Raw genomic sequence first — 144,179 nt, 5'->3', positions numbered from 1 at the left:
TCCTGTTCTGGGGCGTTCGTTCGCTGTGAGGAAAGTTCATGTTATGCTACTTTACGGTTTAACACTGCTTTGGAAGCTTCAAAATACTGAGAGGCAGATGGAGCTAGCCGTCCTAGAGGCACTATGGTTTTCAGTGTTCTTTATCTCCCCCTGGTAGGTGGACACAACCCATTCGTAATGGATTCATCTGCTGTGACTAAAGTATAAACAAAAAGTAGCACATATGAGTTTATCTTGTTGGACAGACTGGATGGACCGTGAAGGTCTTTTTCTGCCATCATCTACTATGTTACTATGTAAAGGAAAGAAAATTACCAAGGTAAGAACCTAATTTTCCCTTTACTGTGTTAAAGCGCAATGGCCATTATTCAGCCAAAATAATATTTTTATTATTCGTATTCAGCCAAATAGTGGAATATTCTATTCGGTACAGCTCTAGATTAGATTAAAGGACTATGCGAGTTTCCTGTTAATCGGTACGGGTTTAACTGGCTGGGAATGGCCGCCGACCAGTTAACTCGCATCTCAGCAGATAACTGGTCATTTTCAGCTGCATTAACTGGTTAGTTCTGAAAATAAAACTGGCAATGTTGGAGACATTCCAGGAGCGTGACAGGTTAAATTCTGATATTCAGAACTTAACCGGCCAGGTTTAGTGGCCAAATAAGGCTGCATAAAAAGCAGGCCTAGCTTTTCCCGCTAAGCCATGGCCTTTTGACTTTTGCTAGCCGGTGTTGAAAAGCCTGGATATTAAGGGGCATGGAGTTGAATGTCCGGGTTGAACATTGGCAGCAGGCAGTCAAAGCTGAATATCGGGCAGAATATCTTCTGGATGGAAGATAGAGGTGGATGGAAATTAGCTGGTGTTCCAGGGTAGTACTTGTGTGTTCCATTGGGTTTCTGTTCCCCCATACCCCACCCCCTTAATGGTAGTGGTGGAGGGGCTGACAGAAGGCATGATAGCTGGCTGCTTCTGGAGCTGAGCCCTTTCATGCCTTCTCTGGTGGCATTTTAGCATGCTTCTGTGAGCCCCTTCTGTGCTTGAGCACATCCCTGCAGGAATGACTAATGACCTGTGGCATTATGGCTTGGGGAATGTAATTAAGACAGAGGCGCTTGAAACTGAAAGTTGCCTCCTGCGACCTCTCTTCCTGCATCACCTTCACACAGACCTATTATCACAGATGGGCCTGCTGTGGGGGCTAGGGTGACCACCTGGCTATGTTTGGGAGGATAAGATTAGTTTCCTAGAAAATATGTTTTTAATCCCATAGCATTTTTTGTTTAATTGATGAAAACCTAGGACAGTGAGCCCATACAAGAGATGGGGTATTCCAGACTGGACTCTGCCTGTCTTACCAAAATGTAGCCACTGGTCACACTAGCCAGCTGCACTTCTAATTGTGGACTATGACATGCAGTTAAGAGGCGGCACCGCCCCCATTGAAACAAGCCAAATAGGAAAGCCCTGCCTGCTTCATCCAGTAGCTACAGCTCGTCCTTTTGCAGTGTATTTTAATTTTGGAAACTAGTGTGTAGCTGAGCTATTTTAACATCTCAAGTCTCACTTGTTGGCAGATCTTGGTATGGTAAATTCTGTTCACTTCCTGTCACATAGGATAAGTTGTATGTTACCTGCTGATGGTGGTGATAATCAAATATTACCAAAGCTTCTGCGCACCTTCGTGAAGAATAGGCCACTGCAAAATATGCCTTACCAGCTGGCGTCCCTGCTGCAACTATTCAATTAAATTATGTTGGCCTTGTGCTGAAAACAGCTGCTTTTTCTCCTACCCAAGATTGTGCTGCAGGCTGATATGAATTTGCTGTCAAAAAACAGGCATAATTTGCTGCCTTAGTTTGTGGGTGGAGGGGCAAAGAGTAGGGATGTCATATGATGAGAAGGAGAGAGGGTGATTTAACACTAGCATACTTAAGGGGGGCAAAGTAAGGGAAGCAGTGGCTCCGAGTACATTCGCTGTGAGAGCTGTGGCACCTAGCAGCCAGAAATGAGAACAGCCAGTTGTCATTGCTTCTGTTGATTTTCACTCGGAATGCTGGCACTATATTTTTGCTGCTTGATGTAAGTTTTACATAGTTGAATTTATCTATAGAAAAACAGATGATGAAGTATGCATATTTTGTGGGTCCCCCCCCCCCCCCATCATCTTTTCTGAGTGGTCTCATCCACCACCTTACCCTCCCCGGTTGGACACACTGTGCAGCTAAAGACACTCAGCCCAAGGGATGAAGGGGGACAATTCTTGATAAATATCCTCAGTGCCACTGGTTGGTTGGCAGAGGCAGTTGCAGTAATAGCTGCACTCTTCCCTCCGTCCCTGGGCCAGAGTGCACCACATTTATGGGACACCCCCTTGCACTGGCAGCACAGAGATTGGGCTGCAAAACATTTTCAGGTTTTGCAATGCAAAAAGTTAGTGTTTCATAAGTCCGTATCATTTTAGAGCAATGTGGCAACATATAAAGCTTTGAATATGTCTCAAATGACCTTGAAACTGCAGTGAATGTAACTTCTAAAAAGTCTCCTACATGCCTTTAGGAACTCAGCGTACAAATTATACCAGCTCTGAAGATGTGTGTGCGTGCCTGTACTCTACTCAATGGATTAGATTCAGTAAATGGTGCTGAAAAAAAATCCGCACGGGAGCGCCGAGTTGCATGCTTGGAACCTATTTCCACGCCAAACTTGGGGCGTGAGATTTACACCAATAGAAATTTGGTATAAATCCTGGTGCATGAGTTAGGCGTGGATCCCGGTATTCAGTCGTACTGCACGTATCTTTAGCGAACACCCCCCCATTTGAGTTGTTGCAATAGTGCCTAGCAAGATGCATGCGCAGAACCAAATGGCCAATTAACACCAATAACTGTTAGCAACCCAGTTATATGCTTATACTCAGAGGCTAATTCCTCTGGCTCCTCCATTGTTTAACCTCTCTTGTTGGCTCTTCACCCCTGTCATTTACCCGTGTCATTCTGTGGACCTTCCCCTCCTGTCACATTCTGTTTCGTGCCATCTCTGTGTTGAATGTATCCATTTGACTTAATGTAAGGCACATTGCGCCTGTTTATGTGGGAAAATGTGGGGTAAAAATTCACCAAATAAATAATATGCAGTAATTGGCTTTACCAGTTTAGTTCATGTGCATATGCAGAATAGTGCACATTTTTGCGTGCATAGATTGCACGCCACTTATAGAATCTGGGGTCTATGTTTTGTACATCATAAATCTGCCAAAACTACGCTACCTGGAATGCCCTGTGCACAGATAGCAGAAAACTTTGCATAGACTTGCTGCATATTACTTTATCCTATTCCCATTTTGAAGTCCTTGCAATGGCTTCCTGTAATATTTTGAATTGAGTTCAACATTTTGCTACTGGTTTCTCAAACACTTTGATATTATCAATCTTCAGGCAGGTTTCATTCAGAAGAGTGTAGATCCTCTATATGTTAAGGGCCTAAATTGTGGAACAGCTTGCCTGTTGAACTTAATTCTCTGCAGAACATTGCTCATTTTAGAGATAATTAAAAAACCTATATGTTCAGGCATAAGGGTCATTAGATTGAGTGTGCTGTTTTTACTGTAGTGTATACTTTTTTTTTTAAGTTGTTAGCAGTGGATAGTTTTGTATAGGTGTTATGTCATATATTTTGTTGCATTTATGTATTTTATTCTGTTTATAATTTTGTTCCCTGCTTAGAATTGATATAGCAGGTTAGAAATAAAGTTTTAGGGGAGTGGCCAAGATGGCGCAGACACGCCGAGAGCAGTGAGACTGATCCGAACGTTTGCTCTATTCAAAACTTTTCTTCTTATCGAATTATGCCACATACTAAAAGAAAAGGGGACTATCAGAGCCTTACCTTCTCCAGTTCTCTCATCTTCCCCGAAACAGTGGACATTGGGACAGTTTTTACACTCCGGCGCCCTACCGATAGAGTCCGGAGTTGAATTTCCGCTACACGTCTTGGAAGGGAAACCTGACATCTTTGGAACATGAGATCACGCTTTCTCCTCTGGAGGCTGGAAACCACCATGCCCTGCCATGATGCGAGAAGAGAAAGCAGGCCTGCAAGATGCGGGAAGGCGCGGGTATGCGGCCTGCAGAGAGGGTTTCTCTCTCGGAAACAGTTACGGCAGTCAGTGTGAACCTGGGAAGGAAGGGATCGTCAAATCTCCCATGGTGGTAATGCTAGACACCCTATGGCAGGCTGTGGAAAATATGAACGCTTTGATTACAAAATCCACTCAAACGATGAACCTGGTTTCCACTGTAGACCAACTTTCTAAATCAATGGACAGATTGAAACAAGACTTTAATGATCAGGTACAAAGGTCTCAAAATGATATAGTTAATATTAAAGAAAATGTTTCAGCGCTTATGAAAGATAATTCAAGTATACGTCAAAAATTGAACAAATAGAAACTATAATAAACGCTTGAACATGAGGATCTTGAATTTTCCAAAACCAATAGGAATCCTCCCCTTAGAACTATTCAAAAATACCTTGTTGAAATTTTGAAGATTCCTCCTCAAAATATTCCTCCAATAAATAAGATATATTTTCTTCCTGTAAAAAAGAGTCAGGAGGGGATTCTTGAAGTATTAGAGCAAGAGAAATCTGAGGAATTGAAAGATATCTCATTGATTCTAGAGGACTCATTAACTGAAGTAGCGGGCTATGCTTCTGATTTCATTTGTATTTGAGCAGGATTTTAATGCTATACAAAAGTTGTACTTTAAAAATATGCATCAAAGGTTTTGTGGTCAAAAATTATGGATTTTTCCTGACGTTACTAAAGTTACTCGAGAGAAGAGAGAAATTCCTAGATATGAGAGAAGAGACGAAGTCCATGGGTGCAACTTTCTTGCTAGCTTACCCTTGTAAATATATAGTGAAATATCTTGGAATTAAGTATGCTTTCTTTACACCAGATCAATTAAGAACTTTCATAGACCTGAAAAGGGTATCAGAGTTATAATATCAGTAAGGCTTAAAAGATATTAGGTGGGTGGGCATGAAGCCTTTCCTCTGTTTTACCTTTTTTCCTTTCTTTTGATCTCCCTGATTTACTCTCCACTCCCCCCAATTTTTGTGGTCTAAGGAAGGGGCAAAAGTGAATTGTTTTTGCGTTGATTAATCTCTGAAAGAGTGTATATCTTAAATCTTTATCTGACTTCTTTTGATTCCTGTATTACATGTAACAAGATTATTGCTTGTGTAACAGCGTTAAATGCATAAATAAAATTATTAAAAAATTTTTTTTTAGAATAATAAATTAGGCCTAATAGAATATGTGTGTATGGATATAGATAAACACTCCTCCCATCAAACACTTCAGTTTAACTACTTGAAACAACTTTTGAGATACAGTGTGGGGTGATTTCAGATCATGTTAATATGTAGGTCAGACTAGGGAGGAGTGAGCAATTTGGTGTCTTCTGTGAAGTTGATGTTGAAATGCTCCTCTAAATCCACCCCATAATGTTCTAACCACAAACAGCCTTTGCAGGTTTAATACACAAATGGGTTGACACTGGTATTAAAACTTTTTCTAAAGAATCTTTGAAAAGATATACTTGTCTCTATTATTAGTGGGGAGGTTCATTGATTTTTTTTACATTTGTACATGGGATTCATTATACCCCCAAAAGGTTTCTCAAAGAGGGTGGATGGTGTATCTGGATCGCATGAGATGCGGGAAATCTGTTGTGGATAGAAAATGCAGCTCCTTGTTTGTTTTCTTCCTTTTCATTGCTCTATTGGTAGTATGGGAAAAAACAGAAGAGTGGGTATCTGATGATACTTCCAACACAAAACCAAACAGGCTTAAAGGGTTTTTATCCACAATGAACTGTTTATTGATAGTATACGGGTAAAAGTAAATCAAATTTCACTCTTTCAAAAAATAAAAAGACTAGGGACACTTAGTAAATTTACATGGAAATACTGTTAAAACAAATAGGATGAAATATTTTTTTTACTCAATGAGTAAGCTCTGGAACTCGTTGCTGGAGGATGTGGTAACAGTGATTAGAGTATCTGGGTTTAATAAATGTTTGGACAAGTTCCTAGAGGAAAAGTCCATAGTCTGCATTGTTAAGATGGGAAGGGGGAAGCCACTGCTTTCCCTGAGATTGGTAACATGGAATATGCTATTAATTGGGTTTCTGCCAGGTACTTGTGACCTGGATTGGCCACTGTTGGAAGCAGGATATTGGGCTAGATGGACCATTGGTCTGACCCAGTATGGCTTATGTTCTTAAGAAATGTCTGAAATAATGTCAAATAAAATGCCAGATCAGATCACAAATCTACTTAGGCTATAGTAACATTTTAAAACACTTAACAATGAGCGTGGCATTGTGGATTGTGTAGAATAATAAGTATTATATTCAAATTCAATTTAGGTCTTATATACCTCTAATAGCCCCTATTTAGAGTTCAGTGCGGTTTTCAACGTCAATGGAACAAAAGAGAATTTACTAGACGTTTGCATGGAAAAACTTGTCTAGTAAATTTTCTGGAAAACCTTTTCACAAAAGTTTTCAATTCAGAATGTTCCAGAAAACTCTGCTGTATATGGTTTAACATATTTAGCAAAAATAGACATTTTGGAGGTCATTTTATAACAGAAGTGCAAATATATGCTTACATTTTAGGCACAATCACACCAGCCATAGAGCTAATTATAAATGCTTAAGTCTAGAAAGCTAAAACAAAAAAGTACGTAAATTTAAAGGGAAAGGAGATGAGACTGCATATACCAGCTTTCCTTACCATCTCTCTGGACCAGCCCAGCAAAGGACTGATGGGGTTATACACGAATACCAGCAGGTGGAGAGACAACGAATTCTGATTCCAAAAGGGCCAATAAGAACCCAGCCCAACCCCAACTAGCTTCAGTATTCTCGGACTCTAGCAGGTGGTAAGTGGCGAGCCCTTCACTCTCGGTGCTTGTCATTTTTTCCCTTATCTGGGTTTCTGTAGAGTACTTTATCTTATCCTGTCATCTGTGCACCGGGTGTTCTGCTAATTAGGCTGAGGCCCATGGGGGTCTCTGTAAACTTTGGGGATGTCATAGTTAGGTGGCCGAGGCCCTCCCGCCTCTTCCCCCACTTAACGTTTCTTCTTGCTGGTCTGGTAGGGCCGTAGCTAGGGCGGAGTTGTTCATGTTCCTTAACCCCTTCGTGGGAAGGGTGTTTGGATGATACAGGATAAATTACTTGCCAAAAAAAAAAACCCATAATGAGCAAGGTAGAGCCTTTTTTTTGTTTGTTTTTGGCTTTTTTTTTTTTAGTCACACCATTACCTTCGGGTGCTGGAGCGTTGTTCCCAGCTGTCTTCCTTTTGCTTCTCTTTGAGGCTTAGAGCGGGAGGTGCAGGAAGTCAGCGTGGTTCTCCACGGTAATGGTGGAAAATCTTAGGCGCTGCTCGGTTTGACCGTGATGGAAGTCTGTGCATGGCGGCAGAGCTGGCTCATTTGGAGTCCGGTGCAGCAGCTCCATCGCATGCAGCAGCAGTTCCTACGCTGGTGGTCTCGGGATCAGCAGTTTCCTCTCAACCAGTTTCAGCGGGAACCACTACCATTTTGACTCCCTCCTTAGCATCAGCAGGGGAAAAGACCTCAGTGCATCCTGCTCTTCTGGTGTTGCCTACGGATGCTCAGAAGAGAGATTCCCGAGGGAGATTTCCCTCCAGAGTGCTGTCCGTATATCAGGCCGGCCTTTTGAAGCAAACGAAGCCCCTTTCTTCTGAGGCACTAGGACAGGCTGGGGGAAACTACTAATTTTTTTTTTTTTTAAGTGTCCTCAGATCTCTTGAGAGCTAGAGGAGGATGATGGATCCATGGAATTTTTGGAGCAGGATCCTGCAATAGATGAGGCTGCTAAGGATCTGAAGTGTGGGGCTATGCTCAAGGGGGTACAGGGAGTGTTTCTCATGGCAGATGACCTTCCTCCTGGGGGAGGACCCCTCAGTGGTGAGGGTGTTTCATAAGGAGGATTTGCAGGACTTAATTTCTTTGGTGTCCTCCACCTTTAAATTTTGAGGAATACCTGGCAGCATCTGAGGTCCATAGGGTGGATCCTCTGGTCCGGGGGATTCACAGGTCTGGTAAGTCCTTCCCGATGCATCAGGGCAGAGATATTTTCAGGCCCAGTGAGATGAGAGGAAGCGCACTTGTCCATCAACCTTATGGAGACTAGGGCAATCCGTCTAGCACTCTGTCTTTCTGAATCTCATAAAAAGAAAACCAGTAAGAGTTTTCTGTGACAATTCAACAGCGGTGGCCTACATCAATCGATGGGAAGGGATGAAGAATTGCCAGTTGGAGTAGGAAGTGGCTGTACTCGTGAGCTGGGCGTAAGTTCACCTCTCAGCAGTGCATGTAAGGAGGACCTTGAATGTTCAAGCGTATTTCCTCAGTCTGACGATAGACCCAGGAGAATGGGTGCTCGGTCGCGACTCGTATGATAGCATTGTGAACTGCTGGGGGACTCCAAGTCAATGCAGAGACAACGAGGGAAAGGGGAAAGTGAATGGGACCTGTTATACCACATTTCTGTAGTTTTTTGTAACTACATTCAAAGCGGCTTACATAGTATATACAGGTACTTTATTTGTACCTGGAGCAATGGAGGGTTAAGTGACTCACCCAGAGTCAAAAGGAGCTGCAGTGGGAATTGAACTCAATTCCCCAGGATCAAAGTCTGCTGCACTGACCACTATGCTACTCCTCCACTCAAGGATTTTCAGTCGCAGAAAGGACAGTAAGGCATCAGTGCTTCAGACTTGGCCCTCGGGCCTTCTTTACATCTTTCCGCTGTGGCCGCTACTGGGGCATGTCATTCAGAGAATTGAAGTGCACTTTGGCCTCGTCTTTGTAGCTCCGGATTGGCCTTAGAGGCTGTGCTATGCCAATCTAATGCGCCTAGTGGTGGACTCGCCATTGAGGCTACTTTCGGACCATCTCCTGACTATGGGCCCGGTTGCTGTTTCGGATCTAGATTGATTTTTGTCTTACGACGTGGCTCTTGAGGGCTCGTCTGAGGCATCGAGGGTACTTGAACAAGGTGATTGGCACAATGATTTGCTTGCGTTGTTAGTCTACTTCTTTGGCCTATATTAGAACTTGGAGGATTTTGAGGCTTGGTGTTCGGATTGTGGAATTGTTGCCTTACATTCTTTGGTGCCTCAGATTCTGGATTTTTTTGCAAGACTGGTTTGAGAAAGTTTAAGGTATAGATTGTGGCCTTGACCTGTTTTCGTGGTCGCATAAAAGGTAAGTCTTTGGCGAATCATCCGGATGTGGTGCGTTTGTGGGGTCAGACTTCTTCACATCGTGATCTATTTCTTCTTGGGACCTCATTTTGGTTCTCGTTGTGCTTATTCGCCCTCCTTTCGAGCCTTTGGCATCATGTTCCCTCAAAGATCTCTCTAAATACGGTGCTTTTAGTTGTTTCTTCGGAGAGGTGTGTCAGAATTGCAGGCCTTACTTGTAGGCATCCTTTTTTGCAGTTTCTGCGAGAGCTGATGGTCTTCACCCGGTTCCATCTTTCTTGCCTAAAGTTCTGTTGGTCTTTCACTTGAACCAGTCAGTGTATTTGCTCTTCTTGGGGTCATCCTGTGGCTCGGAGGAACGGTGTTGTCTGAGGAAACTAGATATTAGGAGGGTCTTAAGCAGTATTTAAGTTTTGGCTCTCGGACTGGCTGGCTGTTCTCATCTGCGGTGGTCACAAAGGCCTGGCAGCCTCAAAGGCTACCATTGCGTGTTAGATTAAAGAGGCTATTGATTCTGCTTACCTTCTTTCCGGTAGGGTCTCGCCTCAGAGAGCTAGGGCGAGCGCATTTGACAAGAGGTCAGGCCACTTTTTCTGGGCCGAATGCTCTCTGGTCCCTCCTTTGGAGATTTGTAAGATGGCGACTTGTTGCATTCTTTTTCACATCATTATCGACTTGATTTGCAGTCTCGGCAAGATGCCATTTTTGGTGGCAGAGTTATTATGGCGGGGTTGCTTAATTCCCTCCCTTAAAAGTACTGCTCTGTTATTTCCCATCAGTCCTTTGCTTGGCCGGTCCGGAGGGATGCTGAGGAAGGACCTAGTTTCCTTTTGAAATTCCCTCACAAGGTGTCAAGTAAAGTTTCTTGATGCAAACTGATCCAGTACAGCTTGAAAGGTTATTGTTGGATAAGAAGGCAAAATGAATAGTGGGATTAGTGGGGTTTTGTTTAGTCTTTTGTCAACTTTGACTGACTTAGAAATCCACATCACAAAAATACTTTCTTCTGTTTTCCTGTTTTGAGTGCTATTAATGTATATTTAAAGTGTGTGTGTATATACACATACACACTATAGATAGATTATACATATACACACACTATAGATTATTTATATATATAGTGCACTCCATTTAAGTGCACATCGGATAAGCGCATGCTCTGATTACATGCATGCCGTACTTCGGTCCCACTTTTGGTGCCATTAATTTCTATGGGGACAAACTTCGGTTTAGCGCACCATTGATAAGTACAATATTCGCTTATATGCATGGTTTAAGACCGCTCCTCTGCAGGGAAGACACCGCATAAGCGCGCGCACGGAATATGGAAGCCGGTTGGCACGTGACAACCAACGAGATTTCAAATTTACCATCCCTTTAACTGCCACAGGCAGAATAAGTGAAAGAACGTTGTTAAGAGTGTACACTGGGGTCGTCGAGGCGGAACTATAAGACTTAACACTGGCTGAACAAATAGAAGTTCTTAAAAAAATTAGAAAACAAAGTCAAGCATCTATTGCTAAAGAATATGGTGTCAATCCCAGTCAAATTTCATGTGTCTTGAAGCAGAAAGACCAGTTTCTGGAAGACCGGCAAAACAATACAAATCCACAACGAAAACGGGCGGGAAAAGCTGAGGATGTAGAAGATGCTCTTCTTCGATGGTTTTCTCGTCAGGAGCAGACAGTTTCCTGTCAGTGGTCCACTGCTTATGGAGAAAGCTAACTAGCTAGCTGAAAGTCTTGGACTGACTGATTTCAAAGCCACTGTTGGATGGTTGGAAAGATGGAAGGAGAGGAACAACATAAAATTCAAGAAACTGCATGGTGAGAAACAAGACGTTGATGACTGTTGCTGAAAATTGGGTTGTTTCAGTTCTTCCTACCATCTTGAACGAGTTTGCACCTCGTGACATTTTCAATGCTGACGAAAGCGGTCTCTACTGGCGAGCGATTCCTGATGGAACACTTGCATTCAAACATGCTGAAACTACTGGAGGTAAAAAGTCGAAGGACCGACTGATGATCCTCCTTTGCTGCAATATGGATGGGAGTGAGAAGTTGGAACCCCTCGTCATTGGAAAGAGCAAACAGCCCCATTGCTTCAAGAAAGTTAAGCAACTTCCTGTGTCATATAAGGCTAACGCAAATTCATGGATGACTGGGGAAATTTGGAAGCAGTGGCTTAAAGAAGTTAGACACTAGAATGCGAGCACAAAAGTGTAAGATTTTGTTGCTTTGTGATAATTGTGCTGCACACAGGGATGCTGTCTAAGGTCAAGGTGGTCTTCCTGCCACCAAACACTACCTCTCTGATCCAACCTATGGATCAGGGCATAATAGCCAATTTCAAACAACATTATCAGGCTCTTGTGCTACGTCGTCTGATGAGCGTTGTGGATGACCAGACTGGCAAGGATAAACGTGCTGTTGAACTGGCTCGTAATCTATCACTGTTGGATTCCCTACATATGCAGAAAGAAGCCTGGAATCATGCTACACAGGCAACCATTGTGAACTGCTACAAGCGGGCAAGCTTTAAGGATGTGGAGAGGGATGAAACAGATGCAGCTGTTGCAAACACGTCAGATGAACAGGTTATTGACATCCCAGCCGGTGTTACTGAAGAGGAGTTTAATCGCTATGTAGCTGTTGATTACGATCTACAAACAGCTGACGACAGCACTGATGTCAAGATATGCGCCTGCACGCAGGCAACAACGACTGATGATGAAACAGATAATGAAATGAGCAGCGAGGCACATGCTGACGAAATTCAACAACCTCCTCCCGTCACTTTTGCAAGAGCACTGGAGAGTCTCAACACCATGGAGGCCACTGGATGTATATATGTGTATGTATGTATGTATATGTGTATATATATTTTTTTTTTCTAATGTGTGTTTGTAAGTAAGAGGGCAGCCTCTTTTTTTTTTTTTTTTTTTTTAAGGTAAACCAGTGCTTTACACACAATAATTGGGTTATATGTAGAGACCTGCATGGGAATAGGGTTCGCGGGAATGGAAGCAGTTTCTGCGTGGTTCCCACGGGGATGGAAGCAATTTCTGTGGGGTTCTCATGGAAGTGTAAGCTACACCTGCGCCAGCCTCTCATCTACCAAGTACCAAGTTCTTCGAGTGCTATCTCCTCCTCCTCCTTGGTTTAACAGCACAAATGCAGAAAGTCTTACATTAAGGAGATGGTAGAGACACAAATGATGAACAAAGAAGATCTCTAATTAGAAAATGGAAGTTATAAAAAACCTAAACTTAAATGGCTGCATGTGTGTGGATATGTCAAGTGACGCTTAGATGGCAACTCTGGCTGTGGTTAAATAGGACCGATACCGGGCAGAGTTGTATGGTCTGTGTCTAATATATGGCAATCTGGTTTAGGATGGGCTGGAAAGGGCTTAGACAGCAAATTCAGTGGCTGGAACATGAGGACTGTGCTGGACAGACTTTTACGGTCTGTGTCTCACAAATAAAACGAATAGACAGGAGTGGGCTTCGACGGCAGCTCCAGCAGTTGGAACATAAGGATAGGGCCGGATAGACTTCTATGGTCTATGTCTCAGAAACACCAAAGAAAGATCATAATCAAGTATATAATATCACACTCATTGATTTAATCATGAATAGATAATGAGTGTGACTATTGGGCAGACTGAATGGACCGCTCAGGTCTTTATTTGCCATCACTTACTATGTTACTATTAATCCTCTTTGCTCCCGGGCTGATGCGCAGATGACAGCTCTGACACAGACACGAGCATCACATGTCACCTGACCTACTGGCACGTGCATGTGGCGACCTCTCAGCACACAGTGCCAGTGAATCAGAGACAAATCTTACATGTGTGCACCAGAGTGTTCCAAGTTCCAACTTCCGTTTCTTCCTTGCCTGCAGTGCTGTGGCTCAAATTCAGAGAGAGACACAGAGAGAGCTGACTGGAATGGGTTTTATGGGGATGGGTTAAATTATTGAGGGGACGGATTGTGATGGGTTAAATTCTTGTGGGGATGGGTAAGATTTCTGTCCCCGTGCAACTCTCTAGTTATATGCAACACATTTGATAAGGGGGTAAATCTGTCCATACACAGCAGGGGTGGGCAACCTGCAACCCATGAGTAAAATACATCCCACTGTTGAATTTGTGGTCCATGGGAAGTATACACAAAAGAGTTCTTGGCAATTTAATATTTTCAGAATAGCCACTCTAGCAGTTTTGTCATTTTTAGTTCATTTTTGTTTTGTAAAATATGTTTATTGACTACATAGCTTATTACCTTTAGATTGTAAGCTTTCTTGAGCAGGGACTGGCCTTCCCCTTGTCTAAACTTGTACAGCGCTGCGTAACCCTGGCAGCGCTATAGAAATGCTAAGTAGTAGTAGTAGTAATTGTAAATATCAACATGTTACGGCACCATTTTAGTGTACATATTACAAAGTGTTTGATAAAGAAACTTCAAAAATTTTTAACTTTATACCCCCTATACACTTTCCCCTCTTGACCGATGCCTTCCCCCCTGCCCCACCCAGTCCCCCCCACCCTCCCCACCCACACCCTTATCTCTCAGCAGTTTAAAATCCTACTTCTCGCGACTGGTGTCAAGGTGTCCCAGAAAGGCAGCCAGACCTTACAGAACTGGTTGCCTCTCTGTGAAGCCAAGTCCCCCACTTTTTTTTCTTTTCCAACATACAGCATTGCATCATAGTACCCTGCCACTGGGACACACCAGGTGGTTCCGATTTCAGCCACAGTTGCAAAATGTTCCTCTTTCCCATCAGAACAGATCTCTTGAAAAAAGCTTTTAGTCCCTCAGGTGAGCGAACGGTGAAGACATCGAAGAGCTGCCCCGGGGAAGGATGCCACTTCACCTGCCACATACCCGAGACCTGCTTGCCCAATGCTGTCCAGAAAGAAAGTACCATCGGGCAGAACCAAAACGTGTGGCCCAGGGTGGCACCTATCCGCCCACACTTCGGGCAGTCGTCTATAGGCCGCAGAGTCGCCTTAATATGCCCTGTGCGGCGAGATATACAGGCGCATAACAAACTTGTATTGCATTTCTTGCCAAAGCACATTCTCTGTTACTTTATACACATCCACCAGGCAGGTTGCAATCTGTCCCGGTTCAGGCTTCCATCGTTGTTCTTGGTGCCATTGTCTCACCACCAGAGTGGTATCGTTGTGCACTGTTAGGTCTCTAAGGTGGCGATGAAAGTATTTCAATGGTACTTTTAATTGGGCCTCTAGACCCAGTAAGTCACTCAACGCATCCCACGTGTCGCCTGACAAGTAGGATGCATCCAAAGATCGGACATAGTGGCTGATCTATCTGTTCTAGACCAAACTCCTCGCATAAAGTCTGAAAGGGCTTAATGGTCCCCTGCTCAATCACCACCTGGAACAGGTATTGGATACCCCGGTTAGCCCATCTCACAAACAATGCGGAGGTCCCCCCCCCCCCTCAGGAAATGCCAGGTTACCCTTAATAGGGAGTAGTGGTGAAATCGATCTATTCCATGCATAATTCTTACCCAGCCATTGCCATGCTTTACGCAAGGAGCTTATCACATACCTGTAGTGACCTACTATGGACAGCTCCGCCGATGGGGCATGAAGCCAGTAGGCAAAACTCATAGGGGCCATTAGGGAAGTGTCTACCCCAGTGCAGGAGAAGAAATCCTTTCAGCGAAACCAGTCGGATAGATGGCGTAAGCAGCAGGCCATTGCAATAAGTTTCAAATCCAGTAGACCTAACCCCGCCTTTGAACACGGTCGCATTATTTTCCTTATTCCTATGCGCGCTTTTTTTTACCTTGCCACAGGAATCCATTGAGTGTTCTGTGTAGCCACTTCTCCTCCTGGTAACCCAACGTAATAGGGAGCATCTGGAACACATACGTCCATTTGGGAAAGAGAATCATATTGTATAGGGATATTCTACCCTGCAAGGACAACGGCAGTCCCTGCCACCCGTGCAGAGCTTCTCCTGTGCGCCTCTTCAGGGGGCCTATATTTTCCACATAAAGCTTAGCGAGGTCTGCTGGGATACGTATGCCTAGATATTTGATTGTCCCCGTGTTCCACTGAAAGGGAAAGTGTCACCCCTCCCGCACCGTCATTTGGATCGGCAAAGCAAGGGATTTTTGGAGGTTCAACTGAAGCCCAGAGAAAAAACTAAATTCCTCGAGGGCTTCCAGTAATCTAGAGACTGAGTCTTCTGGTTTGGTCAGTGTGAGAAACATATCGTCTGCAAAGGCCAAGACCTTTATCAGTTCCCCTCCCAGCCTTACCCCCCCCCCCCCCCCCCCCCATCTCATGATCCAACAAAATCGACTGCAGGAGCGGTTCAAGGTATAACAGGAACAGAAGAGGTGATAAGGGGCAGCCCTGCCTCGTACCCCGCTCCACCCAAAAGGGTGCAGATCTCATTCCATTGATCAAGATTTGAGCGGTGGTGTTCATGTAGAGAGTGCGTATTGCTGCCAGGAATCATCCTCCCATCCCTATATATTCAAGGACCTGAAATAAGTAATCCCAGTTCACTTTGTCGAATGCAATAGCCACATCCAGGCTTACCAATAAAAGGGGGTCTCCCGTGGTCTGGCTGTATGCCACCGCTAGTAGTGCTTTACGGACATGTCTGACCGCTTGACGTCCTTTAACGAACCCCACCTGATGTTCCCCAATTAGACTTGGGATGTATTTCATCAGCCTATCTGCTAGCGCCCGAGTCAATATTTTGATATCCACATTAATCAGGGAGATAGGCCTGTAAGATTCTACTAAGTCTTTCGGTTTGCCCGGTTTTGGGATAAGCGTAATTGCTGCATCATTCTCCCCCGGTGAAAAGAAACCCCGAGCTATCACAGCATCAAAGTATTAAATTTAGGGTCCGCACACTTGAGGTGACAGCATTTTATAATATTCATTAGTGAACCCATCTAACCCTGGTGTTGATCAGTTTTAGAGCCCTTACTATTTTGTGCAACTCCTGTGCTCGCATGGGTGCGCACATCCCCTGCCGAGCTTCCTCTGTAAGCCTAGGCATACCAGCATCTTCCAGATAGTCCCAAGTCAAGGGGCCCTGAAATCGAGTTTGCGGGGCATACAGTTCTGTAAAATGTTTCTGGAATATATCTGTTATGTCTTGTAGTTTAGTAGCTCTACCACCACTGGGGTCCATGATTACTGGGATAAATTGAGAAGATCTAGACGCCCTGGCCACCCTCACAAGTAATTTACCAGACTTATTCCCAAATCACTGGAAACTCATACGCCGCGCCGTCAGCTGTTTCATGGCCTGCTCATGAATAAGTGAGTTCAGCGCTGTCAGAGCCGATGACATAGAGTCTCTATTTCCCCTAGTTGGGCTACTCAGGAATTTCCTCTTTGCCACCCCATATGCTTTCTCTAGTCTCAAAATGCCAATTGCCAGGCGTCTCGCCCTTGCGCATGTGAACGCGATCACCTCCCCCCTCATGACCGCCTTAGAGGCCTCCCAAAATAACACTGGTGATTCGCACGATGCCAAGTTGGTGTCTACATAGGATTGCCACTTACTGCACAGGTGCTCCTATAATTGCTTATCCTGATATAAATAGGCTGGAAATCGCCACCGCCTGTTCACAGATCCACCCCTGCTAGATCTAAATCCACCCAAATCGGGCCTATATTAGCGTGTTGCACTTTATGGAACCAGGGCTGCGATTATTAGAATGTAGTCAATTCTGGACCAGGAATGGTGCACTTTGGACTGATGTGTATAGTCTCGTGTGGTGGGATGCAGAGACCGTCAGGGGTCTATCAATTGCAGGTGTTTGCATAGCACAGGTAGTCCTCTGCCCCTCCCCACCCCTGGGAGGGCCAGGGGAGATTGTCTTATCTATTGCCAGGTCTTGTACCTGATTGAAGTCCCCTGCCCACACCCAAGGGGCATCGCTAAATTGCAGACCCAACGATATAAGGGATTGGAAGAAACTAGGGCTATAAGAGTTTGGGCCATACACCGTGCACGGGTAGAACCTCTGTCCCTGGTAATTAACATGCAGCAGGATAAGGCGACCCTCTGTGTCTTTATGTACCAATTTAGTAATGCATGGTAATCTCTTTTTCACCAGTATAGCTACCCCGCTTTTCCCATTGCCTGAAGAGGAGAAGTGGCACTCTCCCACCCCCTGCTGACAAAGTTTCCCATGCTCTATATCTGACAGTTTCGTTTCCTGTAGACATGCAAATGCTGCACCCTGCCTCCGCAACTGGGACAGAATCTTATATCTTTTTATGGGGGATGTGATTCCCGAGACATTCCAGGATTTTAGTTAAATTTTTACTATCGCAGAAGATCTGTGGAGCTCTATGCATTTCTGGTTCAGACATTAGGTAAACACCCTGGTATTATACTAGGATATCATAACATGGCTTTGGCAGCTGAGCACACATAGTTGTTTTACAGTTTAGCTGGGGAATATGAGGAGGTAGGAGAGGGGTTAGCAAGTTTGGGTGAGCTAGAACAGTGTTTCTCAAGTCTGTCCTGGAGTACCCCCTTGCCACTCAGGTTTTCAAGATACCCACAGTGAGAACCCTTATAGGCGTTAGCGTTTTTAATGCGCGTTAACCATGTACGTGCCTACGATATCAATATAGGCGCCTACACAGCACACGCAGTAATTGTAGGTGCATTAAAAATGCTAACGTGCCTTAGTAAACAGGGCCCTGAATATGCCTGAAAAAGATTTGCATACAATGGGGACAGTGTATGTAAATCAAAATCTCTTGCATAGTCATTGTGGGTTTCCAGAAAACCTGACTGACAAGGGGGGTACTCCAGGACCAACTTGAGCAACACTGAGCGTGGAAGAGTGGGGAAGAATGTTAGTGGGCAGAGAGGCTGATGGTGCGTTCAGGTGTTAATTCACCAATCCTAGAGCAGAAACGATTTGAGTGGTTTTGCCAGGCCTGAGGAATTTTTCTGTGAGGGAGCTCAGATGAGACGGGGTTCAACTTTCCTGCCCACATTAAATAGGATTCTATGGGAGTTTGATTTTAAGGGAATTTGATTTTGGTTTGGGGATTTTGAAGGGTGGAAGGACGGGGTTGGCGCAGCAGAGTGGCTTTGCCGTCCTTAGCAGATATATTGCTTGGGATTATTAGTGTTTTCGGGAAGTAGTATTGGAGTTGGGTTGGGTTTGGATCTATTTGCAGCACCACCATGGATTTTGGGAGCGAGCATGACTTGGTGATACCACAGGTTATGCTTGGGGACATTATATGATATTAACTTGGTCAGTGCATGATTGTCTAACCTGGTGGGATATTTGTTTATTCACATGTTCAATATTGGGGATAGCTTGTTAAGTGACACTGTATTCTATTTGTTGGAAGCTATTAAAAGCTGAGGTCAGTTTTAGCCACAAGCATTAAGTCTGTATGTGTCTTTTGGAATTTTAATTTGTGTGGGTGATGGCTTGCGAATGCCTATGTTATGTAATGTTGCAGCCTTCAAGGACAGAAGTGACATTCATGCAGCCCTCTGTGTATACAGGTTGCCCTCCCATGATATACAGCTTGTGCAGTCATAACTTTTGTCTAGACTACATGGAAGCATTTGTGAGGGTGGAGTTTGAATTTGCATCGTCTAAAATTTAAGCACATATGAGTAAATTAACCCTGAAAATGTGTTAATGCAAAAGAGCATGTGTATAATTTTTCTGGGGTAGTCTTGAAATTCCAGCCAAATCAGCATAGATTACACTAGGCACATGCTTTTACACATGTGTGCAGGTAGTTACTACTTGGGTGGTCTGCTGTGACCATGTTTTTTTTTTTTATCTGTTATTTAAAGATAGTCTGTAACTGTTTTGGAGGGGATAGGATCCTCCTATAAGTACTGTGAACAGAACTGACTTCAGGGCAGGTTTAATTTCATTCAGATCAATTTATTTATTTGGACTTTGCTCACACCTTTTTCAGTAGTAGCTGAAGGTGAGTTACATTCAGGTACACTGGATATCTCTCTGTCCCAGGAGGGCTCACAATCTCTAAGTTTGTACCTGATAGAGAACTAAGTAAACGTTTGTGAACCTATGAGAGAGAGAGAGAGAATGACTGTCTCTCAAGTGACCAAAAGATATCCTTACGTTTTGAATGTCCCAAAGAGCAGGTATAAAATGTATATAGTTTTCCTGGGGTAATTTCCAAAGCAGAAATACGCATGTAGTACTTCCTCTCTGAATATTCAGCAAAGTCTGTACTTTTTATCTGTGTGTACACTTTTACCCTTAAAGAGTTTGGGGAGCATCATGGATAATATTGGGGCTGCTGAGAGACCCCCCCCCACCGGGACACCATCGCCACTCTCCCACACTCGGCAGGCACAGAGGCAGGAGGTGTTGCTCCTGCCTCCAGTGTTTTAAGGTATGGGGTGGGAGGGGAAGAGGGTCATTAGATCAGCGAGATTCTTACTTTTTTTTTGGGGGGGGGGGGAGGTCTGGGTCCACCGGACCACCAGGAATTTATCATTTGGGTGGTGCAGGGGACAGTCACTAGACCACCACATAGGTTTCTTTTGAGTTGTACGGTGGGTGGCTCAAGAGGGGGTGCACCGAACTCCAGTGGACCCCCTTTCGAGCTTCCCCCCATACAATTTAAAACACTCCCTGGTGGTGTACTGTCAACTATATCTGACAGCAATGTCAAATGCATCTGACAGCTTTGAGTTGCAAACAGCGACTGATGCAAAGAGGGATCTGTGCATGTCATTTATATGCGATCCCCTTTGTGACTAAATTTTTACTGCGGCACCCGTAATTAACGGGTACCTTTGTGCATATCTGTCTTAATCAAAATAATAATACAAAAATAAAATGATTTAAAAAGGACTTGCATCCTATGATTTCAAAAAATCAACATGGCTTACAGCTACAATACACAAATTCAAATAATCAGTACAAACGGTAAGATCAGATCTTTAAAATAACACATAAAGGGCTCCTTTTACAAAGCCGTTAGGAAGATTCTATAGGCACTTTACATTTGCAAGCTCTTGGCGGGTCCATTATACTCCATTTTCACACACTGCTATTACCAAGCATGCTCACATAACATATTTAGAAGTTGCTATGCGTGATATTTTTGCACCAGGTTTTATTATTATTTTTTTTTTACAGAACAGTTTAATCGGAACTTAGCCCTTCTGAGTTTAACCAAAACCTATCAAAAAGCAGAACTTAAACCACCCATGTTCAATCCAGCTGAAAAATATCTTTGAATTATGTAGAGCTTGTTACTGTGCGTTACTGGTACATGCTGTTCTAGTGCAGACAGTGGGACCTATTTACTAATAGAGCACATTAAATCTAGCTTAGTACTCAGAAAGTCCTCTGGACAGCACTCAGGGGCACTATTGTGATGACCCGTGTCATCTATACTAATCGTTTTTCCTCCAAAGCGTATTTTTATACTGTTCATTCAGTGACTAATTTGTCATGATATCTTATGAAAGTTATGAAAACCACTTTCTTTTTTCCTAAAACATTCACCGTCTTTTTTTTTTTTTTTTAAATAAGTTTCTCAACCACTCTGATTCGATGATGCCGAAAATCCACCATCTGGAAAACACTGAGTGCCCACTACAGTCGAGCAGCTATGAATCCTTCTCCCATCACAAAGAAGGGAGCCACTTCCCCACACAAGCTAAGATGCTGCTGGTTTTTAGGCGGCTTACCGCCTACATAGGGCAGTAGAAAAACAAAAGCCAAAGCCAAAACTACTTCCTGTATATAATATTTTTGTTTAACCAAAGCCTGTTGTGTGACCAGTTGGGTTAAATAATAGTGGGGGTGGGTAGTCATTTCAGACAAATGACGTTCAGTATTTGCACAGCATGTGCGCCCCCTTCAGGAAAGAGTATGTGCTATATGCAAGTATGATCCCTACTAAATAGGGGTCATTCTGTTACAGGGTGCTTAAGTTTTTAAAGGCCAAGCGGTCATGTGTACTTTCCTTAAATATAGGGTGTTTAGAGCTTTTTACAATACTGTGAAAATTGAAACACACACACACTTACATTTAACATGTGTGCTCATGTATTTTATAAATTTTTCTTTGTAATCTGGCAAGTTAATAAGCAGAACAGAAATGTGAAATAAAATACATGTTCATGTCATAACTCCGCTTTTACTGCTCCCAAATTATGCTCCCATGACCCATCTACGCACACTCCACATACTTATGTGCTTGTAAATAGCTGCACAACTTTTTTTTTTTCCTAAAAGGCCTTTTCCTCATGTAGTACAGCCTTGGCAGGAAGAAAAGCCTTGATCAGTTCTGTACCTCTAATCATGTTCACTGTGGATAGCCTGTCATCTCACCCACATGTGCCAGGTGTCAGGAGGGCTCCTGTAAAGTACACCCAGTTCTGGATACTTTGCACTTGAGGCTGACTCGGGCCTGCATGGGACAGGAGGCAGAACAAAACTGGCCAGTCTGATCCCTTTTTCTGGCCCATATCACCCCCCCCCCTACTGTAGCATCGGGGGGGGGGGGGGGCGGGGAGTAGGTGTGTACTGGTAAGGAACAAGCTCCCCTGTCAGCCAAAGAAAACTCATAAGCAAAGATGCATTTCCACCAAAATAAAAGCTATGGGGAGGGGGTGATGGGGACATTGCAGATGAGATTCAGTACAGATCATCTTGTTTTTTTTATCCTTTCCAGTTCTTCTTTCAGGTCTGTATAACTGTGCTCAGACTATGCAACCGAGCCTGATGTGTGGCAGCTTGTTTTAAGAGTTGCCAGGAAGGGGTAGGGGAACTGATCTTACTATGCAAAGAAAGAAATAGTACAGATCTGTTTCTTCATTGTTGTGTCACGAGTGATCTTCGTTAGTGGACCTAGCCCTGAAACGGAGAACTAGAGCTGCTTTCTGAGTTGCTGCCCACTTGTTGGCTGCCAGAACAGCCAAGCAAAGCAAGCCACAGAAAGACGTTCACTTACTTCCTTAGCGTCCCTCCAGACCGGTCCAGGAACTGACTCGTGGGTTGTGTACTCCTTCCAGCAAGTGGAGACTGAGAATTCTGAATCTAGAGAGCCAATAAGAGCCCTAGCCAACTAGCCTTAGATTCAATAAACTCAGTCTCCAGCAAGTGGCAGGAGGTGAGCCTTTAGTCTCCTCTCTTTCTCTTTTATTTGGCTTTCTAATGTTTAAAAGAAGATTTCTCTGCAGAGCAGAGGCTGTGTATTTTTCTTTTTCTCTGTGCCCCGTGGTTAGGCTTCTGGTGACTGGGTGCAGTGCACACCTCAGTCAGCCTTGGGGTGTTACACCCCGGGGGGTAACCGGGTCCCTCCCCCATTATTCCTCCTGTGGTTCCTTGTTTTCTACTTACTTTTCACTGGGGACAGCTCGGTCTCTTCGGCGGAAGAGGACTGTAACTTCAGGAGAGGCAGCCGTTTAAAAAAAAAAAAAAAAAGACTTTTTTTTTTTTTTGGCTCAGCAAATGGCACAGCAGCTCTGGTAGTGTGCGTTTCAGGCGCTGTAGGGGCAGTCTTTAGAATTGGGTCATTCATATAAAAAAAACGGTGCTGTGGGGCCGTACGATGGCTAAGAAGCTGCACCATTGTCTGGTATGTCAGCGTCGGGGGGGGGGGGGGGATCCTCCAGTGCTTGCAAATACTGCACCGCTGTGGAAACAGCGGGCGTGCCTGCTCCAGCGGTTCTTTCGGCTACAGCGGGGTCGGTTGAGCCTTCTTCGGGTGGAAGTCAGACGGGTCCGATCTCCGCGCAGTTCTGATTCGGGTCGTGCTCCCGTTTTTGCGGGAACGGCAGCCATTTTGTCAGCTCCGACTGCTGAGGAGGACCGGCCTTCCTCTTCTTCTTTGCTTCAACCGTCTGGGCAGTCTGCTACAGTGCTTCCCTCTTTAGGAGGTCTTTAGGAGGGAGGTTTCCCTCCAGAATTTGTTATACAAATGTACCAGGCTTTTTGCTTAAAAGCAGACAGGTTCCCATTTGGTACCTTCTCTTTCTACAGGTGATGCTGCGCCCAAACGTATTCCTGCTAAGAGAGAGAATCTGGGGGTCTCAAGGAAGATCAGGCTTCAGATTTAGATTTGGAAATGCTTGCTTTGGAGGAAATGGATATTTTGGAGGAGTTACAGTTGGAGGACTCTGGTACCGTGGAGGCAGGGACTGATTCCTTTTTCCCAGGTGAAGATCCGTCAGTGGTCCGTATTTTTCACAAGGAGGATCTTCAGGAACTCATTTCCTTAGTGGCAGACACTTTGCATTTTGAAGAAGATCAATCCGCAGTTCCTGAGGTGCGCAAGGTGGATTTGCTGGTTAAAGGAATTAGACGTCCTGGGAAAACTTTTTCCTATGCATCAGGATATTAGGGATATCATCCAGGCTCAGTGGGATTTCCTGGATTCTCCCTTTAGGCTAGCAAGGTCCATGGTGCGACTTTATCCAGTCCCAGATGTTGATAAATCTCTTCTGAAAGTTCCTGTGGTGGATGTAGTAGTATCTGTGGTCACTAAGCGCAATATAGTTCCAGTAGACGGTGGTACTGCTCTTCGGGATGTTCAGGATCGTAGGGTAGAGGGCTTCTTGAAGAGTAGTTTTGATGTCTCCTCTCTGGCTGTGCAGGTGGCTATTTGTGGCTCTCGGTAGCTAGAGTTTGCGTTTGGTGGGCTGAGTGCGTTTTGGACAGGTCTTCCGATGATTTGTCTTCAATTGACGCAGAAGTGGCTAAGATTGAGACGGGTTCTGCATTTTTAGCAGATGCTTTATATGACTTGTTGAGGGCATCGTCAAAATTCGTGGCAGGTCGTCGTCCTCTGTGGCTGAGGCGTTGGTCTGCGGATGCGGCTTCTAAGTCTAAATTGAGTAAGTTCCCTTTTCGAGGTTTATTTTTATTTGGGCCCGAGTTGGACAAACTGGTCAATAGTTTGGGAGACAACAAGGTGCCTCGTCTACTAGAAGATAGTCCTAGAGCTCCTCAGTGCTATTCTGGTTTTACTCGCAGTTGAGGACGGGATTTCCGGCGTTTTCAGTAAGTCAGAGGTGTTCAGCCGCAGCGGTATCGTTTCTTCCAGAGGAACCAGTCCTTTCGCGGTTTCCGTCGAGGAGGTAAAGACTCCAGCTCTTCCTTTCAATCCACTGCCCATCAAGCCCAATGAAGGTGCGAGGGCCTCTCCTCTGGTTCCAGTGGGAGCTCATTTGGCTCTGTTCTTTCAGAGGTGTGCCCAAATTACCTCAGATCAGTAGGTTTTGGAAGTTATTCGAGATGGGTATGCCTTAGAATTTGCTCGTCTTCTATCCGATGCCTTTCTAGAATCTCCCTGCCGATCTCGTCTAAAGGCGGGAGTGGTTCGGGATACTCTGTTAAGACTTCTCCAGCTGCAGGCAGTTTGTCCAGTTCCTCCGTCAGAAGTCAGACAGGGTCGTCATTCCATTTATTTTGTAGTTCCAAAGAAGGAAGGTTCCTTTTGGCCGATTTTAGACCTTTAAGGCAGTCAATCGGTTGCTCCGGGTTCCCAGTTTTCGGATGGAAACACTGCATTCGGTAATAGTGGCAGTCCGGACGGGAGAGTTTCTGATAGGCCTCCGTCAAATCTAGAGCTATCTGCATATTCCGATTCGGCAGGGGCATCAGCGCTTCCTCAATTTTGCAGTTCTGTGACAGCACTTTCAGTTTTGGGCGCTTCCCTTTGGTTTAGCCACGGCTCCACGTACATTCACCAAGGTCATGGTAGTAGTCGCAGCGGCACTCAGACGGGAAGGTATTTTGGTTCACCCATATCTGGACGATTGGTTGATTCGGGCAAAGTCTTACCAAGAGAGCCTTCAAGTCACAAATCGAGTAGTTCAGTTTCTGCAGTCTCTTGGATGGGTGGTCAACTCGGCCAAGAGTCGATTGGTGCCGTCCGAAACCCAGGAGTACTTGGGGGTTTTATTCGACATGGGCACTGGGTCGCATTTTTCTTACTCAGGCAAGGATTCTCAAAATCCAATCTCAGGTTCAGGCCTTGTTGCGCAAGCAGATCCCTTGTGCTCGGGATTATTTGCAGGTATTGGGCTCCATGGCAGCAACGATAGAGGCGGTGCCTTGGGCCAGGGCACACATGAGGTGTCTTCAGGCATCGCTCCTGTCCTGGTGGTCTGCTCAGATGGACTCCCTGCACGTGAGGTTGCCCTTGCGGATGCCAGAACGCAGCAGCTTATTTTGGTGGTTGAGGACTTCCAATCTGACCAAGGGCATGCCATTGGATCCACCCAGCTGGACAGTGATAACTACAGATGCCAGCCTCAAGGGCTGGGGTGCCCACTGCCTGGGACAGTGTGCTCAAGGTCTGTGGTCTCCGTCGGAGACGTCCTTATCGATCAACCTCCTGGAAACCAGGGCGATCAGTCTAGCTGTGCAGGCATTTTCTCCCCTAGTAAAAGAAACATTGGTTTGCATTCTTTCGGACAATAAGACAGCGGTAGCGTATGTCAACCAGCAGGGAGGAATGAGGAGTCGCCTGTTACATCTGGAGTCATCGAGACTCATGTCATGGGCGGAGACTCATCTACTCGCTCTTTTGGCACTGCACATGGCAGGAACGGGAAAATATGCAGGCAGATTTTCTCAGTCGGCACCTCCTAGATCCCGGAGAGTGGACTCTCGGATCACTGGCCTTTCAACTGATAGTGGATCAGTGGGGGTGGCCAGTCATGGATCTCTTAGTCACTCATTTCAGTGCCAAGGTAAGTTGCTTCTTCAGTCTCAGAAAAGATCCTCGAGCAGATGGGGTGGATGCTCTTCTTCAGCTGTGGCCTCAGGGTCTTCTATATGCGTTTCCTCCATGGCCTCTCCTGGGAAGACTTATCCAGCGCATCGAGGCACACGAGGGAAAGGTGATACTGGTAGCTCCAGATTGGCCTCGCAGGCCATGGTACGCAGATCTAGTGCGCCTCAAAGCTGCTCCTCCACTTCGGTTGCTGGACCACCCCAGTCTTCTCCTTCAGGGGCTGATTCTTCATCCAGATCAGCTCGATTTTGTCTTACGGCCTGGCTCTTGAGAGGGCACGGTTGACAAACGGGGGTTACTCTTCGAAAGTCATCTCTACCATGCTTTGTTCTCGTCGTCGTTTGACGTCTCTTAATTATGTCAGAATTTGGCAGAGTTTTGAGGCCTGGTTTTGCTGATCGAGACATTTCTCCTTTACGAGCCTCGGTGCCGGAGATGTTGGATTTTTTACAGCATGACTTTGATAAGGGCTTGGCTCTTGCTTCCCTTAAAGTTAAAGTTGCGGCTTTATCGTGTTTTCGGGGTCGTGTTCAGGGCAAGTCCTTAGTGAGACATCCGGATGTGTGTCGGTTTTTGAAAGGGGTATGTCTCCTTCAGCCTCCCTCAAGAGTTATCTTTCCGGCTTGGGATCTTAATTTGGTCTTGTCTATTCTTACTAGGTCTCCCTTTGAACCTTTAGCGACTTATTCTCTTAAGGATTTAACGCTCAAGACGGTGTTTTTAGTGGTTATTGCCTTAGCCAGACAGGTATCGGAGTTACAGGCTCTTTCTTGTAGGTCGACGTTTTTTGAGTTTTCTAAGGAGCGTGTGGTGTTGCATCCAGTTTCTTCCTAAAGTGGTCTCCCGTTTTCATGTCTCTGTCTGTGGTTTTGCCAGTCTTAGGTTCTTCCTCAGGTTTCGAAGAACAGCGCAGATTGCGATCTCTGGATGTCAGAAGGGTTCTTAAACACTATCTGAAGGTTTTGGAAGATTTCAGGCGTTCCGATCGTCTTTTTCTCCTTATCGGGGGGTCTCGTAAGGGTCTAGCAACTCTGTCTAGGTGGTTGAAGGAAATGATAGTCCGCTTACCTTCATTCAGGCAGGCAAGTTCCACAAGGGATCAAGGCTCATTCTACTAGGGGGCAAGTACGTTCTTGGGCAGAACATTTCTTGGTTCCTCCTTTGGACGTTTGTAAGGCGGCAACATGGTCTTCTTTGCATTTTCTTTGCATTCGTTCGCGAAGCATTACAGATTGGGTGTTCAGTGCTGTCAAGAAGCGGTTTTCGGAGCAAGGGTTCTCACGGCAGGATTGCTGGGGGTCCCTCAAGTTTACTGCTTTGTTACTTCCTACGAGTCAGTTCCTGGAACGATCCGGAGGGATGCTAATGAAGGAGAAATTAGATTTTACCTGCTAATTTGCTTTCCTTTAGTCCCTCCGGACCGGTCCAGACCCCACCCAGGTCCGTGTAAATAGCATGAAAGAGTGTGTTCTGGTTCTTTGATATGGTTTTAGTTCATGTTTAGAGCTGTTTTGTGGTTTGTGATTCTGCTAATTAAAAAAAAATAAATTTAAAAATTAAAAAAAAAAAAAAAATAAAGAGTCCATTAACCATTGGGTTGGTTCCTACACATGTTGTCAAAGTGCTGCTACAAGAACGAGCTGTACTTTGTTCAATTTATCCTTTGGCTGACCGGCACGGGGGTGTCGCTGTTTTGCCTTTGCATGGGATGGCTACTTATATACACGGTGGCACAAAGAAGGGGTTTCTTTCTCTTTTTTTTCTTCTCCTGCTTTGTTACTTTTTTACTGAATCAAAGGCTAGTTGGCTAGTGCTCTTATTGGCTCTCTAGATTCAGAATTCTCAGTCTCCACCTGCTTGAAGGAGTACACAACCCACGAGTCAGTTCCTGGACTGGTCCGGAGGGACTAAAGGAAAGCAAATTAGCAGGTAAGATCTAATTTCTCCTTTGTGACTAGGCCAGAAAGTGGGCAAGTTTCCATGTCACATCTACAGTGTCAAGCAAAATTATAATCTAACTCGGACAGGCTTGGGATGAGCAGGTCTTTCCTGCCGTCTCACCTCCATTATATTGCCAACCTTGTGGTGAAGGAATTGCATGCAGGATGCTGACCACATGGGAAGAGGAAAGAGACATTCTTGACCCCCTTTGCATAATTATTTCCAATTCCATTGGGTTGGAAAGAATAAAAAGTATTCCAAAAACTGTATTGTCACCAAGAGGATCTCAAATATGGTGTGTTTGGTTACAAAATAGCTCTCTAAAATTGAGTGGGATGAAACTTAGCATATGGCAGAACTGTAAAAAGACACATTGAGGGCCCAGTGCACAAAGGTAGCCATAAAATACGGCTGCCTTGATAAAAGTTTAGCAAATGGCAAACAACAACCGATGCATGAAGGGGATCACGTGTGGATGAGATGCATCGGTTGCTGTTTGCGACTCAGAGCTGTCAAATGCATTTGATGGCTTGCATACAAATCCTTGGTGGTCCAGTGGACATGGGCCGACCCACACCCCCTAAACAGAGATTTACCCTGGTGGTCTAGTGACCCCCTGCCCTCCCCCCTTTCCTTCACATACCTTTCAAAAGTTGGAGGCAGGAGCAATACCTGCTCCCCTCCTGCTTCAGGCAGCACCCAGCTCTTTCCCAGTGCATTCTGGGATACACTGGGCAGGGTTTGCTCCTGCCATCCTACCTCCAAATTTTTGAAAGACGGAGGAGGGGAGGGCAAGGAGTCACTAGACCCACCAGGGTAAATCTCTGCTCGGGGGGGGGGGGGTGCGGGGAGGGCGGCCTGGGTCCACTGGACCACCAGAGAATTGGGGGGGGGGGGCTCAGGAGGTACATAGATGTGGAAAGGGGAGCGATCCAGGTCCACTGGACTACCAGGGAATTGTTGAGGGAGGGGAGAGGTAAGGAGCACAAACAACCTTTGCAGCTGCCTGCTTGTTCTTTCCTCCTCTGACAGCGCCAGAGCAGCCATAAAGTTTGCTCTGTAAAGCTAGGTACTCTGGAGCTATGCATGGCCTGTAATGCTCATTAGAATATTTAGGTGGGTTCCTGGGTTCACATCAGGCTTTGCAACTTAGATTAAATAATACACTCTTTGCTTATTTACAACCCAAACTTTTACTAACTTCTGCTCAGGCTGTGTTGAGGCACCAGTCCTCAATTTTACTTTGAACATCTTTCATTTATTTTGTCTGGAGAAAAGAAACATTTATCTTCTCTTCATATTACAAATAACTCTCCTCATGCCCTGTGATTGGAGTTGGATCTACATTTATATCTAACCCTTCTCCTGGACCACAAAGAAAAAAAAAACCCTACAGCAACCTGCATCAATTGGACCATCCAAGGATATCTGAACCAGAAACTATAAAGTGCATACCTACAATCTGTGTGTTAGTTTTATTTTAACTACATAACTGTTTCTAGAATTCTGACTCTTAGATTCCTTAAAACTAAAGTCGGCCATCAACCTCCTTTGCATTAAGGGCCAGATGCACGAAACTTAACGAGCCATTAACGAGCAAGTAGTAAATCGTGGCATGCACTAAATGCTTCTCCGATCACAGTAGCAGCTAGCGAAAATGGAATGCAGATGAGCAAATTAGTACCCCAATGTGTATAAATCGTAATGAGATGCACTACCATTTTCCGATTGCCTAACCGTGGAAAATCTAACAGGAGGTCTGTACCTCTCGTTGGGGCTGCGCAGCCTCTAAAAACTTCCATAAATGTAACAAAAAAAAATCGGGGGAAAAAAAAACCGTCCAAGTGCTCGTCAGGGACACTTTGAGAGGTCTAAGAATTTGGAAATCATTAAGCAAAAATGGGAGCAAGATTTAGGTGGATCTCTCCCTTCGTGGGATTTATTATATTCTATTAGGAGAATACCGCAGTTAACAAGCAATGCTAACTTTAGAGAATGCGCTTTTTGGGTATTATGCAGAGCTTACTTTACTCAAGTTCAGTTGTTTGTCAGGGGGGTTACAGACGCCATGTTGCCTTAAATGTGAGACAACCAATAATATGTTTTTTTCATTCTTTTTGGGAGTGCGTAGTGATATGCCGTTATTGGCAAAATGTCGTTGAATATCTTTGTTTCCTTTTTTCGCCGGTTCAACTGGTGCTTGATTGCCCTGGATCTTTTAGGGGTTCCACAATGGAAGAGACAATGCTGTTTCGTAAGTTGTGCTTGCTAGCGAGGAAGTTTATTTTGCAGGAGTGGACCTCATCAAGATCACCTGAATTTTGGCATTGGCGTAATATGATACACTTGCTGTTATCTTGGGAGGCGGAAGAGTCAAGGGGGTCTTTAAAGCAGAAAAGTCGTTTTCTGTTAACTTGATTTTGGCAGTGTAACGTAACTTCCTTGGATTGGAAGTTCACTTGTGATGGCAGTCTAGGAGTGTCGATCGTCGGATTCAAACATGTCTGAAGGATGGTGGGGAGAGGGGATTTAAATGTAATTTTATAAGGGGATGTAAAAGGGGGGGAGGAGGCTGATTTAGGTAATGGTTGTATTTTGCAACGTAAGGCGCACCGGGGGGGGGGGGGGGGTATTGGGAGGGAGGTATGGCATACTGTTTAGGGAGCACTAGTTTGGTTGGTTCCCATCTGTTTGGAAAGAGTTGTGCATCGGGTTGAACTTTGATAAGGCCACTTATTATGCTGTGTTCTTGATGTATATGGTATTTTTTATATCGTTGTTCAATACATTGCAGATTAATATATTCTCTGCTGATTCTTTAATAAAAGTTGTTTAAGCCTGTAAGGAGGGGGGGTACTATGATTGTTAAAAGACTGATGACATAATTTCTCATTGTCGTTGCTTTTATAAGTGTTGATTTTGCACAATTATTTTTTTTTGAGTATATATGTACACTTGTTTGTGTGTTTATTATGACTGGTCATCAATAAAAAATTGTTGAAACTAAAAAATATATATATTCACTGGAATTTTATTTCCCTTCTAGGGGGATTGCAAGCTGGTTCCAGATTTTTCTCTGAAGCGTTGATCTTATGCCAGATTTATCCTGTTGCTTGCAGGATGATCTAGTCTTGCTTTTCTTAGGGAAAGCATTTGGGATATCAGAACTACAAGTCCCTGCATGCAATAGGGTAAATCCAGCCAAGAATCAACCCTGTAGAGCAAGTCTGTAACTCTAGGCTTCTGCTGAAGAAAGTGCTCCTTCAGAAGTGGAGGGTTATGGCCTTTTACCTCTAATTTATCAAAATAAAACCTTGCCAGGAATAAGGGGGTTCCCCCTTTATCCCTCTATTCTGTGAACCTCTCGTCTCTTCTGGGTTTATTTATTTGGATTTTGCTCACACTTTTTTTCAGTAGTAGCTCAAGGTGAGTTACATTCAGGTACACTGGGTATTTCCCTGACCCTGGAGGGCTCAATATCTAAGGGCCCTGTTTACTAAGCCACTTTGTAGGCGCGCAAACTAGTGTGCACGAAAGGGTCAGCGCAGCTTAGTAAACAGGGCCCTTACGCACCTTAGGCAATGGAGGGTTAGGTGGCTTGCCCAAGATCACAAGAACAGCAGTGGGATTTGAACCAGCCACCTCTGGATGTGGAGGTGTGCTCTAACCACTAGGCCACTCCTTCTCCTTTGTGTTTTCTTATTAAAACCTGGCAGAGCTTAGCATGTGAATACAGCTGGCAGTAGGCACAAATATGAAGCTGTTCAGAATTAAAATTCTACCGTTGCAGTAAGTTGCAAGTGAAGATGGCCCCCCTTGTTAATCCTGATAAACGGCAAGTTTTTGGGACTGTTACCCAGGGAAGGAGCTTTATACCCAAACACCTGCATTTTTAAGTATGCCTTGTCTTTTTATTGTTTAACTGTCAACCCTTTAAAACTTGTTTTCTACGTTTTGTTTTTAAACCTTTTTTTTTTTTAAGCTAGTTTTGCTTAGGGTTTTTTTTTTATTTATCTCAGGAAAACTAGAATAAATCAAATGATAATTTTTGTTGTTTTTGATTCCACTTGTAGAAGCTTCCTCAAACCGGTTTTAGTTTGATGAAATAGATTACTGAGTAATTTTGTCTGAAGATATCTTGAGCCAATGTGGTGAACATTATATATTTTGAAAGAATGCTTCCCAAAGCATTCTGGGATACTTTGTTTTTGTTTTTTTAAACCAAGGAAGTTTAATGACAGATGGCATGAGCCTGTTTGGCCCATTATCTGGGCTGAAGCCAATGGGCAGAGCTTGCTGCCATATTGGTTAGTCTAAAACAATAGCAAACTTGTGAGGTTTATATTGTTTTATTAATCCTCCTAGGTTTTGCATTCTCTGTTAGGAGGGGATCGGGGGGGAGGGATGTAAGGGGAGATGGGGGAGGTTTGGAGAGTTTTTGAGAGGTCTGAAATGGGGGAGGGTTGTAGTCAAAATGTGTTTTTTGTCGGTGCTCCAGAGCTTGATTTATTTGCAATGCTGTATTGTGAATTAGTGCTGCGCTATGTGTCTGTATTTTTGCTTATGATGACAATAAAGATATCCTATATAATAATTTGCACCTCCAATGTTCCAAGTCTGCCTGCCTGGGTTTGTAACATCTCCTGACGTCAGCTAGCCTCCAGCGTTCCATTCCCCCTCACTTTCCGCCTTCACGTCAAGACGTAATGACGTCAGAGGGTGGAACAGTGAGAGGGAAGGGAATGCTGGAGGCGAGCTGACGTCAGGAGGGATGTTACGAATGGAACGGAAGCCAGCGCCTGCCAGCCAGAGACAGTTCAGGTACAAATCGAGGGGAGGAGAGAATCGCGGGACATCGAGGGGAGGAAGGGCAGGGCAGAGGAGAATTGATGGATGGGATGGGAGGACAGTAGAGGAGAGAATCGCGGGACACGGATGGGAGGGCAGGGAAGAGGAGAATCGCTGGATATGGAGGGGAGGGAAGAATTGCTGGACATGGAGGGGAGGGCAGAGGAGAGAGAAAAAAAAAAGCTTTCATGACAGCCTTCCTAGGGCCCGTTTCATTGTTGAGGAAACGGGCATGGTTCCACTAGTTTCTATATAAAAGCAATAGCAAATGCTTGTGACTGCCTCCTTGATCTTATGGAACCTCCTTGGGAAGAGGGCTGTGTGTGGAGTCACCTGTGTGTGAGTTGTTATTCCCCCCACACTGCTTATAAACTCACCTGACTCCCACTAGTGAGTGACCATGCAAGCAGATGCTGCCACCGCTCCTCCCGCCCTAGGGACAAGTGGCAGAAATCCTAATGACACGGTGCATAGCATAACGTACCTTCTAGTAACTCATCGCCACCACCAGCAGCCAATTCTGGGTAATTACACAGATTACCGAAGGTGACTTTCCATGGACGCGGAATGTTGGCTGAAAGATGCAGCTTGCGCTGAGATGGTGCGGCACCTGCCAGGTATTGTGGCTTTGCAGGGTTCCGGGAGCCCAGTGAGCATTGATAACTTCATGATCCTGCCATGAGTGGGAAAGCGCGGGGTACAAATGTAACTAAAATGAATGTTGAGTACCTGATTCTCATAACGTGTCTGTTTTGGTGGCCCTTTACTAGATGAAAACATCTCTACACCAATACAATATATGCTAGGGTGCCCCTGTAACTAGCCCCTCAAATTGAAACTGATTAAGATTTAGAAGCATTTGCTACTCTAATTGATGCAAGGTTATTCTGTTGTGCAGCAGATGTACACAGAGAAAGAATCACAAGTTGGCGTGTTTCTATCTATAACTCTGATAAAAGAATGAAGAAAACAAAAATGTGGATGCAGCAGCTGATTGTTTTGGAAGTACCAAGATGGCGGCTATATGAGAGTGATGGCTTCAGCTTTGACATCACACTGGCTCCTGTCTTATTAAATTTCCTTGATTTAAAACAATGCAAAAACCTTGAAAGGAAGGAGCCCTGTGGGGGAAGAGGAAGATAACAGTACCAGCAGTTGCTTCCACCTCCTTTTGGGGCTTGGATCTAGTGCTTCATACCTTCTTTCATAACCATCTGGGAATTTATTATTTCTTTTCTTTCCTTCCAGCTTATTTTAGATTAAGCATTGCAGTGAAAGTTCTGGGTGAGTGTTGGGATGGATTCGTACACCATGGCTCTTACCAGCACCCTTCATTAGGGGCCTTATATCAAACCATTAAATGCTATCATCCTGCAATGACTGACTAGGCTTCTTCACCCAGTGACTGAGTGCTGTTTCTGTAGCATCCCTAGCCAACCCAAGGAGCAAAATATTACCCTAAAATCTAATTCAGACTGCCAGATCTGTTGGGGCTGGGTAGCAGCATTAATATACTTCAGCAGGCTCTGCCTCTGACTGTTGATGTCATGCTGTCACCAAGATTCCCTCCTGCTCAAGTGTTTGTAGATTTTTTTTTTTTTTTTAAGCAAAGTCTCTCTCAGGCCAAAGTATCGGCTTGCTTGTCCGACATTGCTGCCTGGATGTCCAACCGCCACCTGAAGCTGAACATGGCCAAGACCGAACTTATTGTCTTCCCACCCAAACCCTCTTCTCCTCTCCCTCCACTCTCTATCTCAGTTGACAACACCCTCATCGTCCCCGTCTCATCTGCCCGCAACCTTAGTGTCATCTTTGACTCCTCCCTCTCCTTCTCTGCGCATATCCAGCAGATAGCCAAGACCTGTCGCTTCTTCCTTTACAACTTTAGCAAAATTCGCCCTTTCCTTTCTGAGCACACCACCCGTACTCTCATCCACTCTCTCATTACCTCTCGCCTCGACTACTGCAACCTACTCCTCACTGGCCTCCCACTTTGCCACCTATCCCCCCTTCAGTCCGTTCAGAACTCTGCTGCACATCTTGTCTTCCACCTGGACCGATATACTCACATCTCCCCTCTCCTCAAATCACTTCACTGGCTTCCGATCAGGTACCGCATACAGTTCAAGCTTCTCCTCCTAACCTACAAATGCACTTGATCTGCAGCCCCTCCCTACCTCTCTACCCTCATCTCCCCTTACGTTCCTACCCGTAACCTCCGCTCTCAAGACAAATCCCTCCTTTCAGTACCCTTCTCCACCACCGCCAACTCCAGACTCCGCCCTTTCTGCCTCGCCTCACCCCATGCTTGGAATAATCTCCTTGAGCCCATACACCAGGCCCCTTCCCTGCCCATCTTCAAATCCCTGCTAAAAGCCCATCTCTTCAATGTCGCCTTCAGCACCTAACCACTATTCAAGAAATCTAGACTACCCCAGCTTGTCATTTCGTCCTTTAGATTGTAAGCTCCTTTGAGCAGGGACTGCCCCCCCCCTTTTTTTATAAATTGTACAGCGCTGCGTAACCCTAGTAGCGCTATAGAAATGTCAAGTAGTAGTAGTAGTATATGTGATCTATTCCTTTTGACTCCTTGTGTGCAGTCTGAGGGAGAGTCCTGGTCTGCATTCTCAACTGCCAGTCCAGCTATTGGCCACTCCTGTTTGCCGTGCTGACCAGTCAATGTTGCCTTGCTGTGTAGGCTCAAAGTCACTCTCAAAACCTCCTTCCAGCCCAGACAGTTGCTAGAGGCCCACTATACTTACCTCAGCACATGCACACCTTGCTGGTCCTGGCCCCTGAACACATTTCTGTACCCTGTTTCCAAAAAAACAGGACCCCTTTTATTATTCTCTATAACAAATAAATGGCTGGGTGTACAATAATAAAACTTGGCTTACAAAAAGGCACATGATATGGCTATAAAATGGTCATGTGTTAAATATTCTTTGAAAATCATGATGTACCGTATTGTTTCTAATAAATGCCTTCCTCCAATAATCGTTCACCCACCTCCAGTAATAGTCCACCCACCTGCTTAAGAACCCAGAAACACTGGAAAACTTGATCTTCAAACCAAGGCGCAGATTCCCCAAACTTACCGAGCCAACAACTCTTTTTTTTTTTTTTTTTTTTTCTTCTTCTTGTTTTTTCTGGTTCTAGCGGGTTTGACAAGCACAGAGTTCAATGAGACATGCACGGAGGGGTTCTGTGGGCTCTTTTCCTGTTGTGGTAGCAGACAAAGAGAATTGTATGCAAAGTTATTTTAATGAGCTAATTACTTTTCAAATGTGCATTCAGAGCGATGCACAGCCATTTTCCGATGCACAGCAAGGACCGCCTATCTTTAGGTTGAAATTTTTACGGGTGGTTAGAAGCTCTCATTTGATGATCGCTTCTTGGCGATGCAGTCAACAAGAGGATCTGAGGGTGAGTGTAGCACTTCTGCCGTTCAGAGGCCCCTGCTTATATGTGGAAGGAGCCCTTGTATAGCATGATAGGATCGTTCAGGTAGTAGCAGGTCAGGTTTTTTCCAGGCAGGCTCTGGCACTGGCTCGGTTTTCTTAGCTGCTGCAGCCCCGGCTCCCTGCTGCTGGGCTGAAGAGCACCGTAGGGAAGATTGATAGCACCTTCTCGGGCTTCTTGGTGCTGTGCTATGAAAAGCTCGTATGCCGTTGATAGCTTTGAAAAATAAAGCTGTATATGGCTTTAAACATGCAGCTTGTATGCATGTATGAAAGCCATAGCACAGGCACTACTCTGAGCATCTACAGAGCAGCCGCGCTTAGTGATTGGCTGTTGTGCGCATACTTAGCTGACCGATTTGGCTTCCCTGCTACTGAGCTGTTCGTTTTTGTGAGCATCTCATTTGTATGCTATTTTGCTTTGTGAATCGCTTGGTATTTTCTGCTCAGTAGTCTTTATTGAGGTGGAAATACCAGGCAGTTGTTTCCAGGGACCTTTGTGCATCGCCCTCCAAATCCTCTTTAATAGTTGCCTCCTCTTCCCCCTCCCCCCCTCACAAACACAAGCAATGACCGGACCTCTCTTCTGACCTAATCTCAAGCTTATGGTGCTGGAAAGACCTTAAACATGCACAGATGCTCAAGGTCCAGCACCATAACCTCGAGATGAGGTCAGAAGAGAGGTCGGTCGTCATGGGGGGGGGGAGGGGGGGGGGAGAAAAATGGTGCCTCCATTAACAGCCCATTCTAGACATCAGAAAACCTAGTGTTTCTAATAATAGTCTGGGCAATTATTAGAGACAATACAGTAATTATGGTGGTGGTATTTACAGTATTTCAGTTTTTCACTAGAAGATAAACACATAATAAAATGTTATGGAGTGAAAAAGTTTCGGCTTTAAAATGTTTCCTGAAAAACAATGGTCACTTGGTGGACTGCACAAACTTTAGGGCCCTTTTACTAAGCTGTGTTAAGCACTAATGTGTGCCTAGCGCAGCTTAAAGTGGTGTACCGTGGGACGCACTCAGGCCTCCTACAGTAACTGTCAAATCTGCATATCCTAAAAATTTGGGGGGGGCACATCAAGGGGGGCAGAAAGTGGGCATTCCTGCACTAAACAGTACCACAAGCCCTCACTGCCTACAAAATGAGTGCCTGTAAGTGCTCTCACAGTAATATTTTAAAATGGCCACATGCTACTGGCAACATTAATGAATGGCCATTAATACAAAAAACAGAAAATCAGTCATTTTACGTCTGTGGTAACAATGGCTGTAGCACATGGAAAAGGCCCGCATAAGAGCCACTTTTTGCCACAGCTTATTAAAAGGACACCTTTATTTGCAAAATGGATATTGCTAGCAATTTTCAAATGCTGTCCCATTGGTGGTTAATCCCGAAGCGCACGCACCGCTGATGTCATTGACCAAGTTGAAGATCTGGTGATAAATCAGGAGGACTCTCTCTGCAGTCCCCGCTCCATGCAAAGACATTTCGAACATGCACTTTAAGCTGTCTTGCAAATAACTTAAATTCAACAAATGTTTTTTTTTTAATTCTTAAAACTAGCTTGCATGCAATGTGCTTAGCATTCCACATACATTGTTTATTTGTTCACATATTTCGAAGTATCATTATGTGACAGTTTTCAAAGAATAGTTTCTGGGCTTGTGAATCACAAGGAATTCAGGTGACAGTGTGACATCACAGAATGCAGAAGTAGAGTTGTGCAAAGGCAATGTTTACTCCTGAGGGAATTATTCACAATGCAGGATTCCCCACCTGCACAGGAGTGGAACCGGCAGCTCTTCTTAATCTCTCTGCCACTCCCTTACCGAGAACGTACAGCAAGAAGGGAGGAAGTGGATGGCTGCACATCGAGCTGCCGCCTCCTCTGTCGAACTAGGCCTGACAGTTTATTTGAACTGATGGGGGCTGTATGTATGGAGGTCTGCACATGAACAGCCAGGCCTAGAGCTGCACAGGAGGTGGCCTGATGTGCAATGTGCTGCTTTTCTGCTTGCTCCTTGATCAATTGGTACAGGGAGGGAAGGCAGACGAATCTCAAGTGGGGTGAGTACCGGTGAGGGGGAGAGCAGCAAGGTTGAGTGTGTGCCATGGGGAAGAGAGGGGGTTGGCAAGATGAATGTGCCATGAGAATTGGAGGGGGGATGGGGGAAGAGCAGGCTTGATTGTGTGCCAGGGGAGTGAAGACTTTGGGCCAGACAGGGAGAGAGAATTGCAGTCAGAGTGAGGTGGGAGGCTGGGCCTGAGAGAAAAGGCAGAGGGTGGGATTTCAGGCCTTAGGATTGAGTCATTCTGCCAAAAATACTACAAATAACTTCAGAATTTTAAAATAAGGTTAATAGTATTTGCAAAAAATAAGTACAGATATTAAAAAAAATTTGTGCAGAATTCCCCTAGGAGTAAATGTTGCTAGAAAAATAATCTATTGGCTTTATGGAAAGTTAACACCAACAGAGAAAAAGCTAATGAAGTTCTGAATAGATAGAATGTCAGGAAATGTACAAATTGACTGTAAAGTGGTTTTGTTTTGAGGTTTTTTTTTAGGTTCTGATTAGACTGAGATATATTCTGTCAGACTTCTTTTTGTGATGTATAGAATAGTCTGAACATACAAATTTTTGAGGCCTGCTAGCATTTTTCGCGCACGCTAATTCTAGAGACGTCCATATGTTCCTATGGGTGTGTGCAGTATTGTGTCTGAATGCACTAAAAATGGCACGCCTACAGCACAGCTTAGTAAACAGGGCCCTAAGTACCTGAGAATACTCCCCCTCCCCCCCAACACTTCTAGTCTCTGATAAGCTCCTTGTGACTCTGAGCAAGTCGCTTAACCCTTTATTGCCCCAGATACAAAATAAATACCTGTATATAATATGTAAATCGCTTTGATTGTAACCACAGAAAGACAGCATATCAAGTCCCATTCCCTTTTCCTTAGATATTTATCCTTATTAATAGTTTTGAGAGCACAGACTGAAGTGAGTTTTTCTCGCCTGACAAAAGGCAGCAGTGCTGGTGTTCCTGTGTTTGAACATTTTACTTCCTGCACAGGGAGTCCTTGGTTACTTGTCTGTGCAAGTTTATATAATCAGTTAATTTACATGGATGCAGTGTGGCAGCTGCTGGGGAAGGGATGGGGACTTGATTTCTGAGCTGATCATCTGCCAGTTTTTTCTGATGTTGATGGGTTTTGTATGTATTTAATTTCTTTTCTGTTCACTTTGCAGAGAGATTTAACCATGGAACTCAGAGTGGGAAACAAATACCGGCTGGGGAGGAAGATCGGCAGTGGGTCCTTTGGGGATATCTACCTTGGTAAGTGTGCTGGAACTGGGGAGATTTGGGAACTTTTTTTTTTTTTTTTTTGCTGTATTCCAGCCTAGCACTCTGGAAATGGAATAGTTGTCACCCCTCTTCTCTTCCTCCCCCCCCCCCCCCCCCAGTTATTTTTTCTAACCTTTGGAAGCCACTTTGTGCTGTTCCACATGTCACAGTTGGCATTTTGCCACACAGGGACTAGTAAGAGGTAGATGACAAACCAGTATTGGACAGCATATTGAGATTATTCTTAGTTCACTTCAGACATAAGCTCAGTCAACAGGCCTATTTGAGGCATCTTAGATTTGTCCTTCTGGCTATGCACCAGCCTAACCACGGATTTCCTAGTGGCTGCACAATTAAAGTACAGGAAACTCCCTATCCAGTCACCCCTCTGCTCTCTCACCCTTTCTGTGTGGAAGAAATTTCTAGTCTGGCTGCATTTCATATCCCCAAATCCCCCCCCCCCCCTCTCTTTAAAATGATGGCACTGAATATCTTACGCAGGGGATGGTATTTTTCAGCAGTACTGGGTCATTCTTTCGGAGGTTGTTTACACTTCTGATTATGCTCTGCCTTTTTCTGTCTTTCACTATATAAAGTACTGTTCTGAAAGGTTGGTAAGTATATGTTTCACTGTGTTAGTGTTTCTGCCTTCAGCTGACTCAAGACACACAGAGTGGAGAATGTGAAGGGGTTTGCAGGTGCTTTTGCTCATACAGTGGTGGAAATAAGTATTTGATCCCTTGCTGATTTTGTAAGTTTGCCCACTGACAAAGACATGAGCAGCCCATAATTGAAGGGTAGGTTATTGGTAACAGTGAGAGATAGCACATCACAAATTAAATCCGGAAAATCACATTGTGGAAAGTATATGAATTTATTTGCATTCTGCAGAGGGAAATAAGTATTTAATCCCTCTGGCAAACAAGACCTAATACTTGGTGGCAAAACCCTTGTTGGCAAGCACAGCGGTCAGACGTCTTCTGTAGTTGATGATGAGGTTTGCACACATGTCAGGAGGAATTTTGGTCCACTCCTCTTTGCAGATCATCTCTAAATCATTAAGAGTTCTGGGCTGTCGCTTGGCAACTCGCAGCTTCAGCTCCCTCCATAAGTTTTCAATGGGATTAAGGTCTGGTGACTGGCTAGGCCACTCCATGACCCTAATGTGCTTCTTCCTGAGCCACTCCTTTGTTGCCTTGGCTGTATGTTTTGGGTCATTGTCGTGCTGGAAGACCCAGCCACGACCCATTTTTAAGGCCCTGGCGGAGGGAAGGAGGTTGTCACTCAGAATTGTACAGTACATGGCCCCATCCATTCTCCCATTGATGCGGTGAAGTATTCCTGTGCCCTTAGCAGAGAAACACCCCCAAAACATAACATTTCCACCTCCATGCTTGACAGTGGGGACGGTGTTCTTTGGGTCATAGGCAGCATTTCTCTTCCTCCAAACACGGCGAGTTGAGTTCATGCCAAAGAGCTCAATTTTTGTCTCATCTGACCACAGCACCTTCTCCCAATCACTCTCGGCATCATCCAGGTGTTCACTGGCAAACTTCAGACGGGCCGTCACATGTGCCTTCCGGAGCAGGGGGACCTTGCGGGCACTGCAGGATTGCAATCCGTTATGTCGTAATGTGTTACCAATGGTTTTCGTGGTGACAGTGGTCCCAGCTGCCTTGAGATCATTGACAAGTTCCCCCCTTGTAGTTGTAGGCTGATTTCTAACCTTCCTCATGATCAAGGATACCCCACGAGGTGAGATTTTGCGTGGAGCCCCAGATCTTTGTCGATTGACAGTCATTTTGTACTTCTTCCATTTTCTTACTATGGCACCAACAGTTGTCTCCTTCTCGCCCAGCGTCTTACTGATGGTTTTGTAGCCCATTCCAGCCTTGTGCAGGTGTATGATCTTGTCCCTGACATCCTTAGACAGCTCCTTGCTCTTGGCCATTTTGTAGAGGTTAGAGTCTGACTGATTCACTGAGTCTGTGGACAGGTGTCTTTCATACAGGTGACCATTGCCGACAGCTGTCTGTCATGCAGGTAACGAGTTGATTTGGAGCATCTACCTGGTCTGTAGGGGCCAGATCTCTTACTGGTTGGTGGGGGATCAAATACTTATTTCCCTCTGCAGAATGCAAATAAATTCATATACTTTCCACAATGTGATTTTCCGGATTTAATTTGTGATGTGCTATCTCTCACTGTTACCAATAACCTACCCTTCAATTATGGGCTGCTCATGTCTTTGTCAGTGGGCAAACTTACAAAATCAGCAAGGGATCAAATACTTATTTCCACCACTGTAGGCGTTGCCACCTTAAGGGTTGCTTTGCTGTCCTATCCAGAAACAGCACCCGTACACAATCTGGCATATCTCGCTCTCGTTCTCTAGAAGTTGTTGGCAGTGGTAGCAAGTCATATATGCTACTTGTGGCCTATCTTGGTGCCTTTTTGCTGATGCAACTTCCTGTTTCTCTGCAGGCTGCATGTAGCAGAGGCAAGGTGCCAGGGCAAGCCGTTTCAGTGTATGACTTGCTACCATTTCTGGTGACCTCTACAGTGAAAAACGTGAGGTGGGGAGGAGAGAGATGCTGAACCATGGGGAGGGTTAGGAAGGGGAGCAGGAGCTGACTAGGACAATATGGGGGAGGGGTTGGGAGAACTGGGACTTCTTGATTGAGTGGGAGAATGTTGTGGGCAGAGCAGGAAATTATGGGTGGGAATTTGGAGGGATAGGGATGAAGGAGATAGGTCTCTGAAGTTGCTAAGTGAAGGTGGAAATGGGGTTAAAGGAATGGAGCTGGAACTTGTGAAGGTAGATGAGGGCTCAGTGGAAATGGGGTGGATAGAAGACGGGGGGTGGGGGGTAATGGTATTGCTGGAGAAGGGATGAGGGGAAAATCCAGTAGGTAGGTGAAAAAGGAGACTAAGGACTAGAGGGAGAATGAGAGGTAAAGAATCTGTGGGCATCCCCTCTGGGGCTGCAGGTTTCCTATGGAAGTGTAAGCTGCACCTGCACCATCTGCTTACCTTCCAAGTACCAAGTTCTTTGAGCGCCACTTCCTGCTTCTCTTTGGTTTAACAGCACAATCTTCCATTAACCCTCTCTGCTTCTGGGCTCATGCATGGGTCTCGGGTCTGACACAGGCATGAGCATCAGAGGTCACCTGACCTATTGATGAATGCATGTGGTGACCTCAGCACATAGTGCCAGTGAATCGGAGACAAGCCTTACATATGCGCACCAGAATGTTCCAGTTTCCATTTCTTCCTTGCCTGCAGTGCTGTGGTTCGAACCCAGAGCCTGAGAGCCAAGTGCCTGGCTGTATTTGAAAGCAGGGATCTTGAGACCCAAAATAAAAATGTTCAAGACCAGTAGTCTCCACATCCTGTAGAGTCACCACAAAACAAAAATCCATCTGCTTTAAATGGTATCTGGCAGTGGAAAGAGCATGTGCTGTTCCTGAGGTGATAATCACAATTTGAACACTTTTGTGTGGCATGTTCTAAGAGGCAGAGCCAGTGTTAGGAGTGGGCAAACAGGGCAGGGGTGGGGGGAGGGGAACCTGCCTGAAGCTGAAAGAGGGACAGCCTGCAAGCAAGCTTTGGGGCCCTCTCCCTAGTGTCTGCCCTGGGCCCCAACATGTCTAGCACCAGCCCTGTTAAGAAGGATAGCTCCATTGTTGGGAAATACAGCGTTTGTATTACAGAACTGGAGGTACAGGGTTTATATTGAGATTGGCTAATCCCGTAGAGAATCCAGATTCCCATGTGGAAGAATTTGTTGAAGGATGCTGGTTTTACTGGGCAGCTGAAACTGGCTGGAGAGGGGGATGGTTTCTTTATACATGGAAAGATCTGGTGTCTTTATACTGCTAATTTTAAAAGAAGGGAGGGGTATGATGTATGGAAATGTTATTTTAAACCCCCCCCACCCCCCCCCACCCCCCACACTGTTACCACCCCAAATATTTGTCTAGGGATGCCACTGGCTTTTCTCTACCCTCCTAGCAAAATGAAACCTGGTTCTCACAATTCAGGTTCCACATAGTCTCCTTCCTCAAAGTAGCTGTTTTCTAGGGCATTTGGACATCATTCTTCAGGGGTTTGGTGCAGTTTGTCTAATGGACAATTGGTCTAAGGATACAATTCATCCAAAGAGGCAATTTGTCTAATGGACAGTTGGCAAGATAAAGTTGTGAAGTCATACACTTGTCATGTGGCAGATTACTTTTTTTTTTTTAAAGTCTGTAATGAGAATACACCACATCACCACATGCTTTAATCTAATCAAGGCATTAACCCTGGAAGCCACTTGGTATTGTAATACAATAGGTAAAAATTTAACTGAATGCGATAAGAGGTGCAGAGTCATGTGTTTAATATAGAAGCGTAAAGACTTCAGTCACAAATAAATGTATTAAGTTACTAAAAAATTTGTTTAGGAAGCCAGTTATTAAATATGACTGGCTTTCAAATAGGCCTGTCCGTGAATGAGATGAAAACCAAAAGCTGTGAACTGAAATTGTATGTTAACAATTCTATAAATGGTAGAAACTGTTAAAAAGTTTATGCTTCAAGTATAAAATCCAGAACTGCAATTGATATTCAGTTAGTACAAACAAATGATGTTTATTTCAGTTAAATCACAACTGTTACACTAGATATATTAAGGAATAGAGTTCTGTGACTTGGTAGATTCAGAAAAGGAAAAATACAAGTTAGTTGCCCAAGGTTATCTTCTGTGCCTGCAACGTAAGCTTGTCGGAAATATGATGGGAGAAACTGCTTACTACTAAACATTATTTCAGGACTTAGTGGACTTTGCAGCTGACAACAATATCTCCCGGAAACCTCCCATTGTTATTTCTGACTTCGAACAGGCAGCCATACAAGTCTCTGCAGAAATTCCCAACTCCATTCTTAATGCTTGTTTTTTCCATTTTGGACAGAGTATATATAGGAAAATAGAGGGCCTAGGACTCTCAAATCAATACACAATAGATGAGGACTTCAGTATAAAGGTTTGCCAAATCGCAGCACTAGCTTTTCTTCCTCCTAATGAGTCAACTGGCATTGCTTGAATTGATGGGAGCCCTTCCTGATGAAGCAACTGACCTCACCCAGTGGTTTGATGAACATTGTTCATGGAAGGGTTTGCAGGACTCTTATCGACCGGCAAATCATAGTAACATAGTAGATGACGGCAGAAAAAGACCTGCACGGTCCATCCAGTCTGCCCAACAAGATAACTCATATGTGCTACTTTTTGTGTATACCTTACCTTGATTTGTACCTGTCTTTTTCAGGGCACAGACTGTATAAGTCTGCCTAGCACTAGCCCCGCCTCCCAACCACCAGCCCCTTGATTTGTATCTGTCTCTTTCAGGGCACAGACCGTATAAGTCTGCCCAGCACTAACCCCGCCTCCCAACCACCAGCCCCGCCTCTGCCATCCAATCTCCGCTAAGCTCCTGAGGATCCTTTCCTTCCGAACAGGATTCCTTTATGTATATCCCACGCATGTTTGAATTCCGTTACCGTTTTCATCTCCACCACCTCCCATGGGAGGGCATTCCAAGCATCCACCACTCTCACACAGAGTGTGATAGTGGTGTTGTTTACACCTTCTCCGTGGTTAGTCAATGCACATGTTGACCTGAGCATACCAAGAACACAGAACAGTGGAATTATGGCATAACAGATTGGAAGTGCTGGTTGGAAGAGGGCATTTTGGCGTTTTATAAGTTAATTGTCAAATTGCAGAAAGAGCAGAAGGATGTTGAAGGTCAAATGGAATGCATAATACAAGGTGAGCAACAAAAAGACCAGAAACATTGTGAAAGAAGCTGTGAAGATTGTATTTTGTCTGTTTTTGCACAGCAAGCCTCCTACAGTATTCTGGATTGTGGTACTACACTCAGTCTGTGCTTTTAGAACAGCATTGACAAACTTTTGGATGCTTTTTAATTTTCTCATAGATGTATCTGATCATAGGGGGAAAACTCGTTGAATGCTGAGGAAAAAGCTCTGTGTGACCGTGACCGTGTGGCTTGTGAGCACCACACATGGACTTGCAGGGAAAGGAGAAAAGACCTGTTTCTACCTTCATTAAGCAAATGGTAGAGAAACTTATGAGAGAGAGGGTATTTCTATAACAAATAGATGCATATATGGGGCCTGATCTTATAACAGTCTAAAAAAGCGTCTATTGTGTAAAGGCAACATAAGCTCCCAACTTCAGCCCCACTAGTGCACAGATGTCTTACACACATTTATACCTGCTCTGAAAAAGAGCTAAATGTGCATAAGTACTTGAATATGTTGTTATAAAATACTTGTATACATTGCAGCTACAGCCCCAGAAACAACTACATGCATATGCCACACTGCAATTTTATAAATGTCCTTTTCTGCATGTGTAAAACCATCCTTTACACGTGGAATAATCTTTATAAAATTACCCTGTATTGAGCCTATTTGTGACGGTCTTTGGGAAGACATGACTAAGGCCTAGTTGTGTTTTCCCAGAGAGTCGCATTTTATAAAGGCAAACCTCAAATTCCACCTTAGCGTCAAAAACCTTTTTATCTAAACAGTTTGAAAAAAATTTTTTTTTTTTTTTTTAGAACCCTCATATATGAAACCAAAAGCATAGAGGTGGAGTCCTTTGTCTCTTGGTCTTTCTTTTCCTGTCTTTCTCAGCTGTTCCCATCTGCTCTGTAGTGGTCAGGCTTCTGTCAGAGCCAGTGAAGTGCAAGTCCTGCTGCTGTCAAATCTTTTTGGAGGTTTTTGTTAAACAGAGGTTTAAAGACTCTAGGAGGAGAAGAGCGGCAAAATTGACGGGGGGGGGGGGGGGGGGGTGACAATGACATTCAAGTCAAGCTAGCACTTGAAAAATCTAACAGTGAAGAGAAATGGGCTCATTGAGCTGTGTGGTCACCCCCTGTAAAATATCCCTGCAGAATGTAGAGCTTAGGGCATGTACACAACTTTTTTTGTTCTAATTTTTAGACTTGTGTTGCGTCAGAGCCTCGCTGGGGCACGCCTCATGGTGGATGGCATTTTATGTGGAGCCATCAGAATGCACTGTGTAATGTAGAACCCATTAATTCTGGAATAGTCTTTGAAGGCCCTGTGATTATGTTTTAGGATTCCGTTCCACCTGTCCCATGTCCAAAAGCAAACTGGGATTTGTAGTCCTCCTGTTTCTACAACTTTTAGGTTGCATTTCGTTTAGGACAACAATAAAAGGTTTAGTGTTCATGGATCCTGCTGGTAAATATATCAGTGAAAGATAAGTTGCAACATGTGCCACTGGAACCTTCAGGCTGGTCTTTAAAAATATCATCTCTGGAAGGAGGGGAGGGGGGAAACCTGGGATTAATTTGCTGGTTGTGTCAGCTGGGGAGGAGTGGAGTGTCTCGGTCATATATTGGGCATTTTCTAAATTTAATTATGTGACTTATTATTGTGACCTCATTTTCAGTTAACTATGCTTCCATATTGCAGCTCTGTCTTCCAGGATGTAATGTTTTCTGTCAGCATCTTGAGATGGATAAGAAGGGGATGGTGGTGGCAGTATTGATTCAGAAAAGAGACTAAGGCTCTTTTTTCATGAAGGATGTGAATGTTTGTTGGGTGGACTAGTAGGAAAATTGGGCTGGCATATTCTTTTGGTATATTTGGCGCCACAGGTGTCGTAGGCCTCCCTGTCTTCACTCACTCAAATTTTTTTTAAGTGTCTTATTAGATTATATAGATTTATATTTTTAACTACTTGCAGTTTTTAAGTGCAATGACAAACTATCTGATGGTCCCTTCCCCACCGCCCCTTTCACCGAACTTCTCTTCTGTAATGATTTTACAGGGGTTCCAACACGTTGGGTGACTCCTTCCTGGTTTTTACCAGTAAGCTTCAAGCCCCTGGACATGCAGGTCATTTTGATTGGCTGATCCAATCATAGTTGATCATTTTTTTGAGGAGCTTTCCTCCTTTTTTTTTTTTTGTTTAACATATAAGGAAATGGATAAATGAATACAGCTTTGCTGTTAGGTAAATCATTTTATATTACACAAGTACAAAGAAATACACTTACCATATTGAATTCACATTCTTGCTATTCTGGTTTCTCTCCCTTGTTAGTACTTTTATATAAGGTTTGTGCAGCGAGCAAAGCTTATTTTGCAGCATGGGTTGCACTGGTGAAAAACTGTTCCCTGGGCCTTGTTTAACTAGTTGTTAACTTATAGACATTCCCTTTATAGCACCCACAGCTAACAAATTTACACCAGCTCCAAAAAAAGTGTGCATACATGCATATGTTCTGTGCATACATTTAAAAAAAAATATGTGCATATATCACAATTCTGCTCGTCGCCACCTGGAATGCCTACAGGAGGTTTTGTCAGCACATGTACCTTGTACGTGTAGTCAACTGCTGTACACAGTATATCCTTTGTGTCTCACCTCCTTCCAACAACTTGTTTTTGAAAGGGATGCGATGCGCAATGCTAAATACAGGCCTGGTACAGTGGTAAGTCAGATGTTGTGGCCCCCAAGTGTTTGCGAACTCCTGCCACTTTTACTGTGTTCTACAGCAGTGTTTCTCAAGTCGGTCCTGAAGTACCCCTTGCCAATCAGGTTTTCAGTTTATCCACAATGTACTTTTTTGGGATCTTGCCAGGTAGTTGTAACCTGGATTGGCCACTGTTGGAAACAGCATGCTGGGCTTCATGGACCTTCAGTCTGTCCCAGTGGCGTAGCCAGACCTGACATTTTGGGTGGGCACAGAGCTAATATGGGTGGGCACTATGTATATAGGTATGAGTAGCGTTTCTTAGAATACTCCTAAATAATGCCTTAGAGTGCACTTGATGAAGGATTTCTAATAAACAGTCTGCCCAACAGCTGTCCAGTATCAACATAAACCACATACATACTAAGAGCCTATGAAGCAAACCTTAACACCACCAATTCTGAACACACAAATACCATTAACAATACCTTTAAAAAGGCAACAGTGAATATACACAACAGCAATACGGGTCCCATTGGAAAAGTCAGACTGATATAGATCCCCACACAAACCACATGCCAGAAGAATCTCTCACTTTGGTCACATGCAGAACACAGACCAATCTTCGTCAATTACAGAAAAAAAGGACCAAAAATTTGAAATTGTTCAGTAGCCCAGCATCAGCCCTGTCCTTCCCTACCACCCATCCCTCCCTGTAGCCTGACATCAGTCCTACCCTTCCCTTACTATCCCCCACTCCATCCATCACTGTAGCCCGGCATCAGCCCCACCCATCCCTTCCCTACTCCCCTCATCCATCCCTATAGCCTGACATCAGCCTTATCCTTTCCTACCACCCCATCCATCCCCATAACCCTGCATCAGCCCTTCCCTACATCCATCCTAGTAATCAGCCCCACTCTACCCCTACTCCTCCCTCCATAGTCTGGCATCTCCCCCCAACCTGAAGCACAACACTGCAGAGCCCACCCCCACCCAGAAACCTGCCCACATTAAATATAAAGCTTTTTTATGTTATCTTGGGCACAGAAGAGACCATCCCCATCGAAAAACCCACCAACATAAAAAGATATGCAGATTTTTTTTTTAATTTTAACCTGGGCACTGAGTGCACTCCCACTCAGAAACCCACCAACATTAAAATTTATTGTTCGTGGCTTTATGGATGGGGATGGACTCTAAACTGCCTAGGGGAAAAAAGGTATATTTTTGCAGCACAATACCAGAAAAACAGAACATTGCTATACATTGCAAAATAAGACAGCAGATGTAAATTCTCAAATTGGACATATTCCAAACACTAAAATGAAAATAAAATGATTTTTTCTACCTTTGTTGTCTTGTGACTTTATTTTTCTGATCATGTTGGTCCCAGTCTCTAATTCTGCTGCTCTCTATCTGCTCCTTTAACTCCACTTCCATTCTTATCTCTCCCTACCCCTCCATCCATGTGCATCTGCTTCCTCTGCCTTTCCTCCCTCTCCATCCATGCCCAGCATTTCTCCTCTTTCCCTCCATCCATGTCCAGCATTTCTTCCCTTCCCCCCCCTCCATGTCCAACAATTCTCCTCTCTCCACTGCTCTCCTCCATGTACAACAATTCTCCTTTTTCCATTGCCCTCTCCTCCCATCCATGTCCAGCGATTCTTCTGTCTCCCCTGCCCACCCCTAGTCCAGCTGCATTTCCTTTTTGCCTCTCCTTCCCCTTTACCCTTATAGCCCAGCTCTCCCTATCACCTCCACCCCATGATCCAACAATTCCCTCTCCCCTCTCTCCCTTCCCATCTACCCCAAATTGGGGTCCATCAAATCCCTGTCTCCAATTCCCACCCTTCTCCCTTATGATGCATTTACTTGTCCACCCTCCCTTCCACCCCTATGGTCTGGTATCTTCCCTTTCCCCTTATAGCCCAGCAGCTCTGTGTTCCCTCGTTGCACCTCTGTTTCCTGTCCTCTCCAGTTATGGATCCAGCACAGCGCCTCTCCTCCCCCCCCCCCCCCCAACCAGTCCTTTCTTCTGTAGCGTCCCGCCTTTATGCAACTTTGTTTAAGTGCAGGAGGAAGTAGGAACGCTGCAGAGGGAAGGACCAGATCGGTGACAGACCAGACAGCCTGTTCCCGCTGCCAGCACAGCAAAGAATCTGCCGGTTCAGTTCCGGCTCTCTTCTGAAAAAACTACTTTTTTCTGCCTTCTGTGACCGTCAAAGAGACTGTCAGACCTGTCCTGCTCTCCTCGGCGGCGTTTCTCTATTCTAGCCTTCCTGCCGCCTTGTGTAGTGACCCCACCAATCAATGTTGGCATTCCAGTGACGTTGCGGTGACGTCAAGCCAAAGGCAGGGAAGCAATGGAGGGGAAGGAAAGCATGAGCCGGCAGCCGGGAACTCCCACGTGGCAGGTATTTTTTTTTTTTTTTGGGGGGGGGGGGGGGCACACCGGACTTACACGGAGGCAAGGGATCAGATCCGGTGCTCGATCTGCCCCATTCCTATGCAGCTGAGCCAGGTCTCTAGTCGGCAGCGCGGGGCCCCTGAGAGAGCAAGGCCCTGTGTGGCTGCACCAGATTGGAAGAGCAGGACAAATTGGGTGGGCCTGGCCTGAGATTGGGTGGGCCTGGGCCCACCCAGGCCCACCCGTAGCTACGCCCCTGGTCTGTCCTAGTATGGTAATCCTTATGTACTTAATATGCATGAAAGAGATTTGCATATAATGGAGGCAGTGTATGCAAATCAAGTTCATGCATATTCATTGTTGATAATCACATACCGGACTGGCAACGGGTACTCCAGGACTGGACTTGGGAAACACTAAGTCAGGTAAAAAAAATGGCAGGAGTGTGCAGACATTTGGGGGCCACCACATCTGACTTACCACTGTCCTAGGCCTGGATTCAGCATTGCACATCACATCCCTTTCAAAAAGAAGTTTTCAGAGTGAAGAGGTGGGGCACACAGCTTGTAAAAGTAGGCCTTGGTCAGCACTGTGAGAGACCGGGGAGGGGGAAACGTGATGGGCAGCTGGCACAAACCTGAGATTACACAAGGGTCAATTTTATCCCCAGTTTTGTTTAATATTTGTTTAAAACAATTATGCAAGGTATTAATTCCATATTTTAATACTGATGATTTCTAGATTAGATTAAGCTTGGGGAACGACAGGCAGTTTTACTGCTGAGGTGCAAGTAAGTGCAAAAAATTTGCAACCTTTAATAAAAGCGGGCTCATAAGTCTTATTACCCTTATTGTTTAATCTTCGAGTCCTTTGGTCCATATTACGGAACATATTTGGGGTTTCCAGACACCTGTTTGCAAATGACATTTGTTTGTGGATTGAAGCCTTACAAATTCCATAGCATCCCACAGATCAATCCAGACACTTGTGGGTTATGTCCCTCTACCAGCAGGTGGAGATGGAGAGAACTTGAGGTTTACTATATGTGGTCATGTGCAGCTCTCTATCTTGCAGGTGGATGGTCATAACTGTGCAGATCTAGATTGATGGGCTCCTAACTGTTCAGCTCTAGATTGATGGGCTCCTGGCCTGGTCCCCAGGGTCTAGTCAAGCTTCTGGGTTGGGGTGTCCTGGTCTTTGGACTTAAGTGCACACCTGGTGGTGCCAGGTCCCTTCCTCCATCACGCCCTCCTTGGCCTGACCAGGGTTTGTGGTTCTCACTCTCCTGACTTAAAAAAAAAAAAAAAAAAGTCTGAGATTTATTTTGTTCTGGCATCCTCTCCAGCCCTTATTAAAAAAAACAAACAAACAAACCAACTCCTCAGTCTGTTTTGTCTAGCGTGGTGAGTTTATGCCGGTTTGCAATACTGGCTGAGGGGTATGAGGACCGACTTGGCATGTGACAGCAATTTCCAAGGGGGTAAATAGTCTTTACCCTACCTGTGCTGGTGGGGGAGAGCAAATGCAGCTCCCTGTGTGGGAGCCACTGGGCTGCTGCTGTTTCCCTGCTGGAGCCCCACCCATTGCACCTTTGTGGCTCACTTTGGTGGGTGCAGGGCATCTGTTTTCTTTGGCACGCGCGCCTGAAGGTGCCATCTTTCTTGCCCGCCACATGGCAAGGCTGAAGCACCAGTGCTCCCTTGGGGCCCGATTCACCTGCGACTTTGGCAGTTTTAAGTGCAGGCCTTTCAGAAGATGTGACTGGGGAACTGGGGTGGATCGCTCCCAGTTTCTTCAAATTTGGTATTTTTTAAGGAACAAGGGCTTCTGAGAAGGAGGCCTGGGTTGGTTTGCAGACCTTTCGTCCTCCAGACTCTTATGGGAGTCCTTGGGTCTCCCGCAGCTTCGAGTCTCCTTCAGCTTCCCAAGGGCAAGGTAAGAGGCCCAATAGACTCTTGCGGCTGTTCTGTGGCAGCGAGAACCTTAAGCTGCATCGTGGCAAGTACTGACTGTCTGAAAGTCTTCTGATGGACATGCCTGTGCCTTGTGAGTTGATTTTTGGTTTGGGGCACCCTCCTACAGTGCACTAAGAATATTTCTCCGAGGACAAGCAGGCTGCTTGTTCTCACTGATGGGTTGACGTCCTCGGCAGCCCCCTCCATCGGAAAGTTTACTAGCAAAGGCCTTTGCTAGTCCTTGCGCGCCCATGCGCACCGCGCATGCGCGGCCGTCTTCCCGCCCGAAACCGGCTCGAGCCGGCCAGTCTTCTTTCGTCCGCGCTCGGTACGGTCGTGTTACGCCGTTCATGCCCCAGAGAGTCAACCTCGCGCGTCCTTTTCGACGTGTTTTTTTGCTGTTTTCCTTGAAAAAGTTCGGGAAGCGCTCCGGTAGTGTTCCGGAAGACCCTTTCGGGTTTTCTGCCCTTCCCGTATTTCTCAGTTTTTGCCCCGTAAGTTTTCTTTCGTTGTCGGGGTAGGCCTCTTTTGGCCTCGGTCGAGATTTTTCTCCCTCTAAATTTTGGTGCTTCAATTTTCGCCATTTCGGCTTTTGATTTCTCCGGCGTGATTTTTCCGCCCATGACATCGAAGCCTTCCAGCGGCTTCAAGAAGTGCACCCAGTGCGCCCGGGTAATCTCGCTCACTGATAGGCACTCTGCGTGTCTTCAGTGTCTAGGGGCCCAGCACCGCCCTCAGAACTGCAGTCTGTGTTCCCTGTTACAAAGGCGGACTCAGGTAGCGAGATTAGCCCAGTGGAACGTTTTGTTCTCGGGCTCTTCGTCGGCATCGGCACCGGAGGCATCGAGTGCATCGACGTCGTCAGCGTCCGGACCATCTTCCTTGGCTGCCGCTTCATCGACTGCATCGAGGCATCGAACCTCTGCATCGGCGCCGAGGCATCGGGCGACTGCATCGACGTCGGTGGTACCGAGACTTCGTCTGCTGATGTCGTCGGACGGAGGTGCATCGTCAGGAGTGCAGGTGAGGGCTGTCCATTCCCCTGCTGGTGGCGGTGAGCCTTCGGGTGGGTCTCCTCCTACCCTGAGGGCTCCTGCGGTACAGCCCCCCCGGGATCGACCTTCTTCGGTCTCGGCCCCGAGGAAGCGACGGATGGATTCTACGTCCTCCTCGTCGGTGCCGGGGAGCTCCGGTGACATGCTTCGGAAGAAGTCGAAGAAGCATCGACACCGGTCTCCTCCCCATGTCGGCACCGAGAGCTCTGGGTCGCCGAGGGATTCGGCACCCAGCAGGCATCGGCACCGAGAGGACCGCTCACCCTCTGTTCAGGAGGTGTCGATGCGCTCCACTCTGGACAGCCCGGAACAGCCTCCTCGCCCGGAACAGGTTCTGACGTCGACGCCTGCATCGACCTCTCAGCCTTTCTCTGCAGCCGCTCTAAACGAGAGCCTCCGGGCCGTTCTCCCAGAGATTCTGGGAGAGCTGTTGCGCCCTACCCCTCCGGTACCGGCGGTGCTTGCGCCTCCGGTACCGTTGAGCGTGGCGCCGGCTGGCCCATCGCCCGGGTTGAGGTCCCCGACGTCGGTACCGCGTGCGGTGCCGACAGCGGCCACCTCCCAGGAAGGCTCCCCGACTACGTCGGCGGAGGGAGCTTCGCCGATGCGGGCGAGGGAGTCTACCTCTCGACGCCCCCACCGTGGACGGGGTTCCACAGAGTCGAGTAGGGCGAGGTTGCAGACGCAGGTTCGTGAACTTGTGTCTGACACCGAGGGTGAGGCCTCGTGGGAGGAAGAGGAGGACCCCAGATATTTCTCTGACGAGGAGTCTGAGGGTCTTCCTTCTGATCCCACTCCCTCTCCTGAGAGACAGCTTTCTCCTCCCGAGAGTCTGTCTTTTGCTTCCTTTGTCCGGGAGATGTCTACGGCCATCCCCTTCCCGGTGGTTGTGGAGGACGAGCCCAGGGCTGAAATGTTTGAGCTCCTGGACTATCCTTCTCCACCTAAGGAAGCGTCCACTGTTCCCTTGCACCATGTCCTAAAAAAGACATTGCTTGCGAACTGGACCAAGCCACTAAGTAATCCCCACATTCCCAAGAAGATTGAGTCCCAGTACCGGATCCATGGGGACCCAGAGCTGATGCGCACTCAGTTGCCTCATGACTCTGGAGTTGTGGATCTGGCCCTAAAGAAGGCTAAGAGTTCTAGGGAGCATGCTTCGGCGCCCCCGGGCAAAGACCCTAGAACCTTAGACTCCTTTGGGAGGAAGGCCTACCATTCTTCTATGCTCGTGGCCAAGATCCAGTCTTACCAGCTCTACACGAGCATACACATGCGGAACAATGTGCGGCAGTTGGCGGGCTTGGTTGATGCTCTTCCCCCTGAGCAAGCCAAGCCTTTTCAGGAGGTGGTCAGGCAGCTGAAGGCATGCAGAAAATTCCTGGCCAGAGGAGTTTATGACACTTTTGATGTTGCGTCCAGGGCCGCTGCTCAAGGTGTGGTGATGCGCAGGCTCTCATGGCTGCGTGCCGCCGACCTGGAGAATAGACTCCAGCAGCGGATTGCGGACTCGCCTTGCCGTGCGGACAACATTTTTGGAGAAAAAGTCGAGCAGGTGGTAGAGTCTCTCCACCAGCGGGACACTGCATTCGACAAGTTCTCCCGCCGGCAGCCTTCAGCCTCTACCTCTACAGGTAGACGATTTTTCGGGGGAAGGAAGACTGGTCCCTATGCTTCTGGTAAGCGTAGGTACAATCCTCCTTCCCGACAGCCTGCGGCCCAGGCTAAGCCCCAGCGCGCTCGCTCTCGTCAGCAGCGTGCGCCTCAGCAAGGCCCCGCGGCTCCCCAGCAAAAGCAAGGGGCGAGCTTTTGACTGGCTCCAGCAGAGCATAGCCGACATCCAAGTGTCAGTGCCGGGCGACCTGCCGGTCGGGGGGAGGTTGAAAGCTTTTCACCAAAGGTGGCCTCTCATAACCTCCGATCAGTGGGTTCTCCAAATAGTCCGGCAGGGATACACCCTCAATTTGGCCTCAAAACCTCCAAATTGTCCACCGGGAGCTCAGTCTTACAGCTTCCAGCACAAGCAGGTACTTGCAGAGGAACTCTCCGCCCTTCTCAGCGCCAATGCGGTCGAGCCCGTGCCATCCGGGCAAGAAGGGCTGGGATTCTATTCCAGGTACTTCCTTGTGGAAAAGAAAACAGGGGGGATGCCTCCCATCCTAGACCTAAGGGCCCTGAACAAATATCTCGTAAAAGAAAAGTTCAGGATGCTTTCCCTGGGCACCCTTCTCCCCATGATTCAGCAAAACGATTGGCTATGCTCTCTGGACTTGAAGGATGCCTACACACACATCCCGATACTGCCAGCTCACAGACAGTATCTGCGATTTCAGTTGGGCACACGCCACTTCCAGTACTGTGTGCTACCCTTTGGGCTCGCCTCTGCGCCCAGGGTGTTCACAAAGTGCCTAGCTGTGGTAGCAGTGGCACTTCGCAGGCTGGGGGTGCACGTGTTCCCATATCTCGACGATTGGCTGGTGAAGAACACATCCGAGGCAGGAGCCCTGCAGTCCATGCAGATGACTATTCGCCTCCTGGAGCTACTGGGGTTTGTGATAAATTACCCAAAGTCCCATCTTCTCCCAGTGCAGAAACTCGAATTCATAGGAGCCCTGCTGGATTCTCGGACAGCTCGCGCCTATCTTCCAGAGGCGAGAGCCAACAACTTGTTGTCCCTCGTCTCGCGGGTGCGTGCGTCCCAGCAGATCACAGCTCGGCAGATGTTGAGATTGCTGGGCCACATGGCCTCCACAGTTCATGTGACTCCCATGGCCCACCTCCACATGAGATCTGCTCAATGGACCCTAGCCTCCCAGTGGTATCAGGCCGCTGGGGGTCTAGAGGACGTGATCCACTTGTCCACGAGTTTTCTCAAATCCCTGTATTGGTGGACGATTTGCTCCAATTTGACTCTGGGACGTCCCTTCCAAATTCCTCAGCCACAAAAAGTGCTGACCACGGATGCGTCTCTCCTGGGATGGGGAGCTCATGTCGATGGGCTTCACACCCAAGGAAGTTGGTCCCTCCAAGAACGCGATCTACAGATCAATCTTCTGAAGTTGCGAGCGATCTGGAACGCTCTGAAGGCTTTCAGAGATCGGCTGTCCCACCAAATTATCCAAATTCAGACAGACAACCAGGTTGCCATGTACTATGTCAACAAGCAGGGGGGCACCGGATCTCGCCCCCTGTGTCAGGAAGCCGTCAGCATGTGGCTCTGGGCCCGCCGTCTCGGCATGGTGCTCCAAGCCACATATCTGGCAGGCGTAAACAACAGTCTGGCCGACAGACTGAGCCGGATTATGCAACCTCACGAGTGGTCGCTCAACTCCAGAGTGGTGCGCCAGATCTTCCAAGCGTGGGGCACCCCCTTGGTGGATCTCTTCGCATCTCGAGTGAACCACAAAGTCCCTCAGTTCTGTTCCAGGCTTCAGGCCCCCGGCAGACTAGCATCGGATGCCTTCCTCCTGGATTGGGGGGAGGGCCTGCTGTATGCTTATCCTCCCATCCCTCTGGTGGGGAAGACTTTGTTGAAACTCAAGCAAGACCGAGGCACCATGATTCTGATTGCTCCTTTTTGGCCGCGTCAGATCTGGTTCCCCCTTCTTCTGGAGTTATCCTCCGAAGAACCGTGGAGATTGGAGTGTTTTCCGACCCTCATCACACAGGACGAGGGGGCGCTTCTGCATCCCAACCTCCAGTCTCTGGCTCTCACGGCCTGGATGTTGAGGGCGTAGACTTTGCCTCTTTGGGTCTGTCAGAGGGTGTCTCCCGCATCTTGCTTGCTTCCAGGAAAGACTCCACTAAGAGAAGTTACTTCTTCCATTGGAGGAGGTTTGCCGTCTGGTGTGACAGCAAGGCCCTAGATCCTCGCTCTTGTCCTACACAGACCCTGCTTGAATACCTTCTGCACTTGTCTGAGTCTGGTCTCAAGACCAACTCTGTAAGGGTTCACCTTAGTGCAATCAGTGCATACCATTACCGTGTGGAAGGTAAGCCGATCTCGGGACAGCCTTTAGTTGTTCGCTTCATGAGAGGTTTGCTTTTGTCAAAGCCCCCTGTCAAGCCTCCTACAGTGTCATGGGATCTCAATGTCGTTCTCACCCAGCTGATGAAACCTCCTTTTGAGCCACTGAATTCCTGCCATCTGAAGTACTTGACCTGGAAGGTCATTTTCTTGGTGGCAGTTACTTCAGCTCGTAGAGTCAGTGAGCTTCAGGCCCTGGTAGCCCAGGCCCCTTACACCAAATTTCATCATAACAGAGTAGTCCTCCGCACTCACCCTAAGTTCTTGCCGAAGGTTGTGTCGGAGTTCCATCTGAACCAGTCAATTGTCTTGCCAACTTTCTTTCCCCGTCCTCATTCCTGCCCTGCTGAACGTCAGCTGCACACATTGGACTGCAAGAGAGCATTGGCCTTCTATCTGGAGCGGACACAGCCCAACAGACAGTCCGCCCAATTGTTTGTTTCTTTTGATCCCAATAGGAGGGGAGTGGCTGTGGGGAAACGCACCATATCCAATTGGCTAGCAGATTGCATTTCCTTCACTTACGCCCAGGCTGGGCTGGCTCTTGAGGGTCATGTCACGGCTCATAATGTTAGAGCCATGGCAGCGTCGGTAGCCCACTTGAAGTCAGCCTCTATTGAAGAAATTTGCAAAGCTGCGACGTGGTCATCTGTCCACACATTCACATCTCATTACTGCCTGCAGCAGGATACCCGACGCGACAGTCGGTTCGGGCAGTCAGTTCTTCAGAATCTGTTTGGGCTTTAGGATCCAACTCCACCCCCCGAGGGCCCTGTTTGTTCTGTTCCAGGCTGCACTCTCAGTTAGTTGGTAAATTTTTTAGGTCAATCTCAGTTATGTCCTCGCCGTTGCGAGGCCCAATTGACCATGGTTGTTGTTTTGAGTGAGCCTGGGGGCTAGGGATACCCCATCAGTGAGAACAAGCAGCCTGCTTGTCCTCGGAGAAAGCGAATGCTACATACCTGTAGAAGGTATTCTCTGAGGACAGCAGGCTGATTGTTCTCACAAACCCGCCCGCCTCCCCTTTGGAGTTGAGTCTTCCCTTGAAGTGTATTGTCTTGCTACATACTGGACTGGCCGGCTCGAGCCGGTTTCGGGCGGGAAGACGGCTGCGCATGCGCGGTGCGCATGGGCGCGCGAGGACTAGCAAAGGCCTTTGCTAGTAAACTTTCCGATGGAGGGGGCTGCCGAGGACGTCAACCCATCAGTGAGAACAATCAGCCTGCTGTCCTCGGAGAATACCTTCTACAGGTATGTAGCATTCGCTTTCTGTACCCTCCTCGAGGAGGCTTAGCGTGTGTGTGCATCATTAATAGAGGAGAGAAAGGGATCAGGATAAGGGCATATCCTACTCTTTCCCTTTCTTAGAGCATGGCAGTACAGATGGGGTTTAGTTAGTTGGGCTTAGGGCCGTTGACTCCATGTTTCTGTGAGAAATATTACATTTTGAGTTGATTCTGAGGCTAGTGCATTTCTCAGGTTTCTCGCGGTCTCCATGGTAATCCTGCACCCTCTGTGCTGCCTTGGTGGCATTTGCTGTGGGTGCACTGTTTACATCAAACTAGTTTTATTCAGGAGGGTGGCTGGCCTTTCAGCCTGAAGGTTACAGGTTCAAGGCAGGTTTATCCATCCTATTAGAAGCTGTAGACTCGGTTATGTTTCCAATGGGGCATATTTTATCTCCTCTCTTACTACTTGCCTGGCCAAGCAGTTCTTGCATGACTGGAATAGTTATCACTACACTCCCATACTAAAGATTGCTCTTCTCTCTCTTTTTGTACAGCAATACTGGCCACACTATTGCAGACCGTTAATTGCTTCTATGGCATTTTTTGCACCTTTTCATGTTATGGGGCACCTAGCATTTCATGAGGAGTGAACCAGAAACTACTTTAGTGTACAAGTAGCTTAATAGTTGTTGCAACCAGCTGAAATTGAGCACAGAGCCCTAGAGGTGCTGCTTCACATCCTGCTGCAGCTTCACATCCTGCTGCAGCTTGCTATCTGTAGGCCTGAATGGTGCGAACAGCCATATTCTGCTACGCCATCTGGCTTTGGTTCTCATCCGCTCTTGTTAGCGCCAATGTGCAGCCAGTTCTAGTGCACAGCCACACCAGCCAATTCTTGACCCTCTGTGCAAGAAGTTAGCGCTTTGGCTTAGGCGTCAGACCACTGGGGTGGCTTCCAAGTCACATTTGGCAGCCTACCTTTTGGACGTAATCTTGGGCTTGGAGAAGATCTAGGGCAGTTAGGTAAGGACCAGAAGAACTCCCAAGTCTCAGAGATTGCCAGGGGGCGAGTCTAAGGATGATTTTTAAATCCTCTGTTTTGTCGTAGGTTTTGTGAGGCCAGGAAAACCACGTTCAGGGTTTCCGCTTCCACTACGACAAGCAGCCTTGCTACTGGCAGAATGAACTCTGCTTCAGCTCCAGGTCAACCTATGCCTGCTGCATCTCCCAATGATGGAGTCTTGGTTCACTCCTCAGTTTTCGTAATAGGAGGACTCCTCTACGGGTTTCATGAGGAGTGGACCAAGATTGCCTCAGACCATGTGTCTTAGTTTTTCTGTTGTACGGTTACAACCTGGACTTCTCTCATTCCACTACAAATTTTTCTTGGAGTCTCCATGCAAGCTCAAACATAAATATTGGACAGTTCATGCCACCTTGCCAACATTTCTGCCTTTAGGCACTGTCGAGTCTGTCCCCAGTTGCAACTGGTGGAATGGGAGCTTAAGAACATAAGCATTTGCCATACTAGGACAGATCGAAGGTCCATGAAGCCCAATATCTTGTTTCCAACAGTGGCCAACTCAGGTCAAGTACCTGGCAAGATCCCAAAACAGTAGAATCATTTTATGGTTCTTATCCTAGAAATAAGCGGTGGATTTTCCCCACGTTCACGGAACAGGTCTGACTAGAGATCAAGGTGATCAGGGGCAGGAGGGGCCAATCTTGATTCACCTCACTGCACCTGTGGACTTGGGGGCTCCTTCTTGCTGTTCTCAGATTGCAATAAGTCCATGAGTACAGTGGAGATAAAACAAGGCGTGGCTCAGCCCATCACTTAGGACCTGGAGCTGACTGGGAGCTTTCATGAGAAACACAAACACAGCACTGATTTCTTTCTACCAGTGTGTGAGAGCAGACTTCACTGGGTTCCCTCTGATCTCATTGACTAAAGGACACAAGGAACAGAGTAACATAAAGGCTCAGGTGATCTAGGCAGGACCTGCAACCCACAGATATGGAGAAACATTACTTTCCCACTCCTTTTCCCCATGATGTAGCAACACAGAAGGTCCAGAATCCTGTGAAAATGACCCCATAATGCAATACTACCAGAGTTGAATGTGGGAGGGAACAACCCCAATGATCAGCGTTCCTTCCAGGTTGCGTAGTCACACACTTGTTTCCAAAACCTGCACAGCTATATTTCTTTTTGTATCAGCTCTGGTGTATCCCAACTACCCTGTAGCTGAACAGTCAGCAGGAGACGCACTTAAATGCATGTTATCTACGACTGCCATGGGGCCAGAGTCACTGTACAAGCTGCACAATCTTGTTCCCTTTGTTTGGTAGTTCCAACGAGGGAGCTTCCTTCCAGCTGAGTTTGAACGTCATAAGTGTCTATGGTTCAACTTTTCACAGTGGGAACCTTGCAGTGTGTAATAGTTCAGTCTGGCAGGGAGAGTTTCTAGCCTCCCTGGACCTCTATGAAACATATTTTCATATTCCCAGTGCGCCTTCCCGCAGAAGGCCTTCAGTGTTTTATGACCATGTCATTCAGCCTTTCCACTTTACCAAGGACATTTGTTTCAAGGTCATGGTGGTAATGGCAGCTTTCCTTTGCGAGGATGGATTGCAGATTCATCCATACCTCGTGATTGCCTGATTTGTGGCTCTCTCTATCAAGAGACTCTGCAAATTTCATCCAAGATAGCTACTCTTCTTCAGTCCTTAGGATTGGTAATTGGTTTCACCAAGAGTCAGTTGTTTCCAGCACAAATCTTGGCTATCAGGGAGTGATGTTCCACATAGGCTTGGGAAATCCTTTCTTCCTTTTGCTCCTCAGCAACAGGTGCTAACCCAAGGGAGGTTCTACTTTTCCTGCCAGGTCTGTGGATCTGGTAATAGGTTCAAGTTATGGGCACAAGGGTCTCTTTCTTGGACATTCCTCAATGGGCATGATTCTGCATCAGACCACTTCAGGTCTCAGCTTTGGTCCCCATCTTTATGGTCGCCTTCAAGCCAACTTAGTCTCAATGGGTGATTTCAGCACAACCTTCCTCTGACATTTCAGAAGTTCTCTCTCTCTGGAGGCGGCTGTCTGCAGCTTGTAGGCTGCTAGGGCATGCCGTAACTGATGGCAACAAATTTCGAATCCCTTCCAGAAGGCAGACACGTCGACCTCCTCCTCACGTACCAGATGTGGATTTGAGGCCAGCTTAGTTGACAGTTTCTTCTATGATTTGTTTCGGTTGTTGAATAAGCAGATGTCATAGCCTGTCGTTTGATGTGGCTGCTCCGCTGGGCAGCAGATGCAGCTTCAAATGACAGCTAGTTCAGCTCCCTTTTTCAGGGCAAGCTATTGTTTGAGGACTTGGTGAAGTTGGTGGAGCGATCCAGGTTCAGTCCAAGCAGGGTTTCAGAACTCCTGACTTCATTCGAGATCCTCCAGATTTTTCCTGAAGGGGTGACTGGGCACAAAGTCCTGTCTTTTCTTCATAAGGTGGTTTCTGCCTTCCATCCCATTCAACTTTTGTCTCTTCCCGCTTCTTGGACGTTCACCATATACTCCTATACTATTTGGAAGTGACCGGCAAGTTCATTGGTCAAATCTTTACTTCATTCTTTGCTTGGGACCTTAGGAAGGTAATGCAGCTTCCGAAGCCATACTGGCTTGACATTTTTAGATTGGCAGATGTGGGCATAGTGGGGCAATGTCTGAGGTGACCCACTGAGCAGAAGTGACTTCCTGCATAGCCTCATACACTGCAAAAGACTGTAGTGGTCTTCTAGTGCTAGCCATTTTAAGATTAGCAGGTGTGGCAGTGGCAGGATCAGAAGTAGGCATAGAACTTGGAGAACCTTAGGTATACAGGAAGGCAGTGACTCCTGACTCCCTGAGCAGAAATGCCTCCCAGCATAGTTCATGCTACCCTCTTGCTGGTTACTAGAGAGGGGATCTGGTTTTGAGAGCCACGGTGGCTGTTGGCTGAGAGTGGTAATTTCTTTGGCTGGCTTCTATATCGGATACTCTCTCCCGTTGCGGGGGGCAGTGTTTTCTTCCAGAGCATAGTTGACTTCCTTTTCTGAGTCCCATTTACTTCCGTGGCTGCCTTTTGCAGTTCGGCCACTGGTCCTCTGTCCTGCAGTCGATGGCTTTTGTAGATCACTCACTTGGTCTGCTGTCCTTCCCTTGCTAAGCATTGCAGGTTTAACATGGCAGCGCTAGGCTTTCCAGACTTGATGTGGCAGCACGTGTGGCTGGGGCACGTGGAGCATCGCTCCAGTCTGCTGAGGTTGTAGTACCCTGCCCCGTTTGAGGACTGCTTTGCTTTGATACATCCCACAAGTCTCTGGATTGATCTGTGGGACGCTGTGGAAGGTAAAATTAGTTCTTACGTGATGATTTTCTTTCCATTAGTCCCAACAGATCAATCTAGAGGCCCTCCCATTAATGTTCGGGGTTGAGTGTTTTCTTCTAGTTCAGTTTCATCAGGAAATCTGTTACCCTCCCGCAGGAGTGGTTGAGGAGCCTACATGAGCTTTATACAGGCAGGCGAGGACTTACTGTTGGATTTCCTCTTCCTTCTTTCACTGCTTTGGTATCGACAATACTGAGGTTAAAGGCTGTACATGACCACATATAGTAAACCTCTGAAGTTCTCTCATCTCCACCTGCTGGTAGAGGGACATAACCCACAAGTCTCTGGATTGATCTGTTGGGACTAATAAAAAGAAAATGATCAGATAAGGGCTAATTAGCAGCACCATACCTTTTGAACAGGTGCCTTGATGAGGTGCCTAAGTGGTTTCAGTTATAAAACTTAGATTGAGGCCCAAGAAAAAGAATATGGGTTACTAGGAAGAACACTTTGAGGCATATTTTCAAAGCACTTAGCCTTCCAAAGTTCCATAGGTTTCTATGGAACTTTGGAAGGCTAAGTGCTTTGAAAATATGCCTCATTGTGTCTCGCACCTACAGTTGGGAACCCCCTGTTGCAAAGGGAGATGGTGAAGAAATTAGATTAGATAACATCAGTAGCACAAGGTTTCTTTGCAAGCTTGATGTTACTTTTGCTGCTGTGCCCTTGTAGAGCCTAAATATTTAGGAGCTTTTCATCCATGCTTTCATAATCAGCAGACTAGATTATTGTAACAGCTTGTACTGCAGCCAAAATTGGGATCATAAGCTACTTTTGTCTCTTGTTCTTTGTTCATTCTTCTGATATTGTTTGATTGGTCTCACATTATGCTGTAGTCTTTGCATTGTGATATTTTCAGCATTTGCTGTACTGTAACTTGATCTTGAATAAGAACCATAAAAACTTAATGACCTTTGTATCTGTGGGAGTTACTGCACCATATGAACTGCTGAGTTTTGAGGTCCTAATGATGGTTATTGCTGTGGGTTCTGAATGGCATTCAGTTGCAGAGCACAACAATGAAGGGCCTTCATGATCTTAAGACACCACCCCCCCAAACTGTGGATTTATTTACCTTCAGATCTACAACTTGAAAGACATTATCTTATTTATTTATTTATTTTATTTATTCATTCATGACATTTATACCCCACATTAGCCCGAAATAGACTACTTCATTACTTTCATACTTCAGTTACTTTCACCAGGATTGAAGACCTGGCTTTAGATCTTGGGGGTAATTTACAATAAGCTGGAGTTATTGTGTATCTCTAGCTATTTTATGTTGAGGTGGGGAAGGGGGGGTGGTGACAATTTTGGGTCCTATTTATTTTTGTGGATTTGGCTTGTTGCGTAGGAAAAACCTGGTGTATTTCATTTTTGTATTGGTTTTGTATTTTATGTACTAGTTGGGGTTGACTTTCAAATTGATACCACACTTGGGTTTGTCTGGTGAGACATATAATCAAGTGCTAGAATAAAGAAATAACTAAATAGGGAGCCTAAGCTTAGCCTGTGCTAAATGCAGAAATAAGCCATTTTATACCTATGGGCTTCTTAGCAATTAGCACATGCTAAGCTTTAGTAAAAGAGCCCCTAAACTTGTTAGAGGATTGAAGACCATTTATCCCCAGTATTTGAAGTTTGAAGCAGTGGGACCATTTAGCCCCAATATTTAAAAACTTACTTTGGCCACCTGTTGTGCTTAGGATATCATTTACGGTTCTGGATATAGTTTTTTTCTCTTAGGTGCTGAGATCTGAAAGGTAATATGCTCAGTTATACACCTTCGTACCCTCTTTGAGATGGAGATTGTGTTTCTAGTTCTATAGATGTACAGCTGATGGAAACCATAAAGAGTGCTTGCTTGTGCCTTTCTCATGCTTTTTACGAAATGGAATTTGTCTGACCTGAGAGCTGTAGTTCTTTAGCGTCAGCAGCAGATGAATCCAGAGACTTTTGGGTTGTAACCATCTACCAGCAGGTGGAGAGAGAGCGCTGAGCTGTCTTATAGGATGGAATGCTCCTTGGTCAGTCAGTATTCTCTCTCCAGCAGGTAGATGGATGGTCTCTCGCAAGCTCCAGGTCTCATCTGATAGTGGCTCTTGTTCTGGGCCTCCCAGTTCAGTGGAGCTTAGGGGTGTGTGGTTGAGCGATACCGGCTTTAGGGGATATACCTAGTGATATCAGGTCACTCCCCACCCTTCCTCCCTTTCCAGCTCTTCCTCCATTCTCCTTCCTCACTGAAGGGAACGAAAAATTATGTTTCTTACCTGATAATTTTCTTTCCTTTAGTCTTGTGGGTTGTGTCCATCTACCAGCAGGTGGAGGTAGCACTGAATTGCACCTCCTTGTACAATGGAATGCTCCCTGGCCATTCAGTATTTCTCGTAACAAAGCAGAAGGAAACAGAATTAGAACATTTCTCCTTCCCCACCGAAAAACTTGAAAAGTCCAGGATGAGAACCAAGGTGCATCTAAAATGAAAAGTAAAAGCGCGGACCAGCCGATAGCATAAACAATAGGGACCGACAAAAGACAGGGTGGGCCTCTGGGTTCATCTGCTGCGTCTAAAGGAAAGAAAATTATCGGGTAAGAAACATAATTTTTCTTTCCTTAGCGCCAACAACAGATGAATCCCAGAGACTTGTGGGATGTAGCAAAGCAGTCCTGAAATAGGGTGGGCATAAAGAACTCCTGCGAATAGCACTGAAACCCCAATGACGTAGGCGTCCAAGGAGCAGTAACTCAAAAGGAGAGGACTGTAAGAAATACCACACCTTCGCCTGAACTATTTCCCCCATGGAAAACAGATGCGGCAAGATCCTTAAGTACGTACTGTAAGTATTGCCGTACTGGGACAGACCAAAGGTCCATCAAGCACAGCATCCTGTTTCTAGCAGTAGCCAATCCAGGGCTTAAATACCTGGCAAGATCCCCAAAAAAGTACAAAACATTTTATGCTGCTTATCCCAGAAATATTTTCCCCAATTTAATAATGGTCTATGGACTTTTCCTTTAGGAAGCCGTCCAAACCTTTTTTTAAACTCTGCTAAGCTAACTGCCTTTACCACATTTTCTGGGAATGAATTCCGGAGTTGAATTACACGTTGAGTGAAGAAAAATTTTCTCTTTGTTTTAAATTTACTACTTTGTAGCTTCATCGCATGCCCCCTAGTCTTAGTATTTTTGTAAAGCGTAAACAGACGCTTCACATCTACCCGTTCCACTCCACTTATTATTTTATAGACCTCTATCATATCTCCCCTCAGCCGTCTTTTCTTCAAGCTGAAGAGCCCCAGCCGCTTTAGCCTTTCCTCATAGGGAAGTCGTCCCATCCCCTTTATCATTTTCATCGCCCTTCTCTTGAGCCTACAAGCTAGCACAGTCGAGTACGTCACAGTACTAGTTGAGGTTCTGAGCAATGCCAGAACTAGCGAACCGACTAAGGACGCATAACACAAATCAATAGTGTAGAGGAACCCAGCACCTTCCAACGAGCAGGAAACAACAGACGGCCCAAGAGGTCAAAGATGCCACTAAGGCACGATAGCACCCTTCTAGATGTACTGCCAAAACAGAGTAGGGGGAAGAGGTATGTAAAGGCCATAATTAGCCCCCGAGTAAAAAATTAAAGAACAGAAGCTCTGGTAAAAGGCAACCAGGTGAAACCGTAACCCAGTAGCAAAACAGTTGCTATCTCAGGAATGCAAGAACATGATGGTCAAGGCCATCAAGAAAGGAAAGCCAGCCCATCCTCTGGACCAGAGAATTGGGCCCCAGCCGGGAACCTGCAGGCTAAATCCAGCCACCTTCAAGGAGCACCATGCTGAAGCTATACATACAACGGTGCATCCAACGCCTAGAGGGATGGAATGGTATCTGTGGCAAAGGGAGGGGTAAGTGCTTGCCAGAGCCACACTGCGCTGTAGTGGGACTCAAACCCATTGCTCTAGTTTTCCAGTCTGTTGTAGAAGACCTAGTCACCGCTCCCTTTTCCAAGACCTATACTGCCACCACTCTGTCCAATTAATGCATCTGGGGAAAGTCCAGGAGTACCCAAAGAGGACTGTGACTAGGACCAATGCCGAGCAACACCACCCAGTTGGGATTGGATTTTGGGTTTTTTTTTTTAACTGGTCGCTGACAAAAGTGACGGGAACTCAAAGGTCCCCAGTTGAAAGAAAAATAATATGGGCACCAGAAAATAGGAGCCGTCAGAGGATTTCATGCCCATGGGGCACTGCCTGAAGGCTGCTTGTGGGCTCCCATACAGTTACCGCCAATAGTCCTCTGTGGCTTGAGAGGCAAAGGCAACCCCCCCTCCCCAAGGGAAAAGCAAGGTCACGACAACACCATGTCACCGTAAAGGGGAGTGGCTAGAATGAGATGAGAGGTTCACACATGTTCGCTCATCTGGTTAGTGTTAGGTTAGCGAGTTGTTTACGGTTTTTGTGTGTGTTCTGAGTTTCTCCTTACTGCTTGTCTACGTAAATTACTGAGGAGCTGGACTGGATGCCATGAGAGATTTCAGTTTAGTTTTCACGTCTCTATCTCCACTTGCTGATTGATGGACACAACTATCCCACAGGCTCTGGAATAGTGGGAAGGACTAATCAAGTAAGATCTAATTTCCCCTTCAACATATTTTTCACCCTAGTAACAGACCTCAAGAGATCTTGCAAAGAAATGTCCTGTTTGCTTTGTTCTTCACGTATCTCATTTCACCCACCAGGACTAGGAACAGACATAGGTAGCAGTATTACAGGAGCCACTTAGCCCATCACAGCAGAACAACTGGAGAAGTAGCAATAACCGCTGGGACCACTGTCCCACTATAAATTGGCTGAATGTTTGTTTGGAGGTCCCTGAATCATTGTCGTCACAGGAATGGAGTCTTTACTCTTGTTCATCTGGTTTCCCATTTAAATAAGGTAAATACTCTGTTGTTACATGCACCAAATATATTCAGCCAGCTATCTTCTATTTCCCAAAACTGTAAGCCTGTTTTTGCCCCATTGCTGCTCCCTAATGGCTCCAAGGGGGCAAGGGATGCCATTTTGGATATTCCACTTGGGACCACATGTCTGCGTCCACATATCACAACCAGCTCAAGTTAAACAGCTGCTTTGATGTCCGCAGGGTCTTCAAAGTTCCTGGGTAGCTGCCCAGAGACTTCCAGCGCAAGCAGATGGTACTGCAGGGCTGCCTGACCTATCCAATTCAGCCACAGCCGGCATGGGTTAAATACTGTCAGCGGCTGCTTTGACATCAGAGCTGCCTAGAGATTGTCGGCACAAACAGATAGTTAGAAGGCTTCCCTGAAATCTCAGCTATGGCTGTTGTCCTTATTTTAATATTGTTTTATGTGATTATAACGACTCCGTTGATTTGAATGGGCAGCACTACCTTGGCTGTAACAAAAGGGTAACTCTAGAGATAAGGTCTGCACTAACCAGGGTCCAGTGAGAGCCTGGTTGGGCCCTTAGCCAAATAATATAATTTTTAGCACTACTAGACATGTTGCTTCTGAATAGGTATAGGATTGCGTTTTATGTCCCTGCCTCAATCCTAGGTCACAAGGAGTCTTTAGAGGCTGGGCTGAAGAGGAACTTCCCTCATTCCCACAGTAGGTACTTGCAAATTTAAAATACAAGGAAACTAATGCTGGTTCTGCTAGAAGTCCAGCAGAACAGCAGGAAAATGGCCAGCCCTGCCCCAAATTAAATTAATTTTAAGTAATGGAAGTGCCCATAAGAATACATTGTACAGAGCAAAAGAAAACTGTAACATAGGCACTGGTCACAGTCCTGGGTACTTTCTTACCTTCTGATATTTGGCTTACTGCTAAGGCTGCTAAGATATGTTTTGGCTGGGGTTTTTTTTCCCTTTAAATAATATATTATGGAGACACCAACTTACTTATATTCAGTTTCCTCCTTAATTATCACCCAAAACATTTCATGAAGTGATGTGTTTATCCCTTCTGCTACTCCTGCCTAGCACAACTGTGTCTGAAGTGCACCTCCTGCCCTCCAAGCTCTGTGGTGGGAACAGCAGGTACGCCTGAAGACAGGGACTAAGGATTTCAGGGATGGATTAACAGGAGTGGAAGTGCTGCTGTGGGTGTTGTCCTGCCAATAAATAGAAAGAAAATAAAACATAGAAAAGAAAATAAGATACCTTTTTTTTATTGGACTAACCCGGATCTGATGAAGAATGGTTACCTTTGAAAGCTAATCAAAAAATGTACTAACTTAGTCCAATAAAAAAAGGTATCATCTTATTTTCTTTTCTATGTTTTATTTTATTTCTATTGATTACCTTTAAAAGTGGACTAACATGGCTACCACATCTCTCTTCCAATAAATGAATCTGAATCTGATAAGGGAATTTATCCTGGCTGTATGCATGTTCTTTTCTCCACCCCCCCCCCCCCCCCACCCCCTTTTCCAGTGAAATTGGAAGTTCTAAAACAGGTTTGGGGCAGTATATAGGAAGTTTTTTTTTTTTTGGGGGGGGGGGGTTGCAAGTGTGTGTGACCATTAGAGGTGGGGATGTGAATTTTGACATTGCTGTGTGACTGTTCAGCAGTGAATTGTGATAAGAGTATTACAAGCTGTGTCAAGCAGGGGCTGCCTCGTGTTTGTGTACAGTGATGTATATGTCCAGTAGCACTTTAGAAATTTAATAGTAGTGGTACAGTAAGTCGGAAGAACCCAGGGCTTCCAGTTCCATCTCTGTCATTGACCTTCAGAGCAACCTTGGATTAATTGGCTTCACCAACCTGAAGGAGTTGAGAAGCGCAGGGCTGCGAGCAAGGCCTGTTGCCTTTGCCCTGCAAGCAGGATTCAGCTTGGCGGTGCCACAGATAGTATTGGGTTGTTACAGGTCCGCTGCATTCAGGCTTTACTGCTTCCTACAAGCCAGGGGAGTCAGTCAACAGCAGTGTGCTGACTCAGACCTGCTTATTCATTAGATCTTGGTGAGTCATACAGTAACATGGAATCCACTTCCTGGCATGCGTCAACCACTACCAGGCTGCTGCAGCTGTGTTCAGTCCACAGCCCATCACGCTGGGCACCTTCCTAAACAGCAAAGCGTTTGGTCGGTTGTTTTCTCATTCTTTTATTGGATTTTATTTACTGTCGTTTTGAAGAAATTCCCCCAAGGCAATAGCAAGTGTAACAGGAAACAGGCAATTTACTATTATAGTGATAGCGAGATCTCTGTGCCTAAGAGATCAGCATTAGAATTGCAAAATAAACTTGGATATAAGGAGAATTAAATAAGGTATAAGCAGCTATGTGACAGTTTGTTCTGTTACTGGATGTGCTGTACACATACAGAAGACAGGAATTCACTACTGGCAAAAATATTATGAGCACTGGCAAGTGATTCATGTAATTGAAAACTTTTTTTTTAGTTTTTCTTTAATTATTATTATATGGAACACTTTAAAAACATTGCAAGTCCCCTCCACCCTTTAGTTTTTTTTTCTTTGTCTTAGTATTTTTTTTATTGAGTTTTGTTACAAAGAATAACAGATATCAACAACTGTGATGTAATACAATATTGGTTTAACAATGAGATTACAGAAAAATGTAGAGGAAGAAAGAGAGAGAAAAAAATAAATTGGTAGAGGATACAAGACATAATGCGATTCATGAATATGTCACAGCCAACTATAGAATGAAAGAATATGTATATAAGAACACTTCTCATCGTGCTTCTTTAAAATACGATAGCAGTGAAGACCATTTTTCTTTATATAAACAAAGCGAGATGATTTTTTAGCAAAATATGTTTCATATTTATACGTTTGAAATAATAAATTCCGCCATTCTTGATAAGTGACTTGATGCAGAGCTTTCCAATGTGAAAAACTACTTTCAAGGCTAAATTCAACGTAGTATTAACAAGTATATTTTCATTAGTCTTCAACGTGGATCTAAAACATTGACCTTTAAGTAGCACGTCTCTCTATATAAAATGCACCTCCAACGTTCTAATGAAGCCGGAAGGCAGCCTGAAACCGGAAGATGTAATTGTCTAGATCGCTTTTTCCCCATGAGTGTCTGCCCCACCCTCGCGTCACAACGTGATGACGTCGAGGGTGGAGCACTGACACTCACCAAATTAGATCGCCCAAGCCCCTCCGCCCCGGCGCATCACCCAAGCCCCTACCCCCCCCCCAGGCACATCAACCCCCTCGCCACCCGCTGCCGCCAATACTAACGCTGTCCAGCCGCTGCTGCTTCTCCTGTTGAGCAGCTGCAGCCGGTACAAAAAGAAAAAAGCAAAAAAAATATTTTAAACCTGAAATGCGGCTCTGTAGACAGCCATCTGGCATTGGCTGTCGTCTCTGCAACCGCTCCTCCTCTCCCCTGCACGTCACTGCCCCTGGAGGAAGACCCCGGAGGAGCGCAGCGACGTCAGAGGGGGAGAGGAGGAGCGGCTGCAGAGATGACAGCCAATGCCAGATGGCTGTCTACGGAGCTGTGTTTCAGGTTTAAAATATTTTTTTTGCTTTTTTTTTCTTTTTGTACCGGCCGCTGCTGCTCAACAGGAGAAGCAGCAGTGGCCGGACAGCATTAGTATTGGCGGCTGCGGGTGGCAAGGGGGTTGATGTGCCCGAGGGGGGGGGGGCGGAGGGGCTTGGGTGATGCGCCCAGGGGGAGCAGGAGGAGAGGGTCGCTGGACATGGGTGGCTGGAGGGGGGCAGGGGGAGGGGAGGGTCACTGGACATGGGTGGCTGCAGGGGGGGCAGGGAAGAGGGAGGTGGGGAGGGGGTCCTGAGACCAGACGGGAGGCTGCAGGGGGGGGCAGGGGAGACAAGGGATGCTGCGGGGGGGCAGGGGGAGAGGAGGGTCGCTGGACATGGGTGGCTGCAGGGGAGAGAGGTGGGTCGCTGGACATGGGTGGCTACGGGGGGGGGGGGCAAGGGGAAAGGAGAGGAGGGTCATTAGACATGGGTGGCTGCAGGGGAGCGGAGGGTTGCTGGACAAAGTATATGTAATTTTAGGTACTATCATCATTTTGATAGTGTCAAGTCTGCCCCACCAGGTTAAGTTAAGCGGGGATCAAGATGAGAGAGAATTTTCAACCTTAGCTATAATTTTATCAGAATTGATTTTAATGGTGGTAGGGAGATCCCTGTAAAAAAAAACCACCCATATATTTAATAGATGAGACTACCCATTTAAGAGGATAACCGGAAATATTGAAAGGAGTACAGGCATCAACTCAATTTTGTCCCAGTTAATTTTATAACCTGATGATATTGAAAAATGAGAAATTAGATGAATAAGTGACTTCATAGATGTCTGTGGTCTAGTAAGATATAACATTATATCATCGGCATAAGCTGAAAGTTTGAATTCTTCTCTACCCACGGAAACTCCAGTAATATCATTTGAATTTCTAATGGCCACTAGAAGAGACTCAAGGGCCAAGTTGAACAAGAGAGGAGATATAGGGCAGCCAATACCAGCACTGAATATCTGGATTTATATTGGTCACGGTGGCCTGTATGAAAGGAAGAAAAAAAAGGCCAACAAAGACAAAATATTGGTCGATTTAGAAGACGTTTGCAGATGCTCACAGGTCATAATTACATAAGTACTGCCACACTGGGACAGACCAAAGGTCCATCAAGCCCAGTATACTGTTGCCAACAGTGGCCAATCCAGGTCACAAATACCTGGCAAGATCCCAGAAAAGCTCAATACGTTTTATGATGCTTATCCCAGAAATAAGCAGTGGATTTTCCCAAGTCAACTTAATAATGGTCTATGGACTTTTCCTTTAGGAAGCTGTCCAGACCCTTTTTAAACCCTGCTAAGCTAACCGCCTTTACCACATTCTCAGGCGACAAAATTCCAGAGTCCAACTACACATTGAGTGAAGAAAACTTTTCTCCAATTCGTATTAAATTTATTACTTTGTAGCTTCATCACACGCCCCCTAGTCCTAGTATTTTTGGAAAGAGTAAACAAATGATTCACGTCTACCCATTCCACTCCACTCATTGTCATATCTCCCCTCAGCCATCTCTTCTCCAAGCTGACCAGCCTTAGATGTTTCAGCCTTTCCTTGTAGGGAAGTCGTCCCATCCCCTTTATCATTTTCATTGCCCTTCTCTGTAACTTTTTTTTCTAATTCCACGATATCTTTTTTGAGATGTGGCAACCAGAATTGAACACAATATTTGAGGTGCGGTCACACCATGGACCAATACAAAGGCATTATAATGTCCTCGCTTTTGTTTTCCATTCCTTTCTTAATAATACCTAACATTGTATTTGCTTTCTTATCCGCCAAAGCACACTGAGCAGAGCATTTCAACGTATCATCAACAACGACGCTGAGATCCCTTTCTTGGTTGGTGACTCCAAACATGGAACCTTGCATTCCATAGCTATAGTTCGGGTTCCTCTTTCCCACATGCATCACTTTTGCATTTGCTCACATTAAACGTCATCTGCCATTTAGATGCCCACTCTCCCAGTCTCGTAAGGTCCTCTTGTAATTTTTCACAATCCTCTTGCGATTTAACAATTTTGAATAACTTTGTGTCATCAGCAAATTTAATTACCTCACTAGTTACTCCCATCTCTAAATCATTTATAAATATGTTTAAAAGCAGCGGTCCCAGCACAGACTCCTGAGGAACTCCACTATCTACCCTTTTCCATTGTGAATACTGACCATTTAACCCTACTCTCTGTTTTCTATCCTTTAACCAGTTTTTAATCCACAATAGGACACTACCTCCTATCCCATGACTCTCTAATTTCCTCTGGAGTCTTTCATGAGGTACTTTGTCAAACCCCTTTTGAAAATCCAGATACACAATATCAACTGGCTCGCCTTTATCCACGTTTGTTCACTCCTTCAAAGAAATGTAATAGATTGGTGAGGCAAGATTTCCCATCACTAAGTCCGTGCTGGCTTTGTCTCATCAATACATGCTTTTGAATATGCTCTGTAATTTTGTTCTTTATAACATTCTCTACCATTTTGCCCGGCACCGACGTCAGGCCCACTGGTTTATAATTTTCTGGATCCCCTCTGGAACCTTTTTTAAATATGGGCGTTACATGGGCTACCCTCCAATCTTCCAGTACCATGCTCGATTTTAAAGATAATTTGCATATTACTAACAATAGTTCCCTGGCTTGAGGATAAGTGGTAGTGGAGGTGCTGCTGCATTCTGGTTGTTGGATGCTGCATTTAGGGACTGATGAAATAAGTTGCAATAGGCTTTAGTGGAGTGGTTTACTACTGAATTTTCATTTGCTAATTGTATGTTTGATCCAGTAAGGATTTTTAGCATGGGAAAATCAGTGCTAAAATAGCCATGCTAAAGAGTAGTGCAGTGAGCATGGAAAATGTCTTTAGTGCGATTAACAGTTCGCCAAGTCTCACTGTAAATTGGACACCTGCCCCAGCTACCTAATAAAATCCGCCCCTCAACGCTTCATAGCAGACCTCACAGCCCTCCTAAATTACATTTTGCAACATGGATTCTTCCCCAAGGAAAAAGGCAACATCCTACTCACCCCAATACCCAGAGATACAAAGAAAAAAGCAAACGAAATCGCCAATTACCGCCCGATAGCATCAATCCCTGTGGTAGTCAAATTGTTAGAAAGCATGGTAATCAAGCAACTTACCAACTACTTAAACAAATTCTCAACATTACACCAATCACAATCAGGATTCCGCTCCAATCCTAACCAAATTCAAACAAGAAATCGCAACTGGCAAAAAAATACTTCTACCACAATTCAACATGTCCAGTGTGTTCGACATGGTAAACCATAAAATACTACTAAACATCCTAGAATACTTCGGGATTGGTGGAAGTATACTTAGCTGGATTAAGGGTTTCCTAACCACAAGAACTTACCAAGTGATATCAAATTTGAACATATCATCACCATGGGTAACAGAATGTGGGGTACCCCAAGGATCACCATTATCACCAACCCTAATGATGACCCCACTGGCCAAATCCTTATCCAGCCAAGGCTTTAATTCGTACATCTATGCAGATGATGTCACGATATATATCCTGTATAAACATGATCTAACAGAAATCACCAATGAAATCAAACACAGCCTGCAAATCATGAACTCATGGGCTGATGCATTTCAATTAAAACTCAACGCAGAATAAACACACTGTCTCATCCTATCATCCCAATACAACACGAACAAACCCACTAACTTAAACACCCCAGAATACTCCTATTTCTGACAGCCTGAAAATTCTCGGAGTTACAATCGACCAAAACCTCACGCTAGAAACCCAAGCGAAATCTACAACAAAAAAAATGTTCCACGCAATGTGGAAACTCAAGCGAGTAAAACTGTTCTTCTCGAGGGAAATATTCCGCAACTTGGTTCACTCAATGATACTAACTAGCATATTTTCAAAGCACTTAGCCTTCCAAATTCCATAGGTTTCTATGGAACTTTGGAAGGCTAAGTACTTTGAAAATGAGCCCCTTGTCACCTAGACTGCTGCAATGGAATCTATGCAGGATGCAAAGAATACATCATAAAGAAACTCCAAACTGCCCAAAACACTGCAGCTAGACTTATATTTGGAAAAACAAGATTAGAAAGCGCCAAATCTCTACATGAAAAGCTGTACTGGCTCCCAATCAAAGAATGTATTGCGTTCAAAATCTGCACTCTGGTTCATAAAATCATCTACGGCGAGGCCCCGGGATACATGGCAAACCTCATAGATCTACCAACCAGAAACACAAAACGATCAACACACACATACCTAAATCTCCACTATCCAAGCTGCAAAGGACTCAAATACAAATCAACCTATGCATCCAGCTTCTCCTATATAAGCACGCAACTATGGAACGCACTACCAAATGTCATGAAAACAATGCACGACCCATCTAACTTCTGGAACGAGTCACGGCATTGTGAAAAAACCCAACTTGTTCAAAAAGGCATACCCTAATGATCCAACTTAAAACGCCTGAACCCTGCAATACAACGAAATTAATTCTCGAACTGGACATAACTCTTCCTCCCTGACTCCCTAATGTGTTTGTAACTTTGAACTTTTACCATAATATCACTCTGTATTTGTTACACTGGAAATGGCGATCGCCATCACGGTACTATGTAAGCCACATTGAGCCTGTAAATAGGTGGGAAAATGTGGGATACAAATGCAATAAATAAAATTTTAAAAGTACCATACTTTTTTGGAGAATGGAGGCCCCAGCCAGTTCAAATCAGAGGCCCCAGAGTCCTGGAACTCATAATATTAAAATATATTGAGAAGCAATGGAAGCAAATGTTTAGATGTGAAAGTGTGAAAACTTGTTTATAATTAAGGCAGTATCCAGTAGCTGAATTTAATTACATGTTGAGTTGTTTGGTTTTTTTTAATCGAAATGGAGGCCCTTTCCTGTATGAGGCTTGGGCCAAATGCCCCTGGGGAGAATATGATCTTCTCTGTGTATCAATTTTGCTGTAGGAAACCAAATATGACACATTTTGTTCCAGACGTTGGAGGGGTGGGGTAAGTGGGTATTTGGAGTTTGGTTTTGGTTCTGTTGTTACTACCCTATTAAGAATGTGAATGGAAATTCCCCTCCGAATGGACACCACCTTGTAGTGGTGGAGGGGCTTCTGTGTTTCAATGTCTCAGCGGGCTATGCTGTAGGGCTACCCATATCAGACAGGCCTCTGAGGAGAAATGAGACAGAGTGTCCCAAACTGGGAGAGTGGTGAGATGGTGACCTGGAGTTCGTATGCCCAACGGCTCAGCTACCCTCAGTCTTTTTTTAATGTAAATTTCCTCTCTGCAATTGCATTTTCCTTAACTGAGAGGAAGGGAACAACCGGCAGTCAGCCACTGATGGCCAGCGTTTTGTTCCCTGAGCAGCAAGTGCGGGACCGCTGCGCATCGAACTGCCCACAGATGAAAGGGTTGGCGAGTCCTTTGATTAGCGCCGGCGAAGGAGCGTCGACGCTGTTGGACCTGGAAAAACAACTCCATCGCTCCCGAATTATTCAACCACCATGTCCAAAGGGGATGGAGGAGTGAGTTAGAGGCATATACTGAAACGGAGGACGTTTACAGCAGAACCCGAATTGGCGGAACCACTCCTAAACACCTCAAGAGAAATCATCTTGGAGTTTTTGGCATCCGTGGAGGTTACATTGAATACCATCTGGCAGGCGCTTCGGGACCTAACGGCGGTAGTAAATAACTCTGTTTCAGATATGATCTTATTGGAGAGTTGCATGGACAATTTGACTGAACCTTCTGAGAGTGAAAAAATTGATATGACAGATGACGTTCTGTACAAGCAAGAAGTGGTTATGATCTTGAAAATGATAATGGACCAGAAACTTTGAATAATAAGGTGGATGTTTTTGTGGATGATTAATGTCGAGATTATTGTTTTTCCCAGAGTTCCAGGTATGACTCCTAAAGTTTTCCTCAGAAATATTTCCTTAATTATTACTTCGAAAGGAGTGAAGCCTGTGAAAACTGGGATTGCTTTAATCAGTGGGATTTGAATTAGAGACTTCAATATATGTATCGTTAAATAATTTCTGGGGGGTTTTTAGGTATGGGCAGTTACGGGTATTTCTTAGGTTATTTTTGATATGAGGACTGGCAGGGTATAAAGGTGGGGAGGTCCCTGGGAGGAAGAGTTGGTTGGTAGGGTTTAGGGAATTTTATTTTGGCTGAGGTTTTGGTGTTGATAATTTTGTTATAAAATGTTAAAATGTAACTGGGAATGGCTTTGTATTAAGAAGGTGTACTGTGACAGCAGAGACCTTCGGAGAATTGACTTTGTCTACTGGAAATGATTGGCTGTGTTTATGTTATAATGTATATGTGATAAAGTCTTTCAATAAAGCTCCTGGTTAAAAATTTTAAAAAAAAAATAATTTCTGGTTTTTAAAAGAGAGAGAATGTAATCAGATGTATTATTTCTAACTAAAGCCTGGACAATAAGTATGTTCTCAATGAAATGAATTGACTATACGCCGTATTTGGTCTTGAGGACGCCAACCAGATGATCATTGTGGAATAATGAATTAGATGAGTAATAACTGGGGATAATCAGGTTAATACCATGTTTTCTTTTTTCTGTTTACTGTTTAATTGATCTACTTGTCTTATTTCACTCTCCCTATTTTTCTTCACTTTGTGGTCTAAGGAAGAGAAAGATTGTATATAATCCATATATCTAGTTGGGATTGTTTTCTTCTTATATTGTATTAATGTGCAATCATCTCTGTATTACTGTTTGCAAGTGACCCTTGTAAAATGACAAATTATAAATGATTAAAAAAAAAAAAAGAATGTGAATGGAAATTGAGATCTGATTAAATTGAGGGAAAATCATGGAGGAGTAGCCTAGTGGTTAGTGCAGTGGACTTTGATCCTGGGGAACTGAGTTCAATTCCCACTGCAGCTCCTTGTGACTCTGGGCAAGTCACTTAACCCTCCATTGCCCCTGGTACAAAATAAGTACCTGAATATATGTAAACCGCTTTGAATGTAGTTGCAAAAACCTCAGAAAGGTGGTATATCAAGTCCCATTTCCCTTTCCCTATTTGAGATTCTAGATGGAATGTTGCTACTATTGGAGATTCTGCATGGAATGTTGCTATTTCACTAGCAACATTCCATGTAGAAGCCTGCCCTTGCAGATCAGCAACGCGGCCGCGCAGGCTTCTGTTTCCGTGAGTCTGAAGTCCTGCAGGTATGTGCACGACGTCAGACTCACAGAAACAGAAGCCTGCGCGGCCGCACTGCTGATCTGCAAGGGCAGGCTTCTACATGGACTGTTGCTAGTGGAAGAGTAGCCTAGTGGTTAGTACAGTGGACTTTGATCCTGGGGAACTGAGTTCAATTCCCACTGCAGCTCCTTGTGACTCTGGGCAAGTCGTTTAACCCTCCATTGCCCCTGGTACAAAATAAGTACCTGTATATAATATGTAAACCGCTTTGAATGTAGTTGCAAAAACCTCAGAAAGGCGGTATATCAAGTCCCATTTCCCTTTCCCTTTTATACGCAGAAAGTGTGTTATAAAATTACACCCCAAGGGGTATTTCTATAATATAGGTACTTAACATTTATGCACATAGACGATTAGAGTAATGGCTTGTACACATATGTGCACATGTTCCTAAGCGCTATTCTGTAAATGTGCAACACCTGTTTACAAAGCCATGCAGCGCTGCAGGTACAGCCTGTTCTAAGTGAATGGGCTGTGTCGGCAGTACCGCACGGCTTTGTAAACAGGGGCCTTAAGTGGTGTATTTTACAGGCAAAGCGGCATGAATTACAGAAAAATAGCAAAAGAGCAAGGTGAAGACAAGCAGTCAGCTTCCCCCTCTTAAAACTTTGAATTTTGATATTCAAATATTTCAATATCTTGCTGGAGGAAAAGACCTCAAATTCCCTGTTATGCAATTATGCTAAAAGCAAAGGGTTGTATACGGCAATCATCAGTCAAAAGCATGCAGTATTTTTTTTTTTAATGAAAATTATGCAGGTGCAAACAAAAATCAAACAATGTGCCAAAAAATCATTTAAACAAGCACTTGAATAAGAAAACCCCAATGAGGCCAGTGTTTCACAACTGAGAAGGTATATCCGCAGCCGTGCAACTTAAAAGCAAGCGACTGTGGGTGTGAGTGAAGTTCTTTGGTTGGCAGCGTGTGGAGTAGACACCTGTGGTGTTTGTTCAAGCTGGATGCTGGATTAAAGTTTTAAGTGACCAGTAAGGAGATGAGAAACTCATGATAAAGCCATTGTGAAACTGTGGCCTCATTGGGCTTTTCTTATTCAAGAAGATAAGTGCTTGTTTAAATGTTTTTGGCACATTGGGGTTTTTTTGCACCTGCATATTTTAATTTAAAAAAAATGCTAGAGGTTTTTGACCACTGATTGCTATATATAACAAGCAGGATATTTGAGGGCCTTTCCTCCAGCTAAATATTGAAATATTTGAGTATCAAAATTTATAAGTTTAAGAAGGGGAAGTTGAGTGCTTTTTCTTCACTTTTCTACATCCCTTCTCTCTAGATTGGCCACTGTTGGAAACAGGATGCTGGGCTTGATGGGCAATACTTATGTACTTATGTAATTCATAGAACTTTATAGCTTGGTCTATCCCCTTCATTTGGAAGTATTTTACTTGTAAAACAGAGTCTGGGCAGAGCAAACATTTGGATTTTTTATTTTGGATTTTATACACATTTACACACACAAAGACTGCCAGTTACAGGTGTGTGACCGGTACTTAAGCACACACACTTAGGCCAACCCTGTGGCTAATGCAAGTGCTTGTGCCTAGGTCTGTAGGAATGTATTCATCTAGTATTCTGTAAAGGAACGTAGATGTCTGCCTTATAGAAAATGTACCTATTAGTCTGTCATGTAGAGAATTACTCCCCATAACTCACACATGTAAGTGAGGAGCTAATTTTGTACCTGAGGCAATGACCTGACTTTTCAAGCCCATAAGGAACATAAATGGGAGGAGAACTTGAACTCTGGCCTCCCTGATTCTTAATCTGTTGTTCTAACCACTAAAGCTACTCCTACTCCAGGGCAACCTTTAACACAGCTGCCACACTACTTTATACTAAACTAAAAATAAAATTCATTTTGCCTACCTTTGTTGTTTGACCGTTTACTTTTTTCTAATTGTGTTGGTCCCAGTCTCTTGTTTCTTCTTTCCTCAATCTCTTCTTAACTCTTGCCAGCGTCTGCCCTGTCTCTCTTCTCACTTCCATCCAGCATCTGGCCCCTCCTCTCCCCATTTCCATCTGGCATACATCCCTTCTCTTTCCATCCAGCATCTGTTCCCCCTCCTCACTCCATTCTCCATCCATCATCTGTCCTTCCAGTTACCCTGTACCCGTGGTCCTCCTTATCCCTGCTCAGTTTATATATCTCCACTATCACCCCACCTAGGCCAAGATGCACTAAAGTCGTCGTTAGAGCCGTTCCGTACCGAATTCCATAACGAATCGGTAGGGAACGGCTATGCATCAAGGAAAGGGAATGCAAATGAGCTACTCATTGTAGCTCACTTGCATTCTCTATTCCTTCTTAAAACAGTCGGAGAATTGGCCGGTCAAGCATGCGCAGAGCAGCAAAGCGTTATGCTGGCTGCTCTGCGCATGCCAAATATGCCTTTATAATATGTTTTTATTATTGCGGGGGAGGCCGCACAAAATGGACTTTTTTTTTTAAGCGAAGCTTTATTTAAAAAAAATCAGGCTCTGATGCTGCTTCTGCTAATGTGTTGACTGAATTTCACTCATAGCAAGCAAGTGCAGTTTGGAAGTTGTTGGTTCATGAATGGCAGAATAACAAATGTTCAAATAAATAAAAATGGGGAGAAAATAACTCCAATTTTAACAAAACTATTAGTGGGATTTGAACCCGCCACCTCTGGATTACAAGGCTTTTATTATTGCGGGGGAAGACGCACAAAATGGACTTTTTTTTTTTTAAGCGAAGCTTTATTAAAAAAAATCAAACAGGCTCTGATGCTGCAGGCTCTTTTTTGGACATCATTCAACCCCGGAATAATAAAAACGTCCTTTTTGTCCGTGCTTGGCTCAGAGACTTCCAGGTTGTTTTTTTTTTTTTTACATTTTAATAATTTTTCCAATTCTGTACAGACCTCTCGTTAGATTTTCCAGCGTTAAGGCAATCGGAAAAGGTTAGTGCATCTCATTACAATAGGGTTTCTACACGATTTGCTCATCTGCATTCCGTTTTCGTTAGCTGCTACCGTCATCGGAAAAAAGTGTTTAGTGCATGCCAGGGTTTACTGCTTGCTCGTAAAGTTTAGTGCATCTGACCCCTAATCCCCATATCCCCACTCGTCCACCCTACCCTCACTTACACGCCCCCCCCCCCCCCCCCACTACCACTGGCACACCAGGACCAGGCTATCCCCACTCCCACCCAATACCCTCCCTGTTGCTGCTGCCCTGCTGCTGTTTCAGAAGTGGCGGCAAAAATAGAAACAAAAGATTGCAGGGCTGCACTGTTCCTTCTCGCAGCTGACCGGCTCTGCCCCGGAACAGGAAATTGTTAGAGGAAGGTGGGACTGGCAGATGCGAGCAGGAACAGTGCGGCTCTGCGATCTTTTTTCTGTTTTTGCTGCCAGCAGCAGCAGTGGTGGCTGCAGCAGGAGGGTAGTGCGTGGAAATGGGGAGAATGACTGGCCTCTGGGCTCTCGGGCACTGCCCGGTTGCCCGAATGGTCAGTCCACCCCTGGTGCTCAAGGTGAGGTTGAACCTAATAATTCCTAGCATTATGTTTGCTTTTTTTGCATCTCACTTCCTTCCCCTCATGCCTGTAGTTTGTTACCTATCAACAGAGGAAGGTAACAAACCAGTGTTCACTGGCCGAACTGGTTTCATCCAGCATAGGATCAGACATCCTTTCTTTCTTCACACACTTAAATGCTTGGTCTCACCTGCTCCATGGGTCTCTCATCACCTATTGTTTAATCTGCAGCTAACCCGTTCCAGTTTGGTTTGTTCACACCTAGCCCCCAAGTCATATTGCCTCAGACCGGTGAGGGGGAGCAGCCTAGTAATCAGAACAGTCTAAACACCAGTGAAGCCAGGGTTCAAATCCTGCTTCTCCTGTGGATCCTTCTGACCTTCTGCAGCTTGCAGCTTAGAAGCCTAACTTACTGAAGTGCATTAACTCTGGCCCCGTCATCAGTTGGACCTATTTGCTAACTGCACATGACATGCACTAATGTATATTATTAAATCGAACCCTTGACTTCTGATTTCTGAGACAGTCAGCTCTTGACCATACAGCCAGCTTCTTTCTACTATTGGACGCTGTACCGTAATGGTTGGAGGAACATGTACACTAGGAGTGGGGGCTGTTTGTTGTCCAGTGATATTCTGATTTTTGTTTCCTGGGACCCACATGCAAGGGTTGTACTAGTCTGAGAACACCAATAGCCCATGAGCTTGTGGTTGGTATTAATGACTGGTATCTACATAAAGTAACCATGAGTAACCTTCTGAGGGATGTAAAAGATGGATTGCACAGAGGCACCTCTTGTCAAGACAGGATCTTTTTCAAAGAAACCCGAAGGAGGGTGGATTGGCTATTTAAAGTGCAGTTTTTCCATTGATGATAAGATACGATTTTGGTCATTAAGTAAAATCATTAACTGGAAATTCCATATCATCAAGCTGATCAATCCATAGACTGGTGGGTTGTGTCCATCTACCAGCAGGTGGAGATAGAGAGCAAACTTTTGCCTCCCTATATGTGGTCATGTGCTGCCGGAAACTCCTCAGTATGTTCTCTATCTCAGCAGGTGGTGGTCACACACAGCAGCAGCTCTGGCTAGGCCTCCAAGCCTAATTTTTAGGTTTTGTTGAGTGCCTGGGGTTGAGGGCTCTTTTGAGCAAGTGCAAACCTGGTGGTGCCAGGTCCCTCCTTTTCTCCCCCCTCCCGCTGGCTCCGTTAAAAAAAAAAAAAAAAAAAATTTTGAACGTCCTTAAAGGCGTTTATTTCGACGTTTATTTAAGCGTCTATTGCAGCTACTCACTGGGACACCAGGTCGTTACAGCTCGGAGCGGACAGCAGGTAATTTTTACCTTTTTATAGCGGGCAGGGGGTTCCACGATTCTTCTCCTCGTGGCATATGGCGTCGGAGGGCGAGGGCGCAAAGGGTCGCTCCCCGGATCGCTGGAGCGCTTCTAGAGGGGATGCGGGGGTCTTCAAGCCTGATTCGCCCTTGTTGGGTGACAGTTTCGTGACCGATGTATGTCCCGGTCCTTCCTCCGGCGTGGCGGTTTTTCCCGCCATAAACGCCCATCCCCCGCTCCTCGCCTCCGCCATCTTGGCCGGCCACGCGGCTCGGACGGCTTCTTCTTGGGCCACCCTTGAGGTTGGAGACATTAATGCCATGAACGCCCTTAATTTGGGCGACGGCACAAAAGCGGCTAAAGTTAAGAGCCGTTCTTCCCGCGCGGCTCCTTCGCGGAGTGTCGCGCCGGACGCCATCTTGGATGCGCAGCATGTCTCTCCCCCGCTCTTGCGAGCGCCGGTTGAGGGTGCGTCTAGGGCTGTTGCCCAGGCTGCGGAAGTGCACAGTCTGGGGGGTTTCTCCCCCGAGTTTGTTTTGCTGCTGCATCAGGCCTTCCTCATGCACAACGCTGCCCCTGCTCCCTCGTCTGGTAAAGAGGTTGAGGTTCCCAGAGGCAAACGCCCTCGGGTTGATTCCCAGGCCTTGGAGGAATTTGTCTCCTCCGATGTAGATGAGGGCAGCGTGTCTGAGGTCTCCCAACGGTCCTTTGCGGATTCCTTGGAGGAGACGGATCCCCGCTCGGTTGGAGCGGATGACCCCTCTGCAGCGCGGCTTTTTAGCCCAGAGGATTTGCCCAACCTGTTGCTACAGGCCATGGACACTTTGAAGATTTCCTCTCCGGAGGACGTCTCTCCCTCAGCCCCTGTTGGCTCTGCCATTATGCTGGGGACGAAGCGCCCGCCTAGAACCTTCCACGTGCATGATGCTATGCACACCTTAATTTCGGCTCAATGGGATGTCCCAGAAGCGAGCCTTAAAGTGGCTAGGGCTATGTCCCGCCTCTATCCTTTGGCTGTGAGTGAACGTGAGGCCTATCTGTGGCCTACCGTGGATTCTTTAATCACTGCGGTGACTAAGAAAACGGCGTTGCCGGTGGAAGGTGGCACGGCCCTAAAGGACGCCCAAGACAGAAGATTGGAGGCGGCCTTAAGGTCGTCCTACGAGGCTACTGCTTTAAATTTGCAGGCCTCAGTTTGCGGTTCCTATGTGGCCAGGGCGTGCCTGACTATGGTGCGGCGGGCTTCCCCCTCGGATTCTTCCTTGAGGGATGATTGGCCGGCCCTGGAATCGGGCTTGGCCTATTTGGCAGACTTGCTGTATGATGTCTTGAGAGCCTCAGCTAAAGGCATGGCTCAGACAATCTCTGCGCGGCGGTGGCTTTGGCTGAAGCATTGGTCTGCTGACCACGCCTCTAAATCCCGCCTGGCTAGATTGCCTTTTAAAGGCAAGCTGCTCTTTGGGGTCGAGCTGGACAAAATCGTGACCGATCTCGGCACGTCTAAGGGCAAGAAGTTACCAGAGGTCAGGGCTCGAGCTAGTGCTCGCCCCGGTACCTCCAGAGGACGGTTTCAGGAAGCCCGTCGGTACCGCCCGGGCAGGTCGGGCTCTTCTGCCTCCTCTTCCTTTAAGAGGACCTTCTCCCCCAAGCAGCGTTCCTTTCGCAGAGACCGCCGTCCCGGAGGTGCTCCCTCCGGTCCTCCCCCAGGGTCTCGTACCCAATGACGGGGTCTTGGTCCACGCCCCAGTGCAGATTGGAGGACGGCTGTCCTCGTTTCTGGGCGAGTGGACCACAATAACTTCAGACGCTTGGGTGCTGGAAGTCATCAGAGACGGCTACAAGCTAGAGTTCTGCCGACCCTTAAAAGACGGGTTTGTACTCTCTCCCTGCAAGTCTCCGGTCAAAGCTGTGGCAGTGCAGCAGACCTTGGACAATCTCATCCGCCTGGGGGCGGTCGTTCCGGTGCCAGAAAATCAGCTTGGCAAAGGACGTTACTCCATTTACTTTGTGGTACCAAAGAAAGGAGGTTCTGTCCGGCCTATCCTCGACCTCAAGGGGGTCAATCGGGCCTTGAAAGTTCGGCACTTTCGCATGGAGACTCTCCGCTCTGTTATAGCGGCAGTGAAGGCAGGGGAGTACCTGGCATCCTTGGACATCAAGGAAGCGTACTTGCATATTCCCATCTGGCCTCCTCATCAACGCTTCCTGCGTTTTGCAGTACTGGGCCGACACTTCCAGTTCAGAGCCCTCCCATTCGGGTTGGCTACTGCTCCGCGGACCTTCTCCAAAGTGATGGTGGTCATCGCGGCCTTCCTGAGGAAGGAAGGAGTACAAGTCCATCCTTATCTGGACGACTGGTTGATCCGAGCCCCCTCTTATGCAGAGTGCGGCAAAGCTGTGAACCGGGTGGTTGCTCTTTTGAGCTCCCTGGGATGGATCATCAACTGGGAGAAAAGCCAGCTGCGCCCCACTCAGTCCCTGGAGTATCTGGGGGTTCGATTCGACACCCAAGTGGGCAGAGTGTTCCTGCCAGACAATCGGATTGTCAAGCTTCAGGCTCAGGTGAACCAGTTCCTAGTAGCCTCTCCTCTTCGGGCTTGGGACTATGTGCAGCTGTTGGGCTCTATGACGGCCACGATGGAAGTAGTGCCCTGGGCCAGGGCTCATATGAGACCACTTCAACACTCTCTGCTGCAGCGCTGGACTCCGATGTCGGAGGATTATGCTGTGCGACTTCCCTTGGACCCAGCAGTGCGCAAGGCGCTGAGCTGGTGGATGCAGACAGACAAATTGTCTGCGGGAATGCCTCTGGTGACCCCAGAGTGGATTGTCGTCACGACGGACGCCTCTTTGTCGGGCTGGAGAGCCCACTGCTTAGGAAGGACAGCGCAGGGGCTCTGGTCTCCTGCAGAGGCAAAGTGGTCTATCAACCTCCTGGAACTCAGAGCCATTCGGTTGGCGCTTTTGGAGTTCATCCCGGTACTGGTGTGGAAGCCTGTACGGGTCCTGTCGGACAATGCCACGGCTGTGGCCTATGTCAACCGCCAGGGAGGTACCAAGAGCGCCCCTTTAGCCAAGGAGGCTATGAATCTATGCCAGTGGGCGGAAGCGAACCTGGAGCAGCTTTCAGCGGCCCACATTGCCGGAGTCATGAATGTCAAGGCGGACTTTCTCAGTCGCCATACCTTGGAGCCCGGAGAGTGGCAGCTATCTGCTCAGGCGTTCTTGGACATCACGAAGCGCTGGGGCCAGCCGAGCCTAGATCTGATGGCGTCATCGGCCAATTGCCAAGTGCCGCGCTTCTTCAGCAGAGGACGGGACCCTCGATCCCTGGGAGTAGATGCTCTTCTCCAACAGTGGCCGACACAAGAGCTTCTCTATGTGTTCCCGCCCTGGCCCATGTTGGGCAGGGTGCTAGACCGGGTGGCAAAGCATCCCGGCAGGGTAATCCTGGTGGGTCCGGATTGGCCCAGACGTCCCTGGTATGCGGACTTGATCAGGCTCTCAGTCGACGATCCTCTGCGACTGCCAGTGGAGCAGGGCCTGTTACATCAGGGTCCCGTGGTGATGGAGGATCCCTCCCCCTTTGGTCTTACGGCCTGGCTATTGAGCGGCAGCGTCTGAGGAAGAAGGGCTTCTCAGACAAGGTCATCGCCACTATGCTGAGAGCGAGGAAGCGCTCTACTTCTACTGCTTACGCCAGGGTTTGGCGTATCTTTGCAGCGTGGTGTGAAGCAGGCTCACTTTCTCCCTTCACTGCTCCAATTTCTTCAGTGTTGGCGTTCCTGCAAGAAGGTCTAGAGAAAGGCCTGTCGCTCAGTTCCCTTAAAGTCCAGGTAGCGGCTCTGGCTTGCTTCAGGGGCCGCCTGAAGGGTGTTTCCCTGGCTTCGCAGCCAGATGTGGTGCGCTTTCTCAAGGGAGTTAATCACCTGCGCCCTCCTCTGCACTCAGTGGTGCCTGCGTGGAATCTCAACCTGGTGCTAAGAGCATTGCAGAAGCCGCCTTTTGAACCCTTGTCGAGGGCATCTCTGAAAGACCTGACGTTGAAAGCAGTCTTTTTGGTGGCTATCACTTCAGCCAGAAGAGTTTCCGAGCTCCAGGCGCTCTCTTGTCGAGAGCCTTTTCTGCAGTTCACTGAGGCAGGAGTGACTATTCGCACAGTGCCTTCCTTCCTGCCCAAGATTGTTTCTCGATTCCATGTGAATCAGCAGCTCTGTCTCCCTTCCTTTCATAGGGAGGACTACCCAGAGGAGTACTCTGCTCTTAAATATCTGGATGTGAGACGAGTCATCATCAAATACTTGGAAGTGACCAATGATTTCCGGAAGTCAGATCATCTGTTTGTCCTGTGTGCAGGTCCTCGTAAGGGTCTGCAGGCTGCTAAGCCTACAGTGGCAAGATGGGTCAAGGAAGCCATTGCAGCGGCTTATGTGGCCGCGGGGAAGGTGCCGCCTATCCAGCTGAAGGCTCACTCCACAAGAGCTCAGGCGGCCTCGATGGCAGAGGCCGGATCCGTCTCCTTGGAAGAGATATGCAAGGCGGCAACTTGGGCTTCGGCTCATACATTCTCCAAGCATTACCGTTTGACTGTGGCTGCACGGGCGGAGGCCCGGTTTGGAGCTTCAGTGTTGAGGTCAGGGATTTCAATGTCCCGCCCTGGGTGAGTACTGCTTCGGTACATCCCACCAGTCTATGGATTGATCAGCTTGATGATATGGAAGGTAAAATTATGTATAATCATACCTGATAATTTTCTTTCCATTAATCATAGCTGATCAATCCATAGCCCCTCCCAGATATCTGTACTGTTTTTATTCTGGTTGCATTTCAGGTTCAAGTTTAGTCTTCAGTTACTTCAGAAAGACTTCGTGTTCAAGTCTTTTCACTTGGATTCTTCAAGAGTTAAGACGAGTTTGTGTTACAGTGAGCTGCTGCATTCCTCTCCCCTCCGTTTTACGGGGCTGGATTGAGACTTAAAATTCTGCCGGCACTCCCTCCCGCTTCGTGCGGCTGTAGGGCAGCTTTGTACCCTTCCCGCTTCGGCGGTGTTAGGGTCAGTCAGCTCCTCCCGCGGTTGCGGTTGCAGGATAAGCCAGATCCCCCCGCATCGGCGGGTGTGGTGTCCCTCCCCCGCTCCGCGGGGATGAGCTGGACGGATTCCCCTCCCCCACTTGTGTGGGGATGAGCTGGGTTAATTCCCCTCCCCCGTTTCGGCGGTGGTGAGCTGGGCAGAGTGTCCCTTCGTGGGTGTAATTCTCTAAGTGCTGAGTCCTGCGGATGGAGCTTTGATATCGACATACTGAGGAGTTTCCGGCAGCACATGACCACATATAGGGAGGCAAAAGTTTGCTCTCTATCTCCACCTGCTGGTAGATGGACACAACCCACCAGTCTATGGATTGATCAGCTATGATTAATGGAAAGAAAATTATCAGGTATGATTATACATAATTTTACCTTAAAGGGCTCGGTTTTCAAATAGACTTGTACGTTCACTGGGTGTTAGTGAATACATAAGACTGCAATATATAGATTTCCAATTGCTGTACAGATGTAAGGCTGAAAACTCATTTAACCAGAGACCACTAATATCTGTATAGTGAAAGGATGGAAAGAGGGCAGTGTGGTAATATTACTCAGCCACTATAAAGTTAGATTGTCCTGTTCCTTAGCGTCCCTCCGGACCGGACCAGGATTGGACTGATGGCCCGGTCCGGAGGGACTAAAGGAAAGCAAATTAGCAGGTAAGATCTAATTTCTCCTTATTCAACAAGCCTCAACTAAACAGATAGCTGTGGCCGAGTTCAATGCCAATACATAAATATTTAATACAGCTGACTATAGGTGTTAATTTAAAACATCAATGTGTATTGAAAATTATACACAAAGTATGCTTACAAACATTAAGACAAGAACAAAACAATATTTAAATAACGCAGCTCACTGTAGCCATTGAAGATTACCTTCATAGTTTATAGAATTGAGTGAAACTGCTTTGAACAATACACTTCAGTGAATCCACTGTGAAGAGGTGGTTGTGAAACTTGTATTTCACCAGAAAATGTTGTTTCCAAGCTGCTGTGTGTCTAGTACTGCAGATCTACAGGCCCAAGCATTTGGTGCTGGCCAGTTGCATTACTATCCCATCCTGCCACCTCCATTTTAAATGATCAATTCTTTGGGTCTTGTAGTCGCAGAGACCTGTCTTCCATCGTTCAGAATCCATAGGTATAAAGTGAATATGTATTTAAGCTGCTCCTAGGAACTACAAAAAAAAAAATAAGCAGGAAGCAAAAAAAGGCCAGAATGTGAACCACCTCCTGGGATGTCTTCAAATCTTGCTAAGTACATTGAAGGTACAGACTCCTCCCCCCACCAAACACATTCTAAAAATTTAACTAAATTTAGTGCTGCTGAATATCATTCTTACTGTCTCGGTGCGAACCAGGCAATTAACCAGATAGTGATGATATTCAGTATTCTACCTGGGTAGCAGGCTTAATATCAGGGACTATTTTTGCCCCCTCCCAAAGGCCCTCAGGAATACCCCCTTTCACCCCATTAGCCCACCTGGGCCTGCCTTGACAATGTCCAGGTGGTATTAGGGTAGGACAGAAAGGAGTGATTCCCTTTTTGCTTCTGTCTATGCTGGTTCCAAGTACAAAATGTTGATGTAGCAGTAGTCTTGCGCTGCTAGAAGTGATACCATAGGGCTACCACTAAAGTTTGTAACGGTGGCAGTTAGTGTTAAGACCAGCATGCTCCCATCCAGTCTGCCCAGAGTTGAATCTGTGACTCTTGCTAGTTATGTCCCTCCCCCACCCCCATGCTTTCTTAATATGCTAATATTAATGGCGATTAAAATTAATCTGAAATGTTAACAGCGATTAATCAACAGTGCTTACATTTGTATCTTTATGGGCTGGTGTCTCTTCATATGTATGCGTGTGTGGGAGCGCACGTATGTTTGTATGTCTTTACGTGATTCGCTGTGTTAGAATGTGTGTGTGTATATGTTATTTATATCTATTTTTTGTACACATAATACACACACCAGGGTTGGGATGGAAAGAATTCCATGAGCCACACTCTGCATACTTTCCTCATTTTTTTTTAAACTTCTAAAACATTGACAAATTTGAAGAGTTGAATTCCAACACTGTGGGTAGTTATTGATACAAGTGAGGGCATTAACACTTATACAAAGAAATACATCTATATTTAAGTTCACTTATTTTCTTTTCCTTTTTTTTTTTTCTTTCTAGGTGCTAATATTGCCACAGGAGAGGAGGTGGCAATCAAACTGGAGTGTGTGAAGACTAAACACCCTCAGCTACACATAGAAAGCAAGTTTTACAAGATGATGCAGGGAGGAGGTAAGGCTTGGTGCGCCAGTTAGGGAGGGGAGAAAAAGCCAGAGCTCCCGGCCACAAATGGTTGCCCAGTACTGCTGGTGGAGACTTTCAGGACTGTAGATGCAGCCCTCGTTTGAACCATTTATCTCCACTTGTTCAGCACAGTCATCTTACCTTGATGCGTAGCTCCTCCGCTTATCAGAGACTGGGGAAAGATGTTTAGCTTAAAGTTAAAATGTTTTTGCAAATCAAAGTAAAATGACAGATGTGCAGGGCTGCTACTTGGCTTGGTGCACAGCACTGTGGAGCAGATAAACTCTGATTTGAATTTTGGTGTGCAGACCACCATGACGATGATGCACTCCATCCCAGGCAGAGATGATAGCTGCCATTACTGCCGTGACCTTGCCAGCTAAAGAAGAGGCACTGAAGTATTGTCTTGAAGGCAGCTTGCTTCAGTCCTCAGGGTCCCACTTAGAATCCTGTTGCTCGCCATGGGGCAAAAGACATATTTTGCTTTGTCAGAACAAGAAATTCATGAAATATTGAATAGAATGGGGTAGTTAATAGTACTGTATGTGTTTTGTCTTCCTTCTGCCTCTCTGATAACCTTTTATGCCCATTGACTAGTGGGGATCCCATCTATTAAGTGGTGTGGGGCTGAAGGCGACTATAACGTGATGGTAATGGAGCTGCTCGGGCCCAGTCTGGAAGATCTCTTCAATTTCTGCTCCAGGAAATTCAGCCTGAAGACTGTGCTGCTCTTGGCTGATCAAATGGTAATTTGCCTTCTGTGGTGGGGAGAGTGGATGGTTATTGACTTGGGGTAATGCAGTGGAATTTCCATTCCAATCCAGTTCGCTTGCTTTCAGGATCCTGAAATAAATGGCAGCTACATACAGGAAAAATGGAAACATTTAGTGTGTTCTGATTTTTATGTTTTTTTTTTTGTTTGGGGTTCCCCCCCCCCCCCCCCCCCATTTCAGCTACTAGGTTGGTTTTAGTTGGGTTTATTTTCAAGTATAATTGTGCAGAGGTTCTCAGATACCACCGACACAGATTTTAATCCTGTATGTTATCTTATATGAATGCCAACTGGAGAAAAAACTCCCTCTAACCTCTCCAGTATTTGTTCAGCATCAGGGTTGGAGAATGAGGGAAAAGGCAGAAAGCAACGTCCAAACTGTGATATTATTAAAGCCTGTTAAATTTATTAAGGAACATGGAAGGCCTTCACCAGAACATCAACAGTCACAAAATCTGACTCGGCTGAAGCTGTCTTAAGAGACTTGTAATACTTGCCAGACCTGTTTGGATTGTGTTGTGGGGAGCGAGGTGGGGGAAAGGTTTGTTAACCAAGCTTCTTCTCCTAGAAGGACAGAAGACATCTTCAAGCTAAACCAGCAAGAGACAATGCAGTGGTTTTCAAGCCCTTTGTATTAGTAGAACCTTATTCCTTCCATGATTCTTAAATAATAGTACCTTGCTGTTGGCCCAGAATCATATGTTGTATACGTCTAGATTCTAAATATATTCCTAAAAAAATTTGCACCAAAACAAAATATGCCTAGAGTAAGCCTAAATTTCTGCGTGGTTTATAGAATTACCCGAGCTCCCACCCACTTGACTAAATTTAGACGCAGGCAGTTATGCCAAGTGGTGTAAAAAACTGACGCCTAAATTACGCTTAGACCGGGTGTATTCTGCAACCGTGTGCATAGATTTTAGGAACTCCCATGGCCATGTCCCTTTTTCAGCTATGCGACTTAGAAGTTACACCCATCACGTTATGGAAACGCTGTGCGTAAATTCTAATTAATGCCAATTAGTGTCAGTGGCAATTATTGGTGCTGATTGGCTTGTTACTAAGTTGTGCGCACAAATCCAGAATACAACTGGATTTGCGCTCGCAATTTAACTCACGCTATATAGAATCTGGGAGATAGCATGCTGGTTCTGAGGATGATGTAAAAGAATGGGGCCAGTCTCAGGGATGTGCTTGGCTTCTGGCTGCAGTCCATTTGATTGATTGAAGGAATGCCCCTGTAGGACTAAAACCACGGGGGAGTTAAGGTTTAATGGAAGTGTAAAGCCCCCAAATTTTTCCCAGGTGGGAGTGTATGAAACCAATTTGTATAATTTTTACATAATCTTGGTGGTCTACAGAGCTGAAAAGGAATGCCAAATGATCTGAAATCTTAAAACTATCTTACCATCTCCCTCCCTCCTCCCACACAAACACAGATTATTTATGTTTCATTGTAGATAAGCCGCATCGAGTACATTCACTCCAAGAATTTCATCCATCGAGATGTGAAGCCAGACAACTTCTTGATGGGACTGGGCAAAAAGGGGAACCTTGTGTACATCATCGACTTTGGGCTTGCTAAGAAGTACCGTGACGCCCGGACACACCAGCACATCCCATACCGGGAAAACAAGAACCTGACGGGAACTGCTCGCTATGCTTCAATCAACACTCACCTGGGGATAGGTACGCCAAGACCTTTAATACACAGAAATTCACAGTTTTCAAAGTGCCTGGGTATCTCCAAAGTTTGTGTGCAATATTTTCTCCTGGGGACTTTGTATTGGTTTTGCAGGTTTGCTTTACTGTTGGCATGGTGACGTGTTCGTCGTCTGCATGAGTGCTAGAATCAGTGCTGACCCTGTGTCTATCTTTTATACAGAAACATATCAGAAGTGTCTTTTCAAGTTACCATAGCATCTTGATATGTGATTGATCCATGCCAGATTATTAGAGAGATAGGGGTTGATAAATCGGCCAGGAGAGTCTCCTGGCTGTTTAAATGGCTTGTCCAGGGCTAACTGGGTATAATCAGTGGCACTGAGCTAGATAGTGCTGCTTGAATGTACCTGGTTTTACTGCCTAAGCTGAAACCAGCTTTTGTGGACAGTCCAGGGGCAGTGTCGACATTTATCCGGTAAAGTACCAATATTCAGCACATAACTGGATACGTTAACCGGATAAATAGGATACGTTAACCGGATAAATAGGTGTGTATTTTATGCAGTCCTATCTTTATCTGGTTTAACTTATCTGGATAAGTATTATCTGACTTTGTATAACTGGATATTCAGTGCTGGTTCCCAGGCATGATCCGGCATGGATACTGCCACTGGTGGTCAAAAAAATGCTGACCACCAGCTGAATATTGACCCTATGGTAACCACAAGTATGTCTTTGACATCATCTGGCTATCCCTCAAAGTCATAAGAACATAAGAATAGCCATACTGGGTCAGATTGATGGTCCTCCATGCCCGGTATCCCACTTCCTGCGTTGGCAAATCCAGGTCGCAGAAACCCAGTTAGTATCAGCATTACATTCTTCCAATCCCAGAGCAAGCAGTGGCTTCCCCCATGTCCATCTCAATAACAAGACTATGAACTTTTCTTCCAGGCTTTGTCCAAACCTTTTTTAAACCCAGATACGCTAACCACTGTTACCATATCCTCTGGCAACGAGTTCCAGAGCTCAACTGTTCACTGAGTGAAATATTTCTTCCTATTCATTTTAAAAGTATTACCATGTAACTTCATTGAGTTCTATCATATCCCTCTTCAGCCATTTCTTTTCCAAGCTGAAGGACCCTAATTTTAGCCTTTCCTCATATGAGAGGACTTCCATCCACTTAGTCATTTTGGTCGCCCTTCTTTGAACCTTTTCTAATTCCACTATATCTTTTTTTGAGATAAGGCAACTAGAATCGAACGCAGTACTCAAGGTGAAGTCACACCATGGAGCGATACAGAAGCATTATAATATTCTTGGTCTTATTTTGCATCACTTCCCTAATAATTCCAGACATCCTGTTTGCTTTTTGGCCACCGCCATACACTGAGCAAAAGATTTCAATATATTGTCTACAATGACACTTTTCCTTGGGTGCTGACTCCTAAGGTGGATCCCAGCATCACTTTACATTTGTCCACATTAAATTTCATCTGCCATTTGTATGCCCAGTTTTCCAATTTCCTAAGGTCTTGCAATTTTTCACAGTCCACGTGTGTTTTAACAATTTTGAATAGTTTTGTCTCGTCTGGAAATTAGAACGAAGATATGATTTAAGTTTTGCAGATCATTTGTAAATATTTTATCTTTCAACGGTTTTTATTGAATCAGCATGTTATACAGAAACAACAAATTCCATATATGATAAGTTACAGAACATAATATAACATACGCATATGAATAAATCATGAACGTCTATTATCAAAGTGTTTTAATTTTTCTCCCAGCCCTCCCTCAAATCTCTGTTCCTATAATTCAAATGTTTGTGCTTTCATTTGTAAACTACAAAACTCCCCCCCCTTTTTTACTAATGTTGCCAGTTGCGTAGCATTGCAGACATCTCGTATACACACACTTAACCCATAACCCTCTCCTCTACAGGCCCCTCCCTCCTCCCACCCCCCCTTCCTTGATTTGGTCGTCCACCGTTTGAGTTCTGCATATTTGCCCATACCAGATTATTCCCTATTCCCTATCCCCCTTATTACCCCATGGCAACCTATTCAGAATTTGACTGCAAGCTCTAGGTGATACTTTATTAAGATATGGCATCCAGATTGCTAGGAACCGTTCCTGTCTCTTTGGCGAAACCCTCGCTTCTCTGGATTCCCACAACATGAGTTGGTGAAGTTTGTTTCTCCAGTACCAATATGAGGGAGGCATGTCCGACACCCAATGATTAAGAATACATTTCTTCCCTACTATGCATGACTTACTTAACAGTATGCGTTCTCCCCGTGTACCCACTCCCCAATGCCCCACAAGATTAAACATCATTCTTTCAAAAGTAAGGATAACCTGGTGTCCTAATACCTGACTTAAAAATTGCCTTATCTTCTGCCAGAATAAGTTGATGTGCCTACACTGCCACATGCAATGAACAAAGGTCGCTTCCCCCTGCCTACATTTTTGACACTGATCGGTGTTTATTATCCCTGCATGAAATGCCCTTTTCGGTGAAAAGTATGCTCTGTGCACCGCTCTGAACTGGCATTCCTGGAGTTCTGCTCCTTGGATGACCAATGTTATCTCTACTAGTGACCTCCTTATAAGTGTCTCCGAAATTGGTGTGTGCCTATCCCGACTCCATCGTTCTGCTACCTCAGTCACCTTCCTTGCTGGCTGCCCCTTCCCCAATTCCTTACAGAATGTATAATTATACTACAGCAAGATGCCCACCGGAAGGGTGGAAGGCCAGATTTTAGGACTCAGGCTGTAAAAATACCAGCTAGGTTTAAAAATCTATGACTGGCTGAGCAAGGACTTGCTTTTCCTGTAAGTTAATATGTGTCCCCGCTTGGGATCCATCCACTGGAATAGTGATGGGTCAATTTACATACCTTTAACAGCTAAAATAACTGAAGAAGTACTGACTAGGCCAAATAACAAGTACATGATTTAATATTTCAGAATCTGTAAAAAACAGGTCTGAACAATGAGTCCTGACACAAACTGGTACAACTGTCACTTTAAATCAGATGAACAAAATGGAGTCTATTAGTTTTGTATAGAAGGCTACAGAGGTTATACAGAGTTCTTAAAAGTATTGCGACACAGACAGATGTGGAACTGTTATCTCAACGCTTCCCAAAACATGCTGATAAGACTGCGTGGGAAAGTATCATCTCAGAAATTGAGAGCTAGGTATCTCACCATAGACTTCTATGGAGAGGTTCGTGTATAAAAGAGGGGACAAATTGCCATAGCTTTGGAATTCTCCCCAACGCTTCTGTCAGACGGCAGGGCTCTGTCCGGTCGTACCCAGAATCTGTCTGCTGAATGTACCTGATTAAAGTCTGATGTCTGCATTTGTACCAATTTGAAGACTTGTCTTTGGGTAAGAAATAAAATGTATCTATCTATTTAAACCAATCTCTGTCTTTATTCTATCTTCTCTTTACCTTACATTTAGCTTACAAGGCACATCACATACACTCAGTCTCTGGAGAAACTTAGACAGTTTTTTAATAGGCATTATCTGGGAACATAAATGGCCCAGAGTATACCTAGATCCAGGAACACAGAAAGCAGTAGTTATGGGAATCAGAATTCGATTACAGCCCCTAATGCAAACCCAGAGCAGACCTCCTTGTGATTGGGTGGTAATGGAGGTTGGAGAAATCATACAGAACCTGTTATGTGACATAGGTATCTTTAGTCCCCCGTGTGATCTGGAGTCAGAAAGAGGTCCAAGAGGGGGGGAAATAAAACAAGAACCATGAAACTGATACTTGCCCCGCTGCGTCCCCCTCTAAGAAATCCCTCAGGTTTCTGCCAAAGCTCAGTGAAAGACCTGCCTGTGGGAGACTCTGTATATAATGGGACAGTTGATGATATGCCAAGACCCCCATTTGGCCCCCTGAACTTATATGCATGAAATTACTTGCCGCAATCAATGTCCCATCCTCTTGGATGAGGTTCTCTATCAATGTTACACCCTTATCTTGAAGCTTGCGAAAAACTACATTTTCCCTCCCGGGCATGAAAGCATCATTACCTTGTATCGACAAAAGGGCACTACAGGACGGGTCCTGTCTCCATCTTGGCAGCAACTCCCTCCATACCTGCCATATCGGCCCCGTTCAGGCATTTGTTTCCTTTTCACATGTAACAGGTAATTCACATGCCAAGGATAGAAATATGCCCTTTCCATAGCCATATCTGTATAAGTGCTAGTGCCAAAAATCCAGTCTCTCAGATGGCGCATCAGGCACGCTTGATTGTATACGTGCATGTCTGGCAATCCTAATCCTCCTTGCCTCTGGGCACCCACTAGGTGTTGCCATTTCAACTTGGGCTTCTTTCCTGCCCAGCAAAATGACACCACTATCTTCCTAAGCATTGCCAAGTCTTTCTTCACCAATTTAATTGGGAGGGCTTTCAGAATATATAGCCATCTGGGAAAGATTATTATGCGGTATATGTGTAGTCTACCTGTCAATGATAACGGGAGCGAGGACCACTTTATTAACTGGTCCTGCGTGTCCCCCAACAACTTGATGACATTCAGTTCGTACAATTTACTTGTGTCCATCGTTAATCTAGTGCCCAAATACCTAAAGGATCCATCTGCCCACCGGAGTGGAAAAACTATCCCCCCATTCACCTTTAAGCTCTTCATGACTAGCTAATGCTTCTGATTTCTGAAGGTTTAGTTTGAGGCCAGAAAAGTCTCCATATTCCCTAAGGCTTTCCATGAGATGAGGCAAGGACTGATGTGGTTGTGTGAGCAGTACTAATAAGTCGTCCGCAAAGGCCGCTGTCTTGAAATTTATTTCTCTGATTTTACCCCTTTGATATCTGCATTACTCTGAATCTCCCTTAATAAGGGATCTAAGGTAAGTATAAAGAGGAGTGGCGATAACGGACACCCCTGCCTTGTGCCTCTCCGTATCGGGAACCAATCAGATAAGTGACCATTAGCATAAACCTGTGCCTTAGGTTCAGTATATAATACTTTCACTGCCTGCGCGAAGAACCCAGTGATGCCATACACCTTCAGTGCCCCAAATAGAAAATTCTAGTCCACTCTGTCAAACGCCTTTTCGGCGTTGAAGCTTATCAGCAAGGCTGGTGTCTGCTCCATTCGTACCCTCTCCAATGCTGCCCATATGCGTCTCATATTCTTTGCTACCACTCTGCCACAGATGAACCCCCCACCTGCGGTTCTATAATCAGGGACGGAAGAAATCTTGACAGCCTGTTTGCCAGTATCTTGGCTAGAAACTTCGCCTCTACATTTAGTAGTGAAATGGTCTATAGGAGTCAGGGCGGTCCGGAGGTTTACCCGGCTTTGGCAATACACTAATCTGGGTCCTATTTAAGTGAGCAGGCAGGCTGCCTCGCTGAAGGGAATCATTAAATATCCTTGTGAGCACTTGATTTATTTCCGTCCCCAAGATTTTTTAAAACTCCGCTCTCATCCCATCTGAACCTGGGGCCTAATATCGCATTAATCCCTTTGTCAGTATGTATCCACTCCCCTGTCTCATCTATCATTGTTAGTATTTTCCTAGCACCTGAGTGCTGATTAGCTAATCGAGCCAGCAGCCTTCCACTTTTGCTCGCAAACTTATATAGCTGAAATTTATAATATAAATTTGACTTCTGTGCCTTATCCTGTAATAGTTCGTTTAGAGCTTGCTGCGCTTCCAATAATTGTGCCCTAACGGCTCCCGAGTGCCCCTGCCCGTACTGTCTTCTTAGCCATGTTACCCTCCTCTGTAGCCTCAATACCTCTCCGTTCCTAATCTTTCTCTGAAAGGCTACATAAGAGATAATCTCTCCCCTAAGTACTGCCTTTGCCGTTTCCCAGAAAAGAATCTGGTCTGCTTCATGTTGTTCGTTATTGGCTCTGTATTCTTGCCATTTCCCTACCAGGAAGGGTATAAATTTGCTGTCCCGATATAGAAAGGTTGGGAATCTCCACTCTCCCTGCTCGGTGGTTCCCTCCCCCCACCTGAATTGCGCCCGAACCCAGGCGTGGTCAGAAATCATTATTGGCCCTATCTGCGCTTCTTCCACCTTAGTGAATAATTCTGAGGAGGACAATATATAGTCTATTCTAGACATCGTTAAGTGGGCCCTAGATATGTGTGTAAAATCTTTCTCCACAGGGTTTAGTGTTCTCCATACATCCACCAAGTCCAGAGCGGCACACAAGCTATCAATTCCCCTCCCCTTTCTGGCCAATTCTCTCCCCGTTGGTTTAGACCTATCTAAAGTGGGTTCAATCACATCATTCATGTCTCCTCCCATCAGAATTGGTATCTCTCCGAAGGCATGTATTTTACGGCTAACTTGGTTAAAGAACTGTTTGTCGTGGACATTGGGAGCATATAGATTGCACAATAGTACTGGTTGTCTCTCAATCACTACTGAAGCCAGGACATACCTCCCTCCTGTATCCGCCTCCACCCTCTTTATCTCTACATTGAGCCCTTTCCGAATCAAAGTTATTACACCTCCCTTTTTTCCCACCGCAGGTGCATCAAACCACTCTCCCACCCACCATTTTTTTAATTTGGCATGTTCCTCCTTGGAAAGGTGCGTCTCCTGCAGGAACGATATCGATACCTTCTTGTCATTTAGTGCTTTTAATATCTTTTGTCGCTTAATTGGGGAATGTATGCCCCCCACATTCCATGTTAACACCTGCAACGTATTCATGCTATCCCTTTACCAAGAATATTTGTTGTGGCTTATTTTGTAATGGTGTTAGTGTCTTTAAGCCCCGTGAGTGTCCCAGCCTCCACTCCCCGGGTAGCCCCTCCAAATAAGTGAAATCTTTCAGATTGTGTGCATTTTTCTTGTTCCATCTTACTGAATTTCACAGCATGCATACAGAACTGTTTTTTTTCTTCTTCCCCCCCCCCTTCCCGATTCCATTTCTCTTCCCTCCATCCCCCTCCCAACCTTCCCCCCCTCCCCACTCCCCCCTTATCCCTCTTCTGCCTTCTTGCATGACTTCCTGCTTTAACAAGGCAAGGGCCGCCCCCTTTACCAAATTATTATTACATCCCCGTACTCTACTTCAAATTATCTCACTCACTATCTTCATTGTCCTGTTATTAAGTCTCACGTAATAGTCTCTTTTAGCTCTTCTGACTCCTCGATCCAGCCATGCTTCCCGAAACTTGCTCCTCAACTTGTCCTCTTTCTCTTTCATCGCTCTATGTGCTCCAACAAATCGCATCATTCAACTGTAACAAATGTTAAACTCTTTGTACAAGGTCTCTCACTTCCTGCTATTTCAAGCGCTCCGCATTTCAACTACCCACCGTTTCTCAACCTTCGTGCTTGTCCGCCAGCATTTTATCCACATATAGATTTGCCTTTTCCACATGTTCAAAAAATACTGCTTGACCATTGTCAATAAGTTTGAGTTTGGCTGGGTAAAGTAGGCTGAATTTGTATTTCAGTCCAAATAATTTAGTGCACAGGGGGGCAAAATTCTTCCGTGCCAGTGATACTTTGGCGGAGTAGTCCTGAAAGCATAACACTCGTGTACCTTGATATTCCAGGCTTCGACCTGCCCTGAGAGCCTGCAGAATGAGTACCTTGTGAGCATAGTTGAGGAGCCTAAATATGATGACTCTGGGTTTGCTTGCTCCTTCCCGTCGCTGCCCCAGTCTATGTGCTCGCTCTACCTGGAGGGATCCTGTTAACTCCACGCTTGCCAGGGCTTTTGGCAGCCATGTTTCTAGAAAGGAGCACAAGTTCCGCTCTGTTAGTGTCTCTGGCATCCCCACTAAACGAAGATTGTTCCTCCGAGATCGATTTTCAAGATCTTCTAGCTTCGCTTCTGCCTCCGCTAGTCTAGCTTTCAACCGGGGTTGCTCCACCGAGACTTTTAGAATATTGTCTTCTGCCTGACTCACTCTTTGCTGGACTGTTTGCAGCTCCGTTATTAACTGGGTATGTCTTTCGTCAAGACCCTCCAGCTTCTCCATGATCAGCTGTAGTTTCATACCCACTGTTTGTTCAGCCGCTGCCTTAACCTCTTCGGTAATCTCTGCTGCCCAGAGCGAGCTGGGTGAGGGCGGCGGTGTTGCCGTCTTGTCCGCCATTTTGTTTTCGCTGATGCGGCTTTTTTCTTTCGGCTCCTTTCGTGCCGATTTCGTCGCCATCAATGCCGCTTGCTATTTTCTTTGCTTTCCAGGCGTATGGCAAGTCAGTGGGGAAAACGTTCTCGTTTTGTTGCGGGAATCGGGGGGTTCTTTGTTTGCAGATTTGTTGAGGCGCCCCGGAGCAGTTCTGCCTCACTGCTCCATACCCCCACCGGAAGTCTTGTAAATATTTTAAATAGCACTCCCAGTACAGATCTCTGGAGCATTCCACCATTCACCTTCCTCCACTGAGAAAAATGGCCATTTTAACTTTACCCTCTGTTTTCTATCCATTAACCAATTCCTTATCCACAATAGAACATGGCCTTCTATCCTGTAGCTTTTTAAATTTTCTTGGGAGTCTCTCTTGAGGAATTTTGTCAAAAGCTTTCTGAAAATCTAGATACGCTCCATGCAGTCCAGGCTGAATAAGCTACATTTCTTTGCCCAAGGTTACTGCATGCCTTCAGATTGAGTCAGATGTGTCACTGGATAGAGAGGAAGGCATGTCTGGGCAAGTCTGTCAAGCACAGTACACAGTGCAGTATGATGACATCACAAAGCCAGCATTACAGATGGAAATAGGCTAAAGTCTATTTGATACTGAATATGATGGGGGTGGGGGTTACCTTCCTACAGGTGTACAAAGTGATGCACATTGGGAAGAAAAATCTGAATCATAGTTAACTGATGCTAGGTTCCACCCTAGGAGCCAGCAACCAACAAAAAGATCTAGGTGTCATTGTGGACAACACACTGAAATCTTCTGCCCTGTGTATGGCAGTGGCCAAAAACCCCCAGAATGCTAGGAATTATTAGGAAAGTGATAGAAAATAAGACAAAAGACTATTATAATGCTTCTGTATCACTCCATGGTGCGACCATGCCTTGAGTATTGTGTGCAATTCTGATCACTGTATCATAAAAAGATATAGCACTATTAGAAAAGGTTCAAAGAAGAGTGACCAAAATGATTAAGGGGATGGAACTTCTCTAATATGAGGAAAGGCTTACGAGGTTAGGACTCTTCAGCTTGGAAAAGACGGCTGAGGAGGGATATGATAGAGGTCTACAAAATCTGGAGTGGTGTAGAACGGATATACGTAAATCAATTTTTTACTCTTTCAAAAAGTACAAAAACTAGGGGACAGTCAAGGATGTTACATGGAAATAATTTTAAAACAAATAAGAGTAAATATTTTTTGACTCATTGAATAGTTAAGCTGTGGAACTCATTGCCAGTGGATGTAGTATCAGCAGTTAGCATATCTAGTTTTAAAAAAAGGTTTGAAAAGTTTGTGGAGGAAAATCCTTAGTCTACTATTGAGACAGACATGGGGAAGCTACTGCTTATCCCGGGATTGGTATCATGGGTTTCTGTTAGGTACTTGTGACCTGGATTGGCCAGTGCTGAAAGCAAAGACACGGCTAAATAGACCACTCGTCGGACCCAGTATGGCTATTATTTTCTTATGCGTAATGGGAGCCATGCCTATGCTCCATCCATGTGAACGTTTCTCCTTGCATTTACATAGTGTGCCACTTCCCGTGTGCTGTGGGTACCTGTATAGAAACTGCACACCGTCTTTAGTAGTATTTAGCAGTTAATAATGGTGCAGGGTAACGCAAAGGGTCCCATATATAGGAGCCGTATTTAGCAGTTGACAAAAATACTGGTGGTCGTGAGGCTCTTAGCTGTAAGCGTCAATCCCTGCAAGTCAAAGCCTTTACTTGGTTCACTATCAAAGCAACAAATTCTGTCCATATCAAATTTGGAGGATATCATTGATAGCATTCTAGTAAAGGCTAATCAAAGGTTTGTTGCATTATGGGTTCAGCTGAATCTGACTGCAACCTTTGATACAGTATCGCATAGTAAGTTGCTTGCTTTTTCTTAAGGAAGTGAGTACTGTAGACCCCAAGCCATCTTGATTTAATTCATGTTTAAATGCTAGTTGTCAGTTTAAATGGGATGAGAATGTCTATGAAAAAAAGTTGGTTAGAGGGGTTCCTCAAGGGTCATCGTTATCGCCTTTTTGTTTAATTTGTACCTGGCACCTTTGCTACAGTTCTTGAAGGTTGGAACGTGGAGTTTCATCTGTTTGCTGATGACATCCAGTTTTTCTTCATAAAAGAAAAACAAGGGGATGCAGTAAAGGTTTTTACTTAGAAATCGGAGAATTTGTATGAGTGGATCTGTGCACATGTGGTGTTGAATGTAACAAAACTTCTGTGATGTGGTTATCACGCCATAATAAACCATTGCAAGCGATGCCCAAAACAAAAAGAATTGCTTTGTCTTTATTAGATGAAATCAAGACCTTGGATTTATTGTGATATCCTTGCATTTCAGTTCGCAATTAGGTGCAGTAGCTAAATTGTGTTTAAGTTTTTGAGCATCATCGCTGGCAGCAATGAAGACCACACTACTTTTCAGTTAACCCTGGGACCTTCTCTCTGTTACATTGTGCCGTTTCTGATGAAACTTCCTGTGGGTGGGACATGGCAGAGGCCTGGCCAAAAATAGTGTCTTCATCACTGCCACTGTCAGCAACCTTTTGCTAGTTTGAGGACTGCAGGAGGAAAAAGAGAGAGATGCCAGTCTGGGAGGAAAGAGGGAGAGATGCCAGACTGGGAGTTGGGGGAAGATGGATGGTGGACATGTCAATTGGACAAAAGACTTGGCAAGAGAATTTAAAGAAAAAATGGAGAAAATCAGAAAAGAAACACTGAGACCAAAGCAAATGGGGAAAAATAAAATGCTCGAACAACAAAGATTTAAAAAAAAGTATTATATTTCTCATTTTATTAGAATATTAATTGGAAATTGTACATCTGAAATCTTGTATTTTTTTGAGGTGTCTGTTTTGCATGTGTGACCAAGGTGTGGTATTCTGCTAGCATGTAGCTTCTGTGTGGTGATTTTGTAGCAGTTTTGTTGGTTCTGTTTTCTCACTATGGGGCCCTTTTACAGAGGCACGCCAAAAAGTGGCCTGTAGTAGTGTGTGTTTTGGACGCACACTGAACCATTTCTCCACCGTGTCTGTAAGTTGTTTTTTTTTTTTTTTTGGGGGGGGGGGGGGGGGAGGCCGGGAAATGGAATGTGTGGCAACCACCCATTATTATTGTGTTGCCCAGTTTGTTTGCGTCCCTAATTTCCTTTAATATTTCTGCATCTGTCTGTTCATCCTGGCCAGGTGGACGGTAGTACACTCCTATCACTATCCTTTTTCCCTTTACACATGGAATTTCAATCCACAGTGATTCCAAGAAGTGTTTTGTTTCCTGCAGAATTTTCAATCTATTTGATTCAAGGCTCTTGTTAATATACAATGCTACCCCTCCACCAATTCGATCCACCCTATCACTACAATATAATTTGTACCCCGGTATGACAGTGTCCCACTGGTTATCCTCCTTCCACCAGGTCTCAGAGATGCCTATTATATCTAATTTTTCATTTAGTGTAATATATTCTAACTCTTCCATCTTATTTCTTAGGCTTCTGGCATTCGCATATAGACATTTCAAACTGTTCGTTGTTCCTATTTACATTATGCTCAGTACTTGACGTATTTATTTGCAATCTTTTGTCTGTTTTTTTTATTTTTAATTAAGGACACCTGATCTATGATTTCTTTTGTAACCTCACTATCAGGATACCCTATCGTCCCTGTTTTGGTGATACCTTTGAAAGATAACATATGCCAAACCATACGTTTTTGAGCGACTGTCGGCCTTCCCCCATTTCTAGTTTAGTCCCAAGGATATTTTATTTTGAAATATCTTTAAAGGTTTCAGTGACTTGTTAATTGTTCTTCTGTTTGGACAGTTTTTGTGGTTCTTTACCTTCTAGTCTAGTACATTCTACAGGGCAAATAGCCGGACAGTTGTGGGATGAGAGAGAGAAAACCAGGACTAGTCAGAGTAGTTAATAGCATTGACAACTTTCCATATAAGAATAAAAGGTCAATCATGAAATGGTGGCAGCATGGTGAGAAGAGTTGTATGCATTATTGTTGCCAGATTATTCCATCTCATTTTGCTACAATGCATGCTAGGATTTGTAGTTCCTGATTTGTTCCATTGATTTACCTTTAAATAATATCTGCAACTCTGTACATTCTTTGGGATAGAACCTCAAGTTGATTATATTGTCAAGACAGTGTTCTTTTAAACTGCAACAGTTGTATAAGAAAACGTCTCTCCTCTGGTATTAACTCATTTTGATTACTGTAATAGTTCATACTCTACCATTACAGTTAAATTATGCTCCAAGCTACAGATTCTTCAAAATACAGCTGCTAAGCTTATTTTTCACATGAAAAAGTTTACTAGAGTGACTCCGGCCTCGATTTCTTTACACTGGCTTCCAGTGCAAGCTCAAATTTATTTCAAGCTTGCCTGCTTTTAAAATGTTAATGGTTTGTCCCCAGTTTATCTGTTAAAGTTGATTGGTTTCCCCTCTGAGAAGATCTTCTATATCCAGAGATCCTTTTCTCCTTTTATTTCCATCATTTGTGGGGATTAGACTTAAGAAAATTTTAGAGAATTCTTTAAGCTTTCAGGCTGTACAATTTTGGCTCTCATTACCTGTAGTACTATGGACAATCTCTTCTTATAGTTCTTTTAGAATAGAACTAAAAATGTTCTTATTTAAGAAATTTTATACTTAATTTTTCTTTAATGTTTTACTTTTGTTAACTGCTTTGACCCACCATCTGGGAGTTGGCGGTATACAAGCAACACATATTATTATCATCATCATTGAGCCAGGGCTGGGTCATCTTGTTCTTCGAGCCTAGGAAGAGTTGACAACACTTTTTGTTTATTCATTTATTTATTAGACTTTATTTTTTTCTTTTTTGAAGAATTAACTGAAGGTGGTATACATCAAGAATCTGTTAACATAGGCAGTAGACAATTACAGCAGTAAAAATATTCAAATACAAAGAACGCAATACGCAAGAAAGACAGCATAGAGTGTAAGCAAAGATGAAAAGTACAGATTACTACTACTACTTATTTCTATAATGCTACTAGATGTGCGCAGCGCTGTACACTTGAACATGAAGGGAAAGTCCCTGCTCGACAGAGCTTACAGTCTAATTAGGATAGACAAACAGGACAAATAAAGGATAAGGGAATTACTAAAGTGGGAATGATAAAACAAACATGGGTACTGAACAAGTGAATAGGACTCGGGAGTTAAAAAAGATGGGAGCATCAAAAAGATGGGCTTTTAGCCTAGATTTAAAGACAGCCAGAGATGGAGCTTGACATACTGGCTCAGGAAGTCTGTTCCAGGTATATGGTGTGCAGCGAGATAAAAGGAACAGAGGGCCAGGTGCACTAAACTTTACGAGCCAATAACAAGCCATTAACGAGCAAGTAGTAAACCCTGGCATGCACGAAATACTTTTTTCCCGACGACGGTAGCAGCTAACGCAAACGGAATGCAGATGAGCAAATTGTGTAGAAACCCTATTGAAATGAGATGCACTAAGCTTTTCCACTTGTCCTAACGCTGGAAAACGCTGGGAAATCTAACGAGAGGTCTGTACCTCTCATTGGGGCTGCGCAGGCTTGGAAAACTTATAAAATGTAAAAAAAAAAAAAAAATCGGGAGGGGGCAAAAACAACCAAGTGCTCATCATGAGCGCCCTTTATGGATGCCCTTGCCCCCCCCCCACCCAAGGTCGTCGCCGCCGCCGCCACCACTCCCCCCTGCATTGAAATCAGAACTTTACGCAGCCCCGGCCCCCCTCCCTTCCTTCCTTCCTTGAAATGACAGCTTCCCCGCCATCCTCCACCCCCCTCCGGGCCCTCACAGCGCCTCTCACCTCCGTGTGAAGGCACTGCACCAGCAGCAACAGCTGATCGCCTCTCCGGACTTCCCTCCTTTCCTCCCTGGACGTCCGGAAAGGTGATCAGCTGTTGTTGCCGTTGCAGCGCCTTCACATGGAGGTGAGAGGCGTTGTGAGGGCCCGGTGGCAGAAGGAGGGGGGAGCCGCGGCAGCAACGACCTTAGGGGGGGGCGGCGGGGGGGGGGCTACGGGGGAGCGGAGGATGGCAGGGAAGTTGTCATTTCAGGGAAGGGAGGGGGCCAGGGCTGCTTAAAGTTCTGATTTCAATGGAGCGGGAAGCGGCGGCGACCTCGGGGGGGGGGGGGGGGGCAAAGCCGTCCATAAAGGACGTGTTTTTTTTGTTTCTACGTCCTTGGCATGCGCATGCTCTACCGGCCGATTATCCGACGATTTTACGAAGGATTAGAGAAAGCAAGTGAGCTGCAACGAGCAGCTCATTTGCATTTTTTCCTTTATGCATAGCCATTTCCCTACCGATTCGCTATGGAATTCGGTACAGAACGGCTCTAACGACGACTTTAGTGCATCCCCTCCAGAGTCTGAAGTTAGCAGTGGAAGAGAAGGGTACAGATAAGAGAGATTTACCTAATGAATGGAGTTCCCGGGGAGGAGTGTAGGGAGAGATAAGAGTGGAGAGGTACTGAGGAGCTGCAGAGTGAATGCACTTGTAAGTCAATAAGAGGAGTTTGAACTGTATGCGGAAACAAGGAGCTAATGAAGTGAATTCAGAAGGCTAATATGAGCATAGAGACACTGGTGGAATATAAGTCGTGCAGCAGAATTTTGAACATATTGAAGGGGAAAGAGATGGCTTTGTGGGATACCTGTGAGAAGCAAATCACAATAGTCTAAGCAAGAGGTGATAAGAGTGTGGATGAAGGTTCTGGTAATGTGCTCAGAAAGGAAAGGACAAATTTTGGTGATATTATAGAGAAAGAAAAGACAGGTTTTAGCAATCTGTTGAATATGTGCAGAGAAGGGAAGAGAGGAGTTAAAGATGACCCCAAGGTTAAGAGCTGATGAGACAGGGAGGATGGGAGTGTTATCCACAGAGAGAGAAAATGGGAGAAGAGGAGAGGTTGGTTTTGGGGGAAAGATAAGACGCTCAGTCTTGGTCATGTTTAGTTTTAGGTGGTGGTGAGACAGGCAGGCTGATACTTGGGCCTGGATTCTTTCTGAAATTTCTGATGTGGAGAGGTAGGTCTGGGAGTCATCAGCATAAAGGCGATACTGAAAACCATGGGATGAGATCAGAGCACCAAGGGAAGAAGTATAGATGGAGAAAAGAAGAAGAGGCCCCAAGACAGAGCCCTGAGGTACCCCAACTGATAGTGGGATAGAAGTGGAGGAGGATCCACCAAAGTATACACTAAAAGTGTGATGGAAGTGATAAGAAAACCAGGCAAGAACAGAGCCCTGAAATCCAAGTGAGGATAGCATATCAAGGAGTAGGTGGTGATCAACAGTGTCAAAAGCAGCAGATAGATTGAGAAGGATGAGGATAGAATAGAGACCTTTGGATCTGGCCAGTGTTGTGAATTGAGGGGTCCCGAGCCCCCCAAGAAGGCCGGAGTGACCTTAATCTGACTCCATCTCTAAATAGCATTAGTACTGGGGTAATCAGGGAGTTGTGAAGTTCTAAAAGGAATTGCCACTGAGAGACGTTAGGTCTAAGGGACCCGCATTAGTCCGCCTCTCAGCACTGGCAAGGAATAGATACCAGCCTTATGACAAACTGGATTTAGGCTACAGGTTATACAATGCAGCGAATGATAGCCTGATACAGCAAAAGCATTTATACTTACAGCCTTTCATCATTAAGTGAAGCCCACAAATCATCATTTGGAATGAGGAGTTTATTTGCCAAGGTACAAGTCAAATCAGTGATTGACAACAGGCAAGTACAATCAATTAATTATAGGAATATAATAAGCTGCAAACAGGTGTTAATTATTTGCTAATCTTTTATAATTTCTTTTACCAATTAGAGGTTTTACAAGGGAAAGCAATTAGGTAATTTGTCAATTCTGCTGGACACATTGGTTTCCCTTGGAGAGAGAGTGGCAACCCTTTTCTCTCTAGCTTAAACCAGGAAATACCCTGATTTTTATAGGTGCCCTCAGGATATGGATAATATGACAGTAGGTATACCTGATTGGATCTATGCTAATGTCATGGTTGTCACTGATTGGCTCATGCTAATGAGTAGCTTCTATCTTTGCTACGCCTTTCCTTTCTCACACCATAGCTAACCACAATCCTGCTCACAGGAAAGTCTCCCTCCTCTCTTGGACAGCTAGTTCCCTATTTTCTTTGCACCTGGCATGACTCACTCATTTCTCAACTTGTTTTTCTAACTACATTACAGAGAAAATTCCACTTTGCAACAGATACGGGCTTCCATTTTGTGCTGAAATTCTCCATTTTGTTTCCATATCTATTGACCTAACTTTTAGGCCTCAATCCGGGCTACAAACTAGGCCATACTTTTCCAGTAAGCTCCCAGTTATGTCAGCCATCAGATTTCTGACTCAGCCAAGGTCTGTAATGGCCTGAGCTCTATGACTGGGCCTCCACCATTCCAGTGGGGGGGTCCCTGGCTGTACCATAATTATACACCAGGAACAGGTCATTGGAGACTTCAGCAAGGGCTGTTTCAGTTGAATAAACAGAGCGAAAGCCAGATTGAAGTGGATCCAGAATAGTTCGAGAAGAAAGAAAGTCTAGACATGGAGTGATAGTTGGAAGGACAGGTATGGTCGAAAAAGGGTTTTTGAGGAGTGGTGTGACTACGGCATGTTTGAAGGCATCAGGAACAGTCACAGTAGAAAGTGAAACATTGAGGATATGATAGATAGAAGGGATAACAGTAGATGGGTGGGAATAGGATCAGAGGAACAGGTAATTAATTTTGAGGAAGAAAGAAAATGTGCAGTTTCCTCTGCAGTGATTTCAGAAACGGAAGAAAATGAGGCAGGGGTTGAAGGAACGTTGGAAGAATGAACTAAGGGAAGGAGAGGTGGCGGTAACTTGGTTGAGAATTTAAGGTTAATGTTGTGAACATTATGAAAGTACTCTGCCTGAGTCTGTGGAAAAAGTGAAGGGGGAGTTGGAGGTGAAGGCACTTTGAGGAGAGAGTTCAGTATGGCAAAGAGATGTTGAGGTTTTGAGCCAAGAGTTTCTCAACTGGATGTAATAGTCTTGTTTGGCAAGTGAAAGAGTAGACTGGAAGGAGGTCAACAAGAATTTGAAATGTATGAAGTCAGCATGGGCACGGGGTTTCAGCCAAAGGCATTCAACAGATCGGGCAAAGGAACATAGGTAACAGATTCTAGAGGTCAGCTAAGACTGGGGTTTGGTACGCCTTACAGAATGAGATATGGGAGGAGCAAGAGTATCCAGAGCAGAGGAGAAAACAATATTATAGGAAGAGACAGCCTCACTGACAGGTTTGGATAACACAGTGGTTGAGAATAGGTTTGAAACACTGGAGGATAGAGTGGAAGAGTCAAGAACTTGAAGATTCCTAAACGTATTGGTGAAAATTGGACTGGACTGGGGGGGAAGGGTGTTTAAGTGTAAAAGTTACCAGATGATGGTCAGAGAGAGGAAGAGCAGAAGCACAGGAACTGGAGAGTGAGCAGTTCGAGAAGAAGAGCAGAGGCACAGAAACTGGAGAGTAAGCAGTTGGAGAAGAAGATAAGATCAAGACGGTAGCCATTCTGGTGAGTAGGGGTAGTGGAGCACAGTTGAAGATTGAAAGGGGATGTTAAAGCGAGAAACTGAGAAGCATAAGAGTCAGAGGGATCATTAGCATGAAGGTTAAAATCCTCAAGAATGAGGGAAGGAGATGAAGGTTCAAAAAAGAAGGAAAGCCAGGAGTCAAAGTTGGTGAGAAAGGAAGAAAGGGGCTTTTCAGGGGGTCGATAAATGACTGCTACTCAGAGAGGTATAGGAGTGAATAGATGGATAGAGTGGACTTCATAGGATGAGAGCAGTAGCCCAACACCATCTCCGCAGCCAACCGGGCAAGGAGTAGGGGAGAAAAGGTAACCTCCATGACACAGGGCTGCAGCTGAAGCAGAATCTTCAGGGCGCAAAGTCAAGTCTCAGTTAAGGCAAGCAGATGGAGAGAGTACAAGAGAGAGAGGTTGTGGATGTAGAAAAGTTTGTTGCGGACAGAGTGGGCATTCCACAGAGCACATGAGAGAGGCAGAGAAGAAGAGGAGAGGAACAGAAATTAGATTAGAGACCTAACGGTGTGACCTGTATGAAGAGGATGAGAGCTGATGTGGACCAGGATTAGGATTTATATCCCCAGTGGAGAAGAGGCTAAGGCGCAAGAGAGTACGGAGAAGAGTAGGAGAGGCATGATGACGGTGAAACAGGAGAGATGTACTCAGACATAATGAAGATGGTTGAATGAAAGGAAGGAAATGTTGAAGGTTGAGAGCTGAGAAGGGAGAAGACAAAAGGGATGGTGAGATGATGAAAGCAGAAGGTGGGCAATGTGTTCCTGCAGTATAAAGTGATTTCAGATGGAGAAAAAGATTGGGCAGGGACAGTACCAAGAAGAGAAACTGTACTGGAGCCATAAGAAATAGCAGAGAGAAAATACAAAGTGTATAGAGAAAATGTTTTGGCGCGCAGCACCTGGAGCGAAGGCCCTGAGTAGATCAGGGTAAACCTGGGAGTCACTCCAGAGAAGGCTGAGGATATTCAGATGGGCTGCAAGTTCTCCACAGCACCTAGAAAGCAGCTGGTGGAAGCACTAGGCACCTGGAGCAAAGGCCCTAAGTGGATCGGGGTGCTTCTAGGAATCACCCCAGAGAAGGCTGTGAGGATATGCTGATGGACTGCAATTCCTGTACAGCACCTGGAAGGCAGCTGGTGGAGGTGCCTAGGCACCTGGAGCGAAGGCCCTGAGTGAATTGGGGTGTACCTGAGAGTCACCCCAGAGAAAGCTGTGAGAATATGCAGACGGATAGACAGAGGAGAGAGAGTAAAAGGAGTTAGAAAGCAAGGGGACTTATTTTTTTTTAAGTTGCATGAATAATCTCAACTAGGATACAAGCATATAATATCAAAATACTTATATTCCATTTCAAGCCAAAAGGTTCTGTGCACATTACAAGAGAGCTAGCCATCCTAGGAGATTTTAACAAAAAATTGTACAATCCATCAAGTAGAGTAATGAAGGTCACAAAGGCTCTCGTTGAAGAAACTTCTTAAACAGAAACGTTTTCAGTTTCTTCCAGAAAATTAGGTAACAGGATTCCGATCTGACATCAAGGGGAAGCGCATTCCAGCATCTTGCTGCTTGATAAGAAAATATTGAATCATGCATCCTCTTTAAATCTCACAGATTTCATGGTTTGAAAAATGCACTAGCAAGATAGTCTTTGAAGAGTTTTAAATACATTTCATTACTATCTAAGAAGGAAACCCTAAATATCATTCAATATACTATATAAACTAAAAGACACTTTTATATTAGGCTAATATCCTTAATACTGTAGCAAGTTTTAAATTATTGAAAAACTCAAAAACACTAAGTTGGAGTCAGCAGTCCAGCAGCGAGAGGGGTGCTATCCAGTCTTTTGCATTGAGTGTCACATGTATGATAATCTCCCAGTTGGTGAGATGTCATATGTGTGTGCCCGATGCAAAGAGCTACTAGCTCTCAGAGAACGTGTCTGTTCTCTTGAGGCTAGAGTAGCAGACTTGGTGGCGCTGAGGGAGACAGAGAGGTAGATAGAGGAGACCTACAGGGATGTTGTAGAGAAGTCCCACCTCCAGTATGGTAGCCCCTGTGCTACCTTGGAGGAGGGAAGTCTCCTAGAAGGAGAGCATCACCCTGGTGAAGTAGGAAGTACTTCTGTAGCCAGGAACTGCCCACCAGGGGATGTACTATCCTCTCACACAGACGATATGTCTCCAAGTGCTGCCCGGGAGGGAAAGGTTAGGACAGCTGTTGTAGTTGGTGATTCTGTCATTAGGCATATAGATAGCTGGGTGGCTGGTGGACGTGAGGTGCGAAGGTGGTGGACCTCGTGCGTCACCTAGATAGGATTTTAGATAGTGCTGGGGAGGAGCCGGCTGTCTTGGTACATGTGGGTACCAATAACATAGGAAAATGTGGGAGAGAGGTTCTGGAAGCCAAATTTAGGCTCTTAGTTAGAAAGCTCAAATCCAGATCCTCTAGGATAGCATTTACCTGTTCCACGCGCAGGGCCCAAGAGACAGGCAGAGCTCCGCAGTCTTAATGCGTGGATGAGATGATGGTGTAGGGAAGTGGGACCAGGCTGCTGGCATCGGCATTTTAAAAAGGAGAGAGAGAGCAGCTTTTAAACTAGAAATAGGGGGGAAGGCCAACAGTCGCTCAAAAGCGCATGGTTCGGGATAAGGTATCTTTCAAAGATATCACCAAAACAGGGAAGATAGGGTATCCGGATAGTGAGGTTGCAAAAGAGACCGTAGTAGATCAGGAGGCATATTTTCAAAGCACTTAGCCTTCCAAAGTTCCATAGAAACCTATGGAACTTTGGAAGGCTAAGTGCTTTGAAAATATGCCTCCAGGTGTCCTTAAATAAAAATAAAAATCAGACAAAAGATTGCAAATTAATACTGTCAAGTACTGAGCATGATGTAAATAGGAACAACAAACATAGTTTGAAATGTCTATATGCAAATGCCAGGAGCCTAAGAAATAAGATGGGAGAGTTAGAATATTTTATTTATTTATTTATTTATTGCATTTGTATCGCACGTTTTCCCACCTATTTGCAGGCTCAATGTGGCTTACAGAGGTCTGTTATGGTATTGCCATACCAGGATGTCAGATTCAATTGTTGATGCAAAGAGATTAAGGATGGAAAGAAGTATTAATAAAATAGGTATAGAAAGATGATTTTCGGATTCGAGTGGATTGGTGAGATGGTATAGTTAAGCTATGGGATCTCTAAATGAACTAGTTGCACTAAATGAAAAGTTAGATATAATAGGCATCTCTCAGACCTGGTGGAAAGAGGATAACCAGTGGGACACTGTCATACTGGGGTACAAATTATATCGTAGTGATAAGGTGGATCGAATTGGTGGAGGGGTAGCATTGTATATCAAGAGCCTTGAATCAAATACATTGAAAATTCTGCAGGAAACAAAACACTTCTTGGAATCACTATGGATTGAAATCCCATGTGTAAAGGGGAAAAGGATAGTGATAGGAGTGTACTACCGTCCGCATGGCCAGGATGAACAGACGGATGCAGAAATGTTAAAGGGACGCAAACAAACTGGGCAACACAATAATAATGGGTGATTTCAATTACCCCGATATTGACTGGGTAAATGTAACATCGGGGACACGCTAGGGAGGTAAAATTCCTTGATGAAATCAAGGACAGCTTTATGGAGCAGCTGGTACAGGAGCTGACAAGAGAAGGAAAAATTCTACACCTAGTTCTTAGTGGCGTGCATGATCTGGTACAGGAGGTAATGGTGCTGGGGCCACTTGATAAAAGTGATCATAATATGATCGGATTTGATATTAGCTTTGAAGTATACATAGGAAATCAAATACGTTAGTGTTTAACTTTAAAAAAGGAGACTATGATAAAATGAGAAGAACGGTGAAAAGAAGACTTAGAGGAGCGACTGCGAGGGTCAAAAATTTAAATCAGGTGTGGATGCTGTTCAAAAACACCATCCTGGAAGCCCAGGCCGAATATATTCCGCGTATTAAAAAAAGGAGAACGGAAGACCAAACGGCAGCCGGCGTGGTTAAAAAGTGAGGTGAAGGAAGCTATTAGAGCTAAAAGAAAATCCTTCAGAAAATGCAAGAAGGAGGCGACTGAAAATAATAAGAAACAGCATAAGGAATGTCAAGTCAAATGCAAAGCGCTGATAAGGAAGGCTAAGAGGGACTTTGAAAAAAAGATTGCATTGGAGGCCAAAACACATAGTAAAAGTTTTTTTAGGTATATTAAAAGCAGGAAGCCGGCAAAAGAATCGGTTGGACCGCTAGATGACCGAGGAGTAAAAGGGGGCAATCAGGGAAGACAAAGCCGTAGCGGAGAGATTACATGAATTCTTTACTTAGATTTGGGTGGGATACCAGTGCCGGAAATGTTTTTCGAAGCTGACAAGTCGGAGAAACTGAATGAATTCTCTATAAACCTGGAGGATATAATGGGGCAGTTCTACAAACTGAAGAGTAGCAAATCTCCTGGACTGGATGGTATTCATCCCAGAGTACTGAAAAATGAGCTTGCAGAGCTATTGTTAGAAATATGTAATTTAGCCTTAAAATCGAGCGTGGTAACTGAAGATTGGAGGGTGGCCAATGTAACGCCGATTTTTAAAAAAGGCTCCAGAGAAGATCCGGGAAATTATATACCGGTGAGTCTGACGTCGGTGCTGGGCAAAATGGAAGAGACGACTATTAAGAACAAAATTAGAGATCATATTCAAAAGCATGGATTAATGAGACAGTCAACATGAATTTAGTGAAGGGAAATCTTGCCTCACCAATCTACTACATTTCTTTGAAGGGGTGAACAAACGTGGATAAAGGTGAGCTGGTTGATATAGTGTATCTGGATTTTCAGAAGGCGTTTGACAAAGTACCTCATGAAAGACTCCAGAGGAAATTGGAGAGTCATGGGATAGGAGGTAGTGTTCTATTGTGGATTAAAAACTGGTTAAAAGATAGAAAACAGAGAGTAGGGTTAAATGATCAGTATTCTCAATGGAGAAGGGTAGTTAGTAGGGTTCCCCAGGGATCTGTGCTGGGACCGCTGCTTTTTAACATATTTATAAATGACCTAGAGATGGGAGTAACTAGTGAGATAATTAAATTTGCTGATGACACAAAGTTATTCAAAGTCGTTAAATCACGGGAGGATTGTGAAAAATTACAAGAGTGCCTTATGAGACTGGGAGACTGGGCGTCTAATGTGCAGATGACGTTTAATGTGAGCAAGTTCAAAGTGATGCATGTGGGAAAGTGGAACCCGAATTATAGTTACGTCGTGCAAGGTTCCACGTTAGGAGTCACGGACCAAGAAAGAGATCTAGGTGTCGTCGTTGATACGTTGAAACCTTCTGCTCAGCGTGCTGCTGCGGCTAAGAAAGCAAATAGAATGTTAGGTATTATTAGGAAAGGAATAGAAAACATAAATGAGGATGTTATAATGCCTTTGTATGGGTTCATGGTGCAACCACACCTCGAATATTGTGTTCAATTTTGGTTGCTGCATCTCAAAAAAGATACAGTGGAATTAGAAAAGGTGCAGAGAAGGATGACGAAAATGATAAAGGGGTTGGGATGACTTCCCTTTGAGGAAAGGCTAAAGCGGCTAGGGCCCTTCAGCTTGGAGAAAAGGCGGCTGAGGAGAGATATGATAGATGTCTATAAAATAGTGAGTGGAGTTGAACGGGTAGATGTGAAGCGTCTGTTTACGCTTTCCAAAAATACTAGGACTAGGGGACATGCGATGAAGCTACAATGTAGTAAATGTAAAACTAATCGGAGAAAAGTTTCTTCACTCAATGTGTAGTTGCACTCTGGAATTCGATGCCAGAGAATGTGGTAAAGGCGGTTAGCTTAGTGGAGTTTAAAAAAGGTTTGGACAGCTTCCTAAAGGAAAAGTCCATAGATCATTATTAAAATGGACTTTGGGAAAATCCACTATTTCTGGGAATAGCAGTATAAAATGTTTTGTACTTCTTCTTTGGGATCTTGCCAGGTATTTGTGACCTGGATTGGCCACTGTTGGAAACAGGATGCTGGGCTTGATGGACCTTTGATCTTTCCCAGTATGGCAATATTTATGTACTTATGACCTTACAGAAGGTAGCAGAATAAAGCAGTTTAGGTATCCTGGAGCCAAGCTATAAATAACTTAAAATATGGTACACTTTTTTTTTTTTTTTTTTTTTTAAAGTAGTGCTTTATTAAATTTCAAATAGAAAAACATATACACAAAGTAGTAAACACAGTAAAGCATACCACAAAATGCCACCAAGAAATTACTACAGCAGCTTACAACAATGGAAAAATCCAAAATACTCCAATTTTTAACAAGTTTTACAATAAAAACGACAATATGTAGTACAGTTTTTAAAAACAGCGTTCTGTAATAGGAGCCAGTGCAATCTGATTAATAGATGAGTTACTCTGTCAAACCGGAGTGCAGTAACATCTGTAATAGTTATACTATCATATTGGAGCAATCCAAATATTTTCTGCTGTCCCTTGTTTGTTAGCCTCAGTCCTTTTTTATGGTTCTGTTGGTGTCTTTCCATCTCCTTGCCCTTCTCATGTCTTTCTTTCCCTTTGTATTCTCCCTCTCCTCAGAGCAAAGTCGTCGAGATGACCTGGAGAGCTTGGGTTACGTCCTCATGTACTTCAACCTGGGTTCACTGCCCTGGCAGGGGCTGAAAGCAGCCACAAAGCGTCAAAAATACGAACGGATCAGTGAGAAGAAAATGTCCACACCCATTGAGGTCCTCTGCAAAGGGTATCCTTGTAAGTAATCGGTCACTAGCCTTTGACTGTGCTTAACATGTTTTGGATATGTCTTTGTGCCTCTGAATCTTCATAGGCAGTGGTCACAGTTACTAAAGCTGTTTTGGGGAGTGGGCACTCAGTTCCACCCCTTGTCCACCTTTATTTTTTTTTTTAACTGGCTTCGTGTCTCCTGTCTGCAGCTGAGTTTTCCACATACCTGAATTTTTGCCGTTCCTTGCGGTTTGATGACAAGCCTGACTACTCATACCTACGGCAACTCTTCCGGAACTTGTTCCACCGGCAGGGCTTTTCGTACGACTATGTCTTTGACTGGAACATGCTGAAATTCGTAAGTAACATACAGCCAACCTCCTTGGTAGTGGGAAGTAGGGTGGATGCTGTCAAGAGCCTTTTTCCTCTGACACAGAGGAGAGTATCTGTCTGATCCAGACCCCCTTTTGGAAGGGACATTATTTGCAAGTCATGGGAGCTGACTGTTGAAGCCAACTAGCTAGGACCAAGGAGGGGGCAACAAGCACCACAATGTGAACAGTCCTGTGCTCAATCCTCTATCCAGGATCTGAGAATATTGGCCATTCTTGGAATTGGGAGTTGAATTGGGACTGGAAACTGGGATTCAAAGGTCTTCCAGGTTTTTCTTCAATTTGTTTTTTACTGTTCCCCCCACCCCAAATCTTGGAGTTTGTTGGTTTTCTTCTTTGATGTTGGGTGGGTGAGTTGTTGTACCATGGGCTTTGGTTCCAAAGCATGAATCCTTTCTATAGTGAACCAACATTTTGGGGAAGGGGAAGATATGAGATGACAGCTCCAGCACTCATACTGTGAACCGTCAGATCCATTATACAAGGAATGTTTTTTTTTAAATCCATTCTTGCAGTTTAGAGGAGATCTTTTGCACGGTTTCCCAGTATCTTTGTACATCCTAATGATCTCATAGGGTCACTGATCAAATCCTCCACCAGATATAAGGTTTCTGAGTTTAGGGTTTGTGTGTTAGGGATATTGCGGTCCCCAGCTGCAAGTGTTCCATTCTGGGTAGGGGATTTGGAGTCCTGATGGTTGTTGCCTATTGAGTGTAGGGTTTTCAGGCCTTTTATGCATCCTTCTCATTGGGGGTGGGTGTGTTTCTACAGGGAGCAGCTCGAAATCCAGAGGACATGGATCGAGAGAGGCGTGAGCACGAGCGGGAAGAAAGGATGGGGCAACTGCGCGGTTCAGCAACACGTGCCCTCCCTCCAGGACCTCCTGCAGGAGCAACTGCCAACCGCCTGCGGAATGGCGCTGAGCCCATGACGGCCACACCAGCATCACGGATCCAGCAGACTGGTGAGTAGAGGGACTCCAGTGAATGTGCTGCTGTGTCTTCCCTCTCTACTACCAGTGATAGGCTTCCACAGCAGCCCCCGGCACCCCAGGATTGAAAATGCCATGATGTGCACCAAAGCTGTGTTTTTCAAAAGTTTGAAGCCTGTATGCATTTGTGATAAATGGGGAGGAATATATTTGTCTGCATATACTCTGGGTTTGGGGGGGTGGGGCAGAGGAGTAGAGACTTGAAACATACCCCCTGTAGCAGAATGAAGTCCTATTTGTCTTCTTCCTGTGTAGGTAACACATCTCCTCGTGCAATTTCCCGGGTGGACAGAGAGCGGAAGGTGAGCATGAGGTTACATCGGGGAGCACCAGCCAACGTGTCATCTTCTGACCTGACAGGACGACAAGAAGTGTCACGGATTTCAGCATCACAGGTGAGGTTCGGTTGAACTTTCGTGCACTTGTACGTTGTTAACTACACCTGCATGCAATGGTGCAAATAGTGGAGGCAGAGATCTTATGGCATTGCATTGTCTGTCAAATCAAGGAAGAATTCCCTACGAAGCATCAAAAAGCCCAAAGAAGTAGGGAAGGGATGTATATAGGACAACCGAAACCTTGCAGAATTCCAGAGGTAGAATGTAGTCAAAAGTTTTTATTAAACTCAAATACAATGGATTTGACAATCCGAGTTTCAGCAACAGTGTGCCTGCTTCAGGAGTCAGAGAATTTGTGTAAACCTTATATGTACTCTTGTGAAAACAGTGAGGTGTAATTCAAGCCAGACAACACACAGAGATGTGAATCCACTCAAACAATGCGGATTTGATACTCTGATAACGATTGCTTGTACAACTCTGTGTGTTGTCTGGCATGAATTATACCTTGCTGTTTTCATGAGTACGTACAAGGTTTACACAAATTCTCGATTCCTGAAGCAGGCACACTGTTGCTGAAACTTGGACTGTCGAGTCCATTGTATTTGAGTTTTCAATAAATACTCTACATTCTACCTCTGGAATTCTGCATGGTTTTGATTGTCCTACTTCCCTTCCCTACATCTTTGGACTTGCCGCATTGTCTGTGCCTGTCTTTCATACTCTCTCCACTCCAACCCTGCCCTGTCTGTTTGTCCACTTGCATTTCATGGCTGTCATCTTGATCTCTTCATAGGCCAGTGTGCCATTTGACCACCTTGGGAAGTGAACTGGATGCCACTGGACCAATGTTTGCTTAGGTAAGTACCCAGCTTCACTACTGCCATCTGGTGGCAGTGGATATGTATTTTATACTTTTGGGCCCAATTATTCAGGCGCAGTGATCAGCATTTTGCTGTCCACTGCTAGCTTAACCCTGGAAATTAAATGCCCGGCTATGTCCAGGCTCCAACCTTGAATTTCCAAGTACACAGGCATGGTGAAACATAGCTGGTTAAGTACAATATTCAGCACTTAACTGGCTATGGAGAACAGTGTAATGATAGGACTGTGTTCTGTTTGGTTATCTTAGCTGGTTAAGTGCTGACTCTGCCCCCAGAATGCCTTCAGTGTAGCCGGTTTTGGGCTGGGCATTAACTGGACATTTTCAGGGACATTATTCAATTAAGTGCCATTGAATATGCCCAGTTAGCCCCAGTCAAGCGATTTCACAGCCATGATCCTGTCCTGGCTGTTTAAATCGTTTGATTATTCACCCTATCAATAAAGCCCAGGATGGATTACAAAATAATACATGTGACAAGTATCTGAAAAGAAATATGATTACAAAAAAAACAAAAACCTACCAATGCTGTGTGCTTACTCACGCTTTCTAACTACCAAATGCCTCCTGATAGCACCTTAGGCTTCCTCTGGCTGGTGGTATTGTGGTGTTTTGTGTATGCCAAGAGAAAACAATATCTTTGCGTAGTTATTTTGCTTGATTGGTAACAATGTAAAGAAATGGTTGTGAAGAAAACCTGTCCCTTTGTCTTCAAACAGGGTGCAGTGGTGAAAGAGCACTTTGGGGTTATCAGTTGGTCTCATTTGGAAGGATGCTTGAGTAGTTCATTCATTCTTTCTTGGTGTTGGGTTTCTTTTGACAGGAAAAATACAAGAAAAAAAAACACTTCAAAGATCAGTGTTAAGAGGGGATGAGAGGGCCCAGAAGATGCTGTGTGGCCTTCAGCTCTTCTATTTTACTTACCTGTCCCCCGGCACAGTGCCATTCAGCACTGAGCACGTGACCAATTCAGACATGTCATCCTTTTAGTCCTGGAGAACAGTGAACACCTTTTGCTGGTTGCAAATCATTTTCTAAGATCAGCATACTGTTTTGATTTATGACCTTTCCAGACATTGTGTTTCTTCTCTTTACACTTTCGAAGAAGGATGTATGTGAGCCATTTATGTTAACGCATATTATCATTATTTGATAACCTTGAGTTTTCTTTGCAGCCCGCAAAAAATGTCCCTTCTAAGCGGAATTTGAAAAAGCATTTTTTATTGTGGCCTTCATTTTAGATATTGGGGTACCAAAGCACAACAAATACTTTTCTCCCACTTTTAAATATATTGCATTTGGATGTTATTTTGTGGGCTTAAAGTATCTGGAATGTTGCTAGTTCTTTTTTTTATATTATGTGTACCTTAGGATTTTTTTATTTGTGTGTGTGTGGATTATTTTAATTTTATTCATTTTTTTTTCTCGCGTTGGTTCTAAATAAAATACTGATTTTGTTGCTTGTCAGATGCAAAATCAGGATTGAATGAAGACAGAGATATTACGTGTGGCGTTCAGTATTCAGACTCCACCTAAGGACGACCCTGCAAAAAGTTCAGCCCAAAATTGATGCTTCTAGCTTGCAGTTTGTATGTAGGGGTTTACATAGCTTTTTCTGGATTAGTGATACCTCCCAGTTTTTCTTCAGTTTTTTTCAGCTGTTACTTGGATTAAAATTTCTTTGACACAGTCCAGCAAGAAAATGTCTCTCCTTTATAAGAAAGTCATGAGTTTTATTTATATTTAATCCGGGGGAGAGGGTTAGCTCACACTTCCTGTTCAATAGTACCTCAAGGTGAATTACATTCAGGTACAGCAGGTATTTCATAGTCCTATAGTGTTCACACTCTAGGTTTATACCTGAATCAACAAAGGATTAAGGGCTTCTTTTACAAAGCCGCGCTAGTGATTCCCACATGGCAAATGAGAGGAAGCCCATAAGAATTGAATGGGCTTTCTCTCATTTGCCGCACCGAGAATGGTAGCACAGCTTTGTAAAAGAAGGCCCTAAGTGATTGATTGTCCAAAGCCACACACAGGGAGTGGCAGCAGGATTTGAAACCTGGTTTTCCTGGATCTTAGAACACTGTTCAACCTACCAGGCTACTTGCCTATGCCACACACGCTAATCCGTGGTGCAGATAGATTAGATAATTTTATAGTGAGTTATGGAGTTTTATCATCTTGGATAAAAAAGTCATATTTTTTAAAGGTTAGATAATTTTATAGTAAGTTATGGGCTTTTTATCGTCTTGGATTTTAAAAAAAGTCATACTTTTTGCTGAGTTAGCCTTGGGAAGGGAAAGTAGCTTTGAGTAATCTATTTGCCTTGGTACCCTAATAACTGAAATAGCTTATTTATATTTATATGAAAAAGGGAGCCCTCGTCTGGCGATTGCTGTGCACCAGACACCATTTCTATGCATTTCATCCTGAAAGGACAGATGAGCCTAAATAAACCAGGACTTCAAGGATTGTGGACAGGTCTGGTTTTACAAGTAACCAACTGTGCCCACTATTTTTATTTGGCAGGGGACAGGGTTTCTCAGGCCAAACATATGCTAATATGCCTGATTTAAATGTACTGAAAAACAGACCTGTTTCTGGCGCTTGGGATTCATACATCTGCCTTTTTTTTTTTCCATTAATCTTTATTGGTTTTACAGCACAAATGAGAATAATCACCAGCTCTGATGTTCACATAGCAAATCAACTAACATGTAATGTTGAAACGGTGCCAACAATAAGTAACATTTATAACAAAATCGTACTCTGAGCCCTCCCCTGCCATCATCCCTCCCCTCCCAGTATGCTAATTTAATACTAACCACTCTGTTCTCGACCGCCGACTGCAAACACCCCCCTCCCCCAGATCTCCAGATAAAAGGACATATACAACAATTTGTGAAACCATTCCCATCCATTAATATGCAAAATCCCTTTTAAATTGAGAGATTATAAATGTATAATAGTATGCCATCTAAAGAGAAGTTTTTCTCATTAAAAGGCTGTGACCTGAGAGCAATATTTGGGTCTCATTCATATTGGTGAGACATGGGAAATGCTTGGGCACCTACAAGGCTGCTCAATCACTGCTTTCTAAACATAAAGCACTAGGTAACAGAAAACTGCCAATCAGAAAACAGCAAAAAAAAAAAATTACTTTCAATCCACCAGGGCTCATCAGGGACTAGAGAGCCGTCTACAGAGAAAATACATGCTTAGAGAATTCACATTTTTCAGTGTCCCTGTCACCAAAGAGCTTGTAATGTAAATGGGAGTGCAGGAAGGGCACACAGCAAGGGATGGACAGGGGAAGAATTGTGGCTTGCTTAGAACTGGGGTTGAGGTCCAGCACCATGAGCAGTGGCCCACAGCTTTCCCTCCATATTCTAGAGTTCTCTACCTCACCTAGGAGCCATCAGTCGTGGTCTTCGGAGTCTGTAAGCATGGACCACAAGTCTGGGCCACAGGTGTTGCTGGTAAATGATGACTGGGAGGGCCCTTTTCCCAGGAGCAGTGAATTCTGCCCTCCTTCCATCAACAGCAAGAAGGATTTCCTACCTCTGAGTACCAGCAGGGCCAGCTTAACCATTGGACCAGGTGAGGCTCTGGCCAAGGGTGCCAAAATACCCAGCCTCTGACCTCACTGGTACTACTCCATCATCTCACTCCCCTGCAGTCCTATAAAGTTTGTCGGTCACCAGTTCAGTGGCAGCAGCATGACAGGCTGCCTTCAACCAGCCCCTGCGTCTTTCCTCTGTTGCGTCCTGCCTCCTCTGATGCAACTTCCTGTGGACAGGACATGTTGGAGGAAAGGACCCAAGAGCTGGTCGAAGGCAGCCTGTCATGCTGCTGTCGCTGGTGACTGCTGTAAACTTTACAGGACTGCGGGCAAGTAAGAGAGGCGAGGAGCTGGACCCGCTAGGAGGGGGAAAGATGCCAAACCTGTGAGAAAAGAGGGGGGCACCGCAAAATCACGTTGTCTCAAAACACCACTATCCCTTGAGCCAGCCCTGAGCACCAGTTACCAGTGTGTGTAAAGAGAATGCCTGTTTGCCCTAAACACAATTTTTTAATACAATGCAGGTACACTAATGAGATTTCAGAGTTAAGAATAAACATTTATATAAGACTGAATGCATTATCTTTTCTCTCTTGAGCACTGGACTGCTACTCATGGTCTGCTGTTCCCAGGGACCTTATTAAAGGGGCCGGGGCAGAAAAGAATTAAACTACCCCTCCCCCCAAAAAAAAACCCCCTATTTGCCACCTTGGCACCTGTGACATGAGTGATCCTCGAAAGTTCCTGCCCTAGTGGTTCCTGTCTCCAAAATGGCAGCCAAAACCCTCACACTAATTTCTGTGACCTTTAAAGTGGGATACCAAGTTTTAATAGAAAGATATCAAGCAGCACCCCCCCTCCCCCCCCCCCCCCCCCCAACCAGTAGAGGGCTTGAGCCTCTGGGGTGGGATCATCTGGTGATCACTCCTGACCTCTCCCTCCCCCTGCAGTAGTTTCCGGTGGGAAGGTAAATTTTATTCTATTCCTGCCTAGCTCTTTCAAAAGATAGCGGATCCCAAGTCACTTGCATTGCTGCAGCCAAGAACACGTGATGTCCCAGTTGTGGCAATGCAAAAATTCAATTCACGTGAGTCACTAACATGATATTGAAGACATGCAGGTTAGAGGCTTGCATGGTAAAACTTCAGCAAAATCCTGAGTTACTGCAGCTTAGTAACACCCCCCCTTTCATATATATGAGAATGGTGCTTGTATTCTTCTGTGTTCTCCGAGGAAAAGCGGGTTTGCATATTCTTAGATGTGGATAGACGCCGATCCGCGTTGCCCGGTCTGGCATCTATGCCAAAGTAAAAAGTCAGAGCTTTATGAAGCATGAGCTGCGCTCATCATGAGAACACGGTCTGCTCCATTTCATTTTTTTCTGCATGAAGAGAAACTGCGCTTTTTTGTCTCTCTTCACACACTCGGTATTATAGAGAGTGCTTTCGGCCTTTCTTTTCTTTTATTTCAGGTTTGTTTCTTTAAAAAAAAAAAAAACCAAACAAACCCTTATATTAGTATTTGTTTTGCCTGCATTTAATTTTCCTTTATTTGCAACATGGGCTGCTTTTAGGCCCTGACTCCAGTTGGGTAGTCCCTTTTTTTCATGCCTTTGCCCCTTTTACAGGTGCCATCGAGTCATTTGATTTGGCCAGTGAGATCTTCCCGTCCATATCCACGAAGACTCCCAGTGGCTTCAAGCTTTATACCCGGTGCAACCGGACCATCTCGGGAAGGGACACCAATTTTTGGTGTCTGCAGTGTCTTGGGCCCAACCATAGCCCTGCTAACTGTGTTCTCTGCCTTCATATGAAGGACCCAGGTTTCCTGGGAGGCTCAATGTGAAAAGATTTTTGGAGGCAGGTCTGGTTCCTCAACGTTAGCATCGGCATCGAGGCCAGAGGCGTCTGCATTGATGTTGTGTCACACCGGCATCAGGAGTATCAGTAAGCATGGCTGCTTTGAGACCTCAAGACACTTTGAGCAGTGAGGCATCGAGTGGGTCTCCACCTGTCTCAAGGCCTCCTGCTGTGTAGACCCCCAAGGGGACATGAGGATTCGACATCGTCCTCGGCACCAAGGAGCATGGATCATGTGCTTCAGGTGAAAGCCAAGAAGCACCATCATCGGTCAGCCTCATTACATGGTGCCGGGAGCTTCAGGGCACCGAGAGATTCGGCACCCAAGAAGTGTTGGCACCAGAAGGACCACTCTCCCTCCCTACATGAGGTGCCGAAGCAGTTGTCTCCAAGCAGCCGAGATCGTGCTCCTGTATTGTCCCCAGCAGTTTTGCAACCTGTTTCATCTGACACCTTGGCTTTTCCTGATGTCAGCCCTCAATGAGCACATCTAAGCTGCTGGATGGCCTCGTGCAGCGCTGTGCTTCGGTATCAGGAGTTCTTGTACCTGCCATACTTCCGCTGCGGCCCCACCTGGCCCTCAGCCTGTAGTGCGGCCACCAGCACCGCTTGCGGTCCCGGTGTCGACTGCCATCCAGGCCGGTACCGCCTTGATGTCAGTGGAGGAAGCTTTGCTGGAGTCGAGGCAGGAGCCTGTCTCTCAACGCCGCTCTCAAGAACATGGTTCCTTGGTATCGAGGCAGGCCTGGTCTTGAACATCCCATAGGGAGATGTTATCTGACACCAAGGAGGAGTGCTCATGGGAATTGGAGGAGGATGCCAGATACTTTTCCTTGGATGAGTCTTGTGGGATTCTTTCTGAGCCCTCCCCACCACCTGCCGAAGAGCCTTTCTTTCCCACCTTTTGTGAAGGAAATGGCTGATACCATTCAATTTCCTTTAGAGGTGGAGGATGAACCCAGGGCCAAGATGCTCAAGGTCCTGGACTATACATCTCCTCCTAAAGAGGCTGTGATGACTCCTCTCCACGAGATACTCAAGGCAGTCCTCATCAGGATCTGGTCGTCCCCTCTGTCGGTCCCTGTTGTCCCCAAGAAGATTGACACCCAGTATTGGATCCACAGTAAGCCTCAGTTGCCTCATGACTCCATGGTGGTGGAATCCACTCTCAAAAGAGCCAGGAGTACTAGAGACTATGCCTCGGATCCCCCAGGCAGAGAAGCTAGGACCCTGGATTCTTTTAGGAGGAAGGTGTACCAGGCCACAGTGCTGATCTGCATTCAGTCATATCAGCTGTTCACGAGCATTTCTTGCAAAACTCAGTGAGACAGCTGTCAGATTTGGTCGATACACTCCCTCCGGAGCAGGCCGAGCCTTTTCGCCAGTTGGTCAAGCAGCAGGTGTGTCGCAAGTTCTTGGCCAGGGGCACTTAATGACACTTTTGATGTGGCATCCCGGTATAGCAATGCACAGACTCTTTCATGGCTGCGTGTTTCTGACTTGGAACATTCTGTTCAGCAGAGGTTGGCGGATGCCCCTTGCCAGGGGATAATCTTTTCGGAGAGAAGGATGAGGAGGTTGCAGACCAAATCAAGAAGCACATGCATACTATCTCTTCTCTCTCCCGCCAGATGCCTTCTGCTTCCACCTCCTCATCTAGGAGGTTTTTTGGCAAGTCAAGGAGTGCTCCCTACTACTACTCTAGGCATAGGTACACTGTGGCTCAGGCTCAGCCCCAGCATTCTCATTCTCAACAGCATGCGCCTAAGGCCCTGCTGCTCCCCAGTCAAAGCAACGGACGAGTTTTTGACTGGCTCCGGCAGAGCATAGCCGAAGTAAAAGAGTCCGTTCTGGATGACTTGCCAGTTGGGGAGAGGCTGAAAATTTTCACCAAAGTTGGCCTCTCATAACTTCCGACCAGTGGGTTCTTCAAATAGTCCATCTTGGATACACCCTCAATTGGCATTCCAAACCCCCAAAATTGCCCACCGAGAGAGCTCATTCATTCAGCTCTCAGCACAGGCAGGTACTTGAAGAGGAACTTTCCGCCCTTCTGAAGGCTCATGTGGTCGAACCTGTTCCACCACCAGGGGAAGAAGGGCAGGGATTCTATTCCAGGCACTCCCTTGTGCAGAACAAGACGGGGGGGGGGGGGGGGGTGCATCCCATCCTAGACCTAAGGGCCATGAACAAATTTCTAGTCCGAGAAAAGTTCAGGATGGTTTCCCTGGGCACCATTCTCTCTAAATGATTCAGAAAAATGATTGGCTATGCTCTCTGGACTTAAAGGATGCATATACACTCATATCCCAATACTTCCTGCCCACTGGAAGTATCTTTGATTTTTGACTGGGAACACATCACTTTCAGTACTGTGTGTTGCCTTTTGGCCTCGCGTCAGCTCCCAGGGTCTCAGGGGTCTATGCGGTTAAATATGCAGGTGCTGGAACTACTAGGATTCGTTTTAAACTACCCCAAGTCCCATCTCCACTCTGTCCAGCAATTGGAGTTCATAGGAGCCCTGCTCGACACACAGAAGGTTCAAGCCTACCTCCCGGAAGCCAGAGCAGACAATGTTGTCTTGCTGGTGTCCAAGATTCGAGCCTCTCAGCAGGTCACAGCTCAGCAGATGTTGAGATTGCTGGGTCACATGGCTTCCACCTTACACCCATGACATGTCTACACATGAGACCAGCTCAATGCACCCTGGCTTCTCAGTGGTATCAAGACAGGGAATCTGGAGGATGTCATCCCAAGTGTTCCCAGAGCTTGCTCACTCTCTTCAGTGGTGGACTATTCAATCCAATTTGACTCTGGGACTTCCATTCCAAATTCCTCATCTAGAAAAGGTGCTGATGACAGATGCCTCTCTCCTGGGAGCTCATGTAGATGGACTTCACACTCAAGGAACTTGGTCCCTCCAGGAAACAAATTTTCAGATCAACCTCCTGGAGCTTTGAGTGGTCTGGAACGCTCTAAAGGCTTTCAGAGATCGGCTGTCCCATCAAATTATTCTCGTTCAAACAGACAAAATCAGGTTGCAATCTATTACATCAACAAGCAGGGGGCACCAGATCACGCCCTCTCTGTCAGGAGGCTGTCCAGATGTGGCATTGGGCTCACCTGAATGGCATGTTGCTTTGAGCCACTTATCTGGCGGTCACAAACAACGCCCCGGCCGACAGACTGAGCAGGATAATGCAACCACGTGAGTGGTCTCTTCCCATGGGCATGACCCTTAAGATCTTCCAAGCGTAGGGCACCCCCTCGATGGATCGTTTTGCCACTCAGATCAACCACAGAGTCCCGCAGTTCTGTTTCAGGCCCATGGCCCATGCCTTCCTCTTCAACTGGGGGACAGGTCTTCTGTATGCGTATCCTCCCATACCTCTAGTGGGGAAAACTTTGTTGAAACTCAAGCAAGACCACGGAACCATGATTCTGATCGCACCGTACTGGCCATGGCAGATACGGTTCCCTCTTCTTCTGGAATTATCCTCAGAAGATTGGAGTGCTTTCTGACTGTCATCACTCAGAATGAGGGGTTGCTTCTACATCCCAACCTCCAGTCTCTGGCTCTCACAACTTGGATGTTGAGAATCTAGAATTTGCTTCATTGGGTCTTTCGGAGGACGTCTCCCAGGTCTGTCTTGCTTCCAAGAAAGACTCCACTAAGAGGTGTTACTCTTTTTTAAATGGAGGAGGTTTGCCATCTGCTGTGAGAGCAGGGCCCTATACCTGTCCTACACAGACCCTGCTTGAGTACCTTCTACACTTGGCAGAGTCTGATCTCAAGACCAACTCCGTAACGGTTCACCTTAGTGATGTTAGTGCTTATCATCAACGTGTAGACGGTAAGCCTATCTCTGGACAGTCTTTAGAGGTTTGCTTTTGTCAAACCTCCACCGGTGTCATGGGATCTCAACGTTGTTCTCACCCAGCTGATGAAAGCTCCTTTTCAGCCACTGAATTCCTGCCATCTGAAGTATTTGTCCTGGAAGGTCGTTTACTTGGTGGCTGTTACTTCAGCTCGTAGGGTCAGTGATCTTCAGGCTTTAGTAGTGGATGCACCTTATACTAAGTTTCATCACAATAGAGTAGTCCTCCGTACGCATCCTAAGTTCCCGCTGAAGGTTGTGTTGTTCCATCTGAACCAGTTGATTGTCTTGTCTTGCCTTGCCAACGTTCTTTCCCCAACCTCATGCCCATCCTGGCGAAAGCAGCTTGCACACCATGGGTTGCATAAGAACATAAGAGTAGCCATACTGGGTCAGACCAATGGTCCATCTAGCCTAGTATCCTGTTTTCCAAACAGTGGCCAAGCCTGGTCATAAGAACCTGGCAGAAACCCAAATCATGGAAACTCTCCACACTACAAATCTCAAGGCAAGCAGTTGCTTCCCATGTATGCCTCAATAACAGACTATGGACTTTTCCTCCAGGAATTTTTCCAAATCTTTTTTAAACCCAGATACTCTAACCGCTGTTACCACATCCTGCGGCAGAGAGTTCCAGAGCTTAACTATTCGTTGAGTGAAAAAATATTTCTATATAACTTCCTTGAGTGTCCCCTAGTCTTTGTACTTTTTGAACAAGTGAAAAATCGATTTACTTCTACTCGTTCTACACCACTCAGGATTTTGTAGACCTCAATCATATCTCCCCTTGTCCATCTTTTTTCCAAGCTGAAGAACCCTAACCTCTTTAGCCTTTCCTCATATGAGAGGAATTCCATCCCCTTTATCATTTTAGTTGCTCTTCTTTTAACTTTTTCTAATTCCGCTATATCTTTTTTGAGATACAGCGGCCAGAACTGAATGCAGTACTCAAGGTGCAGACTCACTCACCATAGAGCGATACAAAGGCATTATAGTGTTTTTGGTCTTATTCACCATCCCTTTCCTAATAATTCCTAGCATCCTATTCGCTTTTTTGGCCGCCGCTGCACACTGAGCAGAAGTTTTCAGCGTATTATCTACAACACCCAGATCTTTTTCTTGAGTGCTGACCCCCCAAGGTGGACCCTAGCATCAGGTAACTATGATTTGAATTATTCTTTCCAATGTGCATCACCTTGCATTTGTCCACATTAAATTTCTTCTGCCATTTGGACGCACAGTCTTCCAATTTCCTAGTACATGGAGCAGAGAAGGCCCCACAGACAATCCGCCCAGCTTTTTGTTTCTTTTTAATCTCAGTAGGATGGGGGGTCGCCATCGGGAAACGCACCATCTCAATTTGGCTGGCAGATTGCATTTCCCTCACTTATGCCAAGACTGGGCTGATCTTGGAGGGCCATGTTACGGCTCATAATGTCAGAGCCATGGCTGCGTCGGTAGCCCATTTGAGGTCAGCATCCATTGAAGAAATTAGCAAGTCTGCAACGTGGTCTTCAGTCCTCACATTCACATCTCACTACTGCCTTGAGCAGGATACCCGATGTGACAGTTGGTTTCGGCAATCAGTGTTGCAGAATCTGTTTGTGGTCTAGAATCCAACTCCCCCTCCTAGGCCCATTTTATTCTGTTACAGGCTGCATCCACATTCAGATTGTATATAGTTTAAGGTTAATCTGTGTAATGTCCTCACCATTGCAAGGCTCAGTTGACCAATGTTTCTTGTTTTGAGTGAGCCTGGATGCTAGGGGTTCCCCATGTATGAGAATATGCAAGCCTGTTTGTCCTTGGAGAAGGCGAAGATACTTACCTGTAGCAGGTATTCTCCAGCAGGCTTCATGTTCACAATCCTGCCCACCTCACCTTGGAATTGTCGTTCATTCTTTTATTTTTATTCCTTTTGCTTTAAATTTAAACTGAGAGAACCGCGTTTTCGTGGCGGGCGAGAAGGCACATGCACAGTGGAGCATAGCTTGCGCTTCACAAAGCTCTGACTTTTTACTTTGGCATAAATGCCGGACCAGGCGACACAGATAGGCATTTACCCATGTGTGAGAATATGAAGCCTTCTGTCCTCGGTGAATACCTGCTACAAGTAAGCATCTTCGCTTTCTCTGTAGATAGTTGAATGAGGATCACACGTGACTGTCCAAACATTAGAGCCAATTTGGTTAACATTGAAAATCATAAACTGTATTAACCAGTCAAGTATCATGGCATGCAGCGTCATTTCCACCCCCCTTTTAAATAGAGGAGCAAAAGCTTATTCAGTCCAAATTTACTGTTGCGTTAGTTGACACTGAAAGGAGTTTGGCAATCAACTTCCACCTTAATTCTGAAATAACTCATTGCAGATGCTTTTCATTTGTTGCAAGCATGTCTTACTGTTGTTGGGTTGTTTTTTTTTTGTTTTTAAAGTGGCTATCTCTCATAGGAGAGGTTCACATTGTTATACTCTTATGGTTCCAGCCAACCCTGTGCTCTGTGCCCTTTTTAAATATTAACACCACAGCAATAACATCTGTTGACTTCTAGGAAAATGTTATATAAATGAAGCAAAAGTTTGATAGATTTCTGAAACTAAATTTCTTTTTTTTTTCCTTCCTCAGTGTCTTCACTGTATTTTTTTTCCTTTTTTTTTTTTTTTTTTGTTTTTTTCTTTGAAGAAACTTTTAAATTTTTTTTCCTTATTTTTTTTTTGTTTGTTTTGTTTTGCCAATGGATGGAGGCGAGTCCCTGTGTGTATGTAGACTTTTTATCGCTGTGTTTTGGAAACAGGGCAAAAAAAAAAATACAACGGGGGTAAGTGGCCTCAGAAGAATCGTGACTGATGATGATGATGGAGGAGATATCTGACACCAGTGCCACTGCTGCCTCTGACGATTCCACATGCACGGCCCTCCTCTTCCTCCCCCCCTCCCCTGCTTACTCAGACAGCGGCAGGCTGCCAGCGTCAAAACCTGCTCATCTTACACTCCACACATCTGTTTAGGTGGTGGGTTCCCCCCCCCCCCCTGCCTTTTTTATTTAAGGTTTTGGGTTTTTGTTTGTTTTTTATTTTTATTATTAAAACAAATAGTTTTAACTGTATATGATCGTTTCTTGGCTGGCAGGGCATGATGGGGAGGAAGGGTATTTGGAATTGGGATAAATGAGAAACCAGTGCTGATGAAAAGGAAGGTGTGGAATAGAGGAAGAAGGACATGGAACATTAAAAAAAAAAAAGTTGCATAAAATCAAATTAACAAAAAAAAGCCAAACATGAAAGCAGATCAGTTAAAGTTTGCTGTTTTGGGAGGTATGGAATAGAGCAATTTCTAGCAAATTTAAGTATATCCTGAGCTGGGGAAGAGGGGGAAACTGGCAGGCAACAAGGAGGGAATTGCTGAGCTAGAACCAGTGTGATTCCTTGGAAATTGTGGGGTTGTTTTATATTCTTGTTCAAGTTTTACATGGGTGGGGTTGGAAGGAGGGGATAGGGTGGGGTGGTATTAAGACTTTTCATTTGCTTTCTGTACCATAAGGGAGAACCAGAGAGAAGAGGAGCTCACAGTTTACTATGTGTTACACCTGTGACGCTAGCCTTTGAGGCGAAAGAGGGATTTTATTTGCTTTGTTTTGTCTTTTTGACAAATGGTGTGGCCACTGCATTTTTTTTTTTAAAGCAAAACATGTTTAAGGGGAAACTAATAATTAAGAGGAACAGCAACAACTTATTGCCTCTTATTCTGTTTTGTTTAAACAAAGTAGAGTAGCTGCAATGTTGACCTTTTTATGTTGTTTTAAACCTCTAGATGGCACACCAAGGCCCTCGCTCAATCTCAAAGCCATTTTTTTTTTTATATTGAATGTTCACTTTTTTTCCCCTTAATTTATTTACCTCCCCCCAACACATACTTCTTTCCTTTTTTTTTAATTTTAATTAACAGTACCTTTTATTACTTCATAACTGAAAACAAAAAGAGAGTGAGCAACTTTTTTTTTTGGGTGGGGGGGGGGATTTTGTACTTCCTGTGTAAATATTGACTTTTTTCAGCTTCACTGTGACTGTTCATTTTGAGGTAATAAAGTAGAAAACAAGTGATTACAAAAAAAAAAAAACTTATCCCATTTTTGGATGTGTGAATTTTATATCTAATTTGTTGTCTTCCCTTCCCTCCCTGCCTTTAAATGAACTTTTCTACCATTGACCCTTACCCTCTAGTCAGCATCCTTATGTCTGAAGACGGCTGTTGGCAGCTCCTTGGTTTTATTTCTGTGGAGCCCTTTACTAAAGTTTTGCGTTCTCTAACAGACTTATTGTGCACTAAACTTAATGCTAAGAAGCCCATGGGTATAAAATGAGCTTCTTAGCATACAAAATATGTTTTTCCAGACTAGTCATGTTATTGGAGTAAAGACATTCTAGAGGGAAAAAATTTCAAAAAATGTTTCTAAATTAGGATGATCGAATAGCTCAGGTCATTATGGACAAGGTGAGCTAGGCCTGGTTTTATTCCCACTGCATGCAGGGACTTCTAGAATTGTGGGATCTTTTATGTGTCACCGGCCAAGACCAGAACAGGTTCAGTCTATCCCTGGTGTCAGGTGATGATTTTTGATATTGGATTTATAGTTTTTGTTTTACTATGAACTAACAGCCAAGACTCTTTAGAAAAGGGGTTGATTGGAGGAAAAAGCTCCTCAGCCTAAAACACTTGGGGGGGGGGGGGGGCCTTTTACTGAAGTGCAGTGGCGTAGCAAGGGGGGGGGCGGTCCGCCCCGGGTGTCAGCTCAAGGGGGTGCTCCCTGCCAGCTCCCCTCCCCCCCCCCCGGTTGCAGCACGATGACAACCCCCCCCCCCCCCCCCGGCACATCAACACCCCCAGACCCAGCGCCTACCCTCAACTCCGTCCAACCAGCTCCTGCACCCTACCTTTAAAGAAATCTCAGAAGCCGAGGTGCAGCACCTCGCGCCGGCATGTAAAAGAAGTGTGGATCGTCTCATCGGGCCTTCCTTCACTCTGTCCCACACTCCGCTGACGCAACTTCCTATTTCCGCAAGGGCGGGACAGACAGAGTGAGGGAAGGCCTGATGAGACGATCCACACTTCTTTTACATGCAAGCGCGAGGTGCTGCACCTTGCCTCGGCTTCTGGGATTTCTTTAAAGGTAGGGTGCGGGAGCTGGTTGGACAGAGTTGAGGAGGGTAGGCACTGGGGGGGGGGGGGGGATGTCATCGTGCTGCACCCGGGGGGGGGGGGGGTGGAACGGCGAACTGCCCCGGGTGGCAGCCCCCCTTGCTACGCCACTGCTGAAGTGCGCTAATAAGTGGCATCTAAAGTTAGGCAATTGCACACCTTGTTATAGAATAGGTTAAGGTACGTGCTTAACATAAGTGAATGGGAGATGAGTACCAATAATTGATGTTAACAAGCACCAATTGTCAGTAATTAGCAGTTGTTTTGCTTCTGTCAACTGAACACCTAACTTTTCTTGCATGTAACTGCAAAGGGGGCTTTGTATAGAATACTTGCTTTTACGCACACAACTGCTGCATTTAGACGCCACCAATTACACCAGCCATAGATTTGGCATAAGCGATCACGCTAAAGTTGGACATGTTACTGTGGACTTCCACTAGCATTCTATAACTGTTTTGGCAAACAGGTGTGCTGTTATAGAACACTACCTTGGCACCTATTGTTTCGGTGCCTATCCTTTCATACCTTTATTGAATTAGCGAGTACAAGTGTGCCAGATATTACCATGATGACATGACAGCATGTTCTAATTTGCACATTATCTACATGGACAAACCGAAGGACCATCAAGCCCAGCATCCTGTTTCCAACAGTATCCAATCTAGGTTACAAGTCCCTGGCAGGATCCGCAAATAGTACAATACATTTTGTGCTGCTTTTCCTAGAAGTAAGCAGTGGATTTTCCCCAAGTTCATTTTAATAATGGTTTATGGACTTATCTTTTAAGAAGCTAGCCAAAGTTTTTTAAAACCCCACTAAGCTAACTGCTTTTACTACATTCTGTGGCAACAAAATTCAGAGTTTAATTACATGTTGAGTGAAGAAATATTTTCTCAAACTCATTTTAAATTTACTATTTTGTAGTTTCATTGCGTGCCCCCTAGTCCTAGCATTTTTGGAAAGAGTAAACAAGCGATTCCCATTCCACATCTCCCCTCAAATGTCTTTTCTCCCAGCTGAAGAGCCGTAGCCCCTTTAGCCTTTCTTCATAGGGAAGTCACCCCAAGCCCCAGATTGTGTAAATGGCACACACAATTGCCTGCTATCCTGAGATATGTGCGCAACTAAATTGGGTAACGAGCCAATAGCACCAATAATTGGGCGCTAACCATTAAGGTTGGCAACAATTTGGATTTGCATGTACATCTTGCTATGCACTATTCTATAAAAATCCGTTTGCAACTCAAGGGGCATGGACAGATCAAGGGTGTAGTATTACTGGATATTGTGGTGTCACGCTTAACTTGCTCACCAGGATTTACACCAGGTTTCATTTGGTGTAAATCTTGCATCCAAAGTTTGGTATGGAAATCGACTCTAGGCGTTATTCCAAAAACAGGTGTGCCACACTTATCTCCGTTTATAAAATAGTGCTCTATGCTGATTTTTTTTTTTCTGCACCGTTTTTTTTTAGCGTCGAACCGAGTCCTAAGTGCATGTTGTGTTGTTAGGTCATGAGTGGAGAATGGACATGAACTGTATACTACAGTTAGCGCTATCCGTCACTTTTGCAGTGTGGATTCACTTGGCACCTCTGCGCTAGTTGCCATATTTCTGCACTAGTGCAGTTTTCAGTGTGGTAATTGCTGAGGATGTGCTGGACACATGCTCAACTATTACCACACAGCTTGCGCAAGTAGCACATTGTAATGGTGAAGATTAAAATGTGCTGTGTGCAAAAACTTAAACACACTTTAGTAAAAGGGCCCCTGTAGTTGACTTCTAACTCTTGATAGCACATTTATAGAGGGATTTGTACGATATGAAAAGACTTTTTAAACCTAAGTATGTGAACTTGTCAAGTTATTTTTAAATATTCCTCAAGTCCATAAGTTCAAACTATCCCAAAACTATTGTGGTAGTCTTAATTTGTTATACATTCACAATAACACAGTTTTCACCCTCCTATCACTCGTGTCTGCCAAGGTATTTTATAAGAACAATGGCATGCTCAACATTCACAATACATACAGTGGTGGAAATAAGTATTTGATCCCTTGCTGATTTTGTAAGTTTGCCCACTGACAAAGACATGAGCAGCCCATAATTGAAGGGTAGGTTATTGGTAACAGTGAGAGATAGCACATCACAAATTAAATCCGGAAAATCACATTGTGGAAAGTATATGAATTTATTTGCATTCTGCAGAGGGAAATAAGTATTTAATCCCTCTGGCAAACAAGACCTAATACTTGGTGGCAAAACCCTTGTTGGCAAGCACAGCGGTCAGACGTCTTCTGTAGTTGATGATGAGGTTTGCACACATGTCAGGAGGAATTTTGGTCCACTCCTCTTTGCAGATCATCTCTAAATCATTAAGAGTTCTGGGCTGTCGCTTGGCAACTCGCAGCTTCAGCTCCCTCCATAAGTTTTCAATGGGATTAAGGTCTGGTGACTGGCTAGGCCACTCCATGACCCTAATGTGCTTCTTCCTGAGCCACTCCTTTGTTGCCTTGGCTGTATGTTTTGGGTCATTGTCGTGCTGGAAGACCCAGCCACGACCCATTTTTAAGGCCCTGGCGGAGGGAAGGAGGTTGTCACTCAGAATTGTACGGTACATGGCCCCATCCATTCTCCCATTGATGCGGTGAAGTAGTCCTGTGCCCTTAGCAGAGAAACACCCCCAAAACATAACATTTCCACCTCCATGCTTGACAGTGGGGACGGTGTTCTTTGGGTCATAGGCAGCATTTCTCTTCCTCCAAACACGGCGAGTTGAGTTCATGCCAAAGAGCTCAATTTTTGTCTCATCTGACCACAGCACCTTCTCCCAATCACTCTCGGCATCATCCAGGTGTTCACTGGCAAACTTCAGACGGGCCGTCACATGTGCCTTCCGGAGCAGGGGGACCTTGCGGGCACTGCAGGATTGCAATCCGTTATGTCGTAATGTGTTACCAATGGTTTTCGTGGTGACAGTGGTCCCAGCTGCCTTGAGATCATTGACAAGTTCCCCCCTTGTAGTTGTAGGCTGATTTCTAACCTTCCTCATGATCAAGGATACCCCACGAGGTGAGATTTTGCGTGGAGCCCTAGATCTTTGTCGATTGACAGTCATTTTGTACTTCTTCCATTTTCTTACTATGGCACCAACAGTTGTCTCCTTCTCGCCCAGCGTCTTACTGATGGTTTTGTAGCCCATTCCAGCCTTGTGCAGGTGTATGATCTTGTCCCTGACATCCTTAGACAGCTCCTTGCTCTTCGCCATTTTGTAGAGGTTAGAGTCTGACTGATTCACTGAGTCTGTGGACAGGTGTCTTTCATACAGGTGACCATTGCCGACAGCTGTCTGTCATGCAGGTAACGAGTTGATTTGGAGCATCTACCTGGTCTGTAGGGGCCAGATCTCTTACTGGTTGGTGGGGGATCAAATACTTATTTCCCTCTGCAGAATGCAAATAAATTCATATACTTTCCACAATGTGATTTTCCGGATTTAATTTGTGATGTGCTATCTCTCACTGTTACCAATAACCTACCCTTCAATTATGGGCTGCTCATGTCTTTGTCAGTGGGCAAACTTACAAAATCAGCAAGGGATCAAATACTTATTTCCACCACTGTAGATGTCACAGGGATCACTCCAACAATGGTACTTGCTCACTCATCCTTGCCTTCATTTGAAAAAATAAATTTTTATAAAATTACTCCCGAAATAAGACCTTCAACAAAAATGGTACAGGCTGTGTTGAAGAGCAAATCATACAAGGCAGACAAGTCACACTCACATCTTCAACAGGGTTTCCACTGACTCATTCAGGTACTTTTACTTAATAGTGGATCAAGTGAACAAGTACCACTTTTGGAATCATCTCTTCGACTTCTATCTATTGTGGTTTTTGAGCCTTTCATTCTTTTATTTTTCCCACCTATAAAATATTTTGGCAGACAAGTGATAGGAGTTTAGGAATTGTATTATTCTGAATCTTGCCAAATATTAAACTGCTGTAATATTCTTGGGACAGTAAGAAACAACTGTGCCAGGCTACCTTTTTGTGTGTGTTGGAGATATGATTTGGAAAAGGATGCGTTTATGGCCTTTGAGAACTTTTGTTTTTGCTGTGTTCTCATGAAGGTGAAGCCGTCCTAGTGGTTAGTGCAGTGGACTTTGATTCCCACTGCAGCTTCTTGTGATTCTGGGCAGGTCACTTAACCCGCCATTGCCCCAGGTACAAATAAGTACTTTGTATATACAGTACTATGTAAACTGCTTTTGAATGTAGTTGCAAAAAAACACAGAAAGGTGGTATATCAAGTCCTATTTCCCTTTCCCTTGCATGGAAAGCAGTAGAAACCTCTTTGGCAAAGAGGATATCTGAAGTGCCTACCTGTAGAAATGTTGGGCTGGTGGTATTAGAGCAAAACCTCCTTACTGCTGCCCAGCCCCTTACATCTCCCAGAGTTCTTGAGATAAAAACACGTACACTAGCTTTTTGTTAAGCTAGCATCATTTCCATCACTCCCTTCTCCAAATCTTTCAACACCCTTAATTACAGTTAGATTGGTGTGGCTCTCTACAGCACACTTGCATACAGAGGAGTACAAAGCCAAATCTATTTGTTGACACACTCAATACATTTTGAATTGAAATTTTTAAAGATAAAATTATTTTGGTTGTTTATACTTATTGAAATACTGCACGTACTGTCCTGCTGCTTGTATTTATTACCAGGAGCAATACTAGGCTTTCCAGGTCAGGTCCCAAGCCTAGTCCAACAGGCTCTTGTGGGTTTGAGTGCAGCTTAGACACAACACCTATAATCTTTTTAGGGCCTGCTCCCTAGCTTGTGTCCTATTAAGGCCCCTGTTGGTCTTGTGACCGAAACACTCACAGAGAGGGTACAAAGTACAAGTCCAAAACAGCAAAAAGAAAGCACTAAGAGCCTTCAAAAATAGGAACACAGACCTTTTAATAATGTAACTTGAGCATCAATCTTATATTAGCGACCTGAGATGGGCCGTGTTTTGGCGCACAGCATGTGCATCAGGGGTCAATGAATTATGGAAGATTTTTTTTTGTATTCAACTAAGTAGTAAAGGATTAAACTTAGTGTGAGGAGGTATCTCCGCTTTGTGTATCAGATTATCAACATCAGAATTGCATGAGAATAATTCATCGACCGCTGACGCAGGCGCTGTGTGCCGAAGCACGGCCCATGTCAGGTCACTACTATAAGATTGATGCTCAAGCTACATTATTAAAAAGATCTGTGTTCCTGTTTTTGAAGGCTCTTAGTGCTTTCTTTTTGCTGTTTTGATACTGTGACAGAACCATGGTACTCATCTCATTAGTAAACTACTTTTGGTTAACACTTTACTGCTGCTGGTATATGTGACAATATTATATGGCTTCTCTGGCTGCATGTAATGCAGAAAGCATTCTTTTAAGTGGTGAGATTTAAAATCATTGACGTGTATGCTTCCAACATAGCACTAAGTAAGTATGTCCTCAGTTGTTTTGGGGTTCAACGTATTGATCTGCCAGTAGGGTTCTATAGGGAAGTGCATGGTGTGGCTGGAGTCCTGGAAGGAGTGGGTGGGGCCAGTATTGTGACAAGGTAAGGTATACACAAGAAGTAGCACATATGAGTTTATCTTGTTGGGCAGACTAGATGGACCGTGCAGGTCTTTTTCTGCCGTCATCTACTATGTTACTATGTATCAGCAAGACGAAAGCTCAGACCCTAAAAAGTGTGGATTGAGTCAGCATTGCCACAGGGGCGGGGTGGAAGCAGCAAAGACCCACTATTCTATATCTGCAATTTTAAGAGGCATGTTTTCTAGCTCATCTTAACTAGCCTGTGCAGTAAAAGTCCAGCAGTAACAGCTTAGTTTGGAGTGGGATGGGGTGAGGACCACATGTTGCAGTCAGTGTGTGGTAGGAAGTCTACACTGTTAAATGTGCAATTAATAGGTTCACTTAACTCCATCACTGTAGGTGGCAATTAGGTGCATCTGCAGTTATACCCCTGCCTTCGCTATAAGTTGCCTAGAATTGGCTAAATAGATGACGGCAATCAGTTGCTGTCATTAACAAGAGCTAACTGACAGTAACTAAACATACGCATGGATCTGCCCTGGGCCCCTGTTCTATCATCTGTGATGCAACTTAACCTTGCACACACTCCAAAATGCTCATCGGACAGTAGTTGGGTGTGAGCAGTTACACTAGCCTTTGGGCTGGTATGAGTGCTCATGCCCAAAAGCATGAAATTGCATGCTAAGCGAGTATTCTATAAAGACAGTTCCACACAGAACTGCTTTTATAGAATTCATGCTTAGTGCACATCATCCTAGTGCTTACTTTGGGTGACCTTTACTGAATTCTCCCTCATACTACCCAGAAGTAATGTTACCATAAGGCCTTTGCAGGGGCAGTGCACTGTTTTGATAACACACATTGAGTTGCAATAACTTAAAGCTCTTTAGTAAACATGCCTGCTATCATTGAGGATTCCACTTCTCAGGTAGTTACTAAAAGTACTGCAAATCTGTCAAAATGTTGGGCAAACCTGGCTCCAAGGAGCAAGTAAAACAGCTGGAATGTATGTACATTTTCATCCATTTATAAAGGGTATCTGAAAAATTACCAAGTCATCTCCTTACTGTACTGAAATTTTCAAGCTTACAAAAGCAGCACTGTGCTTTCATGGTAAGGGGAAGAAAAGGAGTACTGGAGTGAAAAGAGCAATTTTAATGGTCAGGAACAAAAGAAGCAAGCAGTTGGAAGTCACACCTCAAGAAAGAGGGTGCAAACCACCTATCCATTTTACTGCAAAAAGATGGAACCTCATTCTAAATAAACTGAAAAGGAGGGAGAGAGATGTGGGCTGTAAATGAGGGTTTGAATTCCACTTCTCCCATGGCCACTCCGGGAATTCGCCTTGAGCTGCTACTGAAAAGCATAAACTACAGCTAGATCCCTAATTCCAGCCAACTTGGGACAGGTCCCTTAATCCTCCATTGTAAACTCAGCTGGACATGGAAATAACTTGTATAGCTTTGATCTCAGATTTGGAAAGGGTGAGTAATAAATCTAAAAGTGCAAACGCATGTAGAGGGTAACTGTAACAGGTCACCTAGCTTTGGAGGTGGAGAAGGTGCTGATGAGAGAAACCGTACACAGTGACAGGAAAAAAAATGGCACCCCGTCCCTAATTTCAAAATACTTTGCAATTGTGTAAACATTTAAAGCCCTGTTTACTAAGCCACACTGTAGGTGTGTAATGTTTTTTGTGCATGCTAACACTAGGGACACCCATAGGATTTGACCTTAGAAAAAAATTATACTAATCTATTTTCAAAGTTAACCTTGATACATTCAGGAAGTCTGTGATACCACTGAGCTTTTGCTTCAATGAATTCTAGGGTTTAATTAAGAGCTCAACTGTTTTGCAAGCTCGATGCACTGGAGCTCCATCCTGTTGAAAAATAAAGTACTTTGAAATGTCTCGAATTTTAGGTAGCGGTTTCTGCTGTAATAGGATGTTTTGGGTTATTTTGTAAAATGGGGGGGGGGGGAGGGTCCTTTTTTTTCTGGACTGTATAAAGGGGTGTGCTTTTTTTTTTTAAGTGTTAGCAAGGTGTCAAGTTGGAGCCTGTTTGTTTATTTAGACATTTATACCCCACATTATCCTGAACATACTTGAGTTCAGTGTGGTTTACAATAAATAAAACAACAGGCAAGATTCACAATACTATCAGAAAATACCAAGTAAGCAGAGTAGCACAAAGAAGATACAAATAAGAACTAACTAATAAACCATTGATGGCCAGTTATAACACGCCATCAATGGGTAGAAACCTCTCAGAATTTTCAGTCTTTTGTGAAATACCAAGTCATCAGGCTGATCCTGGATTGAGTTCCACCACTTAGCACCTTGGTATCTAAAATCTGCAGAGTGAACTGACATACTGCGGCTCTGTTGCAATCTGGACAGTGAAGTCTAAGTTCCTAGAACCACAGGTTATATTGTGTAGGGGAATAAGGGCTGCATATAGTTTGGTGCCATGCTACATAATATTTGAAAGACAAAAACATAATTTGAGAAAAAATCCTGGCTTTTAATGGGCAGCCAGTGTAGCTTGCATAAAAATGTTCTATATAGGATAACTTTCGTTTCTAGAATTCAAGCATAGCTGGGTAAATGGCTACATATATTTTAGGCATGATCTCTTATACTAGCCATAAAGGTGATGTAAATGCACTCAAAAATCATTAAAACCTACATGCTAGTATTCTATAATTGATGCTTTTAACTGTATGCTGTGGCCACCTTCAAACTGTTAATTTTATTTATTAGGATTTATTTACTGCCTTTTTGAAGGAATTCACTGAAAGTGGTGTACAGTAAGAATAGATCAAACATGAGCAATAGGCAATTACAGCAGTAAAAAATATTCAAATAACTACAAAGTACGGCATAGTATACTACTTACAATGTCAACACACTATGTAATAGAACATTTTAATTGATAGTGAAGAGTAAAGCAAAGATATAACAGGTAAGAGAGTAAGAAGACAGAAGGGTAAGGTGACTAAAATGAGAAGTGCACATGAGGTCAGAGATGGTTAACTAGGGAAGGAGTGGATAAATATGCCCTACTGCAGTATATGCAGCCTTTGTCACTTGTGTGTGTTGAGTGCAATGACAACCT

At 45.0% G+C, this 144,179-nt stretch overlaps 1 protein-coding gene across 2 annotated transcripts; it reads left to right on the top strand.

Annotated features, from left to right (window-relative positions):
- The first annotated feature begins 39,612 nt into the window (after nt 1–39,612).
- Nucleotides 39,613–132,918, top strand: LOC115474896 (casein kinase I). Of its 2 annotated transcripts, none has more exons than XM_030210592.1 (10): nt 39,613–39,697; nt 91,250–91,360; nt 91,970–92,118; nt 93,605–93,833; nt 118,211–118,381; nt 118,564–118,712; nt 119,518–119,710; nt 119,993–120,132; nt 120,872–120,935; nt 132,888–132,918. In XM_030210592.1, the coding sequence occupies exons 1-9, from the start codon at nt 39,622–39,624 to the stop codon at nt 120,902–120,904; spliced, it is 1,251 nt and encodes a 416-aa protein (XP_030066452.1). In that variant the 5' UTR covers nt 39,613–39,621; the 3' UTR covers nt 120,905–120,935; nt 132,888–132,918. The 2 variants fall into 2 exon arrangements, with proteins under 2 accessions (XP_030066452.1, XP_030066458.1); XM_030210598.1 differs by lacking the exon at nt 132,888–132,918 and adding an exon at nt 122,427–122,594.
- The last annotated feature ends 11,261 nt before the right edge of the window (nt 132,919–144,179 follow it).

This window comes from Microcaecilia unicolor, chromosome 1 (genome assembly GCF_901765095.1).
Source record: "Microcaecilia unicolor chromosome 1, aMicUni1.1, whole genome shotgun sequence".
Lineage (NCBI taxonomy): Eukaryota > Metazoa > Chordata > Amphibia > Gymnophiona > Siphonopidae > Microcaecilia > Microcaecilia unicolor.
This window is presented reverse-complemented; position numbering and strand designations above follow the sequence as displayed.

Coding starts and splice junctions, on each gene's coding strand:
- LOC115474896 (XM_030210592.1), top strand. CDS start 39,622: ATGGAACTCAGAGTGGGAAACAAATACCGGCTGGGGAGGAAGATCGGC. Junction 118,713..119,517: donor ACTGGAACATGCTGAAATTC/GTAAGTAACATA, acceptor GTGTTTCTACAG/GGAGCAGCTCGAAATCCAGA. Junction 120,133..120,871: donor CACGGATTTCAGCATCACAG/GTGAGGTTCGGT, acceptor ATCTCTTCATAG/GCCAGTGTGCCATTTGACCA.